The following is a 128,257-nucleotide window of genomic DNA, read 5'->3' on the forward strand; positions in this document are numbered from 1 at the left end:
TAACATCCTAGTGGCAGGAGGAGTGAGTTTCCAGGCTCATACTAAAGGTAAACGGGGAGCAGTTCCCTTCCTGGCGCTCCCTAAAATCCGGTAGGCTGGAACCGCATTTGGCCCAAGTAAGAGTGATCCAGGCAAATGAGCGCGGGCTGCTTTGGGCGCAACTCCACCCGCATTTAAAAGGAAAACGATTGAACATTGACACAAGCTAATTTCCGCCACCACCACTAGGTCTTTAGAGCTTTTGTACCTATACAGTAATTACCCCCACACTCCCGCCCGCCCTTGGTTTTCTCTTTAGTGGTTTCAGTTACCTGCGGTCAACTGCAGTCCTGAAAACATTACATGGAAAATTCCAGAAAAACACAATTCATGGGTTTTGAATTGCGCACTGTTCTGAATAGCAGGATGAAATCTCCAGTCGCCCTGGTCAGTCCCTCCTGAGAAGTGAATCATCTCTTTGTCCAGCACAGGCATGCTGTATACTACACAGCTACACACCCCTTAGTCAGTAGCCTGCCACTCAGTTGTCAGATGGACTATATGATATTGCAGCATCCCAGTGCCTGTGTTCAAGTAACTTATTTTACTTGATAATGGCCCCAAAGCCATTCACATAACTTTTATTACAGTATATTGTATTCTATTTCTATTTTATTACTTGCTGTTGTTAATCTTTTACTGTGCCTAATTTGTAAATTTAACTATTATAGGTATGTATATTTAGGAAAAAAGTTTGGTATCTATGGTTTAAGACATTCAGTGGAGATCTTGGGATTTATCTCCCCTTCCTCTCATAAGGGGGAGCTATTGTAATTCCAATTATGATTACAAACTATAAATAACCCCAATCATCATTGCATTAGAAAATACAGATAATGAACAGATTATTATCTGGGTGCCAGAGAAGTTAGACTAAAGATGTGAAACCTGAGAAACCAGTAGCTTAAAAAAAGTTTATCCCCTCCAGGTAATTATTTTTTGTGTGTATTCCTTACTCTTGAAAACATGGTTGTAAAGGAGTATTTTAGATAATGATTTGTAGGATAATAGCATGGTTGTGTATCCCTTCCCGAGATTTGATGTTCCCACATGAGCATGTATTTCATCTCCAATCTGAGACCTAAAGTCACCTGAAATTGTAGCTTTATTCCATATTATATCGAGCTCACATTTTTTATCACCCCTTGCCCACTGCTTACAGTATTTATAGTCATTCTTGTTCCAGAAAGGATTTAAGACAGCTTCCAAGATACATACATATATAGTAGGACAAAAGACATTGAATATAGGTGAGGAAAATGGGGAAAAGAGAGATTAAATATAGGAAATTATAGAGAACCAAGGTGAGTTTAATCACAAAATGTATTACACCAAATTCTAAACACAGCTGGAAATGGGGTGCAAATTTGGCTCAAAGCCTGTGTGAGAAGAAAGGTAACACTTATGGGAGCCTATGCATCTAAAACAGTGTTTCCGAAGCCAGTAATGTAGGAACTCCTCTATCATTGAAAATAGTTTTTTGTAGGTCCCTAGAATTGACTTATAATATTAGTCTCTATGCATAAAACTAGACATATGTTCCTTATGCTGTTAGCTTTTATACAACAGCTATAAAAAATTTATAGACAAAATAACTAGAAACAGAACTATAAGATAATACATTACCTAGCAACATTCATCAAAATTAACAAATGATGCTTGACTGAAATTAAATTACTGCTTGAAATGTGATATGAAACCATGGATTAGTCAGGGGGTTGGGGGCAACTACTGTGCAGAGGAAGAAGAAAAGTCTCTCTCAGTAAGAACTCTGAAATACTTAACATCTTTTAAGAGCCAGGTGGAGGAAAAGGAGCCCCCAGAAGAGAATGAGAAGGGCTCTTTGGGGATAGAAGAATAAGCAGAGCCTGATGGGAGCCAAAGAAAGAGGAAGTTTCCAAAAAGGAGAGGTTACCACTGAGAGGGCAAGAAAGACAAAGCCCCAAAGTAATTTTGGCAAGTAGGAGGATCTCATGAAGGCACTTTAAGAAGAATAATTCTATCAGAATGATTTTGATAGCAGTCAAACTATAGAAGATTGAAGTGTGAATGGGAGGCAGGGAATTTTGGAGATAAAACTTTTTTAAGGAAGTTGAATGTGAAGTGAAGACTATAAAGTCTTAGTAAGCATAACTTTTGATGACTGCATAATTGTTCATCATTTGATTGTATTACTTCCATCTAGTTTATGTTGGTTAGAAATTTGTTTCCTTTTTATTTATTTTCACTGTTTAAAAAAACTGTGACAAACATATTTAAATATACTTTATTTTACACTTGAATCAGTTCCTTAGGCAATATTGCTGGAGTTGGAATTGTTGGATCAAGGAGTGTAAACACTTTTAAAGTGCTTAAAAAATGATCCATCAAATCATTCTGTGGGAGGGATATATTTATTTATGTTTTCCCATGACGCGTAAGAGAGTGTCAATTTCATTACTTCCTAGCCAGGACTGAATTGCGTGATTAAAAAAAATATCTTTGCATTCTTTACTAAAGGGAACCAGAGCTCCTTTGAGAACTGACTGATGCTAGGCCTGGGGCAGAGATAGTTCAAGATGTGCCAGGTGTATTTTAGGGTTAGAAAGCTTACTTAGAAATGCTCAAAAGGTGATGGAAGCATGTGAAACAGATGCAGGGGCAAGCTTGAAGGGACTCTCATTGGGTAAGTCATGGACAACTTGACCATCAAAGTGAGTAGTGGAAAAAATGAATTATAACATATTATAAAAACAAAATTACTGTTACTGTTAAAAGATAAACTGAGGCATGTCAAAAAATTTAAGTTTATGCCTTAGTTTACCTTTAACACCATATATGGAGTTTCTATGTGCATTAGGGTCTTGACTGGGCTAGCTATTATGTTCATGTGATCTCCGGGTCTAATTTATATTTTCTTGTAGGTTTATGAACTATTAACATTTGGCAAGCTAATTACAAGAGGCGGATTTTTTTGATTGTCTTTTGTTTTTTTTTAAAGGAAGACAGAAACTTGAGCATGATTATGAGATGAGGAGGAAGAGTTATTGGAAAAGGTGAGGTTGAAAATATGGTACAAGCTCCCAGGAGCGATAGGGTGTGGATGGGAGCTGGTAGGAGAGGCTGCTTTCTCCCAGAGTTGAAGGTGAAAGATTAAGGGGGCGGGAGAAAGCAAAAGGGGGAAAACCTCTGATATTGGATAAAAAGTAAAATGAAGAGACACATACATCTTTTTCATTGGTGGGTATAGGATAGTTAATAATGAACAGTTCCAGCACATAATGATGGTATGGAGGAAATAAGGCATCAGCGCTGTGTTCTCTGGTCTTGTGCTCAGGCAGCTGTGCCCTGAGGGGTCTGGAAAAGGACATACAGTACTCTGACATTTCAAAGGCATATCTTAGATGAGAACACACACTAGACAGGCTTGCTTAAGGTAAAGATTAACCTTTGTGAAGGAAACTACAGGCCCAGGACTTGAGTCCGCCATTAGGAATTTTTATGTTCAGAACATCCTGTGTGGTTACTTTCAATCTCTGAGTTTGTAAGGCCCTCCGTGCTGGCCTCCCCGGAGCTTGTCAGGTTTAGTATGTGGCCCCTTTTTCCTCCAGAGAGCTAACATTGCTTGCTCTGGGTTAGAAACTGTGCCAAATGCTTTACATGCAATTCTTAATCCTCACAAAACTGTTACGTGGGTACCATTATTAGCCCCATTTTACAGATAAGAGGCCTGGGGCCTAAAGAAATTAGTAATTCGTTTAAGGTCACATGGCTAGTTATTGGCACAGTCACCCAAGTATAACAGTCTTGGCTAAAGATATAAGTACTCTATATTGCACAAGTGAATGTCAGTCCAGAGAACACTGGACGCAGTTACATATAATGAGTGCCCACATCATCGAACACATACGGTAGCTGCCGGCCAGCCTGCACCCGGCTGGTGACCCCCGCACGCCTGATGCTCACGCGCGCAGTCCTCTTGGCTTGTAGGAAGGCTGAGGCGGCCTGATCTTGGCCAAATCGTCAGGGACGACTCTATCTGGGCTGGATTCCCTCGGCCTGAACATCTGATTCGAGTGTCGTGCTGGCCGGCGGAGAGGGCGGAGTCGGCGGCCTGAAAAGTTACGGATTGGAGGAGAGGAGAAACAGAGGGCGGGGTCTTGGGGGGTTGTGGGGAAGCGAGAAGCCACATCAACCTTGTGAACTGCTTTGCTTCCGCCCGCATCTGTCGTTGACCGGTGTCCCCCGGCTCTGCTCTCCGAAGCTGGCTTCTTGCGCCTCAACCGGGTGAAGCGGCGGCTGGTGGGGAGGGGTCTGCGGACCCGGGCCAGAGTTGCAGGTAAGGGCAGCGGCCTGGCGCGCCTCCTGCTGGGACTGAGAGTGCGGACGAAGGCCGGTTTGGGGAGCTCTGGAGCCGGAGCGAAGGGGAAGTCTAAAAGGAAAGAGCTGTGGCTCCCCAACCGTGGTTGGGCCAGGAAGGGCAGAGGACCTGTGCCCGCTGCTAGCTGGCTCCCCTGATGCTGCCGATGCCCCTTCTGCGAATGTGGAAGGGAGCCGGGCGGGGCTGTTCTTGAAGAGGTTTCCTCGGAAACATTCGTAGTTCTCTCGTCCTGGTGCCCCTCACTCACTTTGGAGGTGCACAGTCCATTTACTGTACTTACTCCCCTCTCTGGTGAATTAACTCTGATCTGTGTGTCAGAGATGCATCGTAGGCTGGAAAAGAAAGTTCTTGAGCTACAGAAACGATGGCAGTAGTGGGGTTTCAAATATGTAGATACCTCCTTAAGCACTTGCTTCTGCTGGTTGAGGCTATTCTATTTCTGTCTATGTCTTAAGAGGAGGAGACTGGTTTCCCAGTTAGTATTTTCCCTTTGCTTAGAATGCTCCCAGCAAGAGAGTAAGACTGGAATGTGATGGATATTTTCAAGGAATTGAGGTCTTCTATCTGATATAGAGGTTATTCATAAGACAGTACAGAAATATGAGAAATGCTAGAACTTGGTGGAAAGCAGTTATTTTTGTTTATCTGTGTGTGTATATGTTAAATAATCATGTATTGATTCAGTGCATACTCTGTTAAATTAGTATGTTGAGGACAGTACGGGTAGTTGCTTGGTATATTGCACTGGTGACTTCTTTGAATCTTATTTCTGGTTTATTTGAATCTCATTTTCTGCCACTCCAAGAATTCTCACTCCATCAGGATTCTTACAAAAAATAATAGCTTAGTTGGGTTTGAGTTTGTGGCAAGGATTGAGCAGGTCTCTTCTAGAGCAAAACTACTTTCCTCTTTTCCTTTTTGGAAGAGTAATACGGATCACATTAAGGTTTTCCTTTAGTGTTTCTGTTTAGCATGTTGATCAAAAAGTTGAATGACAACAATAAAATCTTTGTTGATGAAAACTAACATTTCTAGTATCCAGCTGCCCTGCATTATTAGGTGTGTTTTGAGTATTGTTCAAAAACTACTTAGAAAGGACTTGACTGATATTTGGATTTTTTTCATCTGCAGAAATTTTGATATTGGCTGGCAGATCGGGTTTATTTTCTACATTTTAATACCCAATTAGCTTTCTAATTGGCTTAAGCGACAAGATAGTGTGAAGTCGGCCTGTATATAATAAATAGCAGCTTTCAAGTGAGAAGACGAAAGAAAGTATTGGTGATAATCAGAGGTCTTTGGAGGAGTAGGTAAATACTTTAATTATCAGGTAGGGAAGAGTCTTATTAATTTATATATTAATTTATATGAAGCTGCCAGGAGTAAGTTATAAGGTAGTGATTTGTAAGATTAATTATGTGGTCGTGTTTGTTCTTCAGAGACTACATTTGCTGAGTATTTTCATGGTACTATTTTTATCTTTACATCTACATAGCCTGATAAAAGTTTTGTATGTGTATGTACTTTAAAGTAATGCTAAGACTCTTTAGGCAGATTGCTAACTCAGCTTCTGATGTTACTTTTGTCAAAGTAGAATGAATGTAGGCTGATTTCCAAGGCCTGAGGGTTATTGCTATCACATTATTCTTTCTCTCCAGTGCTCCCCAACCTTTTCACTTTTTGGAGTTTACATTTGATTAGTTCCCAGCTAACTTCCTATCCCTTTATGCTAGAATATGAATTGTCACAACACTTTGGAAGGATTGTTGACTACCCTCCCTAGTAGAAGATGATGTTAGAGACCTTCCTTCCCTCTGTGCTTCCTCCTTTTCTCTCCCTTCCCCCTCTTCTTCCTTTTCTCCTTCCTCTTCTTCTTCCTCCTTTCCTTTTCCCCTCCCTCCATTGCAATAAACATTTACTGCCAAAATTCCGTTCAAGTCAGTTCTTTCATTTCTACTTTAGTTTATTAAGTAAGTTATTAGTCAGGCAACATCTTGAGTAGTTAGAATTTAGATAGGCTAGAATTGGAGGTTTGTGAAGAGCTACAAAACTAATTTTGCTCTAAATAAGAATTCTGGGGTGAAACTTGGGATTTAGTTACAGCTCTACCACTGACAAGTTGTGTGACTCTCAAGAAAGTTGTTGTTGTTTTAGGTTCAGTGTAAATCGGTTCCCTCAAAGATAAAATATAGTAATAAGGTCAGTTCTGTGTACCTTTCAGAATTTTTGTAAAAATTAAATGAGATGGTAGATATGATTTTGAAAGTGAAAACATTTTATAAGCATATAACGTCTCTCTGTTAAGTATAAATTAGATTACAAACTATAGCACTTTAATAACTAGAGTATATGCACAGTTCATGGTTCTCCTCAATATGGCGGAAAATAGACATCTTGTCTATAACTTCCATATGGTGATGTGGTTGCCTTTACTGCTTTCGTTTAATTATTAATTTTGGTTATTTATTTTTAAAAAACCCTTTAAGATCGTCATTTTTTTTTTTAATGAACTCTGAACTTTTTATTGGCCTCCTGCCCCGCAAAAAGATCCCCTACTTCTGCTGCCTTTAACGCCTCAAAACTTTGCTGTCGTTGACCTTAGACACCACTTTGCCGTCCACAATCCTGCGGGTGGTGGTTTTTTGGATGGTTTGTAAGGAGTGGCTGTTGTCCAGGGCGTCAACAAGATCGAAGTCCTCCCCTTCTTCCAGTAGTCAGCGGTAGGTGGCAATCAGCCTCCCGCTTGACCTTGATGTTCAGCAGGGCCTCATACTCCTGTGCCTGGCGCTGCCCCTCTGCCCGGGTCCGGGCCAGCTCTGACTCCAGGTGCAGCAGGATCCCATGAGCTGCTCCATCTGCATGGCATAGCGCATCTCCACCTCCCTCAGGCTGTGCTCCAAACTGGCCTTCAGATTTCTCCTTGAGTCCAGGTCAGTCTCCAAGGACTGGACCGTATGTCTCAACTCCGTGAGTGTCATCTCAGCAGCTCCTGTCCCAGCGGTCTGTGAGGTGACCACTGTGGTGTTCTCCTCAATCTGATGGGACCAGTACTTGTCTAGCTCCTCTCGGTTCTTCTGAGCCAGCTCGTCATACTGGGCCCGGATGTCCGCCATGGTTTTGCTGAGGTCCTGAGATTTGGGGGCATCCAACTTCACAGTCAGCCCGGAGTTGGCAATCTGGTTTTGTAGACCGTTTACTTCTTCCTCATGGTTCTTCATGAAGAGCAGCTCCCCCGTGAGAGTCTCAATCTCCATCTCCAGCTGCAGCTGAGTGATGTTGGTGTCATCAATGACCTTTTGGAGCCCATTGATGTCATTCTCCACAGACTGGCACATGGCCAGCTCCGTCTCATACTTGACTCTGAAGTCATCAGCAGCAAGACGGGCACTGTCAATCTGCAGAACGATGCGGGCATTGTCCACAGAATTTGCAAAGATCTGAGCCCTCAGGTCCTCGATGATCTTGAAATAATGCGCCCAGTCTCTGACCTGGGGTCCCTTCCTCTCTAGGTGTTCCCGGATTTTGCTCTCCAGTCTCCGATTCTCAGCCTCCAGGCTTCTCACCCTCTCCAGGTAGGAGGCCAGGCAGTCATTCAGGCACTGCATAGTCTCTTTCTTGCTCTGGATGCCCCCTGCACCTGCCAGACCCCCGGCCATCCCTGCAGCTAGGCCCCCGGATCCCCAGCTGCCCCGCACGCTGGTGGAGTGGGACACCGAGATCCGGGAGCCCGAGCCCCCGGCGCCTGCACAGACGCCGGCCGCGCTGCTGGCCGGCCGGACCCGGTGGCTGGGAGACTGCACGGAGCCCAGGCTCCGGTAGTTTGTGGAGAAGCTGGAGCGTGTGCTGAAGCTCATGTTGCTCAGGGAGAAAGGCGAGAAGCCGAGACTCAGGTTGAAGCTGCAGTCTAAGATCGTCATTTTAATGTCTATATGAGACTAGGCTTAAAGGGAGAAAAACTAGGTTCACATGCCTGGGAGGAAGGGGATGGGGAACAGCTTGTGCGTGGATTTGGATTGTTCCCAAGGTGTTGAGGCATAGCTTGAGGTAATTTTTGAGGTTATTGTATAAGTGTCATTAAGAGATGACTGTTTCATTGTCTTTTCTTGGAACTATAGACCTTTTATATTTTTTAAAAGAAAAAATTAAAGTGAGTAAAACAGCATTGAGGAACTTATGTGCTTGTATAAAACCAGTTTCCCCCCATAACTTTAAAAAGCTATTGACAATCTTTTTCCAAAAACATCTTAAAATGAGAAAGATATGAACTATGCAAAAATGCATTTTTTTTCTTTTTACCTGTTCACATTTATGCCCTACGTGCAATTTTTAAATAATTTGGTATTTTCTGTAATTTGAGTAGCAATGTTGAAAATTAGATTGGCTACATAATCATGGTTGTAGATGGTGGAGACTTGCTTATGATCCAGCCTGCAGAGTTTTCAAGCCTTAATTTCATGTATATACTAAACTAGATTTATTTACTGTTTGGTTTTCATAGGTATGAATTTTTGGAGTCAGGATTTCAGATATTTAGGGATGCTCTTCGGTATTATCATTTGAGTTTCCTGAGGAACTTTGTGTCTTATGCTTATTTCTTTTGTTCTTTAGACTCATGAAATGGCCACAGATGATAAGACTTCCCCAACACTGGACTCTGCTAATGATTTGCCTCGATCTCCTACTACTAGTCCCTCTCATCTCACTCACTTTAAACCTTTGACTCCTGATCAGGACGAACCTCCTTTTAAATCAGCATATAGTTCTTTTGTAAATCTCTTTCGGTTTAACAAAGGTAAGACTTAATTCTTAGAGATCAGAGAACCTACAGTTTTGATTCTCTGAAAGTCTCTTGTGGAGGTTTCATGTTGTGTCTTTGCAAGAAAGTAATTTACTAACAAGGAGAGAACTTTAATCATAGGTCACTGGGGTTTACTGCTTAAGAAGAGAAAGCCAGAATTTTCACTGTAATCTTATTAATTGTTGGTAATTGAAGATCTGAATAAATGTTAAAAAGAGGTCCTTTTCTAAAATGCACCCCCCCCCCCCACTTCAGTCTATTTCAACTTCTTAGGTTCACAGAATGGACTTTGTTCTGTTAGGGGTTAATAGCCAAAAGAGTTTAATTAAAGCAGTGAAACTAAAAGGATCAGCATATGGGAGAAGAAGTTCATATTTTTAAAAAATAGAAACTATCTTCAGGCCTGTTGTTGACTTAAACCCATTAGGTAAGATATAAATACTATAATATTGTCAAATTAAAATATTTAAAGTGAGCTCTTTTTAAGTAATTATTTTTTACCTGGAAGAAACATTAAGAAATCATGGCCTACATCCTTTGCTTTATATTTGGCTGTGTTATTTGAAATGAGCCAGAAAATAATCCCTTTTGTTGTAAGGAATTTGGGAGTTAATAGTTTAAGTAAAAATTTAAATAGTATTAACTGACTTTTATCAATAGTCATGTTTCAAGCTCTGTAAAAAAATGTTGGTTTCTTTTTAAAACGATTTATTAAACAAAACAACCTTATTGTTTATTCTAAAACTATTAGAATAGTTTTAGATTTACAGCAAAATTGGGAAAATAGGACAGAGACTTCTCATATACTCCACACCCAGTTTCTTCTATCATTAACATCGTACATTACTATGGTACCTTTATTACGATTAATGAATGAACCATTATTGATATACTAGTTAAAAGTATTTATTTTATTTATATTTCTTTTGTTTTTACCTAATGTCCTTTTTGTATTCCAAGATCCCACTCAGGAGACCACATTATAACTAGTCACTGTAAGATGACGAGTCTTTTTATTTAGCAAATGTTTATTGATCACCTATTATGAGCTGGGTACTATTTTAATAGTACAAGGAACCTATCCTAAAAACAAAACAGACCCCGTCAAAAAACTATGCCTTTGTTTGAAGCTTGCATTCTATTTCCTTTAGTACGCTGAAGGTATTTCTAATGAAAAGTAAAACAAACTGAAGATCACATATACTAAGGATCTGATTATTGGCCTATAATTTGGCCAACTTTGAAATTTTTTATAACTCTAATTTTTAATTATGCATGTAATACATGTATACATTTCTTCCTGACAGATTTCATCTACTTCCCTCCCTTTGCTGAACTCTGATACTTATTTTTTCAAATGCCAAACTTTCCTTTGTGACAGAGAGAGCAGAAGGAGGCCAGGGAGAACAGCAGCCTCTCAGTGGAAATTGGACCAGCCCTCAGCTCCCTTCAAGAGCACAGTCTGTGAGGTCACCTACACCCTATAAAAAACAGCTTAATGAGGGACTTCAGCGGCGATCTTCAACAGTATTAGGTAAGACAGTGTTCTTATTTCATTCCTGTCTGTGTATAGTTTTTTTCACAGTCGTTTTTCAGGTTGTTTATTGACTTACTGACTTAACTTTTATGCTGATTGGAATAGTCAGGTGCTTTTCAGAATTAATGAAACTGTTGCCTAGATAGTGAGAGAAGTTGTAGATACCTAAACAAAAATACCTTTTTTTTAATTACATTTTTTATTGTTGTTCTATTACACTTGTCCCAGTATTTCCCCTGCTGCTCTCCACTATCGAAAAAAAATTTCTTTAATGTATTAAACTTTAATTTAGGCAGGCAGAAATCTCTTGACTGTTTTTTGATTAATTACTTGCTTGGGTTTCAGCAGAGAACAATTTACAACATCCCCAGGAGGACACAGGTTAGTTTCAACTTTGTGAATGAATCCTGCATCTATTCATGGGATGGCTAGGGTAAACACTACTTGGCATTTTAGATAATCATGACTCAGCATTTTTCATAACCATGCCGGCCTTTTTCCGTAACCATGACCCAGCATTTCTAGACAATCGTGACCTAGCATTTTCATAACAGTGAATCAGCATTTTTCCCCATAAGCATAACTCAGCATTTTTCATGACCATGACTTGGCATTTTCTATAAGCATGGTTCGTCATTTCACATAACCATGACAGCATTTTTCATAACCATGACTTGGCTTTTTAAGTATATTTTATTGATTATGCTGTCACCATTGTCTCAATTTTTTTTCCCTTTGCTCCCCTCCACCCTTTCCTCCAGCAATCCCCCTTAGTTCATGTCCATGGAACATGCATGTAAATTCTTTGACTTTACCCTTTCCTATACTATTTTTAATATCCCCCTGTCTTATTTTGTACCTACCAATCATGCTTCTTGATCCCTGAATCATTTCCCCATTTCTCTCCCCGCCGGCCCCCAGCTGGTAACCTTCCAAATGATCCCTGTACCTATGATTCTGTTCCTATTCTGGTTGTTTGCTTAGGTTTTTTTTTCTAGATTATATTGTTGATAGTTGTGAGTTGTTATTTTAATGTTCATAGTTTTGATCTTCTTTTTCTTAAATAAGTCCCTTTGACATTTTATATAATAAGAACTTGGTGAGGATGAACTCCTTTAGCTTTACCTTGTTTGGGAAGCACTCTATCTGCCCTTCCATTTTAAACAATAGTTTTGCTGGATAGAGTAATCTTGATTGTAGGTCCTTGCTTTTCATCACTTTGAATACTTCTTGCCAGTCCCTTCCCTTCTTGCCTGCAAAGTTTCTTTGAGAAATCAGATGATAGTCTTATAGGGACTCCTTTGTAGGTAACTCTCTGCTTTTACTTGCTGCTTTTAAGATTCTCTTTTTATCTTTAACCTTTGGCATTTTAATTATGATGTGTCTTGTTGTGGTCCTCTTTGGGTCTAGCTTGTTTGGGATACTGTGCTTTCTGGACTTGTATATTTATATCCTTTGCCAAATTAGGGAAGTTTTCCTTCATTATTTTTTCACATAAGTTTTCAATTTCTTGCTCTTTCTTTTCTCCTTCTGGCACCCCTATGATTCAGATATTAGGATGTTTAAAGTTGTTCCAGAGTTTTCTAAGCCTTTCCTCATTTTTTTTCAATTCTTGTTTTTTCATTTGCACTGGTTATCTGTTTATTTCTTCCTTATGTCCCAAATCATTGATTTGAACCCTGGTTTCCTTCCCTTCATCATTGGTTTTATGTGGATTTACTTTTTTCACTTAGCATAGCCTTTACTTCTTCCCTTATGCGTTTGCCGTACTCTTGCATGTGTCAAGTCTGTGAGCAATGTTATCACCAGTGTTTTGAGCTCTGCATCTGTTAGGTTGGCTATCTCCTTGTCGCTTAGTTCACCCACTAGAGAACCTTGATCTGCTCCCTCTTTTGGCGCATACTTCTCGTCTCCTCAACTTGACATGCTCCTGTGTTTTCTCTCTGTGTCTTTGGTAGAGCTGTCACACTTGTTATGTATAAGAGGTGGAGCCTTAGGTATCCGTCAGTGCTGGGTGATGCGTTTTACCGTCTTGTGACACCATATGTGGGGGAGGGTTCTGAGAGGTAACAATGTTGCCTGCTCACCACTCACCCCTTTTCCAGGCACTTCTCCCATTTTCCGTATGGGACTGGCACCACTGTAGCTGTTGCGCTGGTTGTGGTTCCTGGAGTGGGTGAGTTTGCAGATGTTCTAGGACCGTGGGGGCCCTCTAAACAAATGGACTCTGCTGAGAGACCAGCGGTTTCTTCCCCAGCCCCAACCCCCACTGATTTTCACAGTCAGAGACAATGAGGCTTTATTTTCCCTGGTGCTGGAGCTGTGAGGTGTGTGGTCTGGTCTAGGGCTGGGATCACTACCTAGGTGTCCTTTCAGGCTTTTATAATGTGTGACTGAGCTTTCTGCTGGCCGACCACAGCCACTGACTTGCTCCTACCGCCACCGCCTCCACAGTGTGTCCTTTCCGCCCTGGCTCTGCTCCTCCTACCTGGATGAGTACTACTTCTTTATATCTTTGTTGGACTTCCATGCATTTGATTTTCTGGTAGTTCTTGTTGTTTTTAGTTTTGAGGTAGATGTATTCCATCTTATGGTTGTGGAGGGAGGTGACGCGTGTCTGCCTATGTCTTCATCCTGGCTAGAAGTGATTACTCAGCTTTTTTGCATGGTCACGACTAAGTATTTTTTATAACCATGACTTGGCATTTTTACATGACGATGACTTGGCATTTTTACATAATTCTGCATTTCTAGGCAATTGAGACTTGGCATTTTTCATAACCGTGTTCAGCAGTTTTAATAACCATGACTTGGCTTTTTTAAGTAACTATGACTCAGCATTTTTACATAACCATGACTTGGCGTTTCTAGGCAATCATGACTCGCATTTTTTTTCTTTTTTTTTGTGACTTGCGTTTTTATAACAATGACTTGGCATTTTTCCATAAGCATGACTCGGCATTTTTCATAACTGTAACTCCACATTTTTCTGCAAGCATGGCTTGGCATTTTCCTGTAATCATTGCTCGGCATTTTGGGCCATTTAAGCTATCCTCCTGTCCCAGGCTTCAAAACCATCAATGGTCTCAGACACTGCTTTTTTTAAGTAGTCGTTACTTGCTTTTTGAAGTAGTGTTTTATGTGATAATATAAAAACACTTTGTTGAAAGAAACACTTTCAACACTTCTTACCTTTATAAAGATTACTTTTAACTCTCAGTCCCTATCACTGACTGTGAGAACATAAGTATATGCTAACAGTAGGAGACACTGTGCATCACATATGTACTTTGTTTTGCGTAGATACTGAAATTATTAACAAGGTTCATTTTATTTTATTTTTTGGTAAATCTGACTCAGAAACAAGAAGGAAAGCAGAACCTACCTTTGGAGGTCATGACCCTCGTACAGCCGTTCAGCTTCGAAGCCTTAGCACAGTATTAAAACGCCTCAAGGAAATCATGGAGGGGAAAAGCCAGGTACGGTCTAAGGGTTTTAGAAGATTACTTATTAAGCCCTTATGTGGGGTTCATGCCATGCTCACTGAAAATGGCATAATGTCCTTGAAAGAAAGTTCAGTTAGTATTTCCTCCAGCCATGAACACTATATTTTTACACAGAGGTACATAATTTTAACTTACCACTTTCCTTCCCCTTTATAATTATATGTGTTTTTTGTGTCTGTTTAAGATGTGTATATCTAGCCCAAGGTCAGTAAATATTCTTCCATGTTTTTTTCAAAAAGCTTTATTATTTGTGTGGAGTTTAGGGGTCAAGCTTCATTTTTTTTTTCTCCATGGCTCTCCAGTTGGACTTGGCACCATTATTTTTAAATAAGATTGTCCTTCGCTGATTGCGTTATGAATCTTGTCATAAGTCCATATATATGTGTAAGAGTGCGCTACAGCTCTCTTATCTGCTCCATAGCACCATTTTTTTCTATTCTTAAACTAATACTCTGCTAGAATTATTGTAGGTTTAGAATAAGTCTTGATGGCTGGTAATGTAAGTCCTTCAGTTTTGTTCTTCAAGATTGTCTTGGTCATTTTGACTTTTGCCATTCCCATGTGAATTCTAAAAATAGCCTGTCAATTGCTGCAAAAGAAACTAAGATTTTTATTAGCATTGCGTTTGCCGTTGTATGTTCATCCGTATTTTCAAGAAGCCTTCATATGGTTTTATTGTTACAGGATAGTGACCTGAAGCAGTACTGGATGCCAGACAGCCAGTGTAAAGAGTGCTATGACTGTAGTGAGAAATTTACAACCTTCAGGCGCAGGCACCACTGCCGACTCTGTGGGCAGATCTTCTGCAGTCGTTGCTGTAATCAGGAAATCCCGGGAAAATTTATGGGCTATACAGGTAAATGCATCTTATCGACAGTTTTACAATTTTTAAAGGTCATAACTGTAAGACAGTTATAATACAGACTGATGTTAAGCCTATTTTTATTTTGGGCTTCATGAGTGAGCCATGGAGGACACAGAGGTAAGGGACACACAGCTTTGCTTTTAAGGGTTTTATAGTCAAATAACAAAGCAGATGGGGATGTTCATAAATAAGTAAAGCAACAGACAGTGTATCACAGAGGCTATCAAAAACCCCAGGGGCTTTTCATTTATTATATAAGGTGGTTAGAATAGGTTATGAGTTTATATTACTATGAGAGTTTTCATTTTACAAAATACAGATCTTCCTTGAGTATATGGCACTGTACTTTAGCAAATTGCATCTTACATTCTTTCATTAGCAATATAGAGATTTTAATTACTCGTTGAAGAAGAATAAAACTAAACAATGGTATGTGGATTTTATACGGTGGTTTGCTAATGGAAGGTGAGCAGAAGGTACCAAGATGAAAACAGTCTTAGCATCTCTCTTGTTATTTTTATTATCATGCTGACTTTCCTAAACTGCTGCAGAGTTTTAGACCTGAATTATCTTTCATCCAGATTATGGCTACAGTCTTTGAAAAGGTTTTTTTGTTGATACCATTAGTTTTTTTCTTCCTCCATCATTTTCCATACTCTAGATGGTATTCTTAATTCAGTTAAATTCTAATTTGATCATGTCAGGGTATTCCCCTGCCTGAAACCCTTTCAGAGCTTGTTGTCCTCAGGATAAAATCCTGTCATCTTAATATGGTTTGTGTGTTAGTTTGTTAGGGCTGGCTTAACAAAACATTACAAACTAAGCAAAATACTAATTTTGTTTGAAATACACGCATAATTTAATAAAACTGAGTACTGTATAATAGTCTTAAAATTAAAAAATAAAACAAAACAAAGAAATTATACTTGGTGGTAAATATGGTGAAAACAATAGTTGACGAAGAAATCTTTTTGTTGCACATCATACCAGTTTTCTGATGTTAATGCTAACAGATATAAGGTTGAATTGTTAAATAACATGCTACTTGTAAAGTTTAATTATCTTACCTTTTTTAGTGCACTAAAATATTATAGAATTGTACAAGTAATTGTTACAGAAAAACAGGGTAGAAATGAAAACATATTTGGGCAGGACTGCATCCCAAATAAAATTACATTTAGAAGTATTAAATAACCTAGTTGTTTTTTCTCTCAAGAATATTTCATGTCCATCCTAAGTTTCACTATGAAAATTTTCTTAACAGTCCCCCCCTCATATTTCATATTATTAATGAGCCCATTTTTTGTAGTTTATTCTTAAACGATGCCCCCTGTGGAGGCCACTTTTCAGGGCTTCCCAATGGAGGTCCAAAGAACATTTTTCTTCCTCCCTTTTTGCCTAGGGAAGATACGTTGTTGTTTCCTTTTGTGTTCGTTTATTTACTCTATTTAGACTTTGTTTTCTTGAACCTTCTGCCTTTTATTTCACTTTCAGAATCTTGAAAAAATACTCTTTAATCAGAGTTTTCTGTCTAGTGTTATTGAGTGAGATTTTCTTAACCTGTTATAAATAGTTGAGGTAATATGGTATACTTGGATGAATTTCTCATAATGATGGTTTTTAAAATGTATAACTGGGCTAACAAAATTATTTCACTTTTTTTTTTTGGTACTCCTTGTAGACATCCCCTTTTATTAGATTAATTATTAACTGAAAGATTTAATCCAACTATTAAGTAATATATGTCTTATCTTTTACTTAATTTCATTTTTTTCTCCCTTTCTAGGGGACCTCCGAGCTTGCACATACTGTAGAAAAATAGCTTTAAGTTATGCTCATTCCACAGACAGTAATTCCATTGGGGAAGACTTGAATGCTCTTTCAGATTCTGCTTCCTCTCTGTCTGTACTTGATCCGAGTGAACCCCGAACGCCTGTTGGGAGTAGAAAAGCCAGTCGCAATATATTTTTAGAGGATGATTTTGCCTGGCAAAGGTACTGTCACTTAAATATAATTTTATATTTGAGACATATGATAGTCTTGTGCCCTGTGAGTGCTTCTATTTAATATTTACCTTCTTTGAATTATTTCCTGCAAATTTGCCATTTTCTTCTTTCTCTTTGGCCTGCGTCCAGAAGGATCACAGAGGATGTTTATGGAGAATGATTATATTGACTAATTAAAATGTAAGCTCTACAAGAGAAAAGACTATATCTTACTTATTCCTTGTTTTATCCCTGGCACCAAGAACAGTGTATGACCTGTAATATGTTCTTGATAATATTTGTTGAACAGGCGATAGAAGTTATGGAGATTAATAATTTCTTAGAGAATGAGAATGCTCATAAAATTTGTATTCATAATATTTACAAGTGAAATTAGATTTTTTTATCCTTCTTAGAGAACAGTTCATGTTTTAACATATGTCTAACTATGCTACGCTGCCTGGTAGTGGAGAATGTTACCAACTTTTTCTTGGAAGTTTCCTGGAATTGTTTGAATTAGAATGCATGGTTCATCAGTTTCTGGTTGTTTTCTTAGTTTTTTTTTTTAATGCATAATACCAATCTGTTAAAGAGCTTGAAGTTTTAACTAACATCTTTCTGATTAGTTATATTTGTTACCCCTTAAGGAAGTGAGGAATTACTATGTAACCAATGAATTTAAACAGAAGTTAAAATGAATGGATTATAGCTACATTCCACATATAGGAACCTCAGGGACATAATGTAGAGTGGAAAAGAAAGTCACATTTATATTCGGTGATGATTCTATTTACATCATGTTCAGAAATATATGGAATGAACACACTGTCTAGGGATGCAAACATGGTAAACTTACAGAAAAGGAAGAGACTGATAAGTATAAAACTTACAATAGTAGTTTCACTGAAGGCAGGGAGGGGGATGATGGTTGGGTAGGAGAGAACTGCACTTCAGAGTCAGTGGTGATGTTCTTTTAAATTGCCCATGGTGCTTTGGTGTTTGTGGCATCATGATTTATAAATTTGAAAGACCAATTTTTTAAGTTAAAAAAAAAATCTTCATTGTGTTTTTTTTCCATTACCATTTAGTCCTCGTATACCCTCCTACCCTCAGCAAGCACCACACCGCTGTCCATGTCCACGAGTCCTTTTTCCGTTTTGGTCAGTCCGCCCACCCCCAGCCTCTCCCCCGCCACTAGCTGTCATCCGCTCTCCATCTGAGTCTCTTCCCATTTTCCTTGTAAGTTCAGTTTGTTTACTAGATTCCACATGAGAGTGAAATCATATGATATTTGCCTTTCTCTGACTGGCTTATCTCACTTAGCATGAAAAGGGTAAGGATTGTTAAGTTTTTGCTTACCTTAGTTATAATGCCTTTTAGTTGTACCTGGCCCTATTGTGTGAGCCCAGAATTGGCATTGTGATTTAATAAAAGAAAGCAAGTTTGAAAGCTTCCTGAGAGATGCAGGATAGATGTCAGTGGTGGAATAATGTTAGGTTTTGTGCTAACTGGGTAATATTCACTCTTTGTCATCATATCTCTGCAGTAGGCTCTACTGTCTTCTTTTCACAGTTGTAGATGCTGAAGTTCAGAGAGATTAAGCTATGTATCCAAGATTACACAGCTATAAGAGGTAGGGCCTGCACTTGGACTTCAGCTTGTCTGACTCTGCAGTGCCGTTCCAGTGAGTTGTGGGGGCTGAGAATAAAATATTTGAATTTAGGATTTTCCACCCCAACACCACTTTAATATTGTATTATTTATGTGAAAAGGAGTTCTGTAAGAACCCATTCAGCCAATTTATTATATTATTGGCATTTCATATACTTAATAAACTCTATTATTGGTCTGTTGGCATTTGATATACTTAAGATTAAAAACCATACTGTTTCCACCTTAATTAAAGGAAGAAAACAAAAATGACCCATGATGTCATAATTACAAGGGAAAACAATCTGCTTTTAAATGTTAAAGCATTTCATTCAAATTGGATATGTTTGTTACTGTCCCAAGTCATCTCAAGATTTTCCTTTTCTCTTTATAGTTTGATTCATCCAGACTCCTCAAATACTGCTCTTTCATCAAGACTTGTATCTGTTCAGGAGGATGCTGGGAAATCTCCTGCTCGAAATAGGTAAACTGCCAAATGAAAACACTGTATCCGTGTCTGATTTTTCTTCTTTTCCAGTAGTGAGAAGAACAAACCAATAAAAATGGGTGGGATTGATTGTTACACCCTTTCTTAGCTCTCATTTTGCTAGTCAGCTCTCACTTCTACGGTCTGAGTGGCTTTTTTCCACTATTCTCCACTGGTTTCAGATCTTGAATCTAGCTTAGCAGATGAACTTAACCTTCATAACCTATTAAAAACAAACAAAAAACTCCTCCTTTGTGCTTTACCTCTAGTTACATATATTCTCAATTATTTCTTTTCTTCTTAGCCAAATTTCTTGAAACAGTTGCCTATAATCATTTTATACCTGTACACTTCCTTCTTTTTTCAACTTACTGGATTTTATTAATGTGCACACCTCCTTACTGAAAATGCTTTCCTTTTACAAGTTTAAATGGTGAATTAAGTCATTATAAACCTGAAGAACTAGACATCTGAATCACCATGTTAACATACTTTCAACAAGTGTCATTAAGTATCTACAAACTAGGTACTTGGAATATAGCAGTCAGTCAAACAGACAAAAATTTAAAATACCAAAGAAGCATAAGAAATAAGGGTGGAGAGTAGAATATTAAATAGTGTGGTTAGTGAAGACCTGACCCAGAAGGTGACATTTGAGAAAAGACCTGAGGGTGTGAGGGAATAGTCGTGTGGACATTTTGTAGAAACAGGGAATAGCAACTTCCTGAGGGGGGACATGCCTGGGAAGGAATAACAAGGTCCTGGGTACCGGGAGTAGAGGATTCCTACAATTAATTGTAAAGGCTTTGTCATATACCCTGGGTGAGATGGGAAGCTACTGGAGAGTTAAAAGCTTTCAAAAAAAGTTTTTTTAAAGTTATTTTGAAAATAATTCAAATATTGCAAAAAGATGCAATAATAATGAAATAAATTTTCATTAAGATTCACTAAGTTACATTTTGTTTGCTTTGTTACTTTCTATGTTATATACGTGCTGCTTTTTTCTGAACTATTTGAGAGTAAGTTACAGACATCTTTTACTTTTTAAAAAATAAACTAATAAACTTTATTTTGTAGAGGAGTTTTAGATGCACAACAAAATAGAGTAGAATGTGCAGAGAGTTCTCATAAAAGCCTTTACCCCCAATACAAACAACCCCTCCCCGCTGATCAACATCCTGCACCAGAATGGTCATTTGTTACAGCTGATGAACCTATGTTGACACATCATTCTCACCAAAAGGCCATAGTTTACATACATTAGGATTCATGCTTGGTGTTGTACACTCTGTGGGTTTGGAGAAATGTATCATGAAATTTATCCACTATGGTAGTGTGGTTCAGAATAGTTTCACTGCCTTAAAAATCCTGTGTGCCCTTCTCCCAGCTCATGGCAACCACTGGCGCTCTTACTGTCCCCATAGTTCTGCCTTTTCCAAAATGTCATATAATTGGAATCATACAGTATGTGTGTATTCAGACTGGTTTCTTTTACTTAGTTATATGCATTTAAGTTTCTTTAATGTCTTTTTATAGCTTGATAGCTCATTTCTTTTTAGTGCTGACTCATTCCATCATCTGGGTGTACAACAGTTTATTTATCTGCTCACCTACTGAATGAGTTTTTGGTTGTTCCAGGTTTTGGAAATTATAAATAAGGCTGCTTTAAACATCCATGTGCAGGTTCTCATGTGGTCATGTACTCAGTTCATTTGAGTCAATACCAAGGCGTGTGATTGCTGGATTGTATGTTAAAGGGTATGATTAGTTTTATATGAAACTGCCAGACTGTTTTCCAAAGTGCCCGTATCGTTTGCATTCGCACCAGCGGTGAGGGTTCCTGTTGTCCTTCGTCCTCACTGGCGCTTGTTGTCAGCATCCCGGGTTTTGGTCAGGCTAACAGGTGTGCAGCGATACCTCATCGTTTTCATTCCTAAACTCCTAGTTATATATGAACATTTTTTTATATGCTTTCTTGCCATCTGTATATCATTTTTGGTGAAGTGTCTGTCTGGGTCTTTGGCCTTTTTAAAAATTAAGTTGTTTGTTTTCATATTGTTAAGTTTTAAGAGTTTTTAAAAATATTTTTGATAAGTCCTTTATCAGATGTGTCTTTTGAATATATTCTCTCCCAACGTGTATGGCTTATCTTCTAATTCTCTTGATGTCTTTCCACAGAGCAGTTTAAATTTTAAACAAATCCAGCTTATCAATTTTTTCTTTCTTGGATCATGCTTTCGTGTTATGTCTAAAAAGTCATTGCCATACCCAAGGTCATCTAGATTTCCCCCTATGTTATCTTCTGGGGGGTTTATAATTTTATGTATTAGGTTTTTGATCCATTTTGATTTAATTTTTGTGAAGGGTTTAAGGTCTATCTAGAATCTTTTTTTTTTTTTTTTGCATGTGGAGTCTAATTGTTTCAGCACCATTTGTTGAAAAGACATTGTCTTTGCTCCATTGTATTGCCTTTGCTCCTTTGTCAAAGTTAAGCTGACTGTACTTATGGGGGTCTATTTCTGGGCTGGCTGTTCTGTTCCATTGACCTATTTGTGTGTGCTTTCACCAACACCACACTGTCTTGGTTACTGTTGCTGAATCTTAAGTCCTAAACGTGGGTTACGTCAGCCTCCCGCTTAGTTCTCCTTCAATATTGTGTTGACTATTCTGGATCGTCTGTCTCTTCATAAAAACGTTAGGGACAATTTTTCGATATTCACAAAATAAGTTGCTGAGATTTTGATTGGGATTATATTGAGTCTATAGATCAAGTTGGGAAGAACTGACATCTTCATAATGAGTCTTCTTACCCATAAACATGAAACATCTCTCCATTTATTTAGTTTTTTAATTTCTTTCATCAGTTTTGTAGTTTTCCTTGTATGGATCCTGTACACACTTTGTTAAATGTATACCTAATTGTTTCATTTTGGAGGGGTACTAATGTAAGTGATAATGTATTTTTAATTTCAAATTTCACTTGTTCATTGCTCGTATATAGGAAAGAGATTGTCTTTTGTATATTAGCCTTGTTATCCTGCAACCTTGAAATAATTGCTTATTAGGTTTAGGAGCTTTTGTTGATTCTTTAGGATTTTTACAGAGACAACCTTATGATTGATGAACAAGTCTGTTTTTAATTCTTTTTTCCAATCTGTTTTTCTTTTGTTTTCTTCTCTTATTGCTTAGCTAGTCCTTCCGATATTTAAATTTGAAAAGCAGTGGTGCGAGGGGACATCATTGCTTTGTTTCCGATCTTGGTGGGAAAGCTTATGTTAGCTGTAGGTCTTTTTGTAGATGTTCTTTATCAAGTTGAGGAAGTTGCCTTTTATTCCTAGTTTGCTGAGAATTTTTATAATGAATGGTTATTGGATTTTGTCAAATGCTTTTTCTACATCTGTTGATATGATCACATAGTTTTTCTTTAGTCTGTTGGTGTGGTGGATTATATGGATTGATTTTCAAATGTTGAATCAGTCTTTCATACTTGGCTTAAATCTCTCTTGGTTATGTTGTGTAATTCTTTTTATACGTTGTTGGATCAGATTGCTAAGATTTTATTGAGGATTTTTGCATCTATGTTCATGAGAGATAATGATCTATAGTTTTCTTGTAACATCTTTGCCTGATAGTGCTGATCTCACAGAATAAGTTAGGAAGTATTCCCTCTCCTTTATTTTCTGAAAGAAATTGTAGAAAATTGGTATGATTTCTTTCTTAAACGTTTAGTAGAATTCCCTAGTGAACTTATTTGGCTTGGTCATGAGCCCCATCATAGAAATTTGTCATTTATACTCTAGTGTTTGTGATCTCTAGCAGTTCTTTTTGATTCCTTCTTAGAATTTTTTCTCTCTGCTTACATTATTTGTCATTTCCATGTTGTCTGTTGTTCCCATTAAAGCCCTTAGCACATAAATCAGAGTTAAAAAAAAAATTCTTCGTGTGAGAATTCCAACATTCTTGCCATCACTGATTCTGGTTCTAATGCTTGATCATTCTCTTTAAACTGTGTGTTTTGCCTTTTAGTATGCCTTAAATTTTTTTTGTTGAAAGATTGGCATGACGTACTGGGTTAAAGGAATAGCGGTACATAGGCCTTCAGAGATGTGGTGGTAAGGTCTGGAGGGAAGGGAATTGTCTCGTGATTAGGCCTCAGTCTTCTAGTGAGCCTGTGCCTGTGAACTTCACAAGTGCTTCTCACTGATTTCCCCACTAGGTGGGACAAGATGGCTGCAGCTGTTCTGCATCTTCCATGGTGTGGGTTTTTGTGAAGAGGGTAGGCCAGTTTTTTAGAAGAAGGCCCATCCATTTGGGTTTACCTAATACCTCATGATTAGATTTAGGCTATGCATTTTTGGACTGCAATTCTATATGCGATATAGTTTATTATGTCAGAGAGGATAGGATGATACAAGTTTATCCCATTGTTAATATGAACTTGATCTCTTGGTTAAGTCAGTGTCCTGGGTTTCTCCACTTTAAAGTTACAATTTTTTTCTTTGTAATTAATAATATATGGAGGAGATACATTGATACTGTATAAATACCCTATTCTAAATCAACAGATTTAGCATCCATTTATGATTTATATTATGATGGTGACTTCCTAATTTTATCATTTCTTTTATATTTATTAGTTGACATTCTACTCTGAAAAATCTCCCTTACAGAAGAGTTTTGAGTGGGGAGTTTGGGAGGGTGACATGATCTGCACTATATTTTCAAAGGAGCTCTCTGGCTGCTCTGTTGAATAGATTGTAGAACATAAGAGTAGAAGCAGGGAGACCACTTAGAAAGCTGGTGCAGTAATCCAGGCAAGAGACCTGACTCAGGTCTGAGCAGAAGTGGCAGGTGGATGGTCAGATTCTAGATATATTTTGATTGTAGTGCTCACAGGATTTGCTAAGCAATTGGAGATAAAAGATGACTCAGGTTTTTGGCCTGAGTGGTTGGAAGGATGGAATTCCCTTCCCAGATGAGGAAGACTTGGATGAACAGTTTGGTTTTAGGCATGTTGAATTTTAGATAGCTTCTAGGCTCCACTGAGATGTCAAATAGATATATGAATCCAGAATTCAGGAGAGAGGTACAAGCTGAATATATGAACTTGGGTGTTATAATCATGTGGGTGGTATTTAAAGCTGTGAACCAGGATGGGGATCATGAAAAGAATGAGTGTGGAAAGCGAGGAAACAAGGTCCAAGGACTGAGATTGGGGAAATAAAGAGGAACCAGAAAAGGAGTCTTAGAAGGAGAGAGCAGGGATGAGGTGAGAGGAAAACCTGGAAAATGTGTTGTCTAAGTAGCCAAATAAAGACAGGTTTTCAAGGGAGGGGAAATCATTCCTGCTGATAATGTCAAGTAAGATGAGGAGTGAAATCTGACCACTGGATGTAACAATAAGGTCGCTTCATAGGCAGTTCTATGGGTCCTTCAAGGTTCAGGAGAGAATGGAAGGAGAACTAGAGATAGGAGTTTTGATATAGTGAAGGAGGGAAATACAGAGGGATGTGGAGTTGAGATAGTTTTTTAAAAGATGGGACAAATTACAGTATTTCTCTTGGCATGTGCACAAATGTGGTGACTGCTGTGCTAATTTACATATGTTTTCATGTGTTTTGAATTAAAGATTGATGTAAGTCTTAGGAAAGATGTAATGTAGTTAGTAGGTACTTTCTATAAGTAAAATTTTAATTAGCATTCTTACTACTAGGCTACTTACTAGAGTATTTTTACAACAGAATTGACTAATTTTCTTTTATTCTTGTTGCCGCTATATCAGAATATGTGTAGGGATGGTTAGAATGTTAGAGAGGCAGAATGTGTGGGTAATGCACACAGTGGAAAAGAGATTTTAATAAGTTGAAAAAGACTTAGTGGCAACTTTTCACTAAAAAAGTATGTCCTGAAATGAATAATTAGTTTAAAAATCTTGTTTATATACTTTTATTTGATATCTGTGGTTTCTCATTAACCATTAAGAATGACTTTTTGCTAAACCTGTTACAAACCTGTGAGTAATTTAAAAAATTATTTTAAAAGTATCTTTATCTTCATGCTGAGGAGCCCATAGTTTTTTGAGTGAGGCCTGGTTTTGAACGGCAGCCCTTTTATTAGCTGAGTTACCTTAGATAAATTACTTAATCTCTGATTCTTGATTTTTTTATCTGTAGAATGGACCTGGTAGTATCTACTCCATAGGATTAAATGAGGGAAGATATGTATATTGCGCTTCTGAATGAGTATATAGTGTTGACTACATCATAGATGCTTCTGCCTTTTATTCTTTATATGGAAGGTAAAATTGGGTTTCATTTTTTTCTAGGTAGAAGCTAACTAAATTTTTAGCTAAAATTTTTTTACAAATAAAAACTTGCTCAGTGCTCTTGATTTCCCACTTACAAGTCATTTATTTGGTAACTTTGCTAAGAAGCAAAATTAAGGATGTTATATAAGCACTCATACAATGAGAGGAAAGAAATTTTCACTAATTTTTGTATTGATCAAATTCAAAATACAGTAATAATTGACACTTTAAATTTAGGTCTACTATTGAGAAGAAAGGAATTCTTCCTGGGGGGATAACATTTTGCTTAGTTGTGGTTCAAAGTTAATGTCTCCCGATATCAGAACATTAAAGATGTTTAACTAAAAAGAACATTTTTATTTCATTGGTTATGCAAAAACTATTGGCCTGTGGCCATGCTTTCTTGTCCCTTATCTGCAAGATTATTTCTACATTTAGACTGTGATTCTTTATATTTGTCAATTAAAGAAAAAATATAGTTTTCAGCATTTTAACAAGAGTTTATATCTATTTCCTTTGAAATATTGCTGATATATGAACTACATCTGTGATTGTTTTTCTGTAATCTCTCCGTAACGACTTTCTTTTGAAGTCATTTTGAAGTAACTTTTGACTAACATAAGTGTTGGAAATGTAGTACAGAGAATTCTAGTGCTCTTCTCCCTGCCTCCCCCAATGATAACATCATCCATAACCATCATAAATACTTTTAAGTGTACCCTTATCATTGGCAAATAAGCATTTATTTAAAAATGAATTTTCACTGTAATTACATTTATTGATGACAGATTTACAACTGTGTTTTCACTTTTTATTTCCAGATCAGCCAGCATCACTAACCTGTCACTGGATCGATCTGGTTCTCCCATGGTGTCTTCATATGAAACATCTGTCAGTCCCCAGGCCAGCCGACCATATGTTAGGACAGAGACCACTGAGGATGAACGCAAAATTCTTCTGGTACTGGTCCAGCATCTCTTTGACCCATAGCTAGTTTTGAGCATAAAGACTGTTTATATCTCTGATTTTTCTTTTTTAAAGAAACATACAAATGGAACAGCCAATTAGCATATAAATTAAATAGGGTAAATAATTAGCTTAAGTTCTTATTAGGGTCACCTGAGAAATTGGTCAATCATTCCATGCTCAAACATTGGATTAATACTTTCTTGATTTTTTTCATCTGGCAAGATCAGAATTCAAGTGCCCACATAAATGAGCTCAACTTGTAGTTAAGTCCCAGATTGCTGTTTTACTTGAAAACATGTTTCTCATACACATGGCATGGAATGCTTTTCAGACTTTTAATACTGTGTGTTTATATGAGATAATAATCAGTTTATCGAATTTATCTATGTGTGAAATACAAGTTCAATCCTAAAAGTAGAAATGAAAGATATGACATGTGTTCTCAAGCTTGTAATTCAAAAGATAGACATGAGGTCGGTGGGCAGGCCCTTAATAGTATAAGAAGTAATACTTTAATTATATAAAAAACAGAAAGATCGTTAGCAATGAGGGAGCCAGGAAGGACTTTATTTTTTTATTGTATTGATTAAAAAGATTTTATTTATTTATTTTAGAGAGAAGGGAAGGGAGAAAGAGGGAGAGAGACATCGATGTGTGAGAGAGATAGAAATCGGTTGCCTCTCGCATACCCCCACATGGGGACCTGGCCTGCAACCCAGGCATGTGCCCTGACAGGGAATCGAACCAGTAACTTTTGGTCTGTGGGGCAACACCCAGCCCACTGAGTTACACCATCAGGGCCAAGAAAGACTTGAAACTGAAAGGCTTGGACTGGACCTTGGAGGATGGAATAGATTTGGCTAGGCAGTGGGGGAAGTAAACCTTATTAAAAGGTGTGAGGAAAGGTATAGAGGTGAGAATGAGCATGGCATTTTTCATGGACTGAAGGAGGATTTACTAATTGGGCGAGGTTGGGAGAGAGATTAAACTGGAGTCTGTGGGCAAGGAGAATGGAAGGTTATTTGGGGCTACCTGGTGGAAGGGGGTGAGTTCAGTCTTTACAAGTTTAGATTTGGACCTGTAGGCACTGAGCCATGTTGGAAGTTTTTTTGAGAAGGGAGTAATTAATTGAGGGCCTTTCTTTAGGGAAATACCTGGCAGTTGGGGGTAGGTGAGAATGTTGAGAATCTGGTGAGGCTGCGAGAAACATTGACTGTGGATTCGTGTTATTGAGTCCTCAGTCCTCTCTGTTGCCCCGTCTCACAAGAAGAGTATGAGATTCTCTACTTAGATAACCAGGAGACTGATAATATGGCCATTGGCTGAAAAAACTTCCTTGGGAGAGTTGGTTTTTGGTAGGGTGGGGTGGGGTGGGGTGGGGTGGGGGATGTCGGTTTTCAAGAGAAGGAGTGATGTTTTGAATTAGATGAGCTGAGTTTAAGCTGTTCCCTATGTAGGTGTTATTTCTATTAAATTGTGTAAGTTGGCTATACAAAGATGTATGCATTGAGTTTCTTCTCATTCATCTAAAAGTCATAAGAAAGAATCTGAAAAGGTATATGGGATCCTCCTCAGGAGTAATCAGTTGCTTATAATGTGACTTCAGGACAGTGTTCAATTGAAGGACCTGTGGAAAAAAATCTGCCATCACAGTAGTGGAATGGAGTTTCAGGATCACCGCTACTGGCTGAGAACACATCCTAACTGCATCGTAGGGAAGGAATTAGTCAACTGGTTAATCCGAAATGGACACATTGCTACAAGGTAATGGGACCTTAAGAAAGAAAGACTTTTTAATATTATTTATTAATTTATTTTTAATGAGGACACGTTGTAGATATAAGAGGAACAATGTTTATTGTCAGTAGGGTTTGTTTTTTACACTTGGTGTGTGGGGTGCTAATTGGTCAAACCTTCTCCCTTCTGGGTTTTAACCAGTGGAGAATAGATATAAGAAACCAACTGGGCTCCCAGTTTACCTAATTTATTAAGCAGAAGTGTGCAGTAATTCCCAAAACAGAGAGCTCTTTAGTTAATCAGGTTTGGAGAATGTACCTGGACCCTAAGACTTCTCTGGCTACTATTTAATAATCGGGACATTGCAATCTGTCTTGAGAAGGGGGTCCATAAGCCACACCGAGAGTGTCCTAGAGAGATTTGTTAAAATCTCACGGATCATTTGTAAAAAATGAGAAAGATGAGTCCTGTTGCCTTTCACGGTAGCATGTTCCCTACCTTCTCTACTTGATTAGAGTAGCTGCTTTTCATCTCTTGGGAGGAAACAAGTATGTAGGGAGAGAGAGAAAAAGCTCTAAGCAGTGAAACTCTGGGTTCCAGTTTTGGTTTTATCTCTTTTCAGCTTTATGCTTTTAGTCAAATTATTCATTCTCATTGAGGCCTGGACCTCTCAGTTCTAAAATGAGGAAACTACCTTTTTTGAAGAAGCCATGAGGATGAAATAATATGGCTAAAGTGCTCTATAAATTGTGAAATGCCGCATAAATGCAATGTGTCAATGTGTCTCTCTAGATATAAAATACATATAAAAATATATTTATATCTATAATTGGTATTCTGATCAAGACTACAAGCAAAAAAAGAAGACGACTATAAGCTCCTTGAGCAGCAGTCATGCTAGTCTCAGGATTTGTTTTACTTATACGTATAGGGGTATGCATGCATTGAGTACTTCAAAAATGCTGGAATTAAATTTTGTTTTGTTAGGACTACCTTACCAGTAGGTTCTCCTATACTATATGATACCTGGAAAAAAATATTTTATTTTAGCTTTAAGGATTATTTGAAATTTCTACTCTGATGGGGATGGAAAAAAAAATTCAGTTTCTGTCTGTTTCATCTTTTTAATTTTTTTATCCTAACCCTAGGACATGCTTATTGATTTTAGAGAAAGGGGAAGGGAGGGAGAGAGTGAGAGAGAGAGAGAGAGAGGGAGAGAAACATCGATATGAAAGAGAAACATTGATCAGTTGCCTCCTGCATACGTCTAGACCAGGAATTGAACCCGTTACCCTTTGGTCCAGGGATGACGCTCCAACCAACTGAGCCACACCGGGCAGGGCTGTGTCTCAACTTGTACCTGTAAAATTATTCTGATTAACTTTTAAAATTTTTTGTTTTTGTTGGTCTCGACGCAGGGCGCAAGCTATAGCGATTGGACAAGCGATGGTCGATGGGCGTTGGCTGGATTGTGTCAGTCATCACGACCAGCTTTTCAGGGATGAGTATGCACTATACAGGCCACTGCAGGTACTTTCAGTTTTACCGCTAATGAGAATACTGCTAGCTTGTTGTGAAGTCTTTATCTACCAGCTGGAATAAAAAGTAGTTGATTACCCAGATGCATTTCTCTAACATGTGTTTTCCTTGCTGTTTGAGGAAAATTAAAAAGTTATTTTTACTTGAGAGGTAGTGGTGATTAAAAAAAAAATCTATTGGAATCAAACAGTATTCAGTTTTTGTGACTTTTCTAAGCTTGGCCTTGTGGTGTTATAGTTGCTTGCCATTTATCTTCAGTGGTTTTCAGTGTTAGCGTGTCTGTGTTTTTAGGGCTAAGAGGGAGTACACATAACAAAATGATTGAACCAATTTAATGTCACCATTGCAATAGGTATTCACTCATTAGCAATATTAAATTGTATAGCGGTGGTAAAGTGATGAATATTCTTTTTTAAATTTTAATTAAGGAAGTGGTAATTATTTAAAGATAGAATTTTTAAAAAAACATTTTATTTATTTCCTTTTAGAGAGAGGGGAAGGGAGGGAGAAAAAGAGGGAGAGAAACATCAATATGCGGTTGCCTCATATGCCCCCAGCTGGGGACCTGGCCTGTAGCCCAGGCACGTGCCCTGACTGGAATTGAACCAGCCACCTTTTGGTTCGCAGGCTGGTGCTCAATCCACTGAGCCACACCAGCCAGGGCTAAAGATAAACTTTTTAAAAAAAGGTATTTTCACTTTTGGTTTATGCTAATTTGATATGTATACTGTTTAGTAACACCTTTATGAACTAAAAGTGGAAAATCATTGGTTATAGAAGACAAATGACTCAAAAGACTGGTGCGGTCTTATTTGTTAAAACCTAAAGGTTTTTTCCAGGATATGTTCTAGCATTGGCACAGGATTAGAATAAATTCTAAGCCACTTTCACTTTCAGGACTAATGGATGAATTGAAACACTCTAAGATCTGTATATTGTGCTTTGTTTATACTATGCAGCCTAAACCTACTGATTAGTGAAAATTATAATTTTAACAGTGAAATTGTCAGCATGATGTTGGTTCACAGCTTAGTTGCTGTTAATTTGCTTGTTTTTATATAAATTTATTCAGTGCTTAGCTTTGTAGAAATACTGGCTAGAATTTATTTGTAGGGGGACAGCCTTAATGTTGTTGCCATTGAAGGGGAATTGCTTAGATCCTGTGTTGACCCTTTCAGAGCACAGAATTTTCCGAGACTCCTTCTCCGGACAGTGACTCCGTGAACTCTGTGGAAGGACACTCCGAGCCATCCTGGTTTAAAGACATAAAGTTTGATGACAGCGACACAGAACAGATAGCTGAAGAAGGTGACGATAATTTGACTAGTGAGTTTAACTTTCTAAACTTTTAGTTTTTATGACTCATTACTGTATATGTATGATAAAGTGAATGTTTCATTTGTTTATTTGAAACAATCCTGCTTTAAGATTTATGGCTCCAACTGAATGTAAACATCTGATAGCAATCCTAGTCCTAGATACAGTATTTTCTGAAGAAACCTGTGTGTTAGGCTACTGGCGTTTTTAGATTTTGCCATAGTCTCTAGTTTGCAGCAGCTTAAAAATAACTCTGAGCTAATAAAATCACAGCAGACAACTTTCTCACCTCTTTGCTATGATATCAGACTTTCTGCAGAACCTCCAATATATTTTTTCCTTTTAAAAATTCGTTTCATATTTAACTTGATTAAATTTTATTAAGTCTACACAAAAGTACATGAAAATACTGTATCCATTTTGGTATTGCACATTGGGCTTGTATATTAAAAAAAAACATTTTTCTCCTTTCCTCCAATACCCTGATGAAACCCATTTTGTACTCCCCTCCTCTCCCTATATTTCTTTCCCCTCCCCAACACTAAAAGATTCTGCCAGTCCTAGCAAGCGCACATCAGTCAGCAGTTTCCAGTCCACAGTGGACAGTGACTCAGCCGCTTCCATCAGCTTGAACGTGGAGCTGGACAACGTGAACTTCCATATCAAGAAGCCCTCCAAGTACCCACATGTGCCCCCTCACCCTGCTGACCAAAAAGGTAGGAGGTAGTCACCATCTGGCATCCAAACGCAGGCTGGAGAGCTGGACCGTAGAACCTCGTGCCAGCCGGTCCCTCTGGCTTCCTCTGTCCCGTACGGCTGAGGGCGTTCGGTGTGGGTTTTGTTCCACCCTTTTTCATTTTCTTCACACCTCCTCCCCACACTTTTTTGGTTGGTTCCTTTTATTTCTTGTTTTCTCCCTCCGTACCACCACCCCCAGTTTAAAGGAACTCCATCTGACTGCTCTTCCCTTAATGTGCAACTTCCAAGGTGGTATTTCTTTGCATTTATAACATGGATGTTCTGCTCTATTCATTTCTCTTCCTTCATTTAACATTTTAAAGCCTATTTGCTTGTGCTGTTACCCAGTAGCTTATTTCCCTAAACCTTTTCAGATGCTTAAAGATAGACTGTGGGAAAGACATTCTCACATTCCAAAACATCTTTCTACTATAACTTAAAATGTTTCTTATGTATATGCTGTATTTGTTTAAAGGTTTTCTTCTCTACAAAATGAATTCATTCTTTATTTTTAGTTATCTTATTTGAGACTTTACTGACTCAAAAATAATAATAGCCATATTCAAAAGTAATTTTCTATAAAAGGAAAAATAAGGTAAACCATTACTAAAATCTTAACATAGCAGTATGTAAGAAATGAAATGCTTTTAAAAGTGGGTGAAGAGGTTTGCTCTTCAAATGTAATTAAAAACCAGTTTAATTCCTAAGATGGCATTATATAGAAGTAAATACATAAGTAAATAAATAATTGTGGGATTTCATTATGTTATGGTAACTGTGAAAAATCATCATTATAAAGATGAAGCAATTTATTCCATGGTTTTCCTGGAGTGTGAACTTTTAACATTTAGCTCTTTAAAGCTGAATTGTCTTCACAGATTAGAAATGTGAACCTAATTCTTTGCTACTCCCTATTTTGAGCCTAAGAATATGATCATAAAAGAGAAGCTTTTGAACTTAAACGACTATGCTAAAATAATTGGAGACATTCAAATTTCTACAACAAATTTCTTATAATTGTCTGGATTAGCCATTATCATCAAAATGTGATGAAATGGCATTTGAGTACAGTAATAAAAAAGCTATATCTTATTTAACAACAGAAATTTATGGAGGGTGTGGCAAAAGAGGAGATTTGAGTATCATTGACCATGGGTAAGATACTCATCTTTATGGGAGTCCTCAAAACAGAAATTGGAAAAATGATGGAGAACATTTGGGTGAATATAGAAGGACAGAGAAACAGACGTGGTGCTGCGTGACAATTAACTGTTGACTGTGGTCACATAGAGGATATTGGGTCATGTGTTTGCAACACAAATTACAGATGTGGGTCAGAGGTGGGATTTGTTAGGATGGAGAATATCTATTCTCCGGACACACCTGTTGACAGTTTGATTTTGCTGAGAGTAGTGTGAAAGACGTTTTTGACTTGCTGATAATTTCACCTCGTGGGAAGTTAAGAAGGTCTTGAAAATCATGAAGAAAGTGACCTGTCATTGTAGAAGCCATCATTGCAGAAGATGGATTGCTGAGCACAGACAGACATTTACAGACAGACATTTGCTTTAGGAAAGCTAACTTCATAGTGTTAGGAGAGGACGGGAGCAGGAGGCTCCAACAATGACATTTTTATAGTACAACCTGAAATTGTGTCTCTAAGGAAACTTAAAGGGGAAGCACCTGCAGTTGAAAAACCATCACAACTCTTCTGGAACCGCTCTGATCTCAGCTCTTTAAAAAGATTGTCTACAAAAAGATTGTCTATAAAGGTTGTAAGAGGCACCCTTCTTATGAGGATGAATGTGAAAGAGGAGTCCTCACTTAAAAACCATGGCAGGACAGCAGAAGTCCAGACTTACTGAAGGAGATAGTAAAAGTCAAGGATATTTTAGAACAGGTTATAAAAGTGATGCAAGAAAAGAAAGATTAGGCTGGCTATTTGGGGAACTTGATAATATTAATTGAGGCGCCCCTCTCTCAACATTAAGATAATCTTATCAGGAAAGAACACACATGGTTAAGAAGAAAGCGAAGTTAAAGATAATGAAGAAATAGGGAATGCCTGGTTATTTTAAACAGTTCTGTTGCCAGGTTCAGGCAAACGGTATACAGATTATTGAAATAACTTAGATCTTGATCATGAGACCTGGTTTATCTTTGAAGAATTGTGGAGAATAGGAGCAAGTTTAGATGACTATAATGATAGATACATTCAATTTTTTTAAAAGATGGGTTTCTGATGTGACATGTGAAGTTGGCTAAGTTGTAGAAAAATTTAATGAACAGAGTGTACTGTAGTATTTAGAAATGGGATCGGTGGTGGCCAAGATGGAGGCCTAGACAGACACACTGCATCTCCCTCCACAACTAAGAAGGAATACACCAACCTCAAAACTAGAGACAACCAGAAATTCCAGGAAGTCGAGCTGCATGGAAGTACAATAAACAAAGATATAAAGAAGAAATACTCATCCAGCCAAGTAGGAGGAATGGAGCTGGGGCAGAGAGAATGCAGTGTGGAGGTGGTGATGGTGGCTCTGGCGGTGGTGGCGGCAGCTCTGGCGGTGACAGCGGCTGTGGCAGGCCAGTGGAAAGTGCAGTCACACATTAAAAGAAGTTGGGAGGGACACCTGGGGAGCGCTCCCAGCACCAGACCATGCAGCTCATGGTTCCAGCGCCAGAAAAAATAAATCCACATTACTTCTGAATGTGCGAACCAGTGGGAGTTGAAGCAGAGGAAGAGACTGCCAGTCTCTCAGCAGAGTCCTCTTGTTTAAAGGTCCCTCGCAGTCTTAGAACATCTGCAGACCCACCCACTCTGGAAACGATGGCCAAGGCAATAGCTAGAGAGGTGCCAGTCCCATGTGGGAAATGGGAGAAGTGCCTGGAAAAGGGACGAGTGCTGAGCAAGTGGCATTGTTTCCTCTCAGACGACTCCCCCATATACAGTGCCACAACCTGGTGAAACAAGTCACCTCGTACTGAGGAATACCTAAGGCTCCACCCCTCATCATAGGTGCAACAGCTCTACCTAAGACACAGAAGCATGTCAAGTTGAGGAGACAGAGAAGTATGGCCCAAAAGGGGAAATGATCAAGGTTCCAGTGGGAGAAATAAGTGACAAGAAGATAGCCAGTCTAACAGACGTAGAGTTCAAAACACTGGTGATAAAGATGCTCACAGGCTTGACAGATATGTGTAAGTACAGCAAATGCATAAGGGAAGAAGTGAAGGCTATGTTAAATGAAACAAAGGAAAATCCATATAAAATGAATGGTGAAGGGAAGGAAACTGGAGTTCAAATAAATAATTTGGAACATAAAGAAGAAATAAACAGTAAACCAGTATAGAATGAAGAAACAAAAATTGGAAAAAAAAAATGAGAAGAGGCTTAGGAACCTCTGGGACAACTTTAAACATGCCAACATCCAAATCATAGGGGTGCCAGAGGAGAAAAGGATGAACAAGAAATTGAAAACGTATGTGAAAAAATGATGAAGGAAAACTTCCCAAATTTGGTGAAGGAAACAGACATACAAGTCCAGGAAGCACAGAGAGTCCCAAACAAGCTAGATGCAAAAAGGACCACACCAAGACTCTTCATAATTAAAATGCCAAAGGTTCAAGATAAAGAGAGAATCTTAAAAGCAGCAAGAGAAAAGAAGAGGGTTACTTACGAAGGGGTTCCAATAAGACTGTCGTTTGATTTCTCAAAAAAAACTTTGCAGGCAAGAAGGGACTGGCAAGAAATATTCAAAGTGATGAAAAGTAAGATCCCACAACCTATATTACCCTATCCAGCAAAGCTATCATTTAGAATGGAAGGACAGATAAAGTGCTTCCCAGACAAGGTAAAGCTAAAGGAATTCATTGCCACCAAACCCTTGTTATATGAAATGTTAAACTGACTTAAGAAAAAGAGGATCAAAACTATGAATATTAAATGACAACAAACTCACAACTATCAACATCAGAACCTGGGAAAAAAACTAAACAAACAACCAGAATAGGAATAGAATCATAGGTATGGGGATCTTTTGGGGGGTTATCAGCTGGGAGGGGGAAGGGGGAGAAATGGGGAAATGGTACAGGGACTAAGAAGCATAATTGGTTGGTACAAAATAGACAGGGGGAAGTTAAGAATAACATAGGAAAGTGTGAAGCCAAATAACTTATATGCACAACCCGTGGACATTAACTAAGGGAGGTGGGATTGCTGGAGGGAAGAGGGGTACTGGATGGAGGAGAGCAAAGGGAAAAGAATTTGGGGCAACTGTAACAGCATAATCAACAAAATATACTTAAAAAATAAAAGAAAGAAAACGGGTTGGTGGTGACTGGGCACCGGCATTGGTTAACTAAAGTAAGTCATTCTGAAACAACCTTATTTCCATGTTTTATGGTGATATGAGATTGGTTTATCAGGAGATTGTGATTGATACTGTCGTCTTTGATGTTGAGACATTTGATGGTTTCAATAACTTTGACAAAGAGGACAGTTTTTCACTTAAAATATATTCAAGAAGTAGTTATAGGCAGTGGTCATATTTTCTTGTACAGGCTCTAGTCTCCATGAGCCTCTTTATATAAAAAACACATAAAGAGCTTAGTGTCTTTGGCAAATGTCAGAACCATTGTTAATATAACACATTTCTTTGTAGTTTACTTGATCGTTGTACCAAATATTGAAAGTAACTAATGATTTGATGTCAACAGGAAGGGGATGCTTCTCAGTTATGCTGTAGGGCTTTTCTATCCATATTCAGTGCTGAATAACTTTTTTGGTCAGCATTTTGAATGTTTCAGAGCTAAAATTATTAAAATATAGAAAGAATGTCTAGCATGTTGGATAGCAAGATTGGAATTTAAAGATCTTTTCATAAGTGGTAGACTGAGACTAACAAGGTAAAATTTAACACAAACATAAAAAAAATTAGGCTTAAGATGTTTACTGTTAATACTCTGGAGAAAGCTATTTTGTTTTTAATTTTAGATTTTATTTTTATGGAGAGAGGGGATGGATGCCTGAAATATATATTAATCAGTTGCCTCTCGCATGCTCCCAATTGGGGAACTGGCCCAAAACCCAGGCGTGTGCTCCGACTAGGAATCAAACCAGCAACCCTTCAAGGTTCACAGTCCAGCACTCAAATCACTGAGCCACACCAGCCAGAGCTGGAGAAAGCCATTCTTAATAGTACATGTGTTCTTGTCTTTAAATACCTGAAGAGTAGCTGAAAGAAATTATTTTATTTTGTATATGGGTGAAGGAAAAACTAAGTTCAGTAGTTAGGAGTAGTGAGCCTTTGTTGCTGTACCTTGGGAATGTCCAGGTGGTGTCTGAATGCCCACCTTTTAGGGTTATTGAGGACCAATGGCTACACTGGGTGAGAGGTTGGGTAGACCTGGTGACTTCTAAGTTTGCTTTTAATTCTGAATTTGTGAAATGAAAAATCGAGATCTAGAATTTTAAAAGAATTATAGGGGATGTAAGGAATCCATTAGCCTACTCATTAAGAATATAATAGAGGAGGTTCCAGCATCTGAAAGGAGGTAATTATTAGATTGACCTCTTGGGTTATTGCAACCTTAAGAGTCTATAATTTTTGAGGACTTTATAAGTCCCGTAGTAAACGTTTCTGACTTTCACAGTGCTCTCATTAGTTTCTAACACACTGACATAAATTATTTTTCTTGTTCTTTTTTTTTTTTGTGAAGTTGAAATTCAGTAATTGTTTTTTCCAGTGTTGTAGTTAGGATAAACACTGATTACCAGAAAGTAAAGACCCTCAGTGAGATCTAGTAGTGAAGTGAAAGAATAATACACTTCTCCAGCCTCTTTTTCATTCCTCTTAAAATACAAATGGGATGGGTGGTTTTAATCTTTTCATTGAAGTTATCAAATCTTTTCTTCAGGATGGTCCTTTATCTTTTAAGGCTCAGGAAATACAGATTTATAAAATTGATTGAAATATCTGTACTTAAAAAATCTGCTGTTTTTAATTTTATGTAAGCAAACCCCTCATTTTCAGAAACTTATAAAACTGAGACAGTGTGATCTTTGGTTTGATTTATTTTTTGCTATTGGTCTTGGAGAGTTAAAATATATTTTATTCTGTGTTGAAAGCAGAGTTCTGAAGCGTTCTTGGGAATCTAATGAGTAGAACATGGAGAGGAAAGTGAAAACCATGGCTTCCAAAAGCCTGTAGATCTAATTCCCCATCTATAGGAAAACATGGGGGACAGGAGCAAGGAAGCAGCACCTGAGGAAACAATTGATTGAATCCAGAAGGTGGACATTGCACAGGACATTCGGCCTGGATTCTTTTAGAATTTAGTACATGAAAAAGAAAAAAGGAAGGGGATCTGCATTAGATGAAAGAAATTGATAAGAATGCAGTGTGTGAGCCTTATCGGATATCTAGGTTTTAGGAGAAAAAATTATTAAAGCACTTGAGGGACAGTTAGATAAATTTGAATATGGACTAGTTTGATGATATTAATACTGACAATAATCTTAAATGTGTAAATGGAGTTGTGGCTATAGAGAAGAATGAATGCCCTTATTTTTTAAGAGATGCATGTTGAAGTATTAGTGATAACTTCAAATGGTCAGAAAATCAGAGCATACATATATGTAGAGAGAAATCAGACTTCGGCAAGTTAATAATCTGGTGGAAGAAATACAGGATTTTCTGTATGTTTGAAATTTTTTCATAATAAAATGGGGAAAAGTCATCACTTCTGGAATTTTCATATATATATTTACATATGCTTTAGTAAAGAATAAAGCTTTTAAAGCCAATGTATTTACTTGAATGAACAGGGCAGGCATTATTCATTTCATTTCTGTGAGAGAGGTGTAGGAATAAAGTGTAACATCTGTTTTTTTCTGTCTACATACTTCATTTTATTGTATTTGGCATGGCATGCTTGAATTTTATAAATAATTTTTTTTTCAACTTTCTTGTTTGAAGGATGAGCATACTGGCTTATAAATGTGGACTTTTGAAGTCCATTTGTTATAAATGAAATCTACTTGGAAAGAATTTTGTGGAGAACCTATACATTAAAGCAGTGATTTTCAACTGGTGCGCTGCAAGAATTTTTAAAACATGTAATACGTGACTATTTAGTCAGGGTCACTAACCTCTTTTCCCTTAGATTTTAAAATAAAATAATGACAACAGCTAACACAGTAAGAGCTGCCTGGTATGAATGAATCATACTTAGACCTATTTTTTTGGTCAGATCAGCAAAAATATATATTTTTTGGTGTGCTACAGAAGTTTAGTAGTTAATGTGTGCCATGAGATGACATTGCTGTCTTAAAGGACTAACATGCATTGTGGTTTAATTTGCATGGTAGAAAGCACCCCGCTTGAGCTATGCTTGGTCACAGACCTAGAGAAAAGTTCATAGGGAAGTAGAGGTAAGTTTCACTTGTAAGAAAAATATTTAATATTCAAAAAATTCTAAAAGAGCACATTTATAGTGTGTTCAGCAGTTATTGCAACTAGCCATTTGGCAGTGTTTAAAATTTTTGTAAGACTACAACTTTAAAAAACAAAAACAAGCCTGATGAATTATATCTTCATTTCCTACCAATGTTACTTTTGTATTAATTTATTTTATAGCATATTATGAAATAAAAAATCACGATGTATTGTTTTATTAGGTGGCTTCTCTATCTGTGAACTACCTTGTGTGTGGACAGAGTCATTATTTGTTAATACAGTTATACACGAGAAAACTCATGTAACTTCGTAGCCATGTCATGCAAATTACTGAAGATCTCAATTTCCATATATCCGGTTCAGTTTTGATAAGGGGAAAATCTGTCAAAGATTATATCTAACATTACTATTTCAAGGTTCTCGTGAGTTATTAATTCAAGTCTATTAAGTTTAGTATGAAATGTGTGAAACAAGTTTAAAGACACATTTTAGCCTAAAGCTTTCTTGAATTGGCTGGGCCGTGATGGGTTTAGTATGAGTAATGCTTTGCGTGTGGGTGTGCTCTGAATATAATTGTGCTGGCGTATCCTAGTCATCAGTCTCGCCCTCCCTTCCTTCTCTCTCCTCTCTCCTGAAATGCAGAATATCTGATTTCGGACAATGGAGGACAGCAGCTCTCCATAAGTGATGCCTTCATCAAAGGTAATTTGATCAAAAGCTGTTACCTGCAGCAGTGTTTCTTATGTTCATGAGGATATACTTAAGCCTAGCACATTGATTGGCACGGAGTAGGTACTGAAAATATATTTGATTATTTTAGTATCATCAGAACATAGTTTTTAATATGTGTAGTAACTTTTAGAATGTTGGGAATGAAGAATATATTTAGACTTGGTTTGAGAGAAGGTTTCTCTGATCTGAAAAGTAATTCTTTAAAAGGCTTTTAAATAGAATTTGAATTGTATTCTTTTAAAGGCATAAATAATTTATGCTCTTCTATACAATGATATAATATTAAGTTTTGATGTACATATCATTGGTTGTCAGACTGGTCCAAAAGGCCAGAGGCAGATTTCATCCAGTTGAGGACATTGCTTTCCCTGAAGTTGGGAAAGGAATTAGGGAGAAGGGGATAAAGAACTAACTCTGCTGATCAGTTTTTTGAGGATGAAAGGAGGTATAGAAGAGTACAAGCCTTTTCTTACACCTTCCCTACTTAGCTTACTATGGAGTAAAGACATTTACTTAATTGGTCCATAACATTTCACAACGTAGGTGTCAGGTAATGGGAGGGTTTCAAATAAAGGAAGTAGGGCAAGCTAACACATGGAGGCCACTTGCCGCTGATCTTATAACTTAGCAGTGTTTCTAAAATTCACCTCTGGGCCTCTGGTGCAGCGAGAAGTGTGTAGACCAGCTGTTTACATAGTTGAAACATGCAGTTCTTGTACCTTGGGTCATGGACACATGCTTTACTGTGCAGTGTGTGGGATTGTGTGGTTGAAGCTTTTTTGTTTGGTTGGTTTGCCTTAAGAGGGGAAGAATTAGATTTTGTAAGCATTTCCCACCTCTTTTCATTTATTTAATTACATTTCAGCATTTAATTAGCATGTTTTTGGTAAAGCATTTAATATTATGTGTTAATTTTTTCATTTTGTTCCAGTTTTATTCTTTTTAAAAATTTAAGGATTCTACATTTTAGATAAATTGTTATTCTGTTTTAATATTTCTTTGTAGTTAATTTTGGGGTCTGATTTATAAAAGTATTGCTAAAGAGAAAGCTTTTGTTACAGTGCTGAAAAACAAGCGCTTTGTGGGATGATCTGAATAGACTTTCCCCGCTGTCTTGTACAGGTTCACGCGTATCAGAGCTGAGCTTTTCTCTTGAAAGTTCAGCACTCATACTCACATGTTATTCTGTCAGCATTCAGATTTCTCTTGAATGTAGTTTTTAGTTTGTGATGTTTTTCCCTTTTTAATGTCCCAAAACAAAGGGGCTGTAAAAATCCCATTTTATTTGCTTTTCACAAGCTGTATTCATAATTATTGGCTTGAGAGCCCTAGTTGCTTATGTAAATTTGCTTTTCATAGTACCGTCTCTGATTTTAGCTATTGTAAATATTAATGATCAAACACAGACTCTTTTTATTTACATATTTATATATGTCTGCCTCTTTACACCAACAATTTGAATTAGCTAACTTAAAAATCTTAACAAAATAAATTGGCAGTTTCTATATCTGTAAGTTGATGGTATAAAACATGACATGAAGTATAATTTCTTATTTTACACTTAGAATCCTTATTTAATCGTCGTGTCGAGGAAAAGTCCAAAGAGCTGCCCTTTACCCCTTTGGGCTGGCATCATAGCAACCTGGAGCCGCTGCGGGAGGAGAATGGAGAGAAACAAGCCATGGAGAGGTTGCTGTAAGGCAGTGAGCTTTTTCACTTTAATTTTCCATTTTAAGAATCTTCAATGACTTGATAGGCATGTATGTAGTTCTTTTTCCTTATAAAGTAAAAAATGAAATTTTGTATAAAACAAGAGGCCCAAACTGTGCTTGTCTGTCCCTAGTAAAATGTATGTGTTAAAATTTTTATCAAATTAAAGCGATTATTAGAGATATTCACAATTTTATTTATGTGCGTGCGCATCATTAAGGTCTAGGTATAATGAAAAAATAAAATTGACCAAGGAGGTCTTATCTGTGAGCCTTAGGTTATATGCTGTTTCTTTGTAGACTGCTTATTGCAGCTTCAGAATTACTGCCTCTGGAAGTATTAACTTTGCAAACTTCTCTTTTGTAACATTTTTGTAGTTCAGCTAATCATAATCACATGATGGCACTACTCCAACAGTTGCTCCATAATGAGTCATTGTCACCATCTTGGAGGGACATCATTGTATCACTAGTCTGCCAGGTTGTTCAGACAGTGCGACCTGATGTGAAGAACCATGATGATGACATGGATATCCGTCAGTTTGTCCACATCAAAAAAGTGAGCTCTGCTATGCTTTTCTAACGCTAGGAACTGGTAAAGTGGGCCTGATTATAATTTGTCTCTTAATGGTGATCTAAAACGTTATTACTGGAGACGTCCACTTTATGACTTTTGTGAACTAGTGGTTTTCAGATTAAAGAATAATGCTTGGAACTTCATATTGTCAACACAAGGGAAATTAGCACGTCCAATTTTGAATTTATTGCATCATTTGGCATGCATTATATAATACCACAAATATGCTAGTACATACCTACATAGCAATTTGTAGCATTAATCACATATAATGTTTTTTCTAAGTTGGTTATGAAGCACATTTGGAAACCAGAATTAGCCAGGTGACTTTTCACTAGGCGGCTGTACTGACGTATTGTAAGATTTAATTACATAATATTTCACACAACTGTGAGAAAATACATATGAGTTTCCAAAATTTATCAGCTCAGGGAAATCTTTTGAGGAGGTGATCAAAGTGGGTTCTGAGCGAGAACATCTTCCAGAGCTGACTCTTCTCAGGATAAATGAGAGTCTATACATGTCCTGAGGCTTTTTTCTTAAGTACTCAAATGCCACTTTCACCAAGTTCCTCTGAGAGAACAGGTATGCTCTAGAGAATTTTTTACAACAAAGGAAAACAAGCAATACAAAATAAAACAGCTCATCTGAATTGCCTCGAAAAGGCAGTGCTCACAAGTAGCTGGTGAGCATTCCCTACTTTAATCCCCTGTGTTTACAAGATTTTTGGTATCTAAGTGCTAGCAAACAGCAGATAATAAAATGCACTCATCAAATGAAATAACCAACCAACCAACTAACTAAACGGTCACGGCCCTGAGGGGAGCTGGGTGAGGAGGGGAGGTGCTTTGTGCGCTTACTTGTGAGCAGCGCAATCAGGGAGCCACTCAGGAAGTGAGAGGAGACTTGGGGTCATCTGTGGGATGTGGGTGGGTCGGGAACCCAAACAAATACAGGTTCCTCCTTTCTTGTTTCCCTCTTCTTGTCATCCGTGGGACGGTCTGTTCTCAGACTACTGTCACTCCTCTGAGGAAGAAGCAGTGTGTCACTGCTTTGTTTAAAGAGTAATGGAGTCCTGTGTACTTACTACCAATTGATTACTATTAACTTAATAGTAGTTTTAATTGCCAGAGGACACCGATTTGTTTGGTCAGAGAGTGAGAGGCGTGAAAATAGGCAACTGTGCTGGATGCCATAAATTTTCAGTCGAAAGGAAGAACTGTATCCTGAAACTTTTGGTTCTGATTTTATTACATAATAGATAAAATAAAAAATGGAAATAAATAATAGCACATATGTGACTGGAGTCTGTTTTCTATTACATTAGATCCCAGGTGGAAAGAAGTTTGATTCTGTGGTTGTCAATGGATTTGTTTGTACCAAGAATATTGCACATAAAAAGGTAACGTGATTCTGTTCAACAGTGAAGTTCAGCCAGCTATGACTTTGTGCCAAGCTAATAAGTTGCGGTATCCTAATCATGGAAGAAAAGGGGAATGGGCATTGAGGGGCAACTTGGCAACGTCTGCCATAGGGACGGAATTTTGGAGGTTCGGGCAAGGTCTCCCAGAGGCGATGCTGGTTGGGATTTGGAGATGGAGTTCATCAGAAGGAGGGAGGGCGGCAGAGGGAGGTTCAGGCTTTCAGACCAGCACAGTGATGGCACACTGGTGCCCTTTCTCCCCGACACTGCCTCACGTCAGAGACCGCGTTTCTCTTGCACTGGGGGCCTAGCAGTTTCACACTGTCCTCTCTTCTAGGGCAGAGCTGCAGAACTGTCACTGGTCTCTGCCTGCAGGCCCAAGGCTGCTCTCTAGCACCAGCACAAAGGAGTAGGGTGAAGTAATCTGGTGTATTAGGGAGGCTCAGAGAGCCTAAGGTGCAAGGTGGCAAAGGGGAGTAGTCTGGAGGAAGCAGGCCACGGGCTTTAAGCCCATCAGGCATCTGAAACTTTATTCTGAAGGTCACCGATTCTCAGCGTAGTGTGCATCACGATCATGGGTGGACCTTGTTAAAAATATAGATTCCTAAGCCCCTCCCTGAGAAATTCTCACTCAGCAGGTTTAGGGGAGTGGGAGTGGGAGTGGGAGAGGTAGGGGGTTGGGGGGCTGCTTTTACAGTAGGCCCTGCAAGTATTTCCAGTGTTGCTTGTTGGTCCTCACATTTTGGGAATCCATTGATCTGTAGCAATGTTCTCAAACCTTGCCGTGCTTTGGGATCACTAAGGAAACTTATTGAAAATAGAGACATTCTGACCCTGACCCTGGGTGTACAGCTTTGGTTATAGTGAGAGCGCAGGCAGATTTCTAGTCTGAGGGACAAGATGGATGAGCTACAGTCCTCTTTTCTCTTTTCTAAGCAGACACTAATATTTTCTCTTTTGTAAGGCATTAAGCCCCCTGAAAATTGAAAATTGTTAGTGACAATAGATAAATAAAGGTATGCCTGGGTTTGATATTATCTCATGCCAACGATCCCAAGCAAGTATTTCTACATAGAGTCTTGCTAAAATAGTACATTACCCATTAAAATAGTATTTTAAACCAAATGAAATGATCTTCGTTGAACTTAGAGGTAAATTTGTTGCGCTCTTCTCTGGAATTGAGACTTGTATGTGGGTGTGGTAGAAACATGCATGAATGACTGTCTTGCCCCACTGACCCGAGTTAGAGATGGTTTTTACTGTGTAGTTGTGAAAAGATCCCTGCTGTAGTTCCCCCACTGGTGAGTCAGTGTTCAGGACATTTGTCAGTTTATGGAGTCTATAAGGTTGGTCAGTCTGAAACCTCCCCTGAAGCTTCCAGGCTATTCTGCCTGTCTTCAGTTGCATGGTTAGGATATATTGTTTGAATCTCTGCTTCTGCAGATGCTTTAAAGTTTTTTTTTTAACTTCTTGTTCCTTAGTTGGCTTGCCAATATATGATTGCTTTGAAATTTGTTGTATTAGAAATATATTCAGGAGGCATTTTAATTCATTTCTCTCTCTTCTATACTTCTTGAATTGTTGAAAGGTTAAATTATGGTGTTAAAGCCACTCTTCCCCCTACCCAGGATTTGATATCTTGTATTGCAGCATTAGAAATAAAAAAACAGTTAAGATTACAGAAGACTAGATTAAAATGGCATTAGTGAAACAGCCAATTTTTGAAGAATTTTGCATTGCTTTGAACTAACATTTGCTTTGAAAAAAATATAAGAGAATACCATAAAATAACTAAATGGGAATATTTTAATATAAATATATGAGATAATCTATGTAAGAGGAATTAAGAACAGTATCAATTTAAAGTTACAATTAAAGGTCTATAAAGTACAAACTTAAAAAGCTTTAATGGACTGTTTTATGTGTTTGTAGATGAATTCTTGTATAAAAAACCCCAAAATTCTTCTGCTGAAGTGTTCCATTGAGTATCTCTACAGAGAAGAAACTAAGTTTACTTGCATCGACCCTATTGTGCTGCAGGTGAGAACTTCTAACTGAAACAGTGATGTAGAAGGATATTTGTGAACTGTGATGCTTGCAAACTCTATAACACATTCCAACTGATGAAATTTGACAGGCAAAGAAACTTGAGTGCTCTTGTTTTATTTTAAAATTTTATTGTAAAGGACATGTTCATGTATTACACTTTAGAAGGTTACCAAAACCTCCGTCTCTTCTTATTTTTAGAGTTCAAAGTGTTAAAGGGAACATGTGACTTTTGGGGAAAATATTGAGAAAAAAGGGAAAGTACAGTTGCTCGTTTTTCTTCTCACTTGGGCCATTGATCTACTTTAAGAAGTTCTCTGACTTACCAGGTTTCCAGTGGTAATTAAAACACTGGTTTTAGTACAGTGTTTTCTATTCATACATGTTTCTAGGACATCAATTAGTTTTATATGCAATTGGTAAACAGCAATGTCAGATGGGAGCTGTGTTGGTTTCTGTGTGGTTTTTCATGAGTAGGGGGGCCCGGGGTACCTACAGCTGGATTACAACCCTTAGCTCTGCAGCTACACAGGCAGGAACTCCTCTGGCTCTGTTTTAGGAAATTAAAAGTGAGGTTCTGCTTGAAGGACTCTCTCCCCTGAGAGGTGGCTATTAATGGCTCTGCTGCTCAGAGCTTCGCTTTCAGTTGTTGCAGTTGCTTTTGTACGTTTTAGATTCCCCTGGAGGCAGCCTCCAGCTGTGTTGAGCTGCCTGTCCCGTCTGTCCCAAGTTCTCTCGCAAGGTACCAATTATTATTGTTGTTACTGCTCTGCCTATGGAGTTGCGTAGGTTTTAAAAGTTTTCTGCTCCAACCCCTTTTATCCCATAAGCGATACTAATTTTAATTTGTGGTTGTTCAAAAATGGGAGGCTTTCAGGAATGTGTGTATCATATTATAGCAGAAACACTTATATTCAGATCCAGAAACATTTAGGAAAAGCAGTACAGTACTTGAAAATTCATATGTTGGGCACATTTTTCCAGGAGTGGAAGGAACAGTCATTTTTGTACTGAATCCAGACGCCAAGGAAAGAACCTGAGTTGTGAAGGGCACCAGGGCTTATGAAACTGCTCCGTTCTTAACGAACTCTTATCTGGAGCTGTTTCTCCTTTGGAATTCCATAATGTAATAGTGAAAATGAAAGGTTTTGACTAGATTTATAGCATCCCTTCTAGCTCTGGTTTACTATGACTTCTCAATGGACAACTGAAATAAGGAGTGAGGGGAAACAGAATTATTGTTCATGGAATTGAAGATACTTTGGTGCTGGTTTTCTTGATCTCACCAAAGATGTCAACAGAAGGCTTTTATAGGATTAGATCACAACCACATTGATTCTAAGACATCTGCTTGCAGAGATGTTAAAATGTGTAAAATTGCATGTCTTGAAATTGATGAATAGGTCGTTGAATTCCACAAATATTTATTTGCAAACAAGTTATACTTAAATTTATCTACTTCATTTTAAGTCCATTTTTACAGTCAGGTTAATAGACTAAAGACTTTTTATTTTAGAGAAGTAAGCTCTGAGCAAATATATGTGTACTTACCAAACATTTCTCTGTAGAGGAAGAGGAAGATCAAAATGTGCCAGAGACTACTTCTGATGAGTATATGTTCAGGATGGCACTCCTGGGATCTTGAACTTTTAGATTGTACAGCTGAGGCATAAAAAGTTGTTTGTTGTGTAGTATGTTTGGTATAAGTTTGTCTTACTGTTTCTCTACTAAGAACTCTTGTTAAATGTGGTTTATTATTGGCAGCACTTTTTACAATGAAACTATATTTTAGCAGTTCCAAACTGTATATACTGTATTGAAGCTTCTCCTCTCAACGGGTTTCTTATTTCTATGCGGAATTTCGTGTTCTTACAGTGTCCTGTCAATAAAGATTGAGTTCCACCATTAAAAAACAATAACAACATGATTTGATTCATATAACCTAAAGTATCTTATCCATCAGTGCTTTAAAAGATAGTTCATAATACCTTTAACTCCTGTTCTATTAAAGTTTTTAGTTTGAATTGGTAGAAAATGTGAACGGATTTGAGTGTTTTCTCCCGCCTCCCTTTTTTTTTTTCTGGCCTACTCAGGGTGGGAATAACCAAATGATCAAAGAAGATGAAAAGTAGATAGGAAAGGGAGGGTGAGGGTGAGAAACCAAGGACAAGGAGAAAATTAGCCTGTATCTTTATACTGCCTCCCCGCCCTGCTGGGACTGCTGGTCTGCCACTGCTCCATTCAGTGCTCATGACCTACCTCCTGACATTCTTTCCTATGGAGTCTGTCTGGCCCAGGCCTCCTTCTGTGATGTGCTAACAGTGGTGTCTAACATAACAATCATAATATTTGATTGGGGTTGGAACTGACAGGAAATGCATTTGACATTCCTCTACCAGAGGCCAGAAACTTTAATAAAGTCAACTTATATTTATACTTTATTGGGGCTGCGTAAATAAATAAAATCAATTCCGTTTTTGTTAAGAAGGGGAGAACTTGAAAATATACAATTTCTCTCAGTGAAAGGTGAGAAGAAATATACTCCCTGACAGTGTAGGTTCATTGTAGGGAACAGGCTCATCCACTGCTGACAACTCAGAAAACACCTGGGGCAGGTGGAGAAGTGACAGATGTACTCACGTGGCAGTTGTTTTCTGTCTGAGCCCTGAACTTTTATAAAACAATGAGTTGTATTGTTTTAACACTGGCTGTTATTTGTAATATTCATTTGCTTTGAAAATAGCCTTTGTCATGAAATCGTATTAAGAAATATGTTCTAGTTTTTAACTACGTTCTAGGTGGTATGATCTGTTGGAAAGTTAAAATTAGGAAGTAGCTGAGACACCATCTCTTAGAGAGTTATTTATGGAGATGCTCGAAAGAATAGGTACTCTGATTAGTTTCTGAATGTAAAAGGGGGAATCCTTAACTAGATCAGAAACACTTAGCAATTGCTTTCCTTTTAGGGGTTGTGAGATTAGGGTGTTTTTTGTTGTTGTTCTGTTTTTAACCTCTGAGAGCTAGCTAATCGGTTTCCTGGCTTTTATAGTACAGATTGTTAAGAATTAAAAATCTTCTAAGTAAAATTAATTAATTGAAGAATGGAATTTCTCCTGAAACTCTTTCAGCATAATCAACAGTTTGGAAAGATGACTAATATTCTTGGTTGTGTTTGAATTAATTTGCTTATAGACCAAGAAAACAAACTGAGATTGATATTGATAGGCAAACTCTGCCGATATTGTAACATCTAGATCTTGAATTGTACCGGGCATAACAGGTCTGATTTGTCTTCTTTAGGAAAGGGAATTCTTGAAGAATTACGTTCAGCGAATAGTTGACGTTCGACCCACATTGGTTTTAGTAGAGAAAACGGTATCTCGGATTGCCCAAGACATGTTACTGGAACATGGCATTACGTTGGTCATTAATGTAAAATCAGTGAGTTTTCTTATTTTTCTATCATTTTAAATCACAGCTTTTAAGTGTATACACATGTGTGTTAGGTATTCAGGGATCATTGATTATTTCTTTGCTGCACTATATGTGTTGAAAGTGGGCCAGGAGGCATGGCAGCTATTTCACTGTTTCAGACTGGAGAATCTTAGGCTGGAAGAAAGTGTGATTAATTATGTAACACGCATTATGGTTGTCTATACAGCCAAAGATGTAACAGATTTTAGTTAAGTAGTATTTGTTGATCCCTCATATTGTTTAGGGAATTATACAAGCAGAAAGTGTTCTCTCCCTACACAAGTTACTATTTTCAGAATAGAAGCCAATTCCAGAAGTTCCCCCCACTCCCAACAGTATCCTGTGCCAGCTCCTGATGCATAAATGCCTTTTGATAATGTTATCAGTATCAGTATGGTTTATTTTAATGGGCACATTCTGATTTCTAAGCCACTGTGTGTAGACTAATCTAGAATCAGAAAAAGGTCATACTCGTATATTTTTTAAAATGAAATTCATTGTGGACGTTATTTAAAAATGTTCCTGTTACTCTTCTAGATTAAATTTACTAAGAATTTTACTCTTCTCTAATTTTGCAATGTAATGCTTTTCTGTGTTCTAGCAAGTTTTAGAACGAATCAGTCGGATGACCCAAGGTGATTTAGTGATGTCGATGGACCAGCTGCTGACAAAACCCCACCTGGGCACCTGTCACAAATTTTATATGCAGATGTTTCAGTTGCCTAATGGTGAGTCATCTTTAGCATAGAGTCACCTGAGATTGGGGGCCTGAGGATATTAATAACTTCATCAGTACTACAGTGTTTACTTGGTAGGAAATATCCGTTAGCATTGGTTAAACGAGAATAGGCAACCGTGATCTTTTTACTTGTAGATGTTAAGACAGTGAATTCATTCTAGGTGGACTTCTGAATTGCCACCTATCCTTAACTTTTTGTTTGTTTATTTGTAGAACAAACCAAAACACTGATGTTTTTTGAAGGATGTCCGCAGCACCTGGGCTGCACCATCAAGCTTAGAGGAGGCTCTGATTATGAGTTGGCTCGTGTTAAGGAGATCCTGATATTTATGATCTGTGTAGCTTATCATTCTCAACTTGAAATCTCCTTTCTCATGGATGAATTTGCTATGCCTCCTACATTAACACAAAACCCTTCCTTTCATTCTCTGATTGAGGGGCAGGAAGATGAAGGGGCTGTACAAGAGCCCTTCGGTGGGAGTCCCCTCCCCCAAGAGCCTGACTTCCCTGCAGAGTTTCTGCCCGCCGATGATGGCTGTGTGCTAGAGTCACGGCTTGTGCTTGAGAAAGGTGACCAGGAAAATAAAAGTATTCCACAGGATGTTGTCTCTGTGAAGCATCACGAGCATGCCACAGCGGCTTGCCCGACAGATATCCCTTGTGCTCTCTTCCCATCTGTACCGGAGTCACTGTTGCCCCTCCATGTGGATGACCAGCGTGATGCCCTAGGCGCTGAGCAGCCTGAGACTTTGCCACAAACAGATGAACTACAGGATCCCAAAAGCCAGATGAGAACCTTTAGAGACCCTCTCCAGGATGACACTGGACTCTATGTCACCGAGGAAGTCACCTCTTCTGAAGATAAACGGAAGACTTATTCTTTGGCCTTTAAGCAGGAATTAAAAGATGTGATCCTCTGTATTTCCCCAGTAATCACATTCCGGGAGCCCTTCCTTTTAACTGATAAAGGGATGAGATGCTCTACCCGAGATTATTTTGCAGAGCAGGTTTACTGGTCTCCTCTTCTCAACAAAGAGTTCAAAGAGATGGAGAGCAGGCGGAAGAAACAGCTGCTCAGGGACCTCTCCGGCCTTCAGGGCATGAACGGCAGTGTTCAGGCCAAGTCTATTCAAGTCTTGCCCTCGCATGAGCTCGTGAGCACTAGAATTGCAGAGCATCTGGGAGACAGCCAGAGCTTGGGGAGAATGCTGGCCGATTATCGGGCCAGAGGAGGAAGAATTCAAAAAAATTCAGACCCTTTTGCGTATTCAAAGGAAGCAATAGGTACTTCAAGTGGCAAATCAGGGAGCAAAAGTGAGAGTGACGAAGAGAAAGGCTTGATGCTAAGTGATGCAGTGTGGTCATCGAAGGTGAGCAAGCCCGCTGTGGGCGCCCCTGTAAATGTAGAGTGTGTTGGGAACTCTGTTATGGCTGAAAACTGCATGCTTGACACTCTGGCAGGTGGCTTGTGTGTGGTGTGGGTGTCCTCAATTCTTTTATCGGTAGTGTTGGGAGAGAGAACATATTGTAGGGAATGGGTGTGTTTTTTAAAAAATGTTAGATTTATCCATTTTTGAACATAAAACACTTTTCATTGTCATTTAACTATGAGAGTGCCCTTCATCTTTACTTTTTAAACAAAAATTGAGGACAAATTAAGGAAGACCCATTCATGAATACATTATTGATAATGGTGGCAATAAAACTAATGAACAAATCCATTTCTAGATGAGGAAATGCAATTGTTTTATAAAACAAATTAAAAGATGTCCAGTTTCATTGGTACTCAGGAAGGGCCAAATAATAATGGCCCACCGAGTTTTATGGTGAGATTGGCCAAAAGGGAAGTGGTAAGAGCCATGGTTAATGAGGTGTGTAAAAATACCTATAATAAGTTTTATATAAATTTATGTTTATATACATTTACGTGAAGGTACAAAAAATTATAGGCAAGTCTCAATATATATGAGCATATGTGTACGTTGGATTCAGGGTTCTTTTATAACCAATTCCTTTATGAATAAGTAAGTGTTTTATATAAGGATGCTTACAATTTATAAGAATATATGTAAAAGGATGTTTACTGAGGCATTATTTCTAGTTGCTGGCTGTAAAAAGGATGAATTAGATTTTATTTAATGGCCAGACAGAGGTCATGGTATATTTTCAAGTGTTAAAAGACAGGTTGTGTTTTAGTCGTCGTCGTCGGCAGCCGTCCGTCTCGAGAGACGATGGTGTAGCTTCTTAAGAGTCTATCTGCACCGCCGAGAATGGCTGTGCAGTCCGACTCGGGAGTGACACGGTATCTGTCTCCTCCCGTGTTGAATCAACATCTTGCGATGACGCTGGAGTGTCCTCTCCAGTGAAGCTGAAGCTACAGAGCCTGGGCAGGGTGATATGGAGGGTCTGCTGTTGCCCATGCAGCAGACCCCCCCTCTCTTCGCAGCTGAAGGGTCCAAGGGAAAGACGGAGTCAATACAGCTTGGCTTCAGGTGCGCCGCAGGAGTTGCCGGTGTTGACTACAACGTCAAACCGCCTTAGGGACTCCAGCTCCGGATTTTCTGTCGGGGTTTACTCCCTTAGCCTTTCCCCTGAAGAGGTATGCCACAAGGCAGCGGAGGTTTTTTGGAGTCAGAGTTTTCCTTCTCTGATGTGCCCTGACTGGAAGATCGAACCAGCGACACTTAGCTCGCAGGCCAACGCTCAATTCACTGAGCCAAACCAGCCAGGGGTTGTGTTTTAGTAGATGTAGCATTATTTCATTTTTATAAAAATAATTACCTGTGTATATTTATGTGAGGATTTCTGTGTGTATATGTGTGTGAGATAATAACAAGAATGCATGGTTTTTAACCATACAATCAACTGTGTCAGTTTGTAAGTGGGTAGCCTCAAAGGAGCAGAGGCTCTCTGTGTTCCATAAGCGCTTTCATATACCTCTGTACTATTTGAATTTCAATAGAGAGCAGGCGTTAACCTTTGTAATGATCAAAAACAGCTATAAAGTACAAATAAATAAATACACTAGAATTTAGATATCTGTATGTCTCAATTGACATTATATCCAGCCATTAGTTCAGGCTCTTTCATATTTAACGAACTGTATGTTTCCAAAATAATTTAATGCAGTTTTATAAAAATAAATGGTGTTTAAGAAAACGAGCTATTTAGACAACCGTTTATATTTTTAAGTTTAACTTAAACTTTTTGGATTATCTCAAAAACTAACTGCTCTTTTTCCTTATATTTAGTTCCTTGTATTTAGTATCTTACAGTTTCAAATCTTCAGCAGAGCCTCACAGTGAGGGGTACAAGGCGTGGGGTGCTGGAAGCATGCACTAGCCTGGAGTACATATGGCTTCCAGGCACTCACCTGCTCCTCCTCTTTCAGGTGGACTGCCTGAGCCCCGTGAACCACCAGAGGCTGTGTGTGCTCTTCAGCAGCTCGTCCTCCCAGTCCAGCAACGCTCCCAGTGCCTGCGTCAGTCCTTGGTAGGATCCTGTCCTGCTGCACTATTGCCCTTGACCTAAGAGCAGGATTCCAGCAACTTTAAGTAAAATTCAGCCACTAGGATCTGTTTCTTAGGTGCATGGCATGATGATGGGCATATATGAGTTGATAGAACTTTTAAAACTTGTGAGTTAAGTGTGGATTTCTCTTTGTTCATGGGTAGAAGTAAATGAGATTACCTTAAGTAAGAGTGAACAGAATGTGAGGCTGCAAGAGAAATTTGTTATTATAAAAATAAGAAAGTTGATACAAAAGCTGGTTTTCAGTATTTTGGTGATAATGTGTAATTTAGGCAGGTTTTCCTTTAGGCATTATTTTCATAAAAACAGTCTTTTGCCTTAATTCTAAAACTTAGTCCTAAGTAGATAGATAGGAACACATTTTATAAATTATTTCTTTCAAATGAGAGTCACAAAAGCCTTGTTATCACATAGTTGAGTTTTATTGGTGATATGGAACATAACTGCCTGTTTTTGGAGCACTGGTTCCATGACAAAATGTGTTCCATGTTTTCATTTTGGACACCAGAAACACATATTTATATCAGCAAGATCAGGGATTCTTCTAGTATCAGTAGAGCTACAGCGGGCTGACTGGGACTGAGGGAGCCCACAGGAATTTTCTCTGGGAGTGTCGACTCCTTAAGTCTAGGCTTGACTACAGTGTGAATTTCAGCAGGGGCCTAGCCAGACTTTCTTATTATGGGCACAAGTTAGATTCAAAGTTAGGAATTGGCTCTCCCGGAAGAACTTGAGCTGCTGTTCATCGAGCTCAATAAGCTGTGGACGAGAGAGCAGGAGACAGGAGTCCCATTTTATGCTGACAGGGCTTAAGGCTTTGTAAAGGAAGCTTTTACTTCTTCCTAACTCAAAGCAGTTTTACTCATTTAGTATTAACAGTTTATGCATCTTGATTGAATAGTTTCGTAAGATACAGTGGACTGGGAGTGGATAAGGTGCAGTAGTGTGACTAGTCCAGACTCGTTCTATCAGCTGAGATAAAACCTGTTTAGTAACAAGAGGATATTACCTTCGTCAATACTATGTCATAAGCACATCTACTAGGTAATCAGTTTGTAGTCTCATGAAATGCCTTTGCTATGTGGTAAGTCTTACAATACGTTACTAAGAAATGATCTCTTCCTTTAGGATTGTAACAATGGAATTCTATGGAAAGAATGATCTTACATTAGGAATATTTTTAGAGAGATACTGTTTCAGGTAAGAACAATTTCCTCTTTATGTTCCACTTATGTTTTTTCGTTGCCAAGGGTTTCAACCTTAAACATAAACACGAGTTAAGTATTGCTGTATGGCCTTCATTCTCGTCCCACACATCAGAGCATACCATGCAGAGAAGTAGTCTTATGTCATACTCAACCTGGATGTGTTATGCAGCCCATTCCTCGAATTTTTGCTCATATAATTATCCTGCCAAGCCTAAGACTTTTTCAGATGTGTGTTTTTACAATGATTTAAATGAGAGGCGAGAGAAGCATAGGATCTCAGATTTGGGTCTTTGTGCTATCTTCTAACACTTACATTTCAGAGAGCAAGTAACTTGATCTTAACCAGCCCCCTTTATAGGGATGAACAAGCTCCAGAAATGTAAGGAGTTGCAACAGATAAAATGCGATGATGTTTTAAAAAGGCTCAGCAAATAGAAGGTGCTTCTTAACAAGTGGAAACTCATCGTGCAGTAGTTGAAGACAAGATGTTCAGCTATAGGCGCTAAGCAGTACTTTTTTTTAAACCCTCACCCAAAGATATGTTTATTGGTTTTTAGAGAGAGAGGAAGGGGGTGGGGGAGAGAGAAACATTGATGTGAGAGTGAAACATTGATTGGTGCCTCCCATATCTGCCCCAACTGGGGATCGAACTCGCAGCCTTTTGGTATAGGGGATGATGCTCCAACCAACTGAGCCATCCAGCAAGGGCCCCCAAGAAGTACTTTAAATGGATCCCTACACAAACCGCACACCAGTCATTCTTACTCCAGAGAGGATGCTGCACTCTTGACAGTGGTTCTGATTAGATAGTATTCATTACACATTGCTCCTCAGTTTTATGGTTAATGTGAGTACTTTCTTTTGGTCAAAGGCCTTCTTATCAGTGTCCTAGCATGTTCTGTGACACCCCCATGGTACATCATATTCGGCGCTTTGTCCATGGCCAAGGCTGTGTACAGATAATCCTGAAGGAGTTGGATTCTCCAGTACCTGGATATCAACATACAATTCTCACCTATTCCTGGTGCAGAATCTGCAAACAGGTAAATGTACCTTGTGGCTATAATATTTCATATAGTATTTATTTCTTTATTGTATAATTCTTTTTTGTGGGGGGGATATGTTATTTGTCATTAGGCTCTTATTTATTTTGCCTCTAGTGCTATATATTCCATTTAATGTTTGTTTCTTGAAGATTCTGTTTTAGAATTTATCATCATTATGTCAGATATAGGTACACTGTCCAGTAAAATATGTGGAGATTATGTTTTGACAATTCTCCATTATGTCTGTTTATTCATTCAGCAAACACTTCAGCATGGTCTGTGTTCCAGGTCTGTGCCAGGCCCTAGGAATGAAAAAGAGCAGTGTAGGACTCCTGTCCTCTAGGGGAGGAGACAGATGGGTAACACAGTCATTACAGTGTGCCAGGATGCTTGTACAAGTTTGAGCTTACATCCACGTTTCTGTCTGAAGGGATGCAGATGAAGCTCTGTTTAAATTCATCTTTGCTGTTTTTTCATGTACATTCTCGAGACACTGACCACATGTTTTATTTCTTCTGTGTGCTTTTATAAGTCCAGAGGAAGTATTTGGTGTCAGTATTCTGTTTTAAATATGTACTTTTTATCTGAATTGTTAGCAGTGAGTATGTGCCAAATTTAACTTCATTGGTATCTTTACTAGCTTACTTTGGAGTGTGCTTTTGGGAGGCACATATGGGATTTACAGGTGAAGTAGTAGTGTGATCTGCAGTGCTGTCCTTGACTGAGCGGGCAAGTCAGTTAGTTCCTTCTGCAGTACAAACACACAGCCATGATATCATTTCTCGCCATTCTCAGTCTTTTACACTTGTTTCTATAGGCCTTTAGTTTCTGTTAGTTAGCTGGCAGTAATATTTTGTTGTAGAGTATGTGGATCTTTGTAGATTGACCAGTGAACTAAATGAATAAGTTAAATTTGATCTCTATAAGTTATATACTTTGCTATATGTCGGCAGCCGTCCGTCTCGAGAGACGATGGTGTAGCTTCTTAAGAGTCTATCTGCACCGCCGAGAATGGCTGTGCAGTCCGACTCGGGAGTGACACGGTATCTGTCTCCTCCCGTGTTGAATTGACATTTTGCGATGACGCTGGAGTGTCCTCTCCAGTGAAGCTGAAGCTACAGAGCCTGGGCAGGGTGATATGGAGGGTCTGCTGTTGCCCATGCAGCAGACCCCCCCTCTCTTCGCAGCTGAAGGGTCCAAGGGAAAGACGGAGTCAATACAGCTTGGCTTCAGGTGCGCCGCAGGAGTTGCCGGTGTTGACTACAACGTCAAACCGCCTTAGGGACTCCGGCTCCGGATTTTCTGTCGGGGTTTACTCCCTTAGCCTTTCCCCTGAAGAGGTATGCCGCAAGGCAGCGGAGGTTTTTTGGAGTCAGAGTTGCTATATGTACTATATTGTAAAACAGAAACTTATGCCTTGGGATTATGTTAGAGAGGAAAAGGTAAACAGTGATTGATACACCAAAATGAAAAACTTCTCTGTGTCAGAAAAAATGATAACATGTATGACCAAACATTACTATACTTAATATTAAATTTCTCTAAGCCGTGATAATAGGAAAATGGACAAAAAGCACAACAAAGCAGTTTAATACAAATGGCCAGTAGATTTGTGCAAATAAATTTTATTTATTAGTAGTCAAAGAGGTATAAATAAAAACCAGAGAAGTGCATTTCTATGTTTTTGTTTTTTTTTAAGAAATCACATGTCAAAAACTTATAATTCCTAAGATTTGTAAGGAGGTGAGGGAGGTGTCCTGATACTGTTGAAGATTGTGTAAACTTGTATACCTGTTCTGGAAAATAGTGTGGCAAAAGGGCAAAGACTGTGTAAATGTTCATGTCCCTTGACCTACCAATTTCCACTTTTATTGATTTATTCCAAGGAGATTAGTATGGATATTCATAAATATTTATATACTAGGAAGTTTATTAGGGCATCATCAAAATAAAGAAAAGCTTGTCATGACTTAGATGCAGATCAGTAGGGATTGGTTAAATATATCCATATAATGGGATACTCTGCAGCCATTAAGAATCAGTTGTACTAGTATTTTATGTGGGAACATATTTATGATCCAGTACCAAGCAAAAATTAATAAAAGGTTATGAAACTACAGGAAAGGATATTTATTTTGTTGATGTTGGCACTCGGATTACTTATACTGGTGATACTTCTTTTCTCAGCCATTCTGAGCTTCACCCACCTTTAAACCTTTCTTTTCCCAGGTTCCTGCAGTCAGAGTATATTAGATTTGTATTAGAAGAGAAAATTTATTATTTTAAAAAAGAGATTCTCGTTATGTGATTGGATAACAAACGATTTATGCTGAATTTCAGGTAACACCAGTTGTTGCTCTTTCCAATGAGTCTTGGTCCATGTCGTTTGCAAAATACCTCGAACTTAGGTTTTATGGGCACCAGTACACCCGTAGAGCCAACGCTGAGCCTTGTGGTCACTCCATCCACCATGACTATCACCAGTATTTCTCCTATAACCAGATGGTGGCATCTTTTAGGTAAGAAGTCAGAGCGACATTGTACACAATCACATACTCCCTGGAAGGCTTTGTAACATTTCCACTATCACTAGATGGAATTCATTTGTGGCGTGTGTTGTTCCCCAGCCCATCCATTGCAAATACAGAGGACCGTACTCTTGTGCTAAGAGCTCTCAGTGCTATTATTCTGTTTAATCCTTCCCCTGAGAGAGGTATTATTATTACTCTCACGTAGAGAGCTTATTAGCTCACTTATGAAGGTAGCAAGTGATGGAGTCATGATATGAACTAGTAGATCGGCTACTACAAGGTATTACTCTTAACTGTTGTTTTACATCTGAGAGTTTGTCAAAATTTTTGCTAAGGCATTAATTGGCATAAGATTAATCGGATATTCTGGATAGAGCTAAAATCACTAGTTCAGAGATGGATATTAAATGATTTGAGAAAGCCTTCAGGCTCCGCCTTCAAAACGGATCCAGCATCTGAACATGTGTCACCACTTCCACCACTACCACTCCGGACCACGCCTCTGTTGTCTTTCACTGGATTATCTCAATAGCCTCAACCAAGTGTCCCTTTGGCCTCTTCTTAACACAGCAGTCAGAATGATCCTTTTAAATGGAAATCATCTCAGGCCACGCCCGAATGGGTATCTGTCTCACTCTGAGGGAAAGCGAGGGCCCATTCATGGACCTGGAAGCCCTGCATGCTCTGGCTGCGCAGTACCTCTCTGTTCTTACCTCGTGCCCTTCCCTTGCTCAGTGCTCTGCAGCCTCACTGGCTGGGCCTCCGTTATGCCAGGTAGGCTCCTACCGGGGAGCCTTGCACTTACTTGCTTTTCCCTCTCTGAACTGCGTGCTCCCAGATACCCTCCTGCTTTCCCTTACTTCTGCATGCCTTAGTTCAGGTTTCACCTGCCCTGACTCCCTCACACCCCTAGCATTTCCTGCTTTCCTCCTACTTTATTTTTCTCCATAGCACTTACCTTCTGATATAATATATATATATTTAAGCCTTTATTTGTCTTGTTTGCTACTCAGATCTTATTATTCCTAAATCCTGAGGATGGGAATTTTGGCCCTTGATTAGTGCTTTATCCTCAGCACCTAAAATGACACTTGACACATAATATAGGCCCTCAGGAAATATTTGTAATTGGATCCTATTTCCTTTTTTAAGCAAGAGTTTTTGACCAGGAAACTAGGGCCTAGGCGGGTATAGCATTGAGCAGACAACATAAACCTTAGGTGGAAAGGAAAGGAAGACCCCGAAGAAGCCTCAGAAGACAGGAAGGTGGTGAAAGCCTGTGTCTGAGCTCATTGTAGGGAGGAGTCTGTCTCCTTGCTTATGGAGGTTTTTAATTGCAGTCCTTTCTGCTTTTAAAGCTCTTGAGGATAGCCTCTGGGGAGTAAATGGGTGACATCACGGTGCAGTGAAAATACAAATGAAACAAAAACCACAAAATCCTTCCAACATGAGGGGAGGGGGAATATTTATAATGGTTGAAAGTTGCCTTTAAAGAAAAAGTTGTCTTTAATATTTCTGTGATCGTTTTAAAACACCATTTTATAGAAACTTCATGCCTTATAGGATTTAGTTGACCATCATGATATGCCTTTATTCAAAATGTTAACATATTTTTCACGTTTCTACTATTGTATTTTCTTCTCTCAGTTATTCTCCCATTAGGCTTCTTGAAGTATGTGTTCCACTCCCCAAAGTATTCATTAAGCGTCAGACCCCATTAAAAGTGTCCCTTCTTCAGGATTTGAAGGACTTTTTTCAAAAGTAAGTTTTAGTTTCTTTGATCATCTTCTTTGTTCAGGACTGCCTGTAATCTATAGGTATTTTAAATATCAGGGTTGTTCATTTAGCTTTCTTTGAAAGCATAAGTAATTGCGTTTTTCTACTTGTATGTTATATATGCCTGATATAAAAACATATAGACAATATATAAAAGTATTAAAAAAGAAGAAAAACCCTCTCAGACCTAACAACTATTGAAATTTTGATGTACATCCTTTTAGGTCTTTTTTGTTCTACAGAATGATATATGATTCTTAGTTAGATAAAACATTATTATGAAAACTGTGTGTGTGACATCTTTTTTCTATTTATGTGAGATTAGAAAATTTGATTGCACTTTCCCAAAGTGTTTAATATTCTTTCTATTGTTAGAGTTTCACAGGTATATCTTGCTATTGATGAACGACTTGCATCTTTTAAAACTGATACATTTAGCAAAACAAGAGAGGAAAAAATGGAAGATATCTTTGCACAAAAGGAGGTAAATCATTTCTTTGACAGAAACTGAGGAGTTAACTATTAATTCATGGACGATTCTTTTGGGCTGTATCTCAGATGGCTGAGCTGGAATTGGTTCTGTTTCTTGTAGATGGAAGAAGGCGAATTCAAGAACTGGATTGAGAAGATGCAAGCAAGACTCATGTCTTCCTCTGTAGATACCTCTCAGCAACTGCAGTCAGTCTTTGAGTCACTCATTGCCAAGAAACAAAGCCTTTGTGAAGTGCTCCAAGCCTGGAATAACAGGTTTGACTTTGCGGTCTGGTTTCTTTAATATTATTATAAAATTTGCTTTGCCATGACATTTTTCATTTAAATGTCTCTATTAATTACAGATGTTTTATTGTATTCTCAATTTGTAGAAGCTTTTATTTTCTGTCACCACTATTCCCTCCCTTATTATTTTTAAAAATATATATGCTAATCTTTAGGTAGTTTGTGAAGATTAAAAAAAAAACAAAAAACACGAGAACAGCTTTTATTGTTATTTCAAATACTTATAGTGTGTGTGCCTGTTGAATGTAATATATCTGAATTATTGTATGTCAAATACTATCTTTATTTAAATATGTATTTTGGGAAATATTTCCCTTTAATACTTATTTAAATGTTCAGTTGCATGATTATAGCATTTATTTGTTGAGAACTTGGATTATGCTAGGCACTAAGTAAGGCAGTAGATGGACATTCACTCTTTTATTTGGTCTTACGAGTCCTATAATGTATATACCACTTTCATTTTACAGAAGAGTAAGCTATGGCTCTAAGAGACTAAGGAATTTGCCTGAGTTATGTAGATGCTAATTGTCAGAGCTGGGCTCCAAGCTCAGGTGCATTGCTCTCTAAAGCCCATGATTTTATATTATTTTATGCTGTCTCATAATATCTTGCTATTCTTTTATAACTGTAGTGAAATCAGTAACAGCTCTTGATTTGTTGATTAGAAATAAGACAAACAATTATGTACAACTTCAAAATCTATTGCAGTCAAAAAATATATTGCAATTGAACTAGGAAAATCTAATTCTGTGGTTTTGAAGCTGTAAGGAGAACATCTGTAGATGTTATTGAGAATATCAGAAACAAAACCATATTCTTTGCTTTCTTCTTTTCCTTTAACTGTAGGTTGCAGGACCTTTTCCAGCAGGAAAAGGGTAGAAAGCGGCCTTCAGTTCCTCCAAGTCCTGGAAGGCTGAGACAAGGGGAAGAAAACAAGGTGAGAAAATGTAGTTTTGGAGCACACTTTCTCTTTCCACTGAAGACTGCATCTCTGCAAATGGAAAAAGGGCTATAAAGAAAAAAAAAAATAAGAGAGATGGAGAATATTGCTGAAGGAATGGGTGGTGGGGGTCATTTTATATAGGGTGGCCAAGAAGGTCTCACTTGTATGGTGAGCAAATCTAAAAATGTTCTAAGAAGCAATCTAAGAAATGACTTTGTATCAAATTGTACACAAGTCTTATAGTCATTCTAAATATATCTTATCTATTGATAATGGTACTTGAGAAAGCCCAGTGGATAATAAGAGATTACTAGGCTTAATAGATAAGCATGAATAGTTCCTATAGGTGTTTTAGTACAAAGAAGCGAGCTATTGTTTAGAGCAGTGTTCTCGAAGACTGGTTCAGGGACCCCCGTGGGGGCCAAGACCCTTTCAAGAACTCTATAAAATTTTACTTTATGATTATATATTAGTGTGAGGATATATTTTTTTTTACATACTTCAATCATAATACTATAGCTCAACAGATTAAATGCAGAAGCTGGAGATGAATCTGTCTTCTATTAAGCAGGACATGAAAGTATTTATAAAAGTGAATAACAATGCTACTGTATTACCAATTTTTGAAAACAGCTATTTTTTAAATTAAAAGCTGTTATTTATGTTATTATATAATAGGTTTGTTATTTTTAAGTGAATTAGTAAGTGCATATTCTAAAACTTTTTTGGTTTTAATTTCTAATAAGGTAAAATTGGAAGATAGAATTTAGATAAAAGTTATCTGCATGTCTTAGTCATTCTTAAGAGGTTGAACAGGTCCTGAGACCAAAAAGTTTAAAAATCACTTGGTTAAAAAAAATGTTTAATCTGATTTTAAAATGTTTAATCTGATTTTAATGTTCCCTTAAGAACCAAGTATTTTCTTCTGTGCAGATAAGTGCAGTGGATGCATCCCCACGGAATATTTCTCCAGGGCTTCAGAACGGAGAAAAAGGTTGGTCCTTGAGCCTGGTGGTCACCTGCTATTGGATTTAAAGACATGTCTTAGTCTAGTTATTGCTTTCAACTGGTAATTTTGAGAAAATTTTTTTGAAATGTAATTGTTTATAGACCTTTTCCCCGTCCTGTAGAGCATTTGTAGCAATGCCAGCCTAAGGTGATCATAAAGTATATTTCAAGAAGAGAAGTTAGGAAATCAAAGTAAGCGACAGAGAACAAGGAGAAAAAAGGAGATTGAATGTCTTTTTTTCTTGTTCCAAAGTCCTCTTCTAGGCTTCACTGCAAAAGTTTTACAAAGTTTAATTTAGATTTTTATGTCACTGAAATCTTTTCTAGGCTTAAGCTGTCTTTTACAGTATTTCATTGAATAACTTAGTGACATCCTAGAAAATTTGTAGGTTTTTACTTAGACTGTCTTTGTAGAACAAATTATAATTAAACGAATTTTCCCTCTAAGAATATGCATGTCATTTTTCCCCAATAGTGTTAAATTTCATTCCCTATTAAATTGATTAAACTAATGAACATAACTTTGCATTATAGTCTGTTACAAAGAGTATTGGTAGAAGTCAGACTCAGTTAAGATCTGATCATAGTCAAGTCATATAGCCTGTCTGGATTTTTGCATCCATTTCTAAAATATGCACTAAAATGGCCTAAATAATTTTTACAAAGCTAAAATCGACTGGTTTCTGAAGTATAACTGTGAGTTGGCATTTTGAAAACGTTATTATCGGGTAAAATGGACTTCCTGTTTTTGAACGACTCCTTTATGGCTGTGTTTTTCTTTAGAGGACCGCTTCCTCACAACCCTGTCCAGTCAGAGCTCCACCAGCTCTGCCCACCTGCAGCTGCCCACCCCGCCTGAAGCCCCTCCTGAGCAGCCGGGGGGCGGGCCCCCGGAGCTGGATGCTGCCAGCATTTCTGAAGGTGCAGTTCCAGTCACTTTTCCTGTGCTTCGCCCAAAGGAGAAAAGCACTCTGAGTGCTTTGACATAATGCTCTCTTACCCCTTAGAATTTACAAATTACATACTTACCGAATGTGCCCTTTTAGATACGGCTTTTTACCATATCACTTCTCCAGTTGCTCTGTTTGACATGTAAATATCTGAGTAACAAAGTGTTATTCAGCTTATATACTTTCTGGGGGTATTACTTCAGTCTCATAAAGCACATGATTGTTGCCTTGTAATAAAATAAGAAAAATTGCAGCCATTTCTCCAGCAACAAATAGGTGTTTCACTACAAGCAAATGTATGCCTTGCTTCTCTCTTTCCTTGCTTTCTGTTTAAGCAGCAGCTACTTAATTGCAGTGCGGACTTTAAAAATAACGTTTCAATTGCTAAACTCACACGTAATAGCCACAGTGCACATAACCGAACTGAAGAGGCAACGCGAGCAGCTGTGACTTAAGTTCAGGCGTGCCCAGGCAGTCATTCCATCATGACTGTGGCCTGGCCTCTGCCATTGATTGTAGGTGGGTCTCAATTTCAGAAACGTTAAAATGTAAAACAGTGAACCTCTTGGAGTCCATGCTGTGTATGCTTCACAGTTGCTTTCTGTTTCAGCCCATAATAGCTGCGATTCCAGATCAGAAATTTTACACCATAATTGGTAGTTATCATATGCATATGTCTGAGTTCCAAAAAGGAAAACAAATGAAGTTAATGCTTCATACTTTTTTTTTTTTAACTCAGCTGAATATTAACATGTAAGTAGAATATTTTTCATCCTAGATGTGTTTGATGGACATTTGCTGGGATCCACAGACAGCCAGGTGAAGGAAAAATCAACCATGAAAGCCATCTTTGCAAATTTGCTTCCAGGAAACAGCTATAACCCTATTCCGTTTCCTTTGTGAGTATTATAAAAGCCATTGGCTGTTGGGGGGTTTGATTTTTACTTAATTAAAAACTCTGTATAGATTTACTCTATATATTTAAATATGTTTGCTTAACTGCATACATATAGTTGTCGATCCTAAATTATGTTTGATCATAGTAAAAGAGATAGATGTCTTGGTATAATGTAATTTGTAGAATATCATTGTTATATAGTACATAAGTGGATGAAAAAAAGGATTAACTAATATTGCTTAATGCTTAAGATTACTGGTTCTGAAAATAATTGTTCATGTATATTTAAAGATACAGTGCTATATCTATTGATCTCATAATCTTAAAAATATATTGCTCATATACAAGGATGATATCATTGACCCAGTGATTTATTGGGTAATGGTCCTTTTCTAACAGTGGTGATGAATTATTAATATTGTGTCTCCAGTACTTTAGGTGCTTACTAAATAGCTGTTATACAAATGAACGAATGTTTCCATAGGGGGTTTAGGGTGGAAAGTGGGGGAGCAAGATTTGTGTTAAAATGGAGTTATATATACCATTGCATTTCCATGTGCTAATATAACAGCAGTGATGTTATTTATTTCTTGGACTAGTATTACATTTCCACAATTCCTAGAAGACTTTTATTGTAGAACAAAATCTTGTACACTTCTACTGCTCATTATAAATCCTATTTGAGATAAATATGGTCTAAAGTCTCAGACAGTGTGGAAAGCTTTATTGGGAGTGACTGTTCAGAACCCTGTGAGGTAGAACCCTTTGAAATGTAATTCTGATAATTTTTATTTGCTTCAAAATTTTCTGTTGATATATTTTCTTTGGCTGTTTGGTTCAAATTCTGCATACATTTTGGCTTATTTAAATATATAATTGTGCAGTATGTAATTAAGAATGCCCTGAGATTTACTTGCAGTGTGTTAATGTTTTTATACTTTACTTTTTGCTAATTTTGTTCTTACTTATGTATTTAAAAATTTTGAACAGTGATCCAGATAAACACTACTTAATGTATGAACATGAGCGGGTGCCCATTGCTGTCTGTGAGAAGGAACCCAGCTCCATCATTGCCTTTGCTCTCAGGTATTATTCATAAGACTTTTTCACCTATAGTTGTATTTTTTTGTTTTATGTATATTTATTAGTTGCCTTATTGTTGAGATCTGTCTCATAGAATACAACTGAAACGTTATAACGTTATACTCTTTGGGTGTGATAGCTTATTCTCTGAAAATGTACTCTTTACCCAACTGATTACGGGACAAGTCTTAAGCAAGCTCCTAGTAACGGAACTGACTGGACCAATTATTTACTAATCCTCATAGCCTCTAACCATTCTCTGTATTGCAGTATGTATCCATTGTATCCCTTCCTTCCATTTACTTATTGACATAATACTTAGAATGTACCTGCCATATATCATCTGAATATCTTTTTTTCACTCTTCATTCATTTCCTTCCTGCTTCCCTCACATAGCAGGTAGTTTTCTTAGAGTAATACTGTTCCTCTGCCTTTTAACCCTTTTATATGCCCACTGTTATCAGATGTCTTAAAGAGGTTTCTCTTCCCTGACATTTGATTTATCTATATCAGGGGACCCAGATTTCTAGTCCAAGAGTTGGATTAGTTTTTTCAGTCATTGCAATGTAACAAAAAAAATTTTTTGTCAAGTTTAGTACCTTTAAATTGAAAAGCACTCCCAAGGTTCCTTTCCTCTCTGTTATACCAAACCCTGAACTTTCATACTTTTCAGTCAGCTGTTCAACCCCTGAAAAGATTTGATGCAAAATATGCAAAGCAAAGGCTTTCACAGTCATTTTTTAGGATAGTGATACTGGTTGGTGTATTGGGTTGTATTTTGTATTATTCTTTCTGAAGACATTGACCATCTTCATGAAGTTTCTACTTGATAACTTCTGTTAGTTAAATGTATTTGTTTAATTATGGATACTTATAAGGATTGTGTTTTCGTAATGCAAGTTTATTTGCAAATATGTGATTTATTTTAAAAGGAGAGCTTAATGTTTAACGTTTTTCACCTATTTCTACCCTAAGTTGTAAAGAATACCGAAATGCCTTAGAGGAATTGTCTAAAGTGACTCTGCGGAACAGTGCCGAAGAAGGGCTGCTAACAAACAGGTGATCTGTGATTAAATGGAATCTACTTTCATTTAGCTGTGTCACCATTTTCTAAATTCTCATACTTTAGTTTTACCCATATGAAAATTTCTAGGATACACACTTATATTTTAGCTTATAATTGATAGAACAAAGTTCAAGTATAGCAAACAATCTTAAATTGTTTCTTTGAATACTGGTTTTTGATAATTGCCATCCATAGAAGTTCAATGTAGATTGCAGATTTAAACTTTGAACATCTTTAATTCTTTGTTTTCATTTAACTAATAGTAACTTGTGAAATTAGTGACTGTTTGTCTTTTTGACCTAAAATATTTGTGAACTTGCCATAATAACTAATGATCCTAATAGTTAATCAAAAACCAAAATTCCCAAAACCATAGTCATAGGTTCATTATTTTGATTCTTACTAAAATAGGTTTTTCAGCTTTACTAATGTGATAAGATTGTATCTGAATTATGTATTATGACTAGCATGAGAAATGTGAAATTGGTATTTTCTGTAATTGTTTGATTTACAGGTGCTAATATAGCTCTAATGGACTTGGGGAAAAGATGAAAACATATGCTTTCATATATTTCCCCCCCCACATTTATAGTTATAATGTTTTGCTTTTGTTTTCTTAAGTCCCTTAGACATTTCAAGACTTTCTATTCCATGTTCTAACCTGTGTTTATATAAATTACGAAACAGATTTATGATATTGTGGGCGAGGTTGGGGAGGAATAGATTAATGAAAGAATCGGAGTACTTGCTCTTTTCTGTCTGAATAGTGTAAAACCAGCTTCTCTTCTGTTTTTCGCGTTAGCACATCAGACAGCAGACCGAAGAGCAGCAGCCCTGTGAGGTTAGCCGAGAGCAGTGGAGGCTGCCCTGTCCGCGCTGCGGAGGTGGAGCCCCAGCCCAGTAAGGTCACGGACGGCAAAGTCGTCATTGGTAGTTTTCCTTGTAATTGTGGTTTGAAGAAGAAAACAAATTTAATAAGAAATGCCATCTGGCAAGGATTTTAGTACTTCTGGTCTTTGAAATATAATATAGATTTAAAATTTTTGTATGTCCTCTTAATACATATTTTGCTCTTCTCTGATTTTTAAGGTTATCAACTTGGGAACTCCTAGAAACTCATAGCTCTATGAAAAACAAGGAAGATCTGCCTTCCTGGCTAGAGTTTTTAGTTTAAAGTGTATAACCTAAGAAATATCACAGCAACTTTTTTGTTGTGGTTTTTACAATGTGGTTGGCATTGTGAAAAGAACTTCTTATGCATTATATCCTTTAATCCACACAATAACTATATAAGAGTTATTTAACATATCCCATTTTTCAGAAAGAAACTTTAAACTTAAATTAAGCAACTTGCTTAGGATTGTACAGCTAGTGGAGAAGTGGGATTTGAACTTGTGTCTTTGTTGATTAGGAATGTATCCACTACAAGTAACAAAAAACTCATGGCTATGGGGCTTAAACAAATGACAGTTTATTTTTCTAAAAAAATGTCTGCAGGCGGGCAGTTTCTGGCAGAGGTTCAGCAGCTCAGCATCGTCATGACAACATAGGGGTAGCTTTTCTATGATTCTCTTAAATTTTACTCATGATCAAAGTGTTCCACTTAATGTCTACATCTGAGGCAGAAAGAAGGGAGCTATGTATAAGCTGCAGCGGTTCCTTTGCTTAGGAAAGCAGAGACTTCCCCCTTCCATCTCATAAGTCAGAGCTGAGTCCCATCACCACCCCTCCCTGCAAAGCAGACTGAGAAAGTGGTGCGCATTGTCCTGACAGGTTCATACAAATCATGATTCATTTCCTGGGACTGTACATGTGGCTGCCCCCCCACCAAACTCCCCTTGAACTGGAGTTCAGTTAGCAAGGTACAAGGTGGGATTAAATATTAAAGAGGCCATACTGGTTTCTGACACTCTTAAGTAAGCACTTTACGATTAACATTGATGAGGGTTTTGTAGATTGTAAACATCCAGGACTGGAATCATATATATACAAAGCTCATAGATCATACATAGATTGTATGTATTAAACTCAAAAGTAAGAATGAAAGTATAGAGCAAACGAGTAATCTTTTTGGCCATCCTATACTATTTACTTTCTGAAAAATGCTAAAAACAAAATCTTATATTTTGCTGTATTAAAATGTAAGAACACAAATGATATAAAGATGTTACCTTTGACTTCGAATTCTTGTGGCTTGTAATGCTGTTTTGTATTAATTTAATTGTAACATTATAAGAATTCAGCCCTAACTTAATCTTGTTGCTTAAGGTACTGTGACTGCCTTGGAAAGATGTTTTTCAAAGGTTTTATATAGAATTTCTCACATTTAATATATTGTTGTTCTGTTCCTGTTTCTGTTGACAAGAGTGCTTGACGGCCTCTGCCAGACCCATGGAAACTGCAGGTTAATAACCTGTGCAAATGAAAGATCAGTGTTACTAATATTTATTACCCTTAGAAAATGGTCACTGTGAACAAAGGAACATTTTAATGTTTTTGAGTTGAACATTTTAATTTTTTCACCTGTCGTGACCTGTACTTCATTATGTTGCCTCTTATTTTTAGCCAAAAAGGCCTCTGGAATGTTGTCCTTCTTCCGAGGGACAGCAGGAAAAAGCCCTGACCTCTCTTCCCAGAAGAGAGAGACCTTACGTGGCGCAGACAGCGCTTACTACCAGGTTGGGCAGACGGGCAAGGAGGGGACGGAGAACCAAGGCATTGAGCCTCCAGGTGTGTTAAAGGGGGACAGACTATGCTTACCGTGGACTTTGGTGATTTACTTGTTTTAGCTGCTTATGTTCCTGGGAGCCTGAAGTAGATCATTCTTACTGCAGAAACCAGGGCGTTCCTTCTCTTCTCATACCTCAGCGTGGCATAGTGGAAAGGCATGGCGCTGGGAGCCCCAGCTGGCTTCAGATGTCCTTGCTACCACTCACTGTGCGGGAGCATCCGAAATCCTTAGTTTTTGTACCTGTCAAGTGGCAAAAGCAATGTCTCCCAAAGTTCACTAAGGAGTAGTGACATTACACATGTAAGATGTCTGTCTCACATGTAACCCATAGTATATATTCGCGTGTTTTTCTTCCACTAACCTCTCAGATGTCTCCTTTCTTTTTCAGTCCCTGTAAGGTTGAGGGTATTGATGTCCACCTTCATTTTGATATTTTAAAAACTATGTCTTCCCACTTGTGTTTGAGTAGGGGGTGAGCCCAAGAGTCAGCGGACTATGCTGACCTGTTTTTGTAAACGGAGTTGTATTGGAACACAGGCACATGCATTCGTTTACTTACTGCCTGGCTGCTTTCATGTACATATTGGCGCAGTCACGACTGAGTAAACTGCTTAACACCTGGCCCAAATGGACTGGCAACCCCTGCGTTAGGTCATGAATTAGTAGTTTATTTAAAAAATAGGAACTACATGGTCAGTTTTCATTAGTATTTAAGATACCTGTTTCGTATTCTATAGGCTGCTATTGGGCTATGATCTTTGGAAAGTATTGGTGCTTTGAAATTTTATAATATGAAACATAGAGGATGACTTGTTCTAGATATTAAAAGGTACAGTATCCCCTCACTTATCACGGGTATTATGTTCTAGACCCCCTCCCCGCTGTGATAGGTGAAAATCCGCAAAGTAGGAACCTTACATTTATTTTAGTATTTATATGTATTTTAAGGCTTTATAAACCCTTCCCACACACGTATAAACCGTTCCCAGTCCCTCATTAACCTTTCCCACTCCCTTATTAACCTTTTCCACACTTTTATAAACACTACTTATGTTCTTAAACATATTCTACACTCTTAAACCTACGTAACTTTAACAACTACGTATACAGTACCGCAAAATCCCGCAATATAGTGAAAAATCCTCAATAGATAATTAAATATAATATTTAAAAAAATCCTGCGATACAGTGAGGCCGCGATAAGTGAACCGCGATATAGAGAGGGACTGCTGTATTCCAAATCTACAGTAATTAGAGTGGATCTGGCAGTAGGTTTGCCACACAGATCAGTCAACTATAAGACAAAAGTAGCTCTGAAGTAGACACTAGTATATTTTATATATTATAAAAATGTCTTAGTATATGATAAAGAAAGCATCGCAAACTGAAAAGCATTATTCCCCACATGGGGAAACTGGCTGTAAACTGAAGCTCTGGAAAATCTGGTTGGAAGAGCTAATTAGTATATCACTATCCTAATATATCACTTAAATATAAGAAAAATTATTTTTCAACCTAAATTATCTTTTTAAATTTAAAAACTGATCTTTCAAAAGCTACACACATTTTTATTGTAATGATTTACACAGTTTAACTGTACACGTAATGCTTGAGAGGGACTGGACTAGGATAAAGAGGGGATGTGTTAGTGTTTATTGTTACATCGGGAAAAAAGAACAGACAAAAATGAAATGATAACTGTTTAAAACTTTGGCTTGACTAATGATGTTAAACCTTTTAGATGAAGTAGATGGAGGAGATACACAAAAGAAACAAGTCACAAATCCTCACGTGGAGCTTCGTAAGTATGAGATAAAATATTGTTGGTTTGGGGACAGGGACTATAATTGAGCAAATTATTTCTGAGGCTTCTAGATATGTACTAGATAAATATCCTATTTCTTGAAATGAGTACTAATTCCGTATGGTGACATAGTCTTATTTAATCTAGGTTTAGTTCATAAAATACACATTCATTTATAAAAAAGTTAATTTGTACATTTAATTGGAATTATAATTTAACCTGTAAATTATAAGTTGGTTTTATGTTGTAATAATTTCTAATGTTTTAATAATTACTTATCGTGTGATCTAGAGACACAGAGTCTTGACAAGGCATCTAGAATTGGTGTGTATGTACGTGGATGGTGAAGATTTATCATCAGAGAATCGTATACGATAAAATTTAAGATGTAAAAGTAGAATGATGAAAATACAGTACCTAATATGAAATGAGAAATGGGTCTTACGTTATGTTTGATTTTTTTGTAAATATGTAAGGGTGACCAGCAGGTGCTCTCTAATCCTCCCTAGAAATCACTTCACTAAAGTTAGGATAACAAGGATAGATCAGACTTAACATGAAAAATGGTATCATGGAGAAAATAAAATGGTTGCATTTGGTGGGGGTGCGGAATTGAGCAAGAGGGAAAAAAGAGTTCTGATTCATAAAAGATTTTTTTTTTAAACACTCGTATTTATAGAGTTTTCCGATGCTAATGCCAAGTTTTATTGTCGGCTCTACTATGCGGGAGAGTTCCATAAGATGCGGGAAGTGATTTTGGGCAGCAGCGAAGAAGATTTCATTCGGTCCCTTTCCCACTCGTCACCCTGGCAGGCCCGAGGAGGCAAATCGGGGGCTGCCTTCTACGCAACTGAAGGCAAGTCTGTTAGTTGTCTCCTGGTGACACAGTGCCCATCTTCCCCTCAGATGCCTTATGAATGACCGGAACCGAGGCAGGATCATACTGGCAGTTGGCAGACAGAGTTTCCTGTTACATGTTTATACTTTAGGCAGTGTCGTAAACTATTTAAAAGAATATACATGGGGTGTGTAATTAGAGACAAGCATCGATCCGGTTCTTACTAAATTCTCTCTAGCCCTGAGTTTCCAAAATGTAAATAATAACAGAGACCTTCTAGAAAATTCTAAAGGGCACCTCGGAGCTGATGAGAGAAAGGTAAAAGTAGAAGCCTTTAACCTAAAAATAGGAAGGCCGAGTGTTAACTCACTGAGGTTTACAGAAAATTGTGACCATTTGTACTTTACGTTCTATTCCCCATACCCATGGAGAGCAAAACTATCTGGGATAATTCAGTAGGATTGTTTGATAAGAACTTTCAATAACCCTTACTTATTGGATTGTTAACAAAGCAGTTTATAAAATTTTAGTAGTTTTCAAAAGGTCAGTCATGGATTTAGGGGTGGTACTTTCAAGAGTAGAGTGCTCTTGACAATGTGAATCCTCAGAAGCCCTTCCCCACTCTTCAGTCACTTGAGAATGGTATTCTGATCAGGATTTTCTCTGTGACATCCAGAACTGTCCCTTAAAAACATGAAGCAGAGCCCTGGCTGCTGTGGCTCAGTGGATTGAGCATCGGCCTACGAATCAAGTGTCACTGGTTCGATTCCCAGTCAGGGCACGTGACTCAGTTGCACGTCAGGTACCCAATTGGGGGCGCAAGTGAGAGGCAGCCACACAGTGATGTTTCTCTCCCTCTCTCTCTCCTTTCTTCTCTCTCTAAAAATAAAAATAAATAAACTAATTAATTAAAAAAAACATGAAGCAAAGAAGTCATTTGGGATCTTTGGAATAAGTCATTATAGATGACCTCAGTAAATAATTGTGATTGAATAAACACATGAACTTTCTGCCTTTTAGATGACAGGTTCATTTTGAAGCAGATGCCTCGTCTGGAAGTCCAGTCGTTCCTCGACTTCGCACCACATTACTTCAATTACATTACCAACGCTGTCCAACAAAAGGTAGAGATCCTGGACCTTGCTCTGTAATTTGAGTTTACTGGGCTTTCTTATATCCTCAGACTCAGTCCTAACGCGAGTGTTGTCTGTAGGAAGCTGTGAACAACAGGACATGATTGGCTCTCTGTTAGGCTGCAGAGATGAACTAGGATGCACTGATTTCAAACTCCTTCCTGCCCTTGCCCCGAGGACCCCAGAGACCTCAAGCAATTGGATTTAATTAGTGTGTATGTGTCAATTAAAAACATTAAGACAGGCTGGAAAACAGATCAATGTTTAGTCATTTGTAATTTTGCTGAGACAGAAATTTGAATCGTGTGTTGAGGAATGAGGGCATGGATTCCTTAAGCAGAAGAAGAGGAGCCAGTGACTCAGGTTTGTCCCGTTGTTGCTGAGCCATGACCCTCCCAGAAAAAGTATGAGGAAGTCCCGTGGATTTTTTTCTCATTTGTGGTTTATTGCATGGTATTGGGGAAATCCTGTGTCATATAACATTTGTGATTTGGAGCAACTGTGGAGGATTATCCCTTGGGAGAGTGTTGAGGATCTGATCTTTTTACTGACATCGTTGCTTTACCTGCTCCTGAGATTCAGAGGCTTGAGTTTTTTTTAAGGTTCTCTGACTGTTCATATTAATAGAAAATCATGTATGGATATTACATGAATAGTCCAGGTATTGTTATTCGATTACAAATAACCCTTTTTGATAAGTCTGCTTTGATTCTTTTTTTGATTAGAGGCCCACTGCATTAGCCAAAATTCTCGGAGTTTACAGAATTGGGTATAAGAATTCTCAAAACAACACTGAGAAGAAGCTAGATCTCCTTGTCATGGAAAATCTTTTCTATGGGAGAAAGATGGCACAGGTAAGGGTGTCGGACTCTGCAAAGCTATTGGCTGCTGGGCCCCTTCCTGCTCTGGTTCCTGAATATAAGGAATCAGGCAATAACATCTAGTTTGATAGCACATGTTAAACTTGGGCTGCTGGCTAAATTGAACTTGGGACTTGTTTAACCCTATAGGGAAGAATGGAGGAATATTGTGGGCTGCTTCTAAAATTTCACATCTCTAATATGCTGGTAACACAGAACTACAGAATTAAAAGGCAGACCTACTTCCACCATCTCAGTTTTGAACATGCAGAAACTGAGGCCCACAGAAATCAAATACTTTATGACAGGCACACAGATACTTCTAGAACTCAGGGTGATCTACCTTCTAGAACAATACTCTGTAAAGTGCTGGTTCTTGAACTGTTTCCAGCCAGTGGTAAGATAGGAGCTTGTGCTAGACTGTAATTCAGTGCACTGCTTTCTGCATTGAAAGTGTGTTGCTGTGAGAAGAACAGTTGCTGAACTCAGCAGTGTGCTTCCTGATGTAACTGACTTACATTCTGGCCACGCTCCTTATGTCATCATGAGCCAGGAACAACCGGCGGGCAGTGATCTGCCCAGTACACTTCAGGTCGCACTGGCCTAGTATCCAAGTCCCCTGACCTTTGCCACCACCCCAGAATTCCTAGAAATAGGCTGTTGCTTCACCATTGCCGTAAGTAATTGCACAGAGTTTTGGTACCAAAGCTTTAAGTTTCCTGAGACTATTTGTATCTGGTTTTTAAACGGCTTTTCAATCCAGTGGTGTATTTTTGGAGTTACTTGTTAATGTTTCTCCAAACTGGTGAGTTATTTTGGAAATGTTTCAGTAACCGAGTATTAATTTCATCTGATACAATTATATCACATGTATTTTATATATTATACAATTACAATGTGTGCATTTAATGACATAGGTTAAATTTTTAAATTAAATTTAAAAGTGCATATAATGGTAGTGGCTATAGGGAATCTTTCTGCCTTTTTAATTTAATTACATTAATCATTTGTAGCAACTCACATCAATGACCAAATTTTCTTTTTGCCAGGTTTTTGATTTGAAGGGTTCACTTAGGAATCGAAATGTAAAAACTGATACCGGGAAAGAGAGTTGTGATGTCGTCCTGCTGGATGAGAATCTTTTAAAGATGGTTCGAGACAACCCCCTATATATTCGTTCTCATTCCAAAGCTGTGCTGAGAGCCTCCATCCGTAGCGACTCGCACTTCCTTTCCAGCCACCTCATTATAGACTATTCTCTGCTGGTCGGGCGCGATGACACCAGCAATGAGCTGGTCGTTGGAATTATAGGTAAGTCAACAAGCATTCCTTACTTACAGATCATGATGGAAAACAGAGTCACCTTTGAAGATTACAATGAGAGCTTGGTGTACTAATAGTTTATTGAATATTTTCATCAAGTTTCGTCGAATAATTTAAAAATAATAGTTTTAAAATTCTCTTATATAAATAGTACCTTCTATTCACTTTCCTCATTTCCATTTTCATGATCTTTACCGAAAATATCTGTATTCAAAGGTCACTTACAAATGAAGCCCTGGGAGATTACTATGAGGCTAAAATGATTAATAGGGGAAACCTTAGGAGAGCAGCTGGTGTATTGTCAGCACTCAGTAAATGTTAAGTATTGTAGGAGTAACAGTGATTACTCTTGTCACTTGCTTATATTCATTGATATAACTTTATTGCTGATTTTGCTCCCTGTGACAGATTATATTCGAACGTTTACATGGGACAAAAAGCTCGAGATGGTTGTGAAATCAACAGGAATTTTAGGAGGACAAGGTGAGCCGAATTATTGTGTTGTTTGCCCTTTAAGCTGTTTTCATGTTTTCTTTAGTAGTTAACATTTTTAAAAAGTGGATACTTTTTAATTCCAAAAAAAATAAGTGGTTATCTCTGATTTTATCATGATTTCCAAAATGATTAAATAATAGAGGTAGTTGTTTATTTTTTAGAGGTAGTTGTTTAGGCAGAAAAATACTAGGTTTAAATTTGTGTTAAAATGCCAAAGGTTCTCAAAATGAAAAGTTTAAAAACAAAAAAAAGATTCGAGGTTCCGAATAAGAGGTTATCTTATCTTTAATTAATACTTGAACTCTAAACTTTCTGAGTACTGCTAGCCCCTTTGTGCTTTATACTCCTTTGTAGGCAAGAGCTAGTCTTTTAAAACAGAAGCTCCTACCAGGAAGGACCTATCCCATGCCATGGCTCAGTGAACAACAGCCTGCCCCTACCTAGCCTGCCCCTAGCCTGCTGTCTGAGACTGCCTGGGTGCCTGTGCCTTTATGGCGGTTAATATGAAAAAACATTGCTGTTGAAGCCAGTTGCCTGATCACTTATGTAACAGTTTTCTTTTCCCTTTCCTCTTTCATAATTTTAGGTAAAATGCCAACTGTGGTCTCTCCAGAGCTGTACAGGACTAGATTTTGTGAAGCAATGGACAAGTATTTCCTGATGGTACCGGACCACTGGACAGGTTTAGGTCTGAATTGCTGAAATGAAGTGCTTCCTTTGAAATGGACCGTGAAGGGAAGGGGGCTGAAGAAAAGGACCAGAAATAAGCTATGTTGTATTTCTTTGTCACAGTCGTCACTGTTCGCCAAGGCCTTTCAGTTCTGCCTTTGTGCAGGCAGGCAGGCCGTCTGTAACCGGAGGGTGAAAACTCCATGGATTTGCATTTTGGATTTTGACATCTGCAAAATGGCTAGCCCTAGTCTGGAATGTTGTATGGACATTTTTTTCACTTAAGCAAAAATGTAGACAGAATTTCAAAGGACTAAGGACAAATGTGTGGTTAGAGATGAAGAGGGTGAGAAATGAGTTGTCATACTTGCCAACAATCCTGTTAAGAAAAGCCTTATTGACCATGACTGGCGTCACATTTGACGCATTCTTCACTTAAAAAGCATTTGTAGAGCTGCTGATTTTTTTGTGTTTCCTTCTTATGTAACAGTTTGATGTTGCCTATTATCAGAATTTCAGAAACCTTTAAAAAAATTCTGAGTCACTCTATTAATGGCCGGTTAAACAGATTGACACAATCTGTTCCTGTTTTACAGAGGAATTTGCCATGTTCCGTTCTTGCCCTGTGTTCCAGGATGGTGGATGTTTTGCAGGTTCTGTCTTCTCTGTGGGTGACAGGAGGCCACTGCCATTAACATTAAGCCTTATTTTCTGGAGCTATTTTTTAAGCTTGTTGACAACTTTATGCAGTTAATATGTAAACGGCACTTGTCTGCACCTGCTCTTAATCTAGGTTTTTTTCTCTGACTTTAAGGGGCAACATGAGTAAATGAGCCTGCAGTGACTAAATCCCCACAGGGAAAATGGTTAATGAAGGATTTTTTTTTTAAATGTAAAAATTAAATTAGGCCCAATCCAAGAATTTGGGTAAAAGAAAAGCACTTGATTGTTTTTTTTGTAGAGAGGCAAAGTGTCTTTTTCAATATAATCAGCAATTTAAGTGACATCTTAAATCAGAAATTTAAGAAATTTCCAGGGTGGACATCCCTGTTTCCTTACTTTCTGTACCAGTTTCTAGGCCAGTTCTGACGATCAAGAAATGGTAAAAGATAAACTATTTAAGAATTTCTTGTTTAATAGAGAGGTTGTTTAGAAAGTGATCAGAAGTACTCAGCATAATAACATAACCTTGAATATTTCCTCTTAGCTTTTTTGCATAATAAGGATAATTTGGGGAGAGTTCTACTCTTTTCAGCCTTCCTATGAAAAGGAAAAGGAATCTGGATGCATTCCAGTTACAGAGAGCATAATACATGCAATGGGAACATTTTAGGAAGTTTGCTTTAGAGAGTGAAAGCATTAGTTTGGTGTATGGTGCTTATTAAAAACGTGATTTGTTTAGAATTAGAAACAAGTTGACCAGTGATTTATGACTGATCTAATGATGAGCATTTAAAAAAACAACCACGCGTGTGGTGTGCCTTTTGAAACCATCCCGAACACTGGTGATCTTAGTTTTGATACCACAGACTAGGAAAAAAGGTGCGCAGGAGTGAGCTGTAGCGCAGTGTGAACCTCTGTGCTCAGGAACTGAATGCAGACACTGTTTGACTCTCCGCTCACTTTTTCTCTAGGGATACTTTGGTTTATTTCCTGCGCCCCTCCTTGGGAACACTTCCTGTAGGAGGCATCTTCCCCCAGCAGTGATCCCACTGTTTCTTTGTTTTAGTCTCAATACCATGTTGTACCTTGGATCCTCCTCTGGAACAGCTCCTGCCAATCATTGTGTGTCTTGTTGATTCTGTTTTCCTTGCCCGTGACTTGAAGATCTATTCTTTTTTAAAGTACTGCTGCCTCTTAGATAATTTTGTGGCTAAAAAAAAAAAAAACCCAGTATACTATAATCTGAAGTAGTGCTTGCTGCCTTCAAGGGTGATCTGTCCTTTTAAAACTGGCACAATGACGAGGAAATACAAAATTTAGTTTGTTGTGAGTGGTCGAACTCTATTCCTGGCCCCTTGCTCCACTTGTGTAGGCCACCCACATATGTGAGGTGCTGCAAACGTTGTGCTACTCTGTGTTACGTATGGAGCGACTTTACCTCTCTTGGATTCCCTTTTGAGGCCTGGATAATGTTAATGCTGAAACATTAAGAATATGGAAGAAACCGTAATGCTGTCTTCCTTAACATAAAATATGAATCCTGAAAATTAAGTGATAGTAGCACATGAAAACTATATAAACATGTTGCAATGTATAAAAATTTATAAGTAATTTGAAGCTACTTGATGCCATCAAAAACTTTATTGAAAAAGAAAAAAGATTTTACCTTTTCCTTACCTAAGCCTGAGAAAAATAAGGGGAATAAGCTGTTGCAAATCCTTTTAGAGTCTATTAAATATTTTAAGTTTATAGATATTCAAAATTATTTCCTGTTGAACATCCTGATTATATATTTTTTCCCCAGTCCTGCAGTGAGTTGTTTTTGAGCTTGGCTTTTATTGGATGGCAGGGTTCTATTGGTTTTTGCGGCATCAGTTTCTCCTTGGCAGTTTACCCATTAGCTGAGGACTTGTGTAAAACTGCCAAGGAAGGTAACGTATCTGTAGAAAGGCTGCTTAGCTAATAGAGTGGAAACGATTGTGAACGAGCCTGTTGGTGAAACAGCTTGGGCCATTCATTATTCCTCCAGTGTTAACATACTGACTTATGCAGTATTCAGAGCATCTAGTGCAATGCCTTTTTTTGTTTGTTTTTGTAACACGGGTGCACTGTATTATAGAAACATTAAAATTACAATCACAAGCATTTTATTAATGCTTCTGTGTTGGATTTGTAAAAAAATGTACATTGTGTCTTTTGACAGGTTTAATTTTAACTAGAGAAATGGTATTGTAAATCATGATAGCCTCTTTTAACTTAGTATGAAAAATTCAATTAGCAATGTTGAAAATACCTAATGTATTATATTGTATATATTTCTCTACTTTGGTTTCAGTTGTTTTATATGATTAACATGTTATTTAAGAGATAAAACTCCTTGACCTTTTAAAGATTTACACTGTAAATAAAGACGGCTTACAATAAACTGAGAATCAACTTCACTTAGTTTTACATCTGCTTGAGGAAATGAACATGGCGCGCAAGACTGGGCCCTGGCCCTTGGTCCCAGGCCTGGGACCCTCTGTTCATTCTCTCCCCTTTCATTTTCTGAGAATTTAAATCTTTCACTAATAAATAGCCCTTCTTCTTCTTGCATTCCGGAAAGGGGTTCTTGAGTTTGTGGGTCCCTTCCACCAGTAAGAAGCTGCCTAGCCCTTTCTGTGGGGAATGCTGAGTTCACGTTACTTTTTTCTGTGTTCAGAGTTTATTTAAAGTGTGTCTAACCGGGGTGTAACCTGGGGCTGTGGGCGCTGCTGCCCACCTTGTGGTGCCTGGACTCACCTGTGGGAGTGAGAGCCACAGGACTGGGGGTAGCTCCCTCTTGCAGGGGCCAGCGCACTGCCTCTGCTTTTCCCTTGCAGTGGAGAAGGTGCAGGCATGGGCAGCAGGTGCTGGGTCTTCTGTCCCCTCTCCCCTAGAAGCCTCTTGGGTTGGGAATTAATTTCTAATTGAATTCCTGGAGCAATTCTTAACAAAAAAGTTTTTTAAAACCTGATTTTAAGAATTGTGATACAAAGTAACAAAATTGTTCATCTTAACCATTTTTAAGTATATGGCTCAGTAGTGTTAAATATATTCACATTGTGCAATACATCTCTTGAACTTTCTCATCTTGCAAAACAAGCTATACCCAGTAAACTGCTCTTCTTCACCCCTCACCCCAGCCCCTGGTAACCACCACTCTACTTTCTGTTGCCATGAATTTGACTGTGTTAGATTCTTCATTATAAGTAGAATCATAAGTGTTTGTCTTTTTGAGATGGGCTTACGTCACTTAGCAAAGTTCATTCATGTTGTAACCTTTCCTTCCTTTTTTAAAGTTGAATATTTTATTGTATGTATGTATGACATTTTAAAAATTCATCATCAGTGGACATTTGGACTGTTTCCACTTCTTGGCTATGAACATGGGAGTGCAAATATATCTTTTAGATCATTAAAAAGATTTCTTTTGGTAATTACATGGAAGTGGGATTGCTGAATCATAGAGTGGTTTGAATTTTTAACCTTTTGAGAAAACTCCGTACCATTTTCCATATAATCCCACCAACAGAGCACAAGGGTTTCCAGTTTCTCCAGATCCTCTCTAGCATTCCCTGTTTACTTAATGGCAGCCGTCCTAATGGGTGTGAGGTAATATCTTGTGGTTTTGATTTGGATTTCTCTGATGACTGATGATGTCGAGCATATTTTCATATGCTTGTTGGTTAAAATAGTCTACAACTTTCAAAAGTCCAGTGTCTTCTACTGCCTTCCAGTGCCTTCCTATCTGCAACAAATTAGAATAGACATCAGCATAGCTGGGGCGAGGAATATTAATTAAGTTCAGTATGCAAAAACATGCCTTGAGGTACCACCAGGTAGTTCTGACCCTGTACACAGATATCTATTATCACCTGGCCAGAGCATGCTCCAGAGCACAGAACCCTGCGCCGGACTCCCGGAGTTGCCATCTGCTTCACCTTTGAGCTTCTCACCTTCAAAATGCAGAATTAACGTCAAGGTTGTTCACAAATGCCTAGCTATCATTAGTTGTCCTTTAGCTACCAGCAGCAGGTAGGTACATCTAGGTTTTTCTACATAGAATTTGATAGGCGTTTCTGCTGCCAACTTGCTTCATCGAGGAAAAACCCATCTGGCAGTTCCAGCCCCCAGACTCTGACGGTCATCATCCCCTTCAGGGATATTACTTAAAGCGCCAAACTGACATGATGTCATTATGGAGCTACTCCTTAGGAGAGCCCAGCTCAAGCTGCTAACAGAAGACCACACCCTGGTGTACTAGAAGTGGCTCCTCCAGGGACGTGTTTTGATTGGTCACACCTCCATGGTGTAGGGGCCCTGTGGAATCTTGTCTATGTGTCTAAATTCCCATAGGTGGAAACTACAAGAATTTACTCTTAATTTCAGAGGGTTGTTCGTTGCTTCAGTCTGTCGAAGTGAATGAACTTGTAGGTGATACTGAAGAAACTGAATGAGATGGCTCTGAGCAGTCCAGGCTCTTCAGTCATGATGGAGAGTGGACACTCACTGCCTTGATCCAAGCCTGGGAGCTGTTATCTGGGACATTCTGGCTGACTGCCACTGGTGTAGGATTTTTATCTGCTACTTCTCGTTGGCATGGTGTGCGCTATTCACAATCAGCAACACCTCTGCTCTGTCCTGGTGCTTATAAGCCACCCGGTGAACAGAGGGTTTCCCCAGAATCAATCAATCCATGGCTACTTAACTTCATGTCACTTTAGTTTTCAATTCTTGTTTGATTTTGCAACATTTTCTCAAATTGCTGTGTGTGTAGGCAAATTCACAGGGAAAATTGTCAATAGCTGGATGATTCTGAAATGCTTTGTTCTGCTTCCAACCAAGTTTAATCAACCAGAGAAAACCTAAATTGTGTATAATGGAAGCTATTTTTGACCGAGTATATTAACTCCGTTGCAATATATGAATAAATTGATGATCTGGAAACTTATGCTTAGCTGATGACATTGATGAGATTTACCAATTTTAATTTTGTCAATTATATTTGCTATAGCACTTGCTGGTTTCGAAAATGGCATGCTAAGAATTGACAGTCCCTGCTATTGTTCCAGAATAACGTGTACATTATGTTTAAATGAAGAATATTTTTGTTTTCAGGGCAGCAACAATATATCCTTTTTAGAATAAGATAAATCCTAAGTCCAAGCAAATGTTAGTTTTATAGATCATGTAAAACTTCATGCCTTCTCAGGTAACTCAGTACAGTATTTTTATTTACATTAATGTAATATTTTTTTTAGCTTATTGTGTGAACCAGGTGAATTTATTTCTCAATCTCATCCTGAGGGAGAAGGAGTTCCTCCCCCTCCCCAAGAGTAACTCCCTTCTTTTGTTCTTGTTCCCCTACTCTCATATCTCCTGCTAGAGCTTTCTCTAAAAAGTAGCCCAATGCCTTCAGTTTCTTCTGTTGTACTGACACCTTCCATATACCGGCATGTTGAAGTTCCAGTTAGACTCACAGCTTTCTCCCTCAGCCTTCCCTAATCCAGTCATCTTGTCCTTCTTCTTCCAGGACAAAACTGGCAGAGGGCATGTGCCACACTCGTCACTACCTCACAGGAACCTCGCCTCCCCACTGCAGTCTGCTTTCTGCCCCTGACCGATTGCTCCTGTGCAGGTCACCTTTGGTTTAGCATGCTTGTGAAATCGAATGGCTTAAATGCTTGTTCATTACTGGTTAAAATGGAAACGACTTATTTTTAAAAGCAACTAAAACCAAATAATAACTTCATTCATTGAATCAACAAACATGTTTATTCAATAAGCAACGTGACAAATTTGCTTCTTTGAAAGACGCTACATTTAGGTGAATCCTGAAGAGACCTGCTTTTGCTTTTCCAATTTTAGAATACTACATATATATATATATATATTTTTTTGTTGTTGTTGTTGTTGTTGTTGTTGTTATTAAGGTGTAAACTTGATACAGTCTTCTTTGTGAAAGTCAGGGAGGAGGAAGTTCAGCTTGAACACCCAATATCAAGCATTTCCCATTGGACTTGCTGAATGGCTCAGTGAACGGGATTCTCTAAGATAAGGCAGACTCATAACTCAAAACCTTTATGAAGACACCTAAGGGAAATCCCACTTAAAAACATATTAATAGTTTGAAACTGCTTTATGACCTCTCCTGACTCATTTTTGTGTTTTCCTTAACAGTTTTTTTCATAGTTGAACTAGAGACAAGGCCATGGCGACACTAGGCACAGAGGGTTCCTTATAAGTAGCCATAGTTTCTTCTGAATAAGCCGCCATGTTTTCTGTCATAGGACTTGGTTATCATAACCCTTAGTGATTGGTTCCAATCCTTTACACCCAGAGCAACCCTCTGCATAGGCTAAACGTGCAGAGCCCACCAACCTATGAGGGTTCTGCCCAGTAGAAAGGCTCCCTGTTGGATGCAGCCTAATGGAGCCAATCAAATGCTCTTGGTCATTTTGGTTTTCAGCTGAGACAACTGAGGGAGAAACTGAGCAGGAGGCCGAGTTGTGAGTCTGATGGGCTCAGTATAATAGGGAGTGAGAGAGTGCTGGCTTCTGAGGTGACGATAGGATGCCTGTGTCTCTAGCACGTCTGGTTGCCTGAGCTGCCACTCAGGATAAGAATGCCTCGCTAGTTCTCCATGAAGTCCAAATAGGGTCTAAGGATTTTCTCCCTTTCCTGCATATAGAAATAAATGCCCATCAGGTGACCTGGGCGTGGCCTGTTACAGCCTGTGAGAGTCTAACACAATATGTAGGCACTAAAAATTGTAGAGAATTATTAATACTTTTGTTGCCATGTCACACATTGTAACAGCACGCCAACTCCACTGTATTAACATTTAGCTTTATGGCTTTAGGTTTTTATTTTTCAGTCAGTGATGGATGCACTTTTGCCAAGATAATATAGTGTTACATGGTACTGCTTGAAATACTATGCTTTTCAATGTAAATCGGCACTTTAAAAAGTACTGTGAAAGCAAACCAACCAAGTAAGCTTGAGAAGGATTTTTATTATCCATATTATTTTAGAATTGTTCTTATTTAAATCAAAATGCCTGCTGTTATAGTCTAAAGTATATTGTATATGTAAGTAAAACCAGGACTGACAAATATGTGATTTTTTGTTAGATAGGCTTTGCTTGATAAACTTAAATATTTTTGTAAAACTTGTTTTTGTTTGAGGTTGAAATTTCATGTTCACAAGAATTGATCTGCAGAAGCTCATTTGCAATCTGTAAATTGATTGGTAAGAGTACCCACAGAGTGTTAGCTATTATTTTTGGACTTAACTCCTCAACCCACACAGGCAATTAAGTAAGAAAAAAGGAGACATTCATCCAAATCATCTATTAAAATTTGGGTTCCACTCAATGACATGGTGCTTTATTTCTTGATCTCAGTATTGAACACATGCCTTGTTCCCATTCACATATGCAGCTCTGCTCTCCGTAGTCCTTCAGTTCTCCTCCCGTTTTTCCCACAGGCTCCCTCTTGCACTCCTTTTAATGCGAAGTGCCTCTTTCAAGTGTCGAAGGCACCTCAGCTAGATGACTGTCTGCCTTCAGCACCTAATGCCTCCCTCTTCCTCAGGGCCTTGAGAACATGTGATTTTTTAAAAATGTGCTGTCTGTGCACATAAAACAAATTCAGATTAAAATGGGGAAAACCTCAATCAGACATGTTGGCTTTCATAGAGCTGCTATCCTTAATACCTAACAAGGACTTGAGCTCTAGCAGAATTTGGATGTTCTTATTTAATTTAATTATAAAGCCAACTCAGTGGCCATACCATTCAGAGGTTTCCAGGCAGAACTGAGACTGCAGGGTATCTGATGTCTGTTTACTTTTCCTAGTTCCCACTGCTCTGTGTGTTTAAAAGCATATAGCAAATATTTTTAAAAATATCAACCCAAGTCTTTCATGCAAATGTTATGATGAGTAAAAAATATATATAAGCATACATACTGAAAATATAATGGCCTCCTCATGAAAATTCAAAAATTTCAGAAGGTGACATGGAAAAATACAGGAAGGCAAGAAAGCTGGGTAATTATTTAAGAATTATTGCTGGGTTTATATTAGGCTTGTACTAATTTAAGTCCTGAATTCACAGGCATGCATTTCTTGCTAAATTAGGATTATAAAAGTTCTCAACAGAGCCTGATTTTTAATTGTGTAAATTTTGGTAGTTTTCCCTTTTTTTTTTTTTTTTTTTCCTTTTTTGACCCACATACTTGGCAGATAGGCATTTACTGAAAATAATGGCTCATGTACAAAGGAGACCTTCTCCAGTGAAAAGTTATTTCTGTTTCAGCAAAGTTCAGTCCTAGCCACTTCCTCCCAAACAGAGGCAAGGCCAGCCGTGCATTACATGCAGTTTCTCCACTGTGCTCGTTGGATTCTAACCAGTTGTTATTAAAAAGGATGTGAGACGTTCCTTTGGTGCAGTCAAGATTTTTGTTCTGAAAAACTGTCATCCCTCACAAGCCATGTATGATTTCTATCTTTAATTACAGATAAAATCCGAGTCTGTTTATATTAATCAAAACATGTAATTGTTTTATTTTTTTTTCCTGGAAAACAATTTTACATGCATTTCCAATTTGTTTGCTAGCATAATGTTATAGATTTGTAGCACCTAGTTTTAATAATTTCCCTGTTTTCTAGAAATGAACATTAAATCTGTATAGAGAATAGAGAAATTATCAAAGGAAGATTCTACGGATCTATAATATGCTAGCAAACAAATTGGAATGAAATGTAAAATCATTATTCATGACAAGTCAGCCTTGTTTAACTTATGACAACTAACCAAGTGGCCATGGTTCTTTCTTTCCAGTCTTGAAACAAGAATTTGGTTTCCATAAAGCTCTAGCAGAATATTTTCAGAAATAAAAATCGATTGGGCATATCAAATATTCAAATACTTTAATAAAATACATGAATGGTATTAAAATCTGATGATGGAAATAGAAAAATATGGTTTACTTAATAATGCACTATTTAAAGAAGATGATTCCTTTCTTGTTTCTGACTACTTCCTTCCTAAGCTAAACTTGGGTTCAAATCTGTCTTTTTAAAAAATTATTATTTTTTATAGGAGGATCCATGACGTAACGTAATGCAAGGTTTGGTAGCAAAGATGAGACAGCACTCCCAAGTTTCAATTTCAGCTCCTACCACACACTATGTCTGTGACCTTGGGCAAGTCATTTACCCTTCCTGGAGCCTTGGTTTATTCGTTTATAAAATGGGCATAATAGCTACCTTTTTAAGTCAACACAGAGGAGTGGAATTGCCAGGTCCTAAGGTCAGGATATGTTTAAAATGTCAAGGAATTGCCAAACTTTTCTAAAATGGTTTTATCATACTTCATTTTTAAAAGAAGAAACAGACTAGCTATTTTGATGCTATATATCCACAGCCTTAGAGATCGAATCGTTTCTTCATCGGTGTAGGAATTGCAGGTAGTATATCCCAGAGAGTGTGGGTGGAGCAGGTACACAGGAAATGTGGGCTGGGAAGATTTGCTTTAGCCTGCCCCTCCCACCTCACTCCTGACTCTGGTCTCCTTTACTCTCACAGATAGAAGGGTTCTTCAGCTTTTAGGCCCTTTTCTGCTCTAGCTACTGAACCATCAGACAGAGGCAGGAAGAGCTTAAGTTATTTCAGGGAAATTGTGATATGACTGTGTGGTTCTGAACCCCTGGATGGCTCTACAGCTCACACAGCGTCCAGCTCAACTGGAGGTTTATTATTAGCCCAGCGCTGACCGGGAGGGACACTTACTGCCTGAGGTTCGCTTCATGCTTCAAGTGAGCCTGGCAGAAACCTGGACTCCACTTTGATTCCTTGCCAAGCTCCTTGCTCTGCCTTCCCATTATTACTGTCCCCTCGGGAGACCTGGGGCTTTGGCTAATCACTGTCATTAGTCTGCTCTGCCCAAGAGCTGCACCTGTGCCTTGGTCAGTTCACTCTTTCTGTTGACGCTCTGGGCAGATCTGGGGCTGACCCATGCCCTCAATTTCTGTCCCAAGCCTTTGATAGTGAAACTGTTGTGTGGTCTCAAAATTCGTCAGTGAGAAAACTATTACAAGGGAACTTGTTAGAGATTGTGAGATGCAATACATATTCTTATTCCTTTAAGTGCAATGTGGACCTAAAGCACGGGTGATTTTCCTTCTAACGCTTGTACAGTGTATACTAATTGATATTTTGACCCAGGGAAGAATTTGTTAAAGGCCATGGATGTAAAACAGGGTGTGTGTCTTTTGCTTCAGAACTGCGGGAACTTCTTCAGTGGACTCTGAAACTGGCCCTCGTACACAGAGGTAAGGAGAGACTGAAGGAAGAGAGAGACCACTCCAGATGGATTGGTGGCAGTTTTATTTGGTAAGGGAACTTCCATGTGAGGACTGTCTTGGGCAGCCTCAAGAGCAGTAGATCTCTGCACATGCCTGCTAGAACCCTAAAAGTTGATAGAGGCCCTCCCTGGGCGCTGTCTCAGATACCATCCCAGTGATCTTGACAATACGTTACTCTCCTGAGGGTGTCCGTGAAATGGCTGCAGCTATAGGAACGGTGGGCAGAATGTACATTCCAAGGACAGGGGGGCAGGTGAGGAGCCTCTGATTGCCCAGGGCTGGTTTGACTGTCAACTGGTGGCCACGTGCTCTCGATGACATCCTCTAAGAATGTGAGATCTCTGTCCAATTGCTCATGTGTAGTTACGAGGCAGAGATTTAGGGGAGTGGTATACACAGCCAAAGAGAAATCATAACATTGTCAGGGACCCAAGACACTTTAGAAGATATAAGACATTCCTTACATTTTCTGGTAGAATTGTTTCAAAAGGTAGAAATGCTTGTTTAAATATGATTCTCGTGAAAATACAATATTCCGTGACAACTCTTAACAACTCTCTAACGTTTGATTTATTCTGGCTATATTGTGCAGCCTAGAAAACCAGGTTATTTTTAGCCTTTTTATCCGAATTTCTTCTGGCCTATAAACAATCTCAGGAAAACAATCTGGAAATACAACATTCCGTTGAGGTGATGAGTGAGGTACATATCGATGGCCAGTGGCCGAACTTAAACCTAATGCATGAGTGAGAGGGCTGGCGCTGCCGATCCATAGCGAGAACAGTTGACTGCCCTTCTCTGAAGGGAGCTGGGGCACCCCCTGCCCGCAGGGAGCGTGGGAGGGGACCTGCGTGCTCTGGTGAACAGAGATCTCTATGTCGCGTGCCTGTTCTCCAGGATGCAAGGAACAGTCTGGGAGGAGCAAACTGAGAATGGGACATGGCGAAAGGTCCGAACTTTTTCCTAGTTAGGGCCCTTCCCGTAGAAGCCAGGAGTAGAGGACAAGTGTGGCCACCCAAAATTTACATTTGAGAAGATATTCACGTGAAAAATAGCTAAATCTGGAAACAACAGCACAGGGCCAAGCAACAATATGCGTGGCACAGAAAACCAGTGTCACAGCTGTCCAGCTAAGTGGGAGCTCTGTGTAGGCTGGACTGCTTAGAGCAGGTTTCTTGGTGAAGGTCAGGCTGGACCATGTTCTTCAGGACTTGTATTGGTGGAAAGAGATGCTTGGACACCTCACAGCAAAACAGCTGTGCCAGTGGGTTGATTTTTGTGTCAGAAGAGCTGGTAAGAACAGGGCATACTAATGTGGAGAAGTCTGTTATTAAAGCATGGAGGCTTGTGCTACCCAGTTTGAGGAATGTTGACTAGAGCCTCTGGGAAATTGGGGAAAGACGTAATGAAAGCTTTTAAAATCTGAACTTGATAAACAGGATGGGTCAATTCCCCAACATCTTACCATTGTATTACCTCTCCGATAAGAAATGATACCCAGTAACAATTTAGTGTAAAAGGACGGTAGATTCATTGCTGCTGCTGAAAGCTAGTTTCTTTAAACACACAAATGCGCGCACACACACGTGTGTGCACGTTTATTTATTTATTTTCTTGGAGAAATTTTCTATGAGGTAGATGAATTGTTATTTAACCTGAAAAGTTACATGGTTCTGTAGAACGATGAAGCATGTAGGGGGTAACCCGAAGAGGAGAGATTGTGCGTATATAGCAAAATGATTCTGTTTCAGTGTTTTGGATTGAAATAACAAAGCATAAGCAAAAAGGGCATTTGAAAAACATTCCTCCTCCCCTGGCCGCATTCACCAGCCTCTTCTTAGAACAGAAATAAAAGCCTTGTGCTTTAAAACATTAAATAAACTTTATTTGTACTTGTGATACAATTGCTACCTGATAATGTTAGTATTTTTCTTTAGTACTTTTCTTTAAGAAAATACAGGGAAATGATCTGTTCCAAGAAACTGCATACTTTAGTTGTACACACACTATGATTATTTATAAAAACGGCCTATTGACTAAAGGACATGAACAGGTCATTTAAAAAAGAAGCAGTAAAAATGGTTAAATAATACATAAAAAGTTCCCTTACTAATATTCAAGGTAATGCAATTTAAAATAAGATATAGTTTGCCACTCAAATTAATACTTAAAAAATAGTTATGTAAATTTTTTAGTAGTATTGCAAATCAACACACCTTTTTTTGGAAAATGATGCATGTGATAGAAACTTGAAATATCACATCACATCTCATTTCATCACATCATGTCTCGTCACGCCACGTCACATCACATCACATTACATCACATTACATCACAGCTCCTCACAGGCTCCAACAGGTAGTTCCTGACATAACACTGCACTTACAAATGGCACACCCTCCTAAAAGTCTCCAGCACACTCTACCTTTTGTCCCCATCTTCCCAGTGGCTAAAGCTGGTGATTTTGCTGCCTTGATTCCTTTAGAAAAAAATTCCTGGGGCTTCAGAAATGAAGAGCAACTTAATTACATTAAAATTTGCCCTCCCCCCACAAAAAGTGTGGTTCTGTTCTTTGCAATTACATGATCATTTTTTCATAAGGAAAATGACTGAGGCAAAATACAATAACATCAGGGTGATTTTACTTCTTTATTCTCTCATTCTACTACTATAGGAAGAGGATGTCACATTATTATAATTTTTTATTGGTTATTCTCTGACGGGCACTGACCACTTACTGTATGACCAATCACTGCATCCTTGCAACAACCCTCTGATATAAGTCACCCTCTTCACTACTTTGTTTTACAAAGAGCAGGAGGCCGGTGCTCAAGGGTGAAATGACTTATTCTAGGATCACAGATGATCCTGGCAGTTGGCAGAACCTGGCATTGGGTGCGAGACTCTCCCCTTCAAGGTCAGTCCATACAGACTCATGGATGAACTTGCTATGGCTTAAGACCACCTTTTTAATCACATTGGTCCCAACACCATTGAAGCTATAATGCCCCACATAGTTCTGGGAAGGTCGCACCTTGGGTGGTGTTTCAGGCCACCCTTCAGCTTCTGAGTCACATTTCATTAAGACTTGGCCTAACCTGTTAGGTCATATATTATATTTGTCTCCTTATTCTTCCTACATCTTTATCGACTGCTTCTGTGTTGCAACATAAATATCATAACTCTTGAAATCCTCTGTATTTGCATAGAATGCATCCTTAAAAGTTGTGTGATTTGAAGTACCAAATGACAGCAATTGCTCTAGAATAGACAGTGAGCTATGAATTATAAGGCAAAGTAGAGGTGGTGAAATAAATATAACTTTAGAAAAAAAAATGTTTAAAGACCATGTCCAAACTGTTAGGATATGAGACATAACAAATCACTGCCTATATCCCCGAACTCTGTTTTTCTGATATTTGATTATTATTCTACTCCCAGGAGCTTCAAACATAATTTTTAGCTAGCACCTATGCCATGGCAGAAAATACTAACCCAGGGTCTTGTACCCAGTAAGCACTCATGGATGTAGGCAGCAAATATCCTGTAGACCGGACTCAGTGGAGCAGAGCACACACATAAGAAAGCAACGAAAGATTATTTAAACCTTGCATGGATATGTTGACTTCCAAGTAACCTTAGCATCAACATCTTTGCCTTCTTCTTCTAAGAATCAAGAGATTCTGGTTAATAATAAGAGGTGTTCATAATGTGTAGATGCTTTCATTATTTCTGAATCTAAGCATTAAAGAGTATTACACATTCAAGGCATTGGAAAAGACTAAGTTTCTAATAATTTATTTCTCCTTACTCTGAACATTAGCCATATGCCATACTTTATAGGTAATACATTAAAAGCGAGTATGTATGCAAACACACACACGCACACACGCACAAACACACACACACACACACACACTATTTATTAGGGAAAACCAAACCCTTCAGATAGATTGTCTGTACTCCTTGGCGCAGCTCTACAGCATTATGCACTGTTTTATTAAAATTCTTCTTCTTATTTTTAGCTCTTGACAATGTTTTACTTAATTCAATCAATGGTAGATTGCTGCTTGAATGCAGACACCTGGGAAGTTTATTAACGCTCATGAATGCCAAAAGATAACAGAAGTACTGGAGGACTGATGATTAAATGCATCTTTTAATCTCTAGCCTGTAAATGGAATTTAGCTCATGCTAGCTGGCAGGTTGTGCCGCTGTGCAGACTCGGGATAACACCTTCCTTTCCAGCCTAGGCTGCATGTGACACGTGAGAGAAGTCATGAATTGTGGTTCACGTGGCTCTCCCGTCCCCTCTTGTATAGTGTGCCAGACATTGATATTTTATTGCAAACTACCAACGAGTAAAATTTTAAGATCCTTGAAGGGAGACTTATCTTTATTGCTATATTTCTACAACCTAGAGAAGCACCTGGCACATAGTAAGTGTTTAATAAATATTGGTTGAAAAAAAATTGTGTTTTAAAAACTTTACATTTATTTAATTTTAGAGAGGGGAAGGGAAGGAGAAAGAGAGAGAGAGAAACATCAATGTGAGAATCATTGATCGGTTGCCTCTCACACAGGTCTTGACTGGGGACTGAACCCACAACCCAGGCATGTGTCCTGACCAGGAATCAAACTGCAATCTTTAAGTTTATGAGACGACTCCCATGAGCCACGCTAGTCAAGGCACCAATTGTTTTTACTTCTGTCTTTGAGAGGATATTTGTATATTTGGTGTCCAAGTACCACATGTCAGAATATATTTATTGAACATAAGTATTTATTATCCCATGACTAATAATAATACATGTGATTTGGCAAAAAAATATATTAGTTTTTTTTTCTCTTAGAAAGAAGTATTCTAAGTCCTAGAGCAGATATATCTTCATTATCCCTAACAAAATAGTGATGTTATTTAATTTTCAATATATTGAATCACACTTGGCACTGCTTGGTATATACTCTTCAGGCTCTGATGCCAGAATGGTCATGTAAATGAAACAGCTGTCTCGAGCCAAAAATAGGGCAACAAACTCACTGTGCGATCATAGTAACTGCTGCTTGGAAGTTTATTTTGTGTGTAGGAGCCATGATCAATATTCCACCCATTTCCAATTGCCATGGTGATTTGCTCAATGAGTTTGATGGGTGTTCTTAGATCAGAACCTGTAAAAGGGGAGAAGGAAGACAATTATACTCTTGTGTTTATTATTTAAGAGTCATTTTAGAGTTTATGTATGGGGCATATGGATGTGGTTTGGAAATGTAATTAGACTGTTCTGTCAAATATGTTTAAAGGGACATCTCTCTTCCCCAAAGTTGTTATTATTACTAATTAATTTATTGCTATTTTGATTTTGTGCCATTTGATATATGCTTAGAACAATTTGAGTCTTAAGGCAGAGTAGAGTTGTCTGACAGATCTATGTCCCTTGTGATAACACAATGAAGGTTTGAATAATCAAATTAAACTCTCTTGAATTCTAGCTCTTGACCAGCACCAAACTTGACTGATGATTCAAAGATCAGGCAAACACCAGGCACAAATAAAGCAGTCTTTTCTTGGAGAAGTCTGAGACCACCCAGCACAGCTTCCTAAAATGGCCCTATTCTCATGCAGTATGATGAGCTTTCATTTTTAGGTTAAAAAATTTTTTTTATTGATTTTGAGAGAGAGAGAGAGAGAGAGAGAGAGAGAGAGATCAGTTTGTTGTTACATTTATTGGTTGCTTCTTGTATGTGATCTGATCTGACTGGGGATCAAACCCGCAATGTTGGCTTACTGGAATGACACACTAACCAACTGAGCTACCCTGCCAAGGCCTGGTTTTAGATTTAATAGGCAAGTTTCTTTCTAAGCAATGAATGCAGATATACTGTTCAAACAAAGGGGTAATTTTGGTTATAGAACATAGCTTCTTCATAACCACTGATTGTTTACATGATCAGCCCCCATTTTGTAGCAAACCATACACCCATAAATCTGCAAATGCTAAATTATTTACAGTAAATATTGTATATGGGTAAGATATATCCTCATAACAACACTTTACAGATATAAACTTTCCATTATCTTTCCATTCCTAGTAAATACCATTAGCGGGTTTATTGGGAAATCTGGTCATTAGTACGCATGCAGGAAAGGGTTAAGCTCAAACACTGTACATTCCCGCAAAAAGTCAGTCCTCAGGATTGGCCCTTGGCTGGCTCCTGGGAGATGACCTCTGAGTCCTTGCAATAAATGTTCTGCTGGATAAGTGGTTTTGCCTGACCAAGGCCTTGCTGGCCTCAGTTTGACCAGACGGTTTATGCTAACAGTGTGGTCTCTGGAGAATGTCTGTTTTCGCTTGAGGTGGGGGGAGGCTAGAGTAGGTGAGGTCACTAACAACCTTGGACACCGAAGCCTGGGTGAGCTTCCCTGGCTGGCAGTGCTTTGCACGAGTGGTTGTGCATCAGTGCTGGGAGAATTAAGCATGTGGCTGGTTTCTCCTGCACTTGACCATAGGCCTTTTCCCTGTGTTGAATGTAATCTGTATCCTCTCACTGTAATGAACTGTAACCCTGAGCATAATAGCTTCTGCGTACTATGTGTCCTTCGAGCAAATCAAGCAGAGTGAAGGTGGTAGCCTGAGGACGCCCTATCTGGCATGTTTACAACGAGATTTGAGGTTTCTCCTTCCTCTCTGATAGAGAGAGTTTGCATGCCTGCTGCTTCCCCTTTCCTTCCCAGCATATAGAGGGGAGCTACAAACCTCTATGCTAATATCCCCCTGGCCCTTTACATTGATATTCTGTCTCTGGAGCCTTAAACATTCATCAATAATCCCATAGAAAATAAAACTTTATTTCAATAGATCTCCAGTTAAATCCCCTGGGAAATTAAACTCTTCCTAAATCTCAAGCTTCTTTCTTTAGTTATTTGACCTATTTTGCTTTGCAGATAACACTGCAGTTTATAGCTTACTAAAATAAATATTAGATTATAGTGGTTATATGTCCAGGGGCTAGTAGAGTACTTGTTTATTGCAAAATATGAATTCTAAACAGTAATTCAAATCCTTCAAAATGTAAATGGTAGAATTGATTTTAATACTTTTTTTTGGTAATATAATATCCTGAGAAGTACCCGCCAAAAAATTCTGCCCAGCCATTAATCATTTGGGACCACCTAAAATGAAAGGATATCTGTTTACTTTATAACAGGATATTCTTATATTTGCAGAAAAAAGAAATATTTGAATTTCTCATTAGAGACTCTTTCTTTTTGAGAAGCCTGGTTTAACCTGGTAACTGTAAAAATAGCAACGTAAGCGAGATCACTAAGAAATGGTTTAGAATAAATTTTATTAATGGTTACTTTGATATTAGGTTTATTTGTTATCTATAACTTTTTACACAGATCCCATTGATTTATTGATTAATTTAGGGAGAATTATTTTAGACATGATAAAATCAGACAGTAACTTAATTTTATCTAGATGTTTTTTAACTTAGGTCAGAGAGAATTCAGTATGCAATTAATGAGAATAGTTTCTTTAATTTCTAAAGCCTATTTATATTTTATTGAGTACATGATGTGCGTGTTATATTCAATTAATCAAGATATTCTTTTATGAAAAAATACTCAATATCTAGACAAATATTTAATAAGATGTAGTTGTATCTCTTGAACTTTTCTGTATAAGCAAAAAAGTTTTGTGAAGAAAATAAAAGCAAATTTCATAGCAGATCTTAATAAACATTTGAAAAGTGTTGACTTCATAGTTCCAGAATAGGAACCAACTAGATACGATTTACAGGACTCAGTAGATCTAGTTTACCAACATGATGCTCATTCATTAGTTGTACTGCAAATGCCTGAAGCAGGTGTACATAGGATTATGACATGCTCGAGCATGTTGGATGTGTGTGAACACGTTCTATGAGGAAACCATTTAGATTCCCACATACATTGAATTTATCCAAGTAATTTACCCACCGATGGTCTCAGCTTCTACTTGCCTGTGGGCTTTTCCTACATCTGCCTTCAGTGCTCACCTTAGGCCTAGTCTCCAATTTCACATTCTATTCAGTCCTCAAATGCTCCCCACCTGCTGCCTGTGTGTTCTAATGTTACCTCACATGCAAACACAGTGCGCTTTCTGCCATCACTGTTCTCATTCTCTGGCCCCAGAATTTGCAGAAGGGAATTGTTTAAAAAATTCCAGCATGCCTTTTACCTCCCAATGCCAGTCAGTGACCAACTCCCGCTAATATTTTCTTCTTTCACGTTTTCGCCCAGCTCCCTCCCTCCCTGTGCACTTTCCTGCGTATCACTTTCACCCTCGGGGGCTGCAGCGCACCTCCCCTCCTCCTCGCGACAGATGTCCCAGAGCCCATCTCACGCTCGCCCACTGCTCCCTCCCTTCGCACGTGCTTTTCTCGCGGCCTTGAACGGCCTCTTCACGTCCTCCATTGACTCCCACAGAGTCGTTCTTCACACTCAGTTCCCATGTGTCCTCTAGAACTTCTCTCCCCTGTCCCCCAACACATACACAGGGGTAAGTGGACTTCCACTGTTTCTGCTGCTTCCTCTTGGGGACACCTTGGGGACAGAACAAGATTGCTCCTTCTGAAGTCTGGTGCCAGCACAGTCCTTGGTATGTAGCTCCCTGATTCCTCGCCGAGTCTTGTTCTGCACAGGGCAAACAGAACTTCTTTTTTTGTCCTGCCAAAACATTTTCATGTGTCACCTTTGCAGTGAGCATGACTGGCCACCCTGTCGTTCCAAATTCCATATCTTAGACAGGTAACTGGACTCTCAGCCCCTGTAACTTCTCACCTTCCCATTCTTACCAGCAAGGCAGTTTTCTTCCTGTTTCCTTTTATAAATACATAAGTATTTATATAATACACCCAGCTTCTTGGTGAGTTCATGTCATGCAAAACACAAAAATGCCCTATCCCTTTGTCATTTCATCTCAGAAGATTTGCGCATCTTCTCACTTCTGAAAACTTCTTTAAATAAACCTCTGCCCCTAAATGATCACTCCCTCACTCTGCATACTGTAGCTATTCTTGTCTATGTTGATATTTTGCTTTGTTGTGTAAATTCTTTAGGGCAAAAATAATATGTTCTATTTCTTTTTTTTTTAAACCGATATTTACTTTTTACAGTGAGTTTTGGTAACAAGATAGCACCTAGTATCAATTGCTGACAAACTGTCATGGTTCCCTTAGTCTTCAAAGTCTTAATCAAATTATTTTCTTTAAGGTTTCTTGCACTTTTTTTAAGAGATAGAGAAACAACTACATTCAAATTTTCAGTATTTTTTCTCAATCCATTCTCCAGTTAAAGTGCCATTCCATTTCTTATTTAGGTTAAGTTTCTCTTCTTAGTGTAAGTTGGTACATTCTTAAAAGCATATGGCTCCCTGCGCTGAAAGAACCAAGGTAAATCAACCATGGCTAAGTCATACTGCCTGAAATGTGACCAATTCTCTGGTTTAATAAGAATGTCTTTTACAAATGTGAGTGTACGAGGAAGTTATCTTTGTGAGGAAACACGAAAACGAATGAGAAGACACTTAGTAGATCTGTAGTGTTCCCTACAAATGCTGAAGTGCACCGTACCAGGGTAGGATAGGATGGCAAGAAAAGTGACAGCTAAGGAAACAGAAGACCCAAGCAGAAGTCTTCACTTGCTGCTGTGTGTCCTACTGCAAGTCACTTAGCTTCTGAGTTAGTTTCCTGATCTAACTGGGTCCCATCCTTAAAATGGGTGCCTTACTGTTCCTATCTTTTAGGATTGTTGGTGGGACCAGAATATTTTGCCAACACAAATATTTTGCAGGATACAAATGTATGGCTAAAACTTGTAAAATGTAGAACACTGTAAAGTATGAGTTGTTGTGTATAATAATATATAGTCACTAATTATAGTTAGTCAATTATAGCCTTTTAATCCATGGTATTGGATAGTCCAATCAAATATTTTCCATGTGAATCTCACCATGTATTGAAGTAGTGATATTTTCATTACTATATTTTTTTTGTAGTGATCTATCTATATAGATTTGTAAGCGTGATTTAATTATTGGGATGAAACAAAGATTTTTCAAATACTAATATTTTGTGACTCTGGCATTTCTAAGAAGAGAAGAATCACAGGTTTCAGAAATTTTTGACAGAAGCATGAGTCAACTCTGAGAAAGCTGTATCGTTTTGGAAAGAAAAAAATAGAGTTATAAGCACAAAAAGGGGTTACCTGTCCAGTCAACATTTGGAAAGAATTGCATCCTGGTCACAAGTACCTTAACAATTAATGAAACCAAGCTGTTCTCATCATATGCCAACAGTTAGATGAGATTTTTTTAAAGATTTTTTTTTTTTAAGAGCAGTTTTACATTTACAACAAACTTGAAAGGGAGTTACAGAGATTTCTCATATGCCCTCTGCCCACACACATGTATAGCCTCAGTGTGGTCAGTGTTCTAGATTTTGGCCATTCTATCAGGTGTGGAGTGGTATCTCATTGTTGCTTTAATTTGCATTTCTCTGATGACCTATGATGTGGAGCATCTTTTCATATGCTTATTTGCCCTCTCTAACATCTTCTTTGCTGAGGTGTCTGTTAATGTCTTTGGCCCATATTTAATTGATTGTTTCTTATCATTGAGTTGTAAGAAGAGTTCTTTGTATATTTTGGGTAACAGTCCATTATCAAATGTGTCTTTTGGAATATTTTATCCTGGTTTCTGGATTGTCTTCTAACTCTTGATATTATCTTCTGCAGAACAGAAATTTTAAATTTTAATGAAGGCCAGCTTATCAATTATTTCTTTCATGGATTGATTCTTTAAAGTGGGACCTAAAAAGGCATCACTTTACTCAAGGACATTTGGTTTTCTCCTGTGTTATCTTCTAGGAGCTTTTATAGCTTTGACTTTACATTTAGGTCTGTGGTCCATTTTGGGTTAATCCTTGTAAAAATTATAAGGTCTGTGTCTGGATTCATATTTTGCATGTGAGTGTTCAGTTGCCCCGCCATCACTGGTTACAAAGACTGTCTTTGCTCCATTGTATTACCTTTGGTCCTTTGTCAAAGGTCAGTGACTGTATATGTGTGGGTCTATTTCTGAGCTCCCTATTTTTTTCCATTCATTTATGTGTCTGTTCTTTCACTTATACCACACTATCTTGATTACTGTAGCTTTACAATAAGTTTTAAAGTCAGGTAGCATCAGTCTTCCCACTTTCTTCTTTTCTTTTAATACTGTATTGACTATTCTGGGTCTGTTGCCTCTCCATATAAACTTTAGTAGATTTTGAAATCATAGGAATAGTAGTTTGATGGTGAGATGGTGTTTAGTTATTATCACTGCATAACAGGCTACCTCCAAACTAATGACTTAAAGGAACTATGACCATTTATTAGCTCAACAATCTGTAATTTGGGTAGGGCTCATCTCTGCTCCACATACATTAGCAAGGCACCTCACTTGGGCTAGAGGATCCATTTGTCATATGACTGCTGAGTTGGTGCTGGTTGTTGCCAGGAATATCTGTTAGGGTTGAGAGCTGAGGTCCTCTGTTGTCTCTCTGGGAGCTTCTCTATTGCACTTCCATAAGAGCATGGTGGCTAAATTTCAAGAGTGAAAGTGAGTGCCTAGAAATGGAAGCTGCCAGTTTCTTAAGGATAAGGTTCAGTTCTACTGTATTTTATAGGTCAAATAGTCACAGAGCCCAGAATCAAAGGGAGGAGACATGCCACGCCCCCCCCCTCCTGAAATGGGAATATTGTCAAAGAATTTTGGAGACATGTTTTAAAATCTCTACAGAGAGACAACGTGAAGAGGGAACAGAAGTCAGAAGTGTTGGAGGGCAAGGTTGAATTGGGACTGTTTGCTAGCTATACGGGAGAAAGTTCTTATCTAATTACTCAAGAAACAAGTGAAAACCATGGGATGTAACCACTGGGCAAGTGTAGATTTAAGTGGGAGGAGGTGGGATGGTGTGAAACACCTAATTGTTCAGCTTCTCAGTTTTCTTTAGGCTTTATCGTGACTGAAGTGGGACCTGAATTTATTTTTTTTAATCCTCAGTAGAAAAAAATTTTAAGATTTGCTGTTGCTTCCTTTTCATTATCTTCTCTTAAGGCCAATTAATTACTGAGTATTTTATAATAGGCTTGGCGTATTAACAATTATACATTGAATTGGATAGTGTATATGAAAGTATTCTCTCAATATCAAACTTGCTGTCATTTGTGTAATCTGTACAGCTGATAAAAGTTCCTCTGAGTTTGTCGTTATCTCATTTAATTGCCATGGAAACACTGTGAAGACAGTTGCTGTTATTAATAACAACACTCTCAGAGTAAACAGACAGGGAACTACTTGCATATGAGCCACTGCCTGCCCGTTTGGGGTCCAGACAGACACCCTCTACCTGTGGAGAACCTTTTCCCCGCTGTGACACCTGGTAGACACCTGTGTTTAAATGGCCTGGCTGTTTCCTGCTGCTATCTGCCTCCTTCCTGGGTTCTAGCCAGAAAGCCCTCACTGTGGAGCTGCGGAGGCCTCATTACTTACCAATTTTAAAATTTAACAGATATGCAGAAGAAACGTTGCCAAGTGGTGGCTAGGGCCCTTTGATATCTGGGTTTGATTAATGGAATTTGGGTAACACAGACAGATGCTTCATTAAAACATCAGCAAACCCCATTTTAATTTCTAAACCTTTTCTAGCACAGCAGCCTTATGTGGAGCCTAAGCTGTGCTTTTAGAGCCATTAGCTAACTCTTATTCTCCACGTCCCTTCAGAATGTCTTCCCCATTAAAAAGAAGAACTCTTTAATAAATGATATAAAAATTGTGAAATCACCATTAAAACATCAATACTTTAAATTGTTAAATTTTGAACTAGTAGAAAAGAACTAGAAAAAGATCTGATGGAAGATAGTCTAAGTTTTAGAATGCAATTTCTTTCTTGGTCTCAAAACTAAAGAAGAAACTATAAGAGACTGACAGATTAAGAAACAAAAGTTTTTTTTTTAAAAAAAAAAACCTTTTGTACTGATTAAACATTGCAAATTAGGCCAAAAGAAAAGCTGGGAAAACACGTTGGTATTTATACTGAAAAGAGATTTGCTATACTAAATATAGATAGTGCTTCTCTACATACATAGGAAGCATTCAAACTCACTGCCTCTGACGAGGATCATAGTTTCACAGACTATGGTCATAAGACTACAGTTATTTATAACCACCACACCACAACAATAATAACAATACTAATCATGGTAACAATTATTGAGCATTTCCCCCTTGACCAGACATTGGTTTTAGTACTTTATTTTTGTTAATTATCTCATTTAATATTTCTAACAAACGTCTGAGGGAAGTACTCTTATTTTCTCCATCTTACAATGGAGGAGATTAAGACAAAGAAAGGCCATCATTTGATTTGCCCAGGATTACACAGCTAGGAAGCACCAGAGCTAGAATTCAAATCTATGCTCTTTGGCTTTAGACTGTGTGCTACTTCATTTCTTCCTTCAAGACACAGAAGTAGAGCATTTTAGTTATTTATTTTTTAACTGATTGAATTACTTTTATTTATTATTATTTTAAATCTCTTTTATTGTATTTTTGTACATTGCCTGTTAGTCCCCTTATACCTCCCTCCCCCCAGCAATCACCACACCACTGTCGAAGAAGTGATGCAGTCAGCCAACAGATACATACAGTAGTTAACCTTATTAGTAAGCTAAAAATTAAAATGAAAAGAATAGTGACATGTCATCTCTGTTAAACGGGCAAGATTCTAAAAAACAATACCAATGAAAGCAAGAGTTTAAGGAAGAGACTCATAGGTTAAATTTATTAATATCCACAATAAGCCTTAAATTTGAGCATAGTGTTTGAAAAGGTCATTGAAAGGATGTGACCACTGGTCGACCTAAAAGATGGACCTGGGCTCCTCACCCCTCCCGTGTCCATTGAATGTACATTTTATCCACTGTTCCCACAGTGGGAGCTGTTTTCAAGGACGCAGCCTGGAGAGAGCTACCTGTTCTTGAGCCCATCTGGGGGGTGTACGTGACTGAACCCAGGTAAAGCTTCTATACAAACTTTCAAGATTCTAGCAGACAGGTGCGGAGGACTACTCGTTCTTGTGGCCGCCCAGCACAAGCCTCGCCTGTAAGTCTTCTTGCTTAGTAAACCTGACACCTACCAGTCCGGAGTGGTCTCCCTCTTTCTTTGGTCTCTTCTTGCCCTCTGTGTATGAGGACCAGTTTTTCAGATACCACCTGGGGAATCCCTGTGATTGTGAACCAACACACATATTTTTAACATAAATTTCAATTTAAGAAATGTGTTTTAAGACAACATTCAATGGTTGACATAAAAGCATACATTCAGGAAAAGTTATCACAGTGAATTTTTGTTTTCAGACTATTTTATCCCTCAATAAATATATAGAAAATTAAATAGTAAAGCCTATCCAGCCCAATAGTCTTATCAAATCTGTTTGTTTCTCATCCTTTAAAATATTTTATGTACAGTACATGGTTGATTTTGCTTTAAAGTAATTATGAATAGATAAAAGATTGGGTCAAGTATATTGACTGATTTTTATTCTCCTCTTTGTCATTTTATGCATTTCAAAATTTCTCTTGAAGCATGTATTATAATAAACAAATGTGACTAAGAATTTTTAACAATGCATTTTACCTTAGGTTTCCCGTAAAGAATGAGACTTAGAACATATATTTGTTTCTGCTTCCTATTTAAAGCCCAGTTGAAGTTAGAGAAAAATGAACGTATTTTATTAAAGAATCAGACTGCATTGTACTGGGAAATATCAAAGAATGAGATAGTTGCACTAAAATTTTTGAGTAATTCCCAGAATATTAAAAGCAGATCCAATTGCAAACACATACAGACACACACACAGAAATACACACATAGATGCAGTCACATAGACACACACAGACACACACACACACACAGACACATGTACAGGCACACACAGCAACAGCAGCAGCCATCCTTGAAAGGACTTAAGAGAAATCATCAAGGCGATTAAATTACATTGATAATTAATTACTTAGCCTCAAATTAATTAATTGATGTAAGCATTTCAGTTGCCCTTCCCCCAAATATAGAGCAGTTGATAGCAGAGATCTTTGCTCCCAGAATAAAGCCCTCCACATTAGTCCCTAGAGACAGTGGGTGGTCTGCTCAAGAGATGCTCAAGAAGGAATCCTGGAGCCTAAGAAAGAAGCAGAGCTTTAGATCCTACAACCCTCCCCAACAGACACAAAGAAAGAAGCACAGCATCAAAACAAGAAAAGATACCTATCCTCTGAGCTGGAAAACAACATTAACTTCCACTCCTCCCCCTTTGCTGCAGAGGATAATGAACTTTTCATGGAAAGAAGTAGTAGGCTAACAGACCTTAAAGCTGCCCGTGAAGCCCACACTAGTTGAGTGTATCAATCAGTCTAGTCAGTGGTGCCAAACTTTATCTGGTAAAGGAATCACCCAGGAGCTTGTTAAAAATCCAAATTCAAGAACTCCAGCCTTGGAGCCTGGGATTCCGCAGGTGTGATGTAAAGCCTGAAAATGTGCATTTTAACAAGCGTGCCAACTAATTCAGCAGCAGGTGGTCAGTATATGACATAGGGGACCTGCAAAAGACAAGAACACACTAAAAAATAAATAAGCCACAGCAAATAAAACAGAACAGAACAAAACTTTGCCAGAATAACTATACTTCCCTTGGGACTGTGAATTGTTTGGACTGAGTCCCTTTATCATCAAGGTCATGTTTTTTCATTTTTGAATGGGGATGATCAAAATTCTTACCTGTCTTTTGTTGCTTTTAAGGATTGATGAGATGTCATTTGCAAAGAGATTTGATGATAACTTTGCACAAAGGCTTTTTTTTTTTGTTGTTGTTGTTTATAAATACTGTTAACTAATTATTCCAAATTTATCCATAATAAAAACAATGATATATTTTATGGCAATGGTCACAACTATCCTGACGCTATCACAGCAATTTGTGTAATTATTTTTTAACTTTACCTAACATTGTTCATTTACTGTAGTTTAATATGGCTTTAAACAGTCTAGAACTTGTGGATTTATACCTGTTTGTATGAATGGACCACTTGGATAATGTAAATTTTACAAATATCAACTGGAAGTTTCAGCATATAGGCTTATCCGATTTTATTGGATGTCTAGTTTATAAACAACTAATTGTTTTGGGTACCCTTTTTGCTGTAATTCAGGGTTGCTTTTTTTGCATTGTTTTTATTGATTGTGCTAGTACAATTGTCCTGATTTTCCCCCTTTGCCCTCTCCACCCAGCATCCCCCTCTCCCTCGGGCAATCTCCCCACCTTTGTTCAAGTCCATAGGTCATGCATACATTCTTCGGCTACTCCATTTCCTTTACTGTACTTTATGTCCCCATGGCTATAATGTAATTACCTATTTGTACGTCTTAATCCCCTCACCTCTTCACCCATTGCCTTCTACACCCCTCCCATTTGCAATCATCAAAACGTTCTCTGTATCCATTATTCTGTCTCTTTTTTTCTTGTTTGCTTAGTTTGTTTTTTAGATTCAATTGTTGATAGATATGTATTTTTTTGTCATTTTATTGTTCATAGTTTTGATCCTTTTTCTTCAATAAGTTCCTTTAACATTTCATACACTAATAGTTTGGTGATGATAAACTCCTTTAGGTTTTTTTTGGTCTGGGAAACTCTTAATCTGTCCTTTGATTCTAAATGATAGCTTTGCTGAGTAGATCTGTTCCTTCATTTGGGCCATGTTTCTTTGTCTCCTCATTTTGGCAGCCTCCCTGTGTTTGTTTCTATGTATTAGGTAGAGCCGCTATGACTCCCTGTCTTGGTATCATGGCCTAATGTAGTAGGCATCCTGTAGGGTCCAGTGCACAGCCTCTACTATCATTCAAGCTGGATACTCGATGTGTATCCTTCCTGTGGGCTGAGTACATCCTCCTTTTGTAGGTTAGCTTAGGTTGTTGTTCGAAGATCAATGGGAGGGATTTACCCAGGCTAGTAAGGGGCAAGGACTGACTGTGACCAATGCCCACCAACCTCTGCCCTCCATGGAGGATCAGCTGTGCAGGGCCAGGGTGGTGGTGCTCCTACATGGTCTGTAGCTGTCCACTGGGTGTGCTGGCCCTGGGGTTTCCCAGGTGGTGCAGGCCAAGGTCAGCCCCCACCTGTTTTGCCAGGGGCTACCCTGCCTGAGCGATAAAGCTACTGAGATGGCTGCTATTTGTTCTGGGCTTGGAGATTCCCAGGTGAAACCAAGCTATGAATCTCAGCTGGCTGCTTCTAGTGCTGAGGCCAGCTGTTGCTTGTTTGATAGGATTTAGAAAGTTGTGAAGCATGAGCCAAGACCAGCCATTTGCATGGAAAACAGTTTGGGTAGGCCCATAAGTTGGGTGGGGCAGAGTCTCTGGGGATTTCCAAGGTGGATCAAACAGTGTTAGCCAGGTCGATGGAGTCTCAGATATGGCACCGGCTTGCTGGCTTTGTAGGGGGAGGGTTTAGAAAAGGGATAATGGCCTCTGCTTGCCTTGATGCCAGACACTTTAGTTCCTTCCTTTATGCCCAGTGATGGAGCTCAGAGGGAGTGAGTCTGCGTAGGTGAGTGTGTGTGTGGGGGCTCTTTAAGAGGAACTGCTTGGGGCTCCAGCAGTTTCTTCCACTGACTCAATTCCTCCTGGTATTTGCAGCCAGAAGTTGTGGGAACTTATCTTCCTGGCACTGGAACCATGAGTTGGGGGTCCTGGTGTGGGGCTGGAACTCCTCACTCCCAAGATATCCCTCCTGAATTTTTATCCACCACACATGGGTGAGGGACCAGCCTGCTTCATATCTGTGCCCCTCCTACCAGTCTGGATGGATGTGGTTTCTTTAATTCCATAGTTGCCAGACTTCCATTCAACTAGATTTCTGAGGTTTGTGAGTGATGGTTGTTCTACATTTTAGTTGTAGTTTCGATGTGGTTGTGCAAAGAGACGAGTCATGGCTGTCTATGCTGCCATCTTGACCAGAAGTCCACAGGGGTTTTCAACTTTGTCACTTGATATATGGGATAGCTATTTCCCTGTCTTGGAAGGCAGTCCTGCGAATTGCCAGATGCTTAGTGGCATCCCTGGATTCTCTCCACTACATACCAGGAACACTGTAGTGTGACACACCCAAAATGTGACACAACCAAAAATGTATCCAGATATCCAGATGTTGCCAGGTGCCCCCTGGAAGACAAAATTGCCCCTAGCTCAGAACCAGTTCTATTATGCAGAGCGATTTATTCTTGAGTTGTGGGGGTGGGAACAAAGAAAGAAATAAAAGGAAAGAACAAATTGGCTGGAAAAGTGTTTCTTGTTTTGTGAGGCCTGAGAGATATGAAAAAATTGTAATAATACTACTATATAAATAGGAGAGCAGATGCTCAGAGTGCCACAATGGTAGGGGACCTAGAACTTGGCAAATGACTCAGTGTCTATTTACTCATCTATAAATATAATAATAACACCTGTCTCATGGGGTTGATACAAAGAGTAATTCTATGTCAAGTACCTAGAAGAGAAACTGAATGTAATAAAGCACCAAATGAATGTTATCAATCAGTATTTTTACTATTACCATTATTTTCCTGCTTGAGTAGGATAATGTAACAGGTATTCTAAGTAATTTAAGCAAACTGAAGATTTCTAGATAATAGTGACTACAGAGAGCTCTATTTTGAAAAAGAGCACACACACATCACAAAACCTTCAATCTTTGGTAGAATAAGGGGAAAGTGAACTTTATTTGGTAATTCTGCAGGTGTGTGCCTATGAGTGTATGTTGTATAATTTAGATATTGCTACTTCCAAAAAGCATATGAGATGATATAGTACATACAATACATAATATAAACAATGCTATCAAAATAGAGGCAGGCGTGGACATTTTCAGATATGTAGAAATAGAAATAAAATCCATCCCTTTCTAGTGTGTTAGAGCTAGCCAGCCATTAATAATCCAGATGATTTAAAAGCAAACCCAGTTTCTACTTTGGCACACAAATGACAGCCGATGGTGACAGATCTCAACTCCTCATTGTCAAGAAGAGAGGAGGGAATTATTGTGCTTCACCTATGGGAGTCATTCCTTTCTAACTATCAGATCCTGGGAGACGGCATATTCTTCAACTCAAAGGGCTGTAAAAGCAAGGTCTCTGGCATCTTGGTGATAATGCCTCTAAGAAAAATAGAACAGACATTGCCTCAAACCAAGGTGTTTACACACACATACACACACACACACACACACACACACACACACACAAAACCTGTTAAAGTATATTAGTTGTCTTTAATGTCTGGATCCAAAACTCAGAAAACAAAGAATTTCGACTTAGAGATTTCTGGTGGGGTAGAATTCTCTCTCTCTCCCTCCCTCCCTCCCTCCCTTTTTCTCTCTCTCTCTCACACACACACACACACACACACGCACATGCACACACGCACAGTATTATCATAGTAGTTAGAAAAAAAGCAATAACAAAAATTGAGAGGGCGCAGATGCAAAACGCGCTTGGCCTCGGAAACCTTTAAACACATGGTCCAGTGTCTCCGGCGGCTGGCGGTCAGCGCACGTCTGGACAGGAGCTGCGCTGGGATCAGGACAGAATGGAGGGAAGCAATGATGGTGCGAGTTGTGGGTGGCCTTAGCAGCGCTCTGGACCTGTTGACCTAGGGGTCTCCTGCGCTGCGGGGCGTAGTGACTTGGAGGAGGAGCGGGAGCGCCTCCCCGGAGCTCTTGCAGGGGGCGCGGGGGTCAACCCTCCCAGTCTGGGGCCGTGGGGCCAGAGTCAAGGCCGGGACGCGATCCGCTCTCCCCGGACGACCGCACCAAGCCGAGAGCTGCAGCGCAGCAGGACCTGGATCCCAGACAAGCGGGCGTCGGCAACCCGGCCCGGACATACCCAACCAGGTGGCCTCAGGCCTGGCCCCCGCGTCTGCGCCGCGCTCCGAACCATAAGTTTGCCCGGCACTCATCAAGTTGTAAGTGCGGAGCTTATCCCGGGCTCCGTGAAGAGCATCCTGCTTCTCGCTTAGGCTGGTCCAGGCATGGTCCGGCCGTGGGGATCGCCCCACGTCTTGGGGTGGCTGCTGCTTGGTGGCTGCCTCCTTGCCAGAGCCCAGGTAAGAGCCCGGGGCCCGCGGCACCTGTTTGAGCCTCACGGAGAGGAGAGAGAGAGAGAGAGATTGAGAGAGAGGGGGGGGGGGGTGGTATTTAGTGATTTAGTGGAGCTGCAAAGATATGATTTGAGTGAGTGATGCCCTGGGTCAGGCACTGTTCAGACCAGCATCTTGACATCTGCAAAGTAAGGGGATTTTTAGGAGCAATGGAGTTCTGGATCAGGAGCGCGAGGCTGGGAGGCGAAGGAACTTTGCTTAGGCGTAGTCACCTTCGCCCCCGTTTAATTAATCCAAAATTTTTTTGTCTGCTGACAATTTACCGTCTTACCATCACTTTTGAGAACTTAAACTTCTAGGATCGAATTGTGACCACTGTCTGAAAGGATAACTGGCTTTCCTTGATACAAAATCATGTATTATCAAAGCAAAAAGACTAGATAGAAAAAAATATCGCCAAATAAAGCCCAATTGTTAATATTAAGAGTCAGTGGTAGTTGTCATTTCATACTGTGCTAATATTGTTCAGAGATTTTTCTGAGCTGTCTTTCACAAGGGTGCCTCTCACATGTGTATGTCCCATTTTATCTGTACATTTTTCTTGTGCCAAATAAAATCTAAGAGTTTACACTAAGCTGTTCAGATGAGCTAGGAAGAGATGTACAGGTGAGTACAATGCAGTTTTAAGAGCCCGGTGAATTTAAACTGTATTAACGTTATTTCTCCCTTCTGTTCGGTAGGGGGCGCATCTTGACCATGAAATAAAAGCCCTAGTTTTTGGGCTTTTTTGTTCCTTTTAAATTCCTTCATCGTGAGAAAATTAGGCATTGATTAATGTACTGATACTATATAAACTTAATACTATGTTACTGACTTTTAGATGACCAACTTGAATTTCAATTATTCTAAAAGTACAATTGTTTTTAACCACATAAGCACTTAAATGAAAGGAACTAGCGCTCTGCTAAATACTGGGCTTTACCTAACATGGCCAGGATGTTTCCATTAACTTGTTCTGTTTTTAAAAATCCAACAATATAATATGAGTGTTACACATTGACTAATAAGATGAGCTGTCAGAGGGGAGGGTGAGTTGTGAGGCTGGAAGAAAAAGGTGAAGGGATTAAGAAAAGAAAACCTCATGGTCACAGACAACAGCGTGATGCTTGCCAGAGGGGAAGGAGGTGGGGGAGGTAGGAGAGGGTTAAAGGGGATAATGGTGATGGAAGGAGAATTGATTTGGGGTGGTGAACACACAGTACAATATACACGTGATGTATGATAGAACTGTGCACCTGAAACCGATATAATTTTATTAACCAATGTCACCCCAATAAATTCAATTAAAAAAAGATCAGCAGTGGATGCCTAAGTATGGGGTATGCTTAAACTTGAAAATTTTCACAAACAAAAGGGATATGACTGAATAGAAAAAAAAAACCCAAGAATTTAGTGATAGTTAAAGAACCCTGGTGATCTCTAATGTACTTTCTGCATCTCTAGCTTGTAAGATGTTTGAATAATACGCTTAAAATCACTGCTTCCTTGTATAAAAGGCAAGTGAACTCTATTTATTTTACTCAGGGTTCTAGATTATTTCTCTAATGAAATGGGAAAATATTCATTAGACCACCACAACAAAAAGTCACTATGGGACTATGGACAGAATATTTCCTTTACTTCTAGATTTCAGTAAAACAATCAGGATATTAAACATTAATTTCTATAATCTTGAACCAAAGTTTCTCACCCTGGTACTGTTGACATTTTGGGCTGTACGACTCTTTGTTGAAGGTTGGTCTTGTACACTGTAGGATGTTGAGCAGCATCCCAGTCATCTTTCCACTAGATTCTGATAGCATCCCACCCCTACCTCTGCCCAGCTGTGACACCAAAAGTGTCTCTAAATATTACCAAATGTCCCTTTATAGGCAAAATTGCTCCTGGCTGTGACCCACTGGTTTAAACTGATCTTTGTTTATGTTTCTAGATTAAGAATGGTATGAAATGACAGTTTGTGATAATATATTCCATTTCTGGCACTTTAAACAGGATCTGAAAGTTGTCCATCAGAGGAGTCCTGTGTAGTGAAAAATGGCCAGGTCCCAGTACTCTCCCTGTGCTCAGTCATTGGCTGGGTTTGTTTATAAGGTCATAGACTTGGCTGCAGGGCTGAAACAGACCCTTGAAAGGAGTGCAGCTGGAGTCTGGCAGCCAACTGCACTCCTTACAGACAAATGGCTGGTTCCTTCTTGGAGGACCATCTCCGTGGCACACTCCTTGGCTGCCTCCCTTACGGAATTATCAAAGAACAACATTGGCTTTGCTGGGCTTACCCCACATGGCTCAGTCACCTTCTCCAGGCTCCATGGCAGTAGGTCATGCAGCTCTCAGCCAGTGTGTGTGTGGGGAAGTGAGTACAAACCCATCAGCATGACTAGAAAAAAATTCCCAGAAACTAATGACATACTGAGTGGAATCATTAAGTTCCATAGCGTACCAGGTGGGAGTAGACACCAGTGGGCGAGTTTTGTTTTTTTCTAGTTATTGCTCACTTTTGCCTGCGTGGAACCCCAATACCGCCATGGACATTCTCGTGCAGGGGAAGGAGCATGAGCCTGGGAACCCAGAAAGCTGAGTTCGAGTTCTTCTTCCAATAACAGGCGACCTCCCGGGCATTAAGCGCTTACTCTGTACATGGAGGAGGATGAGTTCTACTGACCTTCCAGTGGGAAATTCAGAGTCTACAGGAAAATCCCAAATCTCTTACAGGGTGGGAAAAACTGATAATCAGTGATGATACTGTGTTTCCCCGAAAATAAGACATCCCCCGAAAATAAGACCTAGTGCTTAGAAATATAAGGCCTCCCCTGAAAATAAGACTGAGCGCATCTTTAGGAGCAAAAATTAATATAAGACACTGTCTTATTTTTGGGGAAACATGGTAGTTAGTGACTTAACTTGTGCCAAATTCTGTGCTAAGCATGCCAGTCTATTATTATCCCATTTAATTCTCATAGTAACTGTACGAAATAGGCACTGTGATTGTTTACATTTTAGAAATGAGAAAATGGGGCCAAGAAATTTTAGATAATATTTTCAAGTCACTTTGGCTTCTATTTTAGAACCCACCCCTCAGATTGGTGCCCTCCTTATGGAGATCAGTTGGGCACTGCTTAGCTGAATTAAGTAGACATGTACCTCTCTCTCAGCAATACGCACCCCTGGTTGTATGAGTGTATCCCAAGGAATTTCTCACAGCAGACCATAATGGTTATTGCAATAATTCTGTGGTGCTAGAGCAACCTGAGTGTTCCTAATGGGGTATTATACACTAATAAAATTCAATGTACACAAAGTAGCATGAATGAGATCTTTAAAACAGGATAAGGAATAACAGATGTCCTTTAGTAAGTGAATGGATAAGTAAAGTGGGGTACATCTAGGCAATGGAATATTATCCAGCAAAAAAAGAAGTGAGTTATAAAGCCATGTAAAGTCATGGAGGCAACTTAACTGCATATTACTAAGTGAAAGAAGGCGATCTGAAAAAGCCACATACTGTATAAGTCCAACTTTATGGTATTCTGGAAAAGGCAAAACCATGGAGAGAGTAAAATGATCAGTTGTTGTCAGGGATTAGTGGAGAGAGAGGAATGAATAGGCAGAGCACAGAGGATTTTTAGGGCAGTGGAAATACTCTGTATGATACTATAATAATGGACACATGTCATATGTTTGTCAAAACCTATGGAATGTACAACACCAAGAGTGAATCCTAAGGTAAACTATAAAGTTTGGGTAATAATGATGTGTCAATATAGGTTCATCAATTTTAAAAATTAAACTAAACTGTGTAAGATAAACACACAAACACAAAAGACCAGGATAAGGTATGGCTCAGAAACAATGAGATGCATGATATAATACCATTTATATACATTAAAGTACATGCACATAGCTCCAGCCTGTGGCTCATTTGGTTGCACATCATTCCATGAACTGAAAGGTCACCAATTTGATTCCCCTTCAGGGACACACCTGGGTTGCAGTCCCTTCAGGCGTGTATGGAAGGTTACCAATGTATATTTCTCTCTCATATTGATGCTTCTTGCCCTCTCTTTCTCTCTCCCTTCACCTCTCTCTAAAATAAAAAATAAAATAAAATATTAAAAAATACATCCACATAAACCTTCTGATCAAAGAGACATATGTATATGTATTTCACATAAATGTTTGCATTATGGGAGGGTAGAGAAGTAAGAGTGGGGTATAGAGATAGGGAATAGATAGATAATAAATAAAGCAAATAAGCCTGCATTCTGTATCAATCTTTTGTGTTAATTGGAGATTATGATGATAATAGATGGAATTATCAACAAGTCACTATTGGCAGATTTAAGAAGAGGACATAATTGGGATATAAGCCATTTCTCCAAGATGGTAAGCTAGGGAACTACCCTTAGCAAAATAAAAGTAGAACTAGGTAAGCTAAGTGTCAGGAGCCTGTGAATTATTTAGTATGAGGTAGGATATTGGATTATGAAGCTTGAGAAGAGCCTTGGATTTAGCATCATTACAGGGAGTACCTGAAGCCACATGTGTAAATAATGTTCTCAATGAGAGGATAATGGAATTAAAAGGACCAGCTAACCTGATCGGAAAAGAACATGCAGATTGTTTTCTGTGATATTACCCCTGGATTATAAACTCACAGGAAAAGGGGACTAATAACCAAATTTGAACTCCCTGTACAACGAGGATGGTGCCTTTGGGTGGTAGGTTCTCCATCAATGTTTGAATAAGCTAAATTTCATTGTTTTCATTCCAAGAAAATTCACTCTCTTTGATCCCACTTGGAACTGAAGTCTCTAATCATTTACTCAAGATTTAGTTTTAAAAAGGTCATTCTGTTCTAAAAGGCAGAGATGGCTGCTGTGGGTACAGATGATGCAGTGGAAGCCGCTCCTGCTGGTGAGGATGGAGAGAAGAGTGCAGGCAGTGGAGAATGCCTCTTCGAGAGTCCGCATTTCCCCTGGGTTCTTATCTCAGTGACTGACAGGCAGGCTAAGGCTTGAGCTTGGCAATCATACCACTGGCTGACTTTCAAGTAAAGTAAACCGTAGCTTTCTGGAGGGGGAGCTTACTATGCAAAATGGTTAAGGTTATGGACTTGATCAGAAACAGAATTTGGAATCTGTTTCGTACCCTTTTAGCAGTTACTTAACATCTCAAAAACTCAGTGTCTTCATTTACAGAACAGGGATGACCTAATGCTGAATTCATTATGTTGGTGTGTGGATGACGTGCAAACCTCAGGTGAAGCATTTAATGTAGTGCCTGTCATAGAGTTTACTTCCTGTAAGTGTTAGCCATCATTGTTGTCATCATCGCCATTGTCATTGTCCTCCTCCTCCTCCTCCTCCTCATCATTTCTGTTACATTTTCTAATTAGTTATGACTGGTATAGGTAATTTCTATTATTTTTATTGATTGATTCCTACCTACCAAGTTTATTTTTGAACAGTAACAATTTTCTCCAGTATCTATCTCTGATTTTTCTTTTTCCTTTTGTCTTATCATATTGCACTAGCTAGAAACTCCCAGTATGACACCAAATGGTAGTTATTATTGCAGGCATCTTATCTTGTTTATTACTTCAAGAGGACTGCTAAAGATTTATTATTAAATATGATATTTTCTCTAGGTTTTTAAATATATGTAACATCATTGCTAATTTTGTTAAGCTGTTAAATGTAGGCTAGAATAGGAGTTTTGAATGACAGTGTGTATGATATTTATTTTAAAGTCAGTGTGTATGATATTTATTTTAAAGTCATAAATATGTTATTTCTTTTAAAAATGTCATATTAGTTGTATTGAGCTCCTGCCACAGATACTGGGCTACTTGAAAAAAGAACTGATAGTTAGTAATTTTTCTACAGCATTATGGTGCCCAGTAATGCTCATTAAATATTTATCTTTGCATGATCATAGGTAGAAGGGCTATTATATATTGCTACTTAAATTAGCAAACACATCAAATACTTTTGTTAATAATAAGATACAGATTGATAACAAATTAAAATATCTAACAAACAAAGGTATTGTTTAACACTCATTGGCCAGATATTTTTGTGATAAGATTGGAACCAACTTATATGTGTAATGATGGTACCTGAAGGTAGGCTTCTGCCTTGCCTTTATGAAACTCTTTATATCAGATTGCAAACTGGCTAAAATTTCATAAGTGAGAATAATTTATACTGCCTGTCATTTTTATACTTATATAATCAGGCTAGCTCTGTTTTCTATGAGGAAAAAATTTTCAGTTATTTTTAAAGACATTTTTTGAGATTAAGATTGTGAGTGTTTTTTTAAAACTATTTATTTATTTATTTTTAGAGAGAGGGGAAAGGAGAAAGAGAGGGAGAAAAACATCACTGTGTGGTTCCTCTCACTCGCGCCCCCAACTGGGGACCTGACGTGCAACCTAGTCATGTGCCCTGACTGGGAATTGAATCAGTGACACTTGGATCACAGGATGATGCTCAATCCATTGAGCCACAGCATCCAGGGCTAAGACTGTGTTTAACAATGCATTTAAACCAAGATTGTGGTCATGAGATATGTCTAAGCTTGCATATTCTACTTACACCACAGGAGAACCTGCCTTCAGAAAGGCACTCATGGCTATAATAAGTACCTAGGTGGAACTTCTCTCAACATATATCCTGGCATCTTATTTTCTAGATGAGTGAAGTCTATAAGACACAACATCCAGAAGCCTTTGATAGTCACATAAGAAAAACTTCTGAGATCAGATGAGATTGGGGGCACTCAATGTGGTATGGCCATAGACACATGTAAGCAAAACATACGCACAATGTTGTTTAATTGAACTTAGAGGTATATTAGACACATCTAACAATTAGACAAAACCTTGAGTAGACATATGGGGCTTTCTTGTAGCCTCAAAAATGCCTTTTAAAATTCATCTGAAAGATACAGCAGACTTCTGTTTCCATGAGGTTGGTAACAGCATTTTATTTCTGAGTCTATCGTGTTTTTTGTACCACTCATGGGGAATGTGTACTAAGTGCCTGAGAGCCATATCATACCTCCTGACCTCCCCGAGGGCCAGATCCATAGTGTCTGTAGATGGTGTCTTTCTCATGGATGATCTCAACAAATACTTGTAGAATAGATACACTCAACAGTCCTTGCTGCTGACCCAGCACAAACACTGTAGAATGAGTAGAAAGAAGTCTTTTCTGTGAACATAAGGAGATAGGTATCCTTTAATTAAAATTCTTCTACCTGAGGTATCTTCATTTTCAATTTAGTAAAATTGCATTAGGCTGCTAAGTATTATGTTCATTGTGCAGGCACTTAAAAGGATTAAGACGTGGCCCTTTCTTCCAAGAAGCTGCCCTCTGGAGGAGACAGGTTGCCAGTAATGCAGAGACAAGTTCCTTGCTTCAGTTCTTGACTTTCATCTCCCCTCTTGCAGTATCTGTTCATTTTCCTTCTTCCTAATGTATCCAATCTGCCTTTTGCTTCTCTGTGTATGGTGTTGATCATGGGTCTTTTGATATCTAATGTTCAGTCCATAATGTCTTATTATAAATATAATAATAATTATGATATTAAATATATATAAAAAGGCTTATTTTCTGCTTTGTGGAGAGGGGAAAGGCCTTCCCGATCTCTGCCCAAGGTTTCTCATGTTTAGCATTTTCTTTCTTTTTCGGCTTTAGTAAATCTATTTTGGTCCAGTATCATATAGTATTTAGAAGATGGTAAAAGTATAGACTTCGTGATAGTTGCAGTGCTAATACTTAATGCTTATACAGCTTTCATTATCGTCGTCGTCGGCAGCCGTCCGTCTTGAGAGACAATGGTGTAGCTTCTTAAGAGTCTATCTGCACCGCCGAGAATGGCTGTGCAGTCCGACTCAGGAGTGACACGGTATCTGTCTCCTCCCGTGTTGAATTGACATCTTGCGATGACGCTGGAGTGTCCTCTCCAGTGAAGCTGAAGCTACAGAGCCTGGGCAGGGTGATATGGAGGGTCTGCTGTTGCCCATGCAGCAGACCCCCCCTCTCTTCGCAGCTGAAGGGTCCAAGGGAAAGACGGAGTCAATACAGCTTGGCTTCAGGTGCGCCGCAGGAGTTGCCGGTGTTGACTACAACGTCGAACCGCCTTAGGGACTCCGGCTCCGGATTTTCTGTCGGGGTTTACTCCCTTAGCCTTTCCCCTGAAGAGGTATGCCGCAAGGCAGCGGAGGTTTTTTGGAGTCAGAGTTTTCCTTCTCTGATGTGCCCTGACTGGAAGATCGAACCAGCGACACTTAGCTCGCAGGCCGATGCTCAATCCACTGAGCCAAACCAGCCAGGGTCAGCTTTCATTATATAGAGGCTCTTAATTAGGCGCTCTACATGCATTATTTTCTTTAATCTTCACCATCACCTTAGGAGAAGGTGTGAGCATTTTTATGTCTCTCCAACTTGCATTCTAGTCCTCACCAAGCACTGACAAAGACAAGTGATTGGTAGGGTAAGGATACACTAAGAAAAAATGCATGGATTTTACATTCTCTCATTCTCCTGAAGCCAGCTTCGCCTGTGGATTCACATACATGTGCTGAGAAATTTCACCTTGTTCCTTCTCAGTGGAGGTAGACGCTTAGGTGCCCTAGTCAGCTGCTGTTGACACCCAAGGTGAGGAGCTCCTTGCTACTGATGGGTGGGGGTGTGAGTTCTGCTCTCACGTACTCTCACCCACCCCACAGTGGGGTGAACTTGCTGCTGCTAGTCTGACCCTCCACTAGGTCTTCTCTGACAGGGCACCAGTGGGGAGAGGGAGGGACACCTTGTTACTGCCTGTTTGGGGTGGGAGTCCAGGTTCCTCACGTGCTCTCCACTGACAGCTGAGTCGGGGGACTGTGAGTGGCCTTGTTACAGACCAGTGTGGGTGGAAGTCCCGGCTCTCTATGTAGCTCTGAAACTACTCTGGGGCGGGGAAAGGAGGACCTCCTTACAGCACCTCCTTACACCTCCATACACCTGGCCTTTGCTCATGTGGATTGAGGTTGGACTGTGGTTTTCTCCTGTGGTGTTTGGGTTGGGCTGTTACTGTCTAAAAGTTTTCTGTCTTGTCAGACTGCCCCTTTCCTTTCTCTGCTATTGAGAGAGGGTTTTGTTTTGTTTTGTTTTGACATTTTTTTTTTTTTTGGTCAGCACCTGTTGGTGTTTTAGAGTTGCCAGTTTCTACAAATCTAAGCCAGGAATATATGAAACCAAAAGAAAACCGAGAGAATTTCCTACGGTATTGTTCTTCAGGATCTGAGGTCCCTACCTGGTCTGCTTTCTTCTTTCCACTTTTCTGAATCATCTTATGTTCATTTTATATATAATGTCTAGAGTTTTTACTTGTACTTACTGCAAGGAATAGAGGAAATATATGTACTCCATCACACCAAAAGTAGAAGTTCTAGAATGCTTCTTTTAAAATGCTTCTAATTTATGGATTTATGTTGACTTTAAACTGGAATGAATGTGAAGATTGTAATTATGAGGATTCATGCCCTGACATTAATAATTACATTTATAATGGCAACATTAGGTACTTTCAATAAGATACACATGACCAAATTAGGCTTCTTTTAGCTATCGAGTATGTGACAGATTGAAATTCAATGTTTTATTTCAAATTGTAAATGATCACTTGCCCATGAAAAGTTACTAATATCTATTTTTCTAAAAGTGCCACTTTGTTTTGGATGCAATTATTGCTTTTGGAATAATACAGAATATGAAATATTGAAGTAGACATTGGACATGAAACTTTTAAGTAGACATTGAGTATGAAAAGTGCTCTTCTGTTTTAAATAAACTATTATTTGATGTCTACAGTGAAGAACACTTGCATCTGTAACAAAGGAGGGGAAAAAGCGATATAAAAGATGTTAAGCATTTTCTTACTCTCACTTGAAATGATTAAAGATCAGCTTAACAGATCATGACTTAGTATATCTTAATCAATTTTGCTTCTGGATTAAACTGACCACATTTTTAAGAATAAAATATGTTTAGAAGCCTGTAGTTTACAAAATGCTTATGTTTCTGAAAAAATTATCCCAGCAAATGGTCCACATATGCACAAAAGAAAACAAAAATGTATTTGTTCACATAAAAATGGTACAAGGAGTGATTTGAAATACTCATGTTTGATATTGAAGTCTAATTTTTCTGAATCAAATTTATAGTTCTGAAATCTGGTTACAGCTTTCCCAGTATTTTCTAGGATTTAAGTCAAGGAAGTCAAGCATTGAGCTAGAAAAAACAAAACAAAACAGGAAAAAAAAAAACAAACCAAACAACTTGAATGTTGCCTGACTTTCTGGAGAATAAATGGGGAAGAAGTTAGTTTTCCTTCCATGCATATTCAGATGACTCCTGTATTTTTATTTTATTCTCCCTTTATGATATATGAGATTTTATGGTTCACTTTAAGTGTGGCTGCTTATAACTCAGAGTCTGCATTGTGTTAGCCTATATTGTAGTTAAATTCTGTTGTGTATGCCAACCCACCCCCCAAATTAGTTTTTGATCATTCTCTTTTTCATGAAAAAAATTATTAAAATATATGTGGGCATTGAGCTATGAATATGATCCAGCAATCTCCCAAAATATATACCTGATTATTTATTAAGCTACGCTTTATATTATAAATATATCAATATTAGAAAATAATAAATTCATTATTTTCAGGAATAACACATTTTTTTTGTTACTAAAACTAGTTCTTATGCCAGATTTTTTTCTGTATCCTTCATTTCAGTTTAACCTGTCAGTCTACCATTTTGTGTCATTTAAAACCATAATTATTCGTCGGCAGCCGTCCGTCTCGAGAGACGATGGCGTAGCTTCCTGAGAGTCTATCTGCACCGCCGAGAATGGCTGTGCAGTCCGACTCGGGAGTGACAATCCCTGCCACACTTGTTACAGGTGAAGGCAGATGGCTGTTGTTGCTGCTGCTGACGCTGCTTCCGCCTCGATCTTTTCTGGACCGCCTCCTCGTTGGGCGCAGCCTCTGCGCGTGACGTACCTTGCCTGACCGCGAGCCTCCAGGCTAGGCGGTCGTCTGCTTGAACTTCCCAAGTGTTGAGATTGATGGAGCATTGTGTCATGTCCTTTTTGCAGATGTCTTTGAACCGCAGTTTTGGGCGCCCTCTCATCCTCTTGCCTTCTGCTAGCTCGCCGTAGAGGAGGTCTTTGGGGATACGGCCTGCATCCATTCTTTTGACATGGCCGAGCCACCTGAGGCATCTCTCGCTAAGAACTGCATGCAAACTGCTCATATTGGCTCGCTTCAGCACCTCGGTGTTGGGGACCTTATCCTGCCAGGTGACATGCAGGACGCGTCGCAGGCACCTCATGTGGAAGCTGTTGAGTTTCCTTTCGTGCCTTGCGTAGGTGGTCCACGTCTCGCTGCCATAGAGGAGAGTGCTGAGTACGCAGGCTTGGTAGATGCGCAGTCTGGTTTTCTCAGTGAGGCTGGAATTGTTCCACGCTCGCCGGTTCAGTCTGGCCATAACTGTGGCTGCCCTGGCGATTCTCCGGTTGACCTCCAAGTCGACTGACAGAGAGCTCGAGATGGTGGACCCGAGGTAAGTGAAGTCGTTGACAACCTCCAGGGTGTATCCGTCGATGGTGATGCATGGGGGAGTCCCCGTGCCTTGAGCCATAACATTCGTCTTCGTCAGGCTGATGGCTAGTCCGAACTCCTTGCATGCGTGGGAAAGGCAAGTGACTAGTTGCTGGAGTCCCTCTTCAGAGTGTGATGTCAAAGCTGCGTCATCGGCGAAGAGCATCTCACGGATGAGCACCTCTTTGACTTTGGTCTTGGCTCGTAGACGGGCCAGGTTGTAGAGCTTGCCATCGGATCTGGTGTGAATGAAGACACCCTCGCTGCAGTCCTTAAAGGCGTATTGGAGGAGCATGGAGAAGAAGATTCCGAACGGCGTAGGCGCGAGGACGCAGCCCTGCTTTACTCCGCTGCTGACTGGGAAGGCCTCAGAGGTTGCGCCGTTGTAGGACACCGTGCTGTGCATGTTGTCGTGAAAGGACATGACCACAGCAAGCAGATGTGGTGGACAGCCAATCTTCCATAGCAAGCTGAAGAGTCCGCTTCGACAGACCAGATCAAACGCCTTCGTGAGGTCAATAAAGGCGAGGTAGAGTGGTTTATGCTGCTCGTGACACTTCTCCTGCAGCTGGCGTAGGGAGAAGATCATGTCCACTGTTGATCGGCCAGCTCTGAAGCCACACTGGGACGCTGGGTAGACGCGGGAAGCAAGGGTCTGCAGGCGGGCAAGGGCGACCCGGGCGAATACTTTGCCGACGACGCTGAGGAGAGAGATGCCCCGGTAGTTGTTGCAGTCGCTGCGGTCTCCTTTGTTCTTGTACATGGTGATAATGTTGGCGTCTCTCATATCCTGGGGGATGTAACCCTCCTTCCAGCAGAGACAGAGTAGATGGTGGAGCGGCTGTAGCAGGACTGGTTTCCCGCTCTTTAGGATTTCTGGAGGGATTCCGTCGCTTCCTGGTGCTTTCCCGCAAGCGAGGCGGTCGATGGCTTTGCCGAGCTCTGCCGCAGTAGGTGGGGTGTCTAGCTCCTCCCCATAATTATTAATAATATGTAATTGTACTTTTTTATGTCTAATGATGCAAACATCTTTCAATTTCTAATGTTCAGTCCATAATGTCTTATTATAAGTATAATCTTTATAATATTAAATATATGAAAAGGCTTATTTTCCACTTTCCTTAAATAATGATTCTAGAGAATAAGTGTATTTGCAGCCTAAAATTAAAAATTTGGGATTTACAAGGGATTATAGGGAGTTAGTCACTTAGATAAACTGATAGGTTTTATCATCTCACTTGACTTAAGAATCTCTAAATCCCTAACTGAAAACAGAACTGAAAAGCTTCAGACCCTGTTATCATTAATAAGTCTACAGTGTACATAATACTAGTATTCTTTTCCTAAAAAATAGATGCTCACTTGCAGAAAATTGTGTTTTTTCCAAAATATATTTACAAAATTTTTGATACGTCCCCTTAAGAGGTAGAAATTAATTTCTCTCTCCTCGAGTGAGTGTTGGTGACTTGCTTTCAGCAAATAGAAGAGGATGGGACCGATCATGAGTGATACTTGAGACAAGATTGTAAATAGCATTGTGGTTTCCTTGCTTTCCTTCTGGAATCACTCACTCTATGGGAATCCAGGTGAAATGTTGTGAGGTGACATGCTGTGAGGTGACTCAAGCACCCATATAGAGAGAACCATGTGGTGAGGAACTGAGGGCCCCTGTCAGCTTGAAACTGGATCCTCTGGTCCCAGTCAAATCTTCAGGTGACAATAGCTTGGGCTCAAGTCTTAACTGCAAACTCATAAGAAGAGACTCTGAGCCAGAACTACCCAGCTAAGCTTCTCCAAACTGTGAGATAATTAATGTGTATTGTTTTAAGCTGACAAATACAGATTTTTCCTGCCTTAAAATTCTGTTCCTCTGAAATCAATCCCGGTACCAAACAAATTGCATCTTGTTAGATAGAAGCATTACTTTGTTATTGAATATTTTGGAAATTAAGTGGTTTAAAGAGATGTGTACCGTGCCAGGTTGACAGAGGTGGATTTTGTAATGTGTCAGCTTGGTTGTGTCAGACTGTATTTCCCAGAATCCCCTTCCCTTTATGTTTCTGATTAGGGTGAGACACAAGAGACAATTTTTCAGGAACGTTGAAAGACAAAGGTGAAGCAGCAACCATTTTGTTTTTCTACACTCAGAAGGTCAAGGCTGGCACTTTTGTATCTCACAGAGGTTATTCCTTGTCTGAGGGCTCATCTCATTAGAGAGAGGTGGTAAGCAGACCTGCAACTGCTTTCCCTTTCCCTGGGCCCTCCTTTAACTTCTCTGATTCCTGCGCCAAGTGCATGTTTAGGTCTATGATGAACCTAAAGATGGTGAGTGATTTGCCCAAGGTTTCACAGTAATTTTTCAGTAGAACTAAATTTAGTCTTCTAGTCTGTTCTCTTCTGTGTGCTATAACTGGCATATTTCAAGAGAATTAATAAAATATTAGGTCTCCATAACGTTCTAGGAAATTTCCAATCTGTTTATTATTTTTCTAATTATATTATGTCTATTATAATTACCTAGTTATATTGAAATTTCCTAGTATGGGACTTTTTTTCTTTTGCTTTTTTTATTGTTGTCCTTTTATAGTCGTCCCAATTTTCCCCCCATAGCTCTCCCCTGCCCTGCCCCCTTCCCCACCCCACCGCCCCGCTCCCTGGCTCCCACAGTCAATTTCTACCCTATTGTCCAAGTCCATGGTCATTTATACCTGTTCCTTGAGTGATTTTTTTTTTCTTCAGACAAATAGGTTAAAGTAAGATGATATCAAAACCTTAATTTTCAATTATAGTAGAAGGTAAAATAATTCAAGTGTATATATATCATGGCTTTAAAAATATTATGAGAATGCTTTTCACTGTTTATGTTTGTTCACTTCTGCAGCTGGATTCTGATGGCACCATTACGATCGAAGAACAGATTGTCCTTGTGCTGAAAGCTAAAGTACAGTGTGAACTCAACATCACAGCTCAGCCTCAGGAAGGAGGTAACGATGCTACATCAATTGTGTCCTCCCCTTGTCCCTACCCCAGTCTGCACCAAGATTGCAAATTTCCCTCCTTATTTAGTATTAGGAGACTCCCATTAGTCATTTTGTTTGCATGTGGAGGGGTGTGTAGAATAAGGCTCTTTTCATTTCTTTAACCCATCAGCTTTTTCCTCCCTATGGGAGGAGAAACTTGCTTGGTTTGTGAGTTTGGGAATAGCAACTGTGCATACCAGCCTGTGCCTCTGGCCCCTCTTTGGGATCTGTCTGTCTGCAGAGAGCATGCAGGCTGGTTTATCCATGATGGTGCAATAAGTGCGGAGGGATGGCTTGCAGTTTTTGGTGATATGTAAAATCCAGAGGAGCAAATAAGCAAGCCCATTTATATGTACCTAGGCCATGTTCTCCAAAAAAACTTTTTATTAAAAGTGATTATTTGATCTTCATCTTCATCTGTCCCATTCTCTGTATACTTATGTTTGGTAGAATCTTTTATAAATAAGACTCAAGTGGACTTCCTGTTATCTATTCTGATGATTGTCTATTAACTAAAGTGTTTATCCAATTACATTTATTGTGTTTATTAATATACAGTACCTGAATTTAATTCTACTTATTTAATTCATCTTATTGGGTTTTTCATCTTACCACTTTTTCCTTCCTTCCACTACTCACCTCACCTTCTTTTAGCTTCTTTTGTATTGAGACATTTTTTCCTTGTTTCACCTTCCTCCCCCTACTAGTTTGTAGAATATATATTATAATTAATCCTTTTAGTGATTAACCTAGAAAAGCCTCAAATGCAGTGCTTGCTGACCCCATGGAATAATTTCTGGCCTCAGATTTATTCTTGTAACTTACGGCCAGCTAAGGCATATTTTAAGAAAGAAGGTTTTTATATTCATTTAGCCTTTGTTGGTATCTTGTATTGGGAAGCAGTTGTCTGAATGGCCAGACTGACAGTGTGAACAAGGGAGATCACCATGCTGCCTCTAAAGAACATGGAAGGAGCACCACACCATGAAGAATTTATGAGGATTATTATCTATGGAAGGCTGAATGAATTGTTTTCTATGAAGCCTCAGGAAATGTGGAGCTAGAAGATATCATAGGGATTACTTAGTCCAACATTATCATCTTCAGTGTCACTTTATCAGTTTGTTGAATATATTATGTGTCCACAGTATGTTGCTTTACTAAGAGCTAGAAAATGAATCAGATTTTGTCCTTGCCTGTCGAGATGATGATATAGTTAGGGAGATTGAGACTTTTCAGTATGGGGGTGTTATTGACAACAGAGACATCACAACTGTGGAAAAGGAAGCTGAATTCAGTGGGGAGATTAGAGGAGGGTTTCTGGAAGAATTAGATGTGTAGAGGAGGAAGTAAAAGACATTCCTGGCAGAGGGAATGCGATGCATGAAGGCTAGCAAGTGTGAATCAGTCACACACCACAGAGTTCCACACAAAAAGGAATAAATGGTCTGTATGTAAAGTTATATAACATCTAAACATGCAAAACATATGAAACAAGTTGATAGATAAATATTAAAGGAAACCTTTCTTTGAGATCTTACTCTATACAAATAGAATTGAATTAAATCAGGTCAAACTTGGGTCTACCTGTCAATAAAAAATGTCTAATTATATGTAAATTAACTCTAAATTTCTTCCCTTTGTTTGTAAAAAAAATAGAATGACATTTTGAATTCACTAGCTAATTTAAGAGATTTTTATTTTTAATTTTTCTAAAATCAGGATATGCATATTAAAATATTTAGGAGTAAGCTGTTATGCTATCTGAAATTTAATTTAAAATACCACCACAACAAATAAATATGAAGTAATATGGAAAAATATTAACAAGTGTCAATTCTAGATGATGGATATATAATATTCTTTGTTTTGTTTATGAAAAAGATTGAAATAAAAAATAAAAATGTTCTTTATGTCTTTAAAAGAAAGAAAAGGAAATGTTAATACAAATACGTAGTTATGAAACTATTCAGGTATTTAAAAACGCAAACCACAGTAGTGTTAATCCTGGTTCCATTCACAACCGTATGGTTACATTGTGTTAGAGGTAACTGTAGAAACTGAAAAAAGACTAAGTTAGAGTCTTGAAATTTTAGATGGTTCTGTAAAAAATATCATGGATTTACAAACTTCTCTGATATTTAGTTTGTCCTGGCACATACAAACGATAACAGAAAATGTAATTAATTGTATTAATTTATAAAGGAGGATTGGTGAGTCATCAGGTAATTAATTCATTTCTTACTAAATAGTGAAAGTATTTACTCACATGAGATGTGAGATAATGATCAAAGAGTAGACGTTAATTAATATCTCTTTGTTACCAGTGAGGTCATGGCTTCCTCAATCTTTTCAACCTTTTGGGAATATTTATCATTCTCTTTGTCAGAGAGCCACCAGAGAGATGAACATGGTCCACAGATACCTTATTTGGGGGGAGTATTACTCCTCTGAATTTTGGGGGTTATGGTTGTGTATGTATGTGTGTGGAGTGATGTCCTGCACGGAACTAGAAAAGTGTCCTTTTCCAAACATCGGAGGTTTTTTTCCATAGTAGTTTAAGGACTACATAACTGTAGAATAAACTGATCATTGGATTTTAGTCTGATATGAAGACCTTATTCCATTACATGACTAACTCTTGCCAGAACATCTCACATAACATTGCTGCAAACCTTTTAGAGGAACAACTAGTTACAAGGACACAAGAATGTGTGTTCAACTTCAATTTATGTAGACCGCGCCATAGATATCTATGCGGTAAAGGACTGGACGGTGCAGATAAACAAGGATGCAAGGCTAAGGGACAAAACAAACGAACGAGCAAAATAGAACCAGAGGCATGGAAACAAGGAACAGACTGACAGCGACCAGCGGGGAGGGGAGAGGGGAGGAAGGGAGAAAGGAGTGGAAAGGTCTAGTCAAGGAACTAGTATCAAGGACCCATGGACACGGACAACAGGATGGGGATTGACTGTGGGGGGGGGGCTAGGGCAGAGCAATGCGGGGGGGATGGGATAACTGTAATAGAACAACAACAACAGAAAAGACAAAGTGAATGGATAAGAAGCCATATGGAATGCTATCAGGATAGAGAAGAGTGTCCAGTGCTAACTTGAAGGGAGAGATTGATGCATTGCACTCTGTTTAAACAAGAAAGAAAACAAACAAAAAGCAGAGAATGGTGGAAAGAGGCAGGTGAACTGTGCCTCAGAAGCAGGAGCCAGTGCGATGAGTTCCTGGTTGCTTGCGGTATGTAAAACCCAGGGTTTTATTACGTGAATGAAGTGGGACTGTTTCCAGGAAAAGGTACTATTCTATAAGAACAGTGTGGGTGAGGGAAGACATTTTCTTCTTTTCTTTTCTTTTCTTTTCTTTCCTTTTCTTTTTCTTATTGCTTCAGCAATCCACAGAGCAAATCAAGTATTTGTTTCCATGTTATATGGTGGGCACTAAGAAATTAATTTCAGATTTGTGCTGAATTCTTTTTTGTAGAGACCAGAGTCTGTGTGAGGTTCTGTTTGTTCTGAACAAACAATTTGACGTCATGAACATTGACGAGAACAAGAAACCCTCAGCTGCAGTTAGTGTAATTACTAACTAGAAAATTGAGAGAACTGTAATGGATAGTAACTGAAGTAACAAAATAATGACCCCACCCCCAAAAGATGTCCACTCCCTTTTATCTGGTGTTATGCTTGTGAATGTCCTGTTCCATGATAAAGGGGCGTCGTAGATGGAATTAAAGTTATGGGACTTAAAAGAGGTAGATTATTTTGGATTATTTGCATGGGTCCAGTGTAGCTGAGGAAGGCACACGAGTCACAGAAAAGAAAGGGAAGGACTTGAAGTGTGACAAAGATCCTACCCGCTTTGCTGACTTTGAAGGTGAAAGAAATGGGTCTTGAGCTAAGAAATGCATGTAGCTTCCAGAAATTGGGAACAGCCCTCAGCCAAGGGCTGCAAGGAAAGGGGGACCTCAGTCTTTCAGCTGCAGGGAATGGAATTCTGTGAACAATTGGAATGAGTAAGGAGACAAGTTCCCTGTCAGAGCCTCCAGAAAGGAATGGGGCCCCGCCCAGACCTTGATTCTGGCCTTGTGGGTCTATAACCGGAGATCCAGCCAAGCTCGCGGGACTCCTGACTGACAGAATAGTGAGATAATACATGGTGGCAATTTGCGAAGGTCGCGCTAGAAGATGAAAACAGCACTAAGAATCGTCTTTTTCTGGAAAGTTGGGGTGTAACATGGCTTATAGGCTCTCTTCTTGGAAGGTCAGTATGCAACTAATGGAGAGGAATCCTGCAGAGCGGAGCGTTGGCACTGACTGAAGGCTTGCTAACCCTGTCAAGTGCGGGTGGCTAACGCAGGACACAAAACAGACAAAATTACCCACCCTCAGGGTCCTTCAACCCTGTGGTTTAAGAAAGCAATAAAATAACACAATATCAGAAGGTAAAAGATATAGCAGGAAAGGCAATAAGGATGTAATTTCAAATGGGGATATTTACTCAGAAGTTGAAGTTTGGGTAAAATCTGTCAGAGGTAAGGAAATAGCCTCAGGGCTCCCTGAGTGAATGACACTGAGTTTACAGGAAAGACCAGAGGCCTTTGGCCAGAGTTGAGGTCAAGGAGATAGTCTAGGGGAGAGGGCAGATCCTGTTGGGGCCTTCAGACATAGTAAAGACTTGGCTTTTGCTCAGAGTGAGATGGGAAGCCTTTGGACGATTGGGGCTATTGTGTTAAGAATAAATTAAGGGACTTAGTTCACTTAGCATCATGCCCTCTAGATCCGTCTATGCTGTCACAAATGGAAAGATTTCATTCTTCTTTATGGCCAAGTATTCCATTGTAGATATGTACTACATCTTTATCCACTCTATTAATAGACACTAAGGTTCTCCCATATCTTGGATATTGTAAATAATGCTGCAGTGAACATAAGAGTGGATGCATATATCTTTTTGAAATAAGTCAGAGAACGATAAATACCATATAATTCCACTTATATATGGAATCTATAAAACAAAATAAATAAAATAAAGAGAAACCGACTGGGATATAGAGAATAAACTGATGATTGCCAGATGGGAGTGGGGTTTGGGGGCACTGGGTAAAAAAGATGAAGGGATTAAGTACAAATAGACAGTTACAAAATAATCACAGGGATGTAAATACTCCATAAGGAATATAGTCAACAATATTACAATAACTATGTATGGTGCCAGGTGGGTACTAGACTTATGGAGGGATCACTTTGTAAGTTATAGAAATGTCTGAACACCATTCTATACACTGAAGCTAAAACAGTATTGAATGTCAACTGTAATAAAAAAAAAAAAAAGAATAAATGAAAGGAGAGCAAGAACTGAGTCAGGAAGACCAGCTGGAGGCTCTGCAGTAATTCAGGTCGCAAATGAGGAGCCTGGATAATGCTGGTGGCACTGGAGGTTGTGAGCAGTGATAAGATGTGTCTCGGGGACAGTAGAGCTTATGAGGCTTTTGTAAGATAGTGTTAGACTCAAAGAAATTAGTAAAATTATTGGTGAAAGGCAAACCCAAATCTTGGAGCTTA

At 38.8% G+C, this 128,257-nt stretch overlaps 1 protein-coding gene across 1 annotated transcript; it reads left to right on the forward strand.

Moving 5' to 3' along the window:
• Nucleotides 1-4,242: 4,242 nt before the first annotated feature.
• PIKFYVE (phosphoinositide kinase, FYVE-type zinc finger containing) lies at nucleotides 4,243-78,729 on the forward strand. Its single transcript, XM_090283036.1, has 43 exons — nucleotides 4,243-4,357; nucleotides 9,008-9,191; nucleotides 10,579-10,731; nucleotides 11,080-11,115; nucleotides 14,095-14,213; nucleotides 14,925-15,096; nucleotides 16,892-17,099; nucleotides 19,135-19,224; nucleotides 26,356-26,494; nucleotides 28,110-28,267; nucleotides 29,659-29,770; nucleotides 30,958-31,105; nucleotides 31,645-31,812; nucleotides 39,937-39,996; nucleotides 41,592-41,721; nucleotides 42,114-42,294; nucleotides 43,640-43,714; nucleotides 45,668-45,775; nucleotides 49,082-49,222; nucleotides 49,857-49,983; nucleotides 50,208-51,364; nucleotides 53,386-53,486; nucleotides 54,654-54,725; nucleotides 55,605-55,776; nucleotides 58,120-58,298; nucleotides 59,958-60,071; nucleotides 60,462-60,570; nucleotides 60,679-60,833; nucleotides 61,713-61,803; nucleotides 62,743-62,803; nucleotides 63,601-63,738; nucleotides 64,546-64,666; nucleotides 65,656-65,751; nucleotides 66,725-66,808; nucleotides 67,618-67,715; nucleotides 69,381-69,545; nucleotides 71,288-71,347; nucleotides 72,030-72,206; nucleotides 73,209-73,312; nucleotides 74,047-74,175; nucleotides 75,231-75,492; nucleotides 75,913-75,987; nucleotides 76,586-78,729. Exons 2-43 carry the CDS (start codon nucleotides 9,017-9,019, stop codon nucleotides 76,699-76,701), a joined length of 6,336 nt encoding a protein of 2,111 aa, XP_090139162.1. The 5' UTR covers nucleotides 4,243-4,357; nucleotides 9,008-9,016; the 3' UTR covers nucleotides 76,702-78,729.
• Nucleotides 78,730-128,257: the final 49,528 nt, after the last annotated feature.

Source organism: Furipterus horrens, unplaced genomic scaffold, assembly GCF_987537825.1.
Source record: "Furipterus horrens unplaced genomic scaffold, mFurHor1.1.pri manual_scaffold_1, whole genome shotgun sequence".
NCBI classification, from domain to species: Eukaryota; Metazoa; Chordata; class Mammalia; order Chiroptera; family Furipteridae; genus Furipterus; species Furipterus horrens.

What these genes read in the sequence shown, in the direction of transcription:
- PIKFYVE (XM_090283036.1), top strand. Translation starts at nt 9,017, where the DNA reads ATGGCCACAGATGATAAGACTTCCCCAACACTGGACTCTGCTAATGAT. An exon ending in AAAATTTATGGGCTATACAG is followed by an intron (nt 15,097 to 16,891) that starts GTAAATGCATCT and finishes CTCCCTTTCTAG; the next exon opens with GGGACCTCCGAGCTTGCACA. An exon ending in ATGGGAGAAAGATGGCACAG is followed by an intron (nt 74,176 to 75,230) that starts GTAAGGGTGTCG and finishes TCTTTTTGCCAG; the next exon opens with GTTTTTGATTTGAAGGGTTC.